The 117,086-nt window shown below is 43.4% G+C and overlaps 3 protein-coding genes across 3 annotated transcripts; 1 reads left to right on the forward strand and 2 right to left on the reverse strand.

Moving 5' to 3' along the window:
* Positions 1 to 34,160: 34,160 nt before the first annotated feature.
* On the reverse strand, positions 34,161 to 70,915 carry TMPRSS5 (transmembrane serine protease 5). Its single transcript, XM_082628494.1, has 14 exons — positions 70,848 to 70,915; positions 58,484 to 58,656; positions 44,570 to 44,693; positions 44,086 to 44,172; positions 43,471 to 43,593; positions 42,222 to 42,357; positions 41,761 to 41,874; positions 40,214 to 40,257; positions 39,362 to 39,524; positions 38,234 to 38,412; positions 36,536 to 36,634; positions 36,069 to 36,211; positions 35,636 to 35,788; positions 34,161 to 34,716 (listed from the first exon to the last, which is right to left on the reverse strand). Exons 1-14 carry the CDS (start codon positions 70,876 to 70,878, stop codon positions 34,708 to 34,710), a joined length of 1,578 nt encoding a protein of 525 aa, XP_082484620.1. The 5' UTR covers positions 70,879 to 70,915; the 3' UTR covers positions 34,161 to 34,707.
* Positions 70,916 to 74,096: 3,181 nt separating this feature from the next.
* ZW10 (zw10 kinetochore protein) lies at positions 74,097 to 107,975 on the reverse strand. The gene is made up of 16 exons (XM_082628717.1): positions 107,796 to 107,975; positions 104,596 to 104,730; positions 99,863 to 99,964; positions 99,595 to 99,672; positions 98,964 to 99,123; positions 97,316 to 97,468; positions 96,646 to 96,837; positions 88,611 to 88,774; positions 87,519 to 87,701; positions 84,588 to 84,826; positions 82,465 to 82,536; positions 80,223 to 80,392; positions 79,255 to 79,385; positions 78,362 to 78,493; positions 77,362 to 77,564; positions 74,097 to 74,692 (listed from the first exon to the last, which is right to left on the reverse strand). Exons 1-16 carry the CDS (start codon positions 107,898 to 107,900, stop codon positions 74,572 to 74,574), a joined length of 2,340 nt encoding a protein of 779 aa, XP_082484843.1. The 5' UTR covers positions 107,901 to 107,975; the 3' UTR covers positions 74,097 to 74,571.
* A 4,696-nt stretch (positions 107,976 to 112,671) lies between these two features.
* CLDN25 (claudin 25) lies at positions 112,672 to 115,549 on the forward strand (the record flags this gene model as incomplete). Its single annotated transcript, XM_082629508.1, has 2 exons — positions 112,672 to 112,735; positions 114,852 to 115,549. 2 exons carry the CDS (start codon positions 112,672 to 112,674, stop codon positions 115,547 to 115,549), a joined length of 762 nt encoding a protein of 253 aa, XP_082485634.1.
* Between the last annotated feature and the right edge of the window lie 1,537 nt (positions 115,550 to 117,086).

Below are 117,086 nucleotides of genomic sequence, written 5' to 3' on the forward strand. Positions count from 1 at the left end.
TCTGAGTCTGAAAGCCTGAGGACAAGGAGCATTAATGTCCGAGGGCAGGAGAAGGTGGATGCCTCAGTTCAAACAAAGAGTGAATTCACCCTTCCACTGTCTTTTCGTTCTGTTCAGGTCCTCAGTGGATTGGATGATGCCCACTCACATCAGTGAGGATGGTCTTCTTTACTCAATCTACCAAATTCAAAAGCTGATCTCTTCTGTTGGCATCCTCACAGACACACCCAGAAGGAATGTTTTACCAGCTCTCTGGGTATCCCTTGGCCCAGTCAAGTTGATACATAAAATTAATCATCACATCCCCACCCCCACCCCTAAATCCCTAACCCCTGTGATACCCAGGACCAACCACAGATCAATATCTGAGGTTTTCTTCATGGCTAGAAGCTGCCTCTTCTAGGGAGACCCATTGATCAGGACCAACTCTGAGGTTTCAGACACCTGGATGGCTCCAGGTGGAAGCAAAGAACCAGACTTGCCCAGGGCTACAAGCTTCCTGCCTCTGGACTAAAACCCAGAGACACAGACCATGAACAGACCTGTCCAACCTGAGCTCACACTCATGGCCTCACCTATAGTGTACAGGTGTCCTCTGGGCCAGCACAGATGAGGGACATTTACCCAGATGTGGGCAATGGAGCAGATGTGAGGAAAGGCTTCCTGGAAGAAGTGACATCTGAGCTCAAGCCTGAAGGGTAGAATATGAGGTGGGGGAACAAGATGTGGCAGAGATGGAGGTGAGAGCGTGGCCAGTTCAACAGGGTGTAGACCGTGAAGAAGAGCATCAGGAGAGACAGGGCTGGAGGGGAGACAGGGGCCAGGATGAAGAGCTTTATAACCTTCATCAAAGTTTGGACTCTCCTGAAAACGATGTTTTTGACTAATTTGGAAAAAGTATAAAGCTGGATGGATGGAAAGATGGACAAATTGATGGACTGATGGAGTGGTGATGGGTGGGAAGGTCTTGGGTATCACAGCCAGGTCTCGAGCAAAACTGCAACATGGACTCCACCAGGGCTGTAGGGTTTTGTTCTACTGCTGATTCCCAAGTCCCAGAAGGCCAGGGCTGGCAAAGCAGAGGATAAACCCAAGACCCATTGCTCTCTTCACTCTGTGTGCCCATCCTGGGGACACAGAGAGACTCTCCTTGTGCACCCAACACTTCTCACCTGTTCTAGTCACTTCACACAGACGCACACCCCAAAGGCCCCACATCATATGACAGCACTAAAGGCCCTTGACCCCCAAGTCCCAGAGGAAGGACCTCTCCAAGCTGACATACTCAAAGAGAGAATTTCTCAACATTGGATGCACAGATTGATTTGGTCCCACCATCATATTTCAAAATGAGTATTCCAGACAGGCTGCTTTGAGATTCAGTTTGTGGCCCTCAGAAATCTCAGAGGAGCACGGGGCTGCAGCCCAGATGTGATGAGGCAAACATTTCCCTGGGATGTGGGTCACACACTTTCCTCCAAGGTGCAGAGCCTTGAACCCTGCCTCTGGAGCAGAAGCGTTGAAGTGTGCCTTGAGTGACAGAGAGGAGGAGGGAGGGTGGCTCCCCACAGGGATCCCAGTGGAACCCCTCAGTGACAGCTTTGGTGTGGGAGGGAAGGGGAGGGGAGATTCATGTCAGAAATTGGAAGGGAGGTAAGTGTAGTCCCTATCTGAGTATATTTTAAGCATTTTCTTTGTCTACCAGTCAGATGAGGGTTGAATTGTGACTTGACTCAGTGTCCCCAGATGCCAGCAATATGACTACCTCTGATCACTTAGCCTGAAGAATATTTATTACGAGTCCTTTTTTATTTCTTCTGAGATGCCTTTTTATTAACGTGAAGAATTCAGCCCACATGTACACAAAAATCCCCATGCAGATGTTACCAACCTTGTTCCACCATGATGGGCTGGGGGCTTGGGGCGGCATGGGGACAGAGGGACCTTCAGCAGAGGTCTCTGTGCCTCTCCAGAGGGGATAAAGGGGAACTTCTTCCTGACATTTTCTTGGAAGCCTGGAATCTCAGCTACAGTTACTGAGGTCACAAATGCCAGCCCTTGTCCAGATGGCTGAAACCCCATCCCATTTGTTCAGAAAAGTAACAGTTGCCTCAGCTTAGACATTCTCTTTTGTAAGTTTCTGTAATTGGCTGTCCCAGAGACACACACAGTGGGGCTTACATTAGTAACCGTACAGCAGTGCATTAAGTTCATATTACATTTTGAAAACCATTATCTACCTTTGAAGTCTCTCCCACTAGGTCTGGAACTTGGGGCTGGACAGCTCCCAACTGAGTCATTGCCCAGGGCCCTCTGGGAGAAATCAGCAGTGGGGCAGGAGCAGAGGAAGTCACCAGCAACCTGGAAAATGGAACTGAGATCCTCAGGCATAGTTTGTGTCCTGAGACCCTGTTGTCCTGCAGTGGTCACTCTGCCTTGGGCTCTTCATCTCAGCACTCCTGTGTCAGAGGTCACGGGCATGGCAGATGGAGCCTGGGATCCCATGTCACAGAGATGGGAGTTCAAGTCCTGACTTTACCACCATGAGTTGAGAAATTTTACCTTTAGTTTATTTCAACAAACTAGTTTATTTCAACAAAATAAAAATAAACATACAAATGCGTAGGATTTTGTCATGAAGATTAAATTTGATTCTATCACCAAGTACCTGGAATGTAATAGTTTGCAATAATGGTCCTTCCTGGCCTCAGCCTGAGATAAGATATAATAACCTCTACCCTCAGGGCTCTTTCCTCTCCCCAGGAATTACCTCTGTCTATTTGGCCGGCTCTTCTTCCTCCTCACCACCCTAATAAAAAAATAGCAATTTATTGGGCAATTACTAACAAGGAATCTGTAAATGGTGAGTTATAAACCTGGAGGGATGGGGGGGTGGTCAGAGAATGATGTCCTGGTGCTTCATAAATGGAAGCATCTAGCTGATGATGAGACACAAGGTTTGAGTGAGGGGGTGAGTGAGATTATTGAGTCCAAGAGATCACAGATTCCAGAAACCATGCACTAACCACTATTCCATAGTGCATCTTAAAGTTTAGAGAAAACCAAAGAGAGAAGACTTGTATATACAAACTGGGTTTCGCCACAGGATTATGAGGTTATGATTAGCTGGGGAACCATGTGTGGAACAGATGCTAATGAAGATGGGCATTAGAGAATACATGAGCGATATTTGACAATGCAAAGATTAGAGGAAACAGGTTCGAGAAAATGACATGATGACTCAGTCTTTGCAGAGGTCTTCTAACTTGGTTCTGGTTCTCCCACAAATGAAAATGGAATCAGAAATGTAGGTTTTAATCCCATCTATTCTGCTTAAAATTTGGTGACACTGGGCACATCACAACCCTTTTGAGCCTCAGTTTACTCAGCTGTAAAATATGGATAAGAATATTGTTTTCAGTTACAAGATTAAATGAGAAAGTGATCTGTAAACAGTATAGATCAATGATTCCCAGACTTACTGGAATATTAGAATTACCTAGGGTGAATGCTAAAAATACAGATTTCTGGAGGGACACAGCTGGACCAGCAGGACAGAGCAGAAAATATGTTTCTTGACCTCTCTCTCTTCCCACGCTTGGCTCAGCTACCAGTGCCCCATTGACTGAGCCTAACCAGAAGCTGGCCAGCAAGGGAGCTGGGTGATGCAGTTTTGGGGAATCCATCTCCTCGTACAAATTAGGGGACAAACAGCATAATTAACACTCTACCCTCTCAAAAACTTCCAGTGGCTCCCCACTGCCTGCTAAATAAAGCCCAATCTCCCTAAATGGCCATTCAAGTCCCTGTACAATCTACTCTGTCTTTCCAGACTCTTCTTCCCTCGCTGCTCACATACTGGAGCCTGAAATGGCACCACTTGTTTTCCAGCCCGTGGCATCTTAATCTATCCCCACCGATCATGTGCTAAAGTTATCTGTATCCGTGTATCACTTTCGCTGTTAGATTGAAAGCTCCTGGAGGGTAGAAACCATGTCTTTATGTGTTTGCATCCCCCAGTTCCCAACACTGTCCTGCCCAAGGTGTCTCTCCTTCCTTTCCCTAGCTCACAGAGTCCCATGCCTTCTTTAAGATCCAGAACAAATGTCAACTCCTCTATTTCCTCCAGGCAGAGCCAATTCATCTTCTCTTCCTTCTCCATAGGATGTGCAATGTATATCTTACCCCCCAACACACACCCCACCCACAGAGCCAAGGTCATGGTTAGGAGCACGGTTCAGACTCTGAAACTCTATCATTCAAAAGCTGTGTAACATTGAGAAATTTTTTGTTTTAAATCTTCTAACGCTTTGTGTTTTTTTGGCTGTGCTGCGTGGCTTGCGACCAGGGATTGAACCCGAGCCCCCTTCAGTGGAAGCCTGGAATCCTAAACACTGGACCACCAGGAAATTCCCGAGAAATTTATTTAAATTCTCTATCCCTGTTTCTCCATGGTACCTAGCATAGCAAATGAGTTAATATATGTACAGCATTCAGCACCGTGCTGGGCATATATGTTAAATGCTGAATAAATGTCAGTTATTAATATTATTACTTGACTCTAAGCTCCTTGAAGGCAGGACCTATGTCTTGATCTTTGTTTCCCTAGTGTCTACACAATGCATAGTATATAGTATGTGCTCATAATGTTTATGGGTTGTATGAATAAATATGTATTTAATATTCAATAAACGGTTGTTTGGTTGATTGATGGTTGGGTAGATGGATGGGTGGTCAAACAGTAGGTACAGTGTTGCTGACTGTACCTAGAAAGTACAGTGAAAGTGAGTAAGTGAATCAGTAGGTATTCAATATATGTTGGCTGGTATTCAATATATGTTGGCTAGTTCATTCTTTGCTTAAAACAAATGAGTGAATGAGGAATGAATAATAGTATTTAATAAGAAGTTTGCTTGTTTGCACGGTTGAATGAGCAAACAGATTTTCCACAAATAGCAGATGTTCCATAAACGCCGCCTGGTTGAGTGAATGAACAAACATCCCTAAAATATAACAATAGCCTAGAGCCAAAGCCAGAGAGGTCACAGCTAGAGCATTGGTAGGGGGTGAGAGATGATAGTGCCAGTAACTACCTCAGAAACTGCCCTTGTCCCTGTCATTTCTCAAGGTCTCCCCACCCCCGCAGCTGCTTCTGCAGGTCGCCTGGGCTGCAATATGGGTGCTATGGGAATCTGGGGCTGGGCAGGGGGCTGGAGATGGGCTAGCCACCCCTCCTTCTCCTCACTCAGCCAAAGAGCAGCCTGCCCAGGCCCCTGACCCCAGTGTTGGCTTCCCTGCCCCACCCCCGGTGAGGAGGAGCCTCCACCTCCCAGCACATTAGGAGCAAATTCTGTATTTTCTTCATCCCAGGGAGCAGGGATGTTGGCTAATCAGCTCACACATCCTCAGCCCTATTCCCTGGCCCTACTTTTCACCTGAGAAAGCCCCAGCAACTCACGTCTCTATTAATGAATTATTTTGCAACACGTCTAGAGATGCATGAACTAGAAATCTTACACATGTTGGAGGATTTTGCCATTTCCATTAAATATGCCATTCATTTGGTGGGTAATTAAATGTGCAATTATGGGCTCTAATTTCCATCTTAAATAACTTCCTAGGAGAAGCAGAAAAAGAGATGCAGTGTGTAATTTTCTAGAAGAGCCTTTTTCCCCCCTAAAGCTTTTTAGCACATAGAAGAAGGGGGAATTAAGTAAAATAAAGTTGGTTTTGATACTGCTCCACTTGTGTGTCGTTAGCAATTACTGCCCACTTGGGGAACGAGACTAGAGCCTGCCACACAACACCAAAGCCCTGGGGCAGCCCTGGGACAGCGGGCCTGGCAGTCTGAACTTGAGGAGGAGAAGAGAGGGTGGACAGCAACAGGAGCCTGGGGTGGGGAGAGGAGGCATCTCTGTAGACCCTACAGACACCACGTTTGGGCAGAGTCTGCAAATCTGAGAGTGATAAGCCTTCCTCCTCCTCTCCGTACTTCCCACACCGTCCATGCAGGCTGTATGTGAGAACACACAGGCACGTAAACACACACACACACATGTACACACACAGACACTCACGTACACACACGTGCACACACACGCATGTATGCACACGTGCACGTGCACACACGCACACACACATGTACACACACATGCACATGTACACACAGAGACACTCACGTACACACATATGCACACACACGCACATATGCACACATGCAGGTACACACACACACACACGTACACACACACACATGCACACATGCACAGGGTAAAACTCCAACCCTAGAAGCTCCAGTCCGAGCCAGCTGCAGGGAGGCAGCCAGGAAGCAGGAGGAAAGCAAAGGGATCCATGCCACACTTGAACGAAGAGGGCTGCATGTGGAACATCGCCTCCTAAGGAAGCATCAGATACACCTGGGTTCAAGTTTTAGCTCCACCACTTGCTGTGAAAATATGGCTGAGTTACTTAGCCTCTCTGAGCCTCAGTTTCCTCATCTGTAAGTTGGGAGTCGTCAAACCCAACCCAGAAGATCATTGGAACAAAGGTTAGACCATGTGGAAAGGCCCTGTCACAGCCTAGGCTCCAGTAGCAAGCTCTCAATAGATCTATTCCCTCTTGCCCTTCTCTCCCTCAGTTGGCATTGAGGGCCAGGCTTGCCTGGTCAGCTTGTAATTCCAGGGCCCCAGGAAGCCCGCTCACCCTCTGAGAGATGCCCCGATTCTCCTCACTCTACAGCATCATCCTTTGGAGCAGCTTACCCGCTCCATCCCTCCCCTCCCTCGTCCTGTCCCATCTCGGGGCAGCCTCTGTGTTCCAGTGGGAGTGAGTCCTTCAGCGTCTCCTGGGTCAGGGCTGAGACTGCAGGGGGGCTGAGAGGTCCTAAGGGACTGGGCTCCTGATAGGAACACAAAGAAAACCCAAGGGGTGAGCGAGGGCAGAAGAGGCCAAGGCCGGCCCTCCTTTTGCTGATGGTCTGTGGTGAGTTCAGATTTCCTGGCCAGCCCTCAGAGGCATTCCCTGCTCAACGAATCTTCAGGGACCGATGGCACGAATGTGGAGGGCCCAGTGGAAGGGCCGGCGCTGGCCGGTGGCTCCCAGCCCCTGGGTGTCTCTCGGCTTGCAAAGCCTCTGAGTGTGGACGAGGGGGCCGAGAAGGGGCCAAGGGCAATAAATCAGGCTGCCCCCTGCTCCTCTTGTTGGTCTCCACCCTGGGCATCTGGAAAGGAGATAAGGAAGCAACTCTGAGGACATATCCCGGGATATCTTGGGATCTCAGGCCAGGAAATGGGCTACATTACATAATAGCTTAGCTGAAAGTAGGCCTGGGTAGAGGTGGAAGTGAGGATAGTATGAAAAGAAATGACCTGAGGGACTCAAAGCAAAGGCTGCCCTCAAATAAAAAGGTAAATGCAGGTGATATTAACATGTGTTGGGAGTAGGGGTGGAGTCCTTCATGAGGCAAGAGCAGACGAGAACTAAAACGGATCCAGAGGACAGTCACCAGCTCCAGGGCCTGGGCCCCGTTCACTGAGGTAGAGGGGGCAGCATGGAACGCTCTCCCACCCACCACCCACCTCCAAGCCACTCGGGCTGCACTGCAAAGCTTTCCACTTCTTTATTCTTCCAAACCCTCCCTCTTCTCTTGCTCAATTACCCAACCAATATTTGTGGATTGTCAACTTTACACAAAGCAGACCACTCAGATGATAAACATCATGGGTTTTAGAGGCAGGCTGACCTGGTTGGAGTCCCTATTCTGTCCTTACTGGTTATATGACTTTGGCCAGTTACTTGAAGTCTCTGGGCCTCAGTTTCCATATCTCTAGAATGGGATGGTTGTAAAGACTACATGAGAGAATACCTACATCATGCTTAGCATGGTGGCTAGCACATAGTTTTGCATTAACTAAAAAAATTAGTCATTGCTAATATTATGAAGGCAAAGCACTGAAACCTCAAGATGTTCAAAACATATGACTATCCCCTTGGACCATCAATGCATAAAATACACTTTATATAAAATTACATCCCCCCAAAAGAGAATGTTCTGTGCTTTTTGTTGTCTACAACATCTGTGATTTTGCACATGATAGAGGCTCAGTAGCTTTTTGACAAATGGAGGTAAGGTCCTTGATGTCCAAGGATAAAGCATTTCAACAATAACTGATATTGGAGACTGTTACCTTATACAGGGGCTTTGGGTTGGAGAGGTGGCAATTTAAGCTTGGAAATAATAAACACCCAAATTTACGGTTCGACAGTCCCCAGAGCTTGCCTTTATGATGTTTCCTTTTAATTTTTTGTAAGGCAAGAAGACATAAAGCATTACATGTAGGCTGCCAGGTATTCATATTACAGCATTCATCTCTGGTCTTGTGTGCAATACGGAATCCTTTGTGGGGGAATGCTGATGTGCACAGAAATGCCAGCTTGTGAGGAGGAAAGAGAGAGGTACTGAGGAAAGGCAGATAGAAGTCATAAAATCATAAGGCATGTAATGAGCTTGGAGGCTCCTCCTACACTCACAGACTATAAGAGCAGTAAGGGACTTTATGGGTCACCCTCATCCTTCCCACTCACCTGACAGATGAGAACACAAGGTCCAAGGAGGTTCTGTGATTTAACCAAGGCCACTGGCTACTTAGTGACAGTGCTGGGACCAAAGGAGTCTCCTGACTCCACTTCGATGATCTTCCCACTATAGCTGGCTGTCGTCTTCTCTGAACATGAATTCATCAGAGATAAGCAGATGACTGCCTTCCTTCCCAAACAGACCAGAGGGACCCCAAGAGCATCACTTTAGCGAGAGGAGGCCAAACACAGTTCCTTATTAAAAGCCAACCACGGGGGCGTATTCTTTACCCCACACCTACCCCTCTCCATACTGGTGTGGGTAAACATGTTTATGTCTGCAGTTAAGCCAACTATACAGGGGAATTAATCCTCGAGACAATTAGAACTGACACCTTCTTTTAGTACTGAAAATAATCTGAGAAATATTTACATGAGTCACAGTTCAGCTGTCACATTAAAAAAAAAAAGAGGATGGGGCCTGACAGATAGCCCTGGGGGACAGATAATGGCCTGTGGGTCAAGGCTCTCCAAGGGGCCTCTTCCAGATGAAACCCAACTCAGAGGAATCCACAGAGACCCCATCTACCCTCCCTTCCTGGCCCCAGCCCACTGGGAATACACAGGGCAGCAATGTGCTACAGCAAAATCAAGGACTGCCCTGGGGCCCTTGGGGACAGGAAGAAAGGAAGGTGAAGGTCTGAGGGAGCTGCCTGTGGAATGGCAGCATTTCCAGTGATCCCTGCCAGGCCCTCAGGGTCCTATTCCCTCCTCCTGCCCTCACACACAGTCTCCACCAGCTTGTTCAAAGAGCTATCCTGCAATCCCACTCCTGGGCATATATCCAGAGAAACCTCTAATTCGAAAAGACACATGCACCCCAGTGTTCATTGCAGCACTATTGACAATAGCCAAGGCATGGAAGCAACTTAAATGTCCATCAACAGAAGAATGGATAAAGAAGATGTGGTGCATATATACAATGGAATACTACTCAGCCATAAAAAAGAATGAAATAATGCCATTTGCAGCAACATGGATGGACCTAGAGGTTATCATACTCAGTGAAGTAAGTCAGACAGAGAAAGACAAATATCACTTATATGTGGAATCTAAAAAAAAAGATACAAATGAACTTATTTACAAAACAGAAATAGACCCACATACATAGAGAACAAACTTATGGTTACCAAAGGGGTAGGCAGGAACGGGGATGGATAAATTAGGAGGTTGGGATCAACATATATACACTACTATATATAAAATAGATAACCAGCAAGGACCTACTGTATAGCACAAGGAACTGCTGAATATTTTGTAGTAATTTATAAGGGAAAAGACTCTGAAGAATATATATATAGACACACACACACACACATATATATATATATACATATATATATATCTGAATCACTGTGCTGCATACTTGAAACTAACATGACATTGTAAATCAACTATACTTCAATTAAAAAAATAGCTACATTCCAAATTACACAATAAATAAATAAATAATTTAAAATACATATATTTTTTTAAAAAAGAGTAATCTACCTCTGCCTTGTTTGCCCTGATAACCGTTCCAAAGTCTCCAGTGATAATTAAGGGAGCTCTTTCACCATGCTATATCCAGGACCTGATACAGGTCCTAATGTGTAGTGAACATTTCATATATGGGTGATAAATAACTGATAACTCTTAAGCATTAGCCCTCATTTCCTTGGCAATTTTATAGTTTCATTCTTTCATATCCATTCTTTCCTTATGTATTTATGACCCTTCAGATGTGGGTGGCTATGGGCATCATGTCACAGATGAGAAAACCGAAGTTCAAATCAGTGAGGAGGGCTTGCCCAGGATGTTGCAACCAGTCGCCAGAAGAGCCAAGAATCCAGCGGGTCTTTTGCCCTGTGCTCTTTTAGGCACAGGAGGTGACTGCCTTGGGATGTGAATGCCCCACAGGTAATAGCATTTAAACTCTCTCCTGTAGTACAGGTCCTACCTTGGGGCCTTGCACATTCTAGGAGCTCATTAACAAAGACAAACCAATTTAAAGGTGTTTGACATTGGAGGTTGTTCTCTCCCAGGGTGGGAGGGGCAGTGATTTAAGCCTATTGGTAAAGGTAAGGGCTGAGGCATAGGTGGTGATGACAGGAAGCAACAAGAAAACGGAATAATACATAAGGCAATTTCAGATAGTGATAAGAGCTGCAAAAATGGTCACAAATGGAGAATCTTAAGGGAAAAATACAGGACAAAATGCATCAGTGGAACCAAGGGCTAGGCTGTATGAGTCAGACTCTAAGTGTTCAGAGATTCGGGGAAGGGAGAAACTAGAATAGACGGAGAACTCTGAAACGCTTCATGGAAATGGAACCCTGGATCAGGCTTTGAAAAAATGTTAGAATTTGGTTAGATGGAGGGTGCAGGACATGGGTCCTCCAAATGTGAACTCCAGACCAAGGGAATGGAAGCGAGGTCACATTTATTAAGCAATTACCATGTGTCAGGCACCATGCCAGATGCTATCACATCCACACAGAGAGGGAATAAGCACCATGTGGGGGAATGGGGACAGGAAAGAGGGCAGATGACAGCAGAGGGCCCAAGTAGGAGAGGAAGGATAAGGAGCAAGAGGAAGGGTCAGAGGAGCCCAGGCTAAGGCAGACCTTAAATGCAGGGCTAGGAAACCTCCCCGGACTTCTCCCCTGTACTGACTACGGCACTGTTTCATGATTGTTTAATAATTTAGGCTGGGTGATGAGCAACTCGAGAATGGAGACTGTTTCATCCATCACTGCAATGTTTCCTGGATGTTAGTGTACCTCAGAATCAGTGGGAGGACTTATTAAAACACCAGTTATAGAGTGCCATTCCTGGGGTGTCTGATTCCATAGGTCTTGGGTTAGGCCTGAGAATTTGCATTTCTAACAAGTTCCCAGACTCACAAATGACCGTTGTGATTCTTGCTTCCTGGTAAACCCCGTGTGGGTTTCCTCTCACATCGAATAGAGTTGACTTGCGTGACCAATAACATTTGGGGAAGTGTTGGTGTGTGACTTCCAAGATTAGGTTACAGAAGAAACTGCAGCTTGCCGCTTACTCTCCTGGATTGTTCACTTGGGGGACACCAGCCACCATGATGTGAGGACACTCAAGTAGCCTTGCAGAGAGGTCCATACGGGTTGGAACTGAAGTCTCCAACCAACAACCAGCACCAACTTACCAGCCGTGTGAATGAGCCACCTTGGCAGCAGATCTTCCAGTCCTAGTCCTGGTCAAGCCTTCAGATGACTGTAGCCTCAGCCAATATTTTGACTGCTACTTCATGACAGACTCTAAATCAGAACCGACAGAAACTATGAGGGACAACCAAATGGTTATTGCTGTTTTAGGCCCCTAAGTCTTGAAGTGATTTGTTAGGCAGCCATAGATAACTAATACACCAGGAGATGCTGATGAGGCTGGTCCAGGGACAACACTTTGAGAATGACTGCACTATTTTAACCCTTGTACCCAGCATGTGCCTGGCATATAGGATGTACTCAATAAATACTTTTTAGATAATTAATTAGTAAATGGATAGGAGACAATGAATAAAGGTGAGACTTAAAGCTGCAAGCATTGGGGAGCCATTGAGTTGATAAATGGTATGACATCAGTGGTATTTGGGAATATTTGCTGAGAAAGGGTTATAGAACCACGGTTTGCTGAGTGGCCCTGCTGGCAAAATTGCCCACTTAGTGTGCAGTCCCCACTCTAGTTTCTGAGGCCTCCATCCAAGGACTTGGTAGGCTATGGAGCCTAGGCCTGGGAACTGCTATTTCTACTTCTTCGGGCTTGCAGAAGGCCTGACACGACCTCCGTCTACACCTGCCTTTTGACCTCCATCAACAATCTTTCATCTCTCTCTCTGCTCTCCTTTGTCAGTCCTTACCCTCCCATTCTGTCCACCCTCCTCTCTGCCTTTTATTCCTCTAATTGCCTCTCCTGCCACAACAAGTCCTCTGGGGAAATTCCAGCCTCCTCTGCTGCTGGCTCCATGAAGACTTCCTCCTCCCAGCCTGGGATGTTTTATCCCCTCTACATTATTCCCATAAAGCAGTTCACAGTATAAAGCCACAAATATTTACCAAGTACTAGCTGCCTGTGCCAGTCAGCATTAGGCTGAGTATATAGAGGCAAATAAGACCCATTTCCACTTGAAAGATTTCCAATAGGGACCTCACAGTGCCCATGGACCAGCATCTCTGCTTCAGCTAAAAGCCCTCCCTGCCCCACTCCAAACTCAACCCAATCCCCCACTCCACCCACATATCATTGCCTCCTCTTTGTGGCTGTGTGGGCTTGGGAGTTTTGGCCACTGGCTTAAGCTAGGCACCACCTCACCTAGTGACAGGAACACGTAGAAAAGGGTTAAACAAGAGCACCTTGTTTAAGGTCAGCAGGAAACTTTCATCACAACCTTAGCCCAGGAAAATTCTCTGCTCCTCCAGATATTTGATTACTACCTTTGGAACGATCCCTGAGTCTCAGAAGAAAACTGGCTTTACTTTGATGTTTTGCCAGCTCTCTCTCTTGCTCTATTTGTCTCAGCCATTCTGCCAGAGCTTCAGACTTATTTGTCTTTCCTTGCATTTTGGCTTGGGGTGTTTGTGCAATAATACTCAGGCTTTGGTTGGAATTTCTGAAAAACACTGTATCTGATATGCTACAGAAGATTGGGGGTATCTAGCTTATTCCTAAGCAGAGCTTGGGATGCTGAGCCATTTATTTTTAGCATTGGTATGGTTAGGTGAAGTGGGTCTATCCAAGCTCCCTTCTCCCCTTTGGGTCCCTCCAGGATGACTAGAACCTCCAAGAGGAGCGTAGCCAGCCTAGGAGGGAGGGAGTTGAGCCCACTCCCTATTGCCAACCCCTCCCAAGCCTTCCCCATAGGAGCTCTGGAGTTGCTGGATGATACAAATAAACTTCTAGAGAAACTCAGTGCTCATGAGGAAGCAGCCCACATAGTCCCGCAAAGAGCACAGACCACGAGTGTTTATTCAGGGAGTGCCCACCCCACACCAAGAACATTTCAGCCTTACCTATTTGGGCTCCCAGAGTCTGATTTCCAGTCCCTCTATGAAAGCTGTTTCCTGTAATGAAAACACCTCACCCCTGGCAAGTCCAAATCAGAACGTATGATCTTCCCCTCCGATCTGCTCTTCCCACAGTTTGCCCATCTTAAGAATGACGTTCCCATTCTCCAGGTGCTCAGGTTAGAAACCCAGGATACATCTTTGCCACCCTTCCTTCTACATCCCCACCCATCCATTCTTTCACCAAGCCTAGGATATTCTATCTCCAATATTTATCTCTCCAAAAAAACGAAAACACTAATTCAAAAAATACATGCACCCCAATGTTCATAGCAGCATTATTAACAATAGCCAAGATATGGAAGCAAACTAAGTGTCCATCAACACATGAATGGATAAAGAAGATGTGGTATGCATATAATGGAATACTATTCATCCATAAAAAGAATGAAATTTTGCCATTTCCAGCAACATGGATAGATTTGGAGGACATTATTCTAAGTGAAATTAAGTCAGACAGAGAAAGACAAATACTATATGATATCATTTATATGTGGAACCTAAAAAATACAACAAACTAGTGAATATAAGAAGAAAACAGCACACTTCACAGATACAGAGAACAAACTAGTGTCTACCAGTGGTGAAAGAGAAGGGGGGGAAGGGCAATATTAGGATAGGGGAGAAAGAGATACAAACTATTGGGTATAAATAAGCTACAAGCTATATTGTACAACACAAGGAATATAGCCAATATTTTATAACTATAAATAGAGTATAACCTTTTAAAAATGTGAATCACTATATTGTATACCTATAATTTACATAATATTATACACCAAATATACTTCAATAAAAAAGGAATGGGGGGGCTTCCCTGGTGGCGCAGTGGTTGAGAGTCCGCCTGCCGATGCAGGGGACGCGGGTTCGTGCCCCGGTCCGGGAGGATCCCACATGCCATGGAGCGGCTAGGCCCGTGAGCCATGGCCGCTGAGCCTGCGCGTCCGGAGCCTATACTCCGCAACAGGAGAGGCCACAACAGTGAAAGGCCCGCGTACCGCAAAAAAAAAAAAAGGAAAAAAAAATATATATATATCTCAATTCCTCTACTTCTCTCCTTCACTGCCATGACCCTAACCCAGGCCACTATCATCTCCCAAGTGGACCCCCAGTTATTCGCTCAGCTCCCACATTTGTCCCCTTTCAGCCTCTTCTCCCCCCAGTAGCTAGAATGAGCAATCCAAAACCATATCTCCTCACATCATCCCCTGCTTTGCTTCAAACTTTCCACTTAAATTGAGAAAAAGAAAAAAGATCCCAATCCCTTACAAGGCCTATAAGACCCTTTATGTTCTGGCCCATCACCACCTCAGACCTTGTCCCAGGTTGCAGTGCCCTCTCATCCCTCCTCATCCATCATGGTCCTCAAACATTCCTAGTCTTTTGGCATACGCTGTCCCTCATGCCTAGAAGAGGACACTGGCCCAGGCGTGCCAGGGCTCTTTCCTTGCCTGGCTGACCCTAGGTCTAACCCTAACCTTAAACCTAACCCTTCAAGTCTTAGCGTAGAATGCATGTCATTGGAGCAGGCCTTCCCTGAACACCCTAATCTAAATTCGGTTCCTCCATTTTATTCCCTCCTGGTACCCTGTAATTTTCCTTCACAGCTTGTAATTGTGTAATTACATGTGCAGTACTCTGTTTCATATTTCCTCACCAGACTATGAGCTCCATGAAGGTAGGGGTCATGTGTGTTTCTTCACCCCTCTATTCCCAACTTGGGGGCACAAATATGAACAGGTCGCTATCCTCAGGGGACTCACACTCTTATGGTAAAGGCACATGCATGTTCTAATTGAACATCTAAGGCATCAAGGCTTTGAGCTTTGACAAGGTGCTAGGGAATGGCCAAGTTAGCCCAAGAGAGCTCCAGCTTCCTGGAGACAGCGGATGAACTGAGGTCGGGCAGTACACTGGCTATTTGGTCATGGTGCCTACTACACCTACAGCTCCTTCTAAGGGCCAGCTGCCCAACTATGACCTGCTGAATGAGTAGTCATGACCTGTCTTACCCGACACCATTAACACTGCATAATCATGGGCACCTGACAGAGGGCAACCACGTCCCTGGCTCTCCAGTATGGCATGGAGTAACAATGCTCAAATTTTCAGTCTCAGGGTACTTTTACATGGTTAAAAATTATTGAAGACCACAGAGAACTCTCATTTATCGGGCTTATATCTATTAATATTTACCAAATTTTCTAATTATGAAAATATTTATTCATTAATTAACTTGACCCCGTTATGGGTCTGGAGGACCAAGGGCGGGAGTGGGAGGCGTCGACCGGATTGTGTTCTGTCCCCAGCAGGCCAGAAAGAATAGGCTGAGGGACAGGTGGCAGGAAAGGGGTGTTCTGGGAGGGATGAAGGCTCTTTAGAGCACAAAGTGTTTTAAGAGAGGGGCAGGGCTTCCCTGGTGGCACAGTGGTTAAGAATCCGCCTACCAATGCAGGGGACACGGGTTCGAGCCCTGGTCCGGGAAGATCCCACATGCCGTGGAGCAACTAAGCCCGTGCGCCACAACTACTGAGCCTGTGCTCTAGAGCCTGCGAGCCACAACTACTGAAGCCCGTGTGCCTAGAACCCGTGCTCCGCAACAAGAGAAGCCACCGCAATGAGAAACCCACGCACCGCAATGAAGAGTAGCCCCCACTCGCCGCAACTAGAGAAAGCCCGTGTGCAACATCGAAGACCCAACGCAGCCAAAAATAAATAAATTAATTAAATAAATTAATTTTTTTTAAAAAAAAGAGAGAGGCAATTTCAGTGGGACCCCACCACTAGGAAATAAATGGAATATCTGGGGATTCAGGAGGGCTCCAAAGTCCATGGCCTCCTTCAGTGCAGCCCTGAGCCAAGCCCCACTGAGTGGAGCCCCACAGGGCCTTCCCAGGGGTCCACATGGACCCATCATCTCCTTCTGCATAATTACCAACACCATCCTCCCTCCCCCATCCAACGTCTAGGATTCTGGCTAGAGCTGCTGTCCTCATCCCGGGGCCTGCCCTCACCTTGAGCTCGGGCACCTTCAGTTGTTCCCTGGACTCGGCAGGCTGCCCAGGCCCTGAATCCAAAAATTACTTTCTTTCTCGTGCTGGCACAAAAGAAAGTTTTGCCTCTTAGATGGATTTTTCCCCACTCTTCCCCACCAGGACCAGACCTGACCCTGAAAGGAATTATAAACGACTTTTCTCTTGGCTGAATAGTGAGATCTTCATCGCATCTTTCAAGCCCATTTTGGGGATCAACGTTCTTCCCGAGATCCCCAGGGCTGCATGTTCTGGAAGAGGGGAGTAAATGCACTGGGCAGTTTAATACTGATAATTCTGTCACCAAAAAGCTCCATGTATAAACATGTCCCTGATGGTGACAAAGGGCTTCTGCACATTTGTTTTTATCAGATATTCACAGCCTGGCAAAGGGGAAAGGGAGTGTATTATTCCCATGTTATCTATGTTGGAAACTGAGGCTCAAAACAGTCAAGTAACTTGTCCAAGGTCAGGGCAAGGACTGAGAGCATGAGTCCTGAGGGGAACATTCTGGCCCTGGCCCCGCTGGGAGGCACTGCGCCACCTGCTCCCGGGGTTCAGGGAAAGAGGTGAGCTTCTTGCCTTCTCCTCAGTAGGCAGGGGTAATTCAAAGAACACATTGCATCTGGGGCTTTGGGAACCCCCCAAAAATGTGTAGTGGAACGCTGTCTCTAACCCTCACCAGTTGTGTGATCTGGGGTGTGTTACTTAGCCTCTATGAGCCTTGGTTTCCCCATTTACACAAAAAAGAACAGACTGCCCCCGGCAGGGTTTTTGTAAAGATTCAGTGAACCAGCATAGTGAACATGCCCGGCTCAAGTGCCTGATACAAATGAGGTGTTCCCCCAAAGCACTGGTTCCCTGCCTGTTATTCTGAGCCAGGGGCAGTGGTTTGGCCACAAGAAAAGGGGCCACACACTCGATTCTCAGAGCCATGGTTAGGTTGGAACCAGTTCCTTGCTCTGGCAGAAGCCTGAGCTTGGCATGACCTGGGAAGCTGACCCCTTGAGGTTTCTGGGCTATGAGTCAGTGGTATGCAATCTCTGAGCACGATGCTCAGACTAAGCCCGGGAATGGGTACTGCACACCGGAAGCAGAGCAGAAGCCCTCGAGGGTCACGAGGCATCAGTGGCTTGTGTCCACTTGGGTGCGCAATGGCACCAGGGGGCCAGGGGAGGGGCGGGCTGCTGACCTTCACGGTGACGATCCCATGAACACAGGCAGCTTCCCTGCACCTCCCTGACTCCCCTCAATAGCCCTTTCCCTCCCACTCCCCAAGAACTCATTAAACCCTTCCTTGATGCTATTCTCCTCCTCTGGCCTGAACACCAGAGATAACAAGCCCCATAAAATTGCTCCCAGCACGAGATTCCTTTTGTTAATCCTGAAATAAACTCTTTCCAACTTCAGGGTGTGGTGACTACTTTGAAACCTTGACAGACAGGTCAGCTGCCACCCCATGACCTGATTCTAGAGGGTGCTGGTCCTGTCGATCTGTGCGGCTCTAACTGACTTCATTTACTCAGTCTGTTCAGCTTAGTGTTTGTTCTGGAGAAAAGCCAGCCTGGCCTCTTGGGACCTTCCCTTAATAGACTGGGTTTGCAATGGCTGCCCCCCGCCACACATCCCCCCACACACACTCTGCTGTTTCCTACCAATTTAGCTGCTTTTCCTATTCCCTTTCATTCCAGTCTCCTCTTACGCTTTTCAACCCCCTACCTTCGGTGGAAGCTTAATGGGCTCTTTCTCTTTACTTGGAAAGACCAAGCCCAGAAAAAAAGTAGGTCTGAGGAGGATTCAGGAGCCAGGACCACATCACACCCACAGCCTCAGTATCCCACCAGCTTTCTGCACCGGGTCTGTCCCACCCTCTTGGTATCTTGGATCCTGCAATTAAAAGAGAAACAGAGGCTTCCTGGCTCACAGACCCACTAGGACAGTTTACTGACTTCATGATACCTGATACTTCATGAGAGCATCATGAATCCAGACCAGGGAGGGCTCAAGCTCCGAAGAGCACATTTCCAAAAAGCTCACACATATGTAAGTCCCCCTCCCCAACTGTATTGCATGTTGCACAGTTACTACTGAAACCCCATCCTGAATATTATCATCAGGACCTACCTTCTATGACTGGCACTGAGGGCATTATTGGGAAAAATTATGAACAAATGCAATGATCATTCCCAGTGATAAGTGCCTCTCAACACCCACAGTGAAGAAGTAGGTATTAGTGCAACTCTAACTGTCCAACTTCGGCCATGGTGAGGGCCAACTTCTGTCCCCCAGGGAATGACCAACACACACAAATCACATAATACCCTTTACTCTCAGGGTAGGAATAAGCTCGCGTATCTTCAATTTCCATATGTGGCTCAGGATTTCTCAAATATTTGATTTAAATTTCATTTAAAATATATTAAAACCATCTAAAGCACAATGAAAATGTGATATGCCCAATTTGGGTACATGGAGAACACCAGCCCATTTACTTAGGATACCAAAATATCTCATTGCTACACAGGCCTCTGAGTTCAGTTTTCCCTTAATTAGAGACTGTCTTGAGACTAAAAGTCAAGCTGTGAAAAACCTACTGCTATTTACAACTGCTTAACTGTGAAAATCAGGATTTCTTGGTGCTATACGACTGTTCTGGACTAAATGTTTGTGTTCCCCCAAAATTCACATGTTGAAACCCTAACCTCCAATGTGATGGTATTTGGGGGTAGGGCATTTGGGAGGTAATGAGGTTCACACGAGGTAACAAGGGTAGGGCCCCCATGATAGAATTGGTGCCCTATAGGAAGAGAAACCAGAACTCTTTCTCTCTCCATCAGGTGAGGACATAGTGAGAAGCGCACTGTCTACAGGCCAGGAAGAGAGGACTCATGAGAAACCAAACCCTTCTAGACCTCAGTCTTGGGACTTTCCATCCAGAGCTGTGAGAAAATAAATTTATGTCCTTTAAGCGACCTAGTCTATAGTATTTTGTTATGGTAGCCGAAGTTAAGATATTTTAACAAACTAAATCATAATGTAAACATGTTTTACCATTTTGGGTACATTGGAGACCGTTAGCACATTAACTTAGAATACAAAATTAACACTTTTTTGTTTGTTTGTTTTTTGCGTTACGCGGGCCTCTCACTGCTGTGGCCTCTCCCGTTGCGGAGCACAGGCTCCGGACGCACAGGCTCAGCGGCCATGGCTCACGGGCCCAGCCGCTCCGCGGCATGTGGGATCTTCCTGGACCGGGGCACAAACCCGTGTCCCCTGCATCGGCAGGCGGACTCTCAACCACTGCGCCACCAGTGAAGCCCTAACACATTTTTATGCAGGCTTCTGAATGAAGTTTTCCCCTTTTGATTAAAAGTCCAGCCATGAAAAACCCATCGCTATTAGCAATTACTTAGCTGTGTAAGTCAAGATTTCCTGGTGCTTTGCAACCAAACCAAAACCTGGAAGTGAACTGGGTCCAGAAACTGATATAACACTGCAATTTGATGCATGGTCCCTGACTTCAAATTCCTATGCTCATCAAAACGACATTATTGCTCACATTGGTTTCATACTAAGTAGGTATCACCAATTTGGAACTGTAAGCTAAATGCATACTAACAAAATATTGTTTCCGTCTCATCTATTTAAGGGTTCCAGACAAAGATTTTATTTTTAAAATAAGTTAGAAATCTGACTCTGTCGGTTATGATGGGTGCCTTTGCCCACACGCGTGCCTCTCCCAGAGGAGCATCTCCATTATATACGCACAGGTTCGCATAAGATTTGACTGTGACTCTCCCTGCCTTTAACACTTTCAGTGACTCCTCCCCATTTCCCATAGAATAAAGTGAGGACTCCTTGGTTCATTCCCACATGCTGTTCACTGGCATCAGACCTGCTCCCGGTCCATAATCATAGGACCACTTGCACAGAACTACTTGGCATTTCCCAGAAATGTCAAGTATCTCACGCTGTTCCCTTGACCCAAAATGCCCTCGTCCTTTCTTCCCCTCGCAGCCACCTCTGCCCCACCCTTGCCCCAACCCGGTTGACACTCATCAGTCAACTGGGTCCAACTCAAGTGGATCTCCTTACCTAGCTCCATGCCTTATCTGGGCTCCTGCAGCACCGTATTCCTGGCCCTGTCCTGAAATGGTTGGTCCAAGTTCCCACATGACTGTGAGCTTCTACTGAAATAGTGAGATATTTATCTTTACATCCGCACACAACAGGTATTCAGTAACAGTGAAGGAAAGAGAGGCAGGGAGGAGGGAGGGGAGAGGAAAAGGAAGAGGTGAGAAGGGAGGAGAGGTAGGAGAGAGGAAGGGATGGTCCAAGCCCAGCAGGAGAGATCCGGCAGGACTGGGTCCTCCATGGTGACGGTACTGACAAGGCAGGCACAAAACTAAAGGTGGCCTCTCATGCCTTGCTGGCCCACCTCCTACAAGCATGGAAAAAGCCCTTCCGGAATGAGCTGTGTTCTGGACTACCTGTACACCTACTCTGTTACTCACTCTTTCAAGATAATAATACCTTTGATATCATTTCAGTCTCAAGACAATAAACCTTATGAGGTAGTATGACTCCTATTATATAGTTGAGGAAACCAAGACCCAAGGACATAAAGTGATGAGCCAAGGTTTGGACCCAGGATTCCAAGAAGAGCCTGACCTGACCCCTCTGAGGGCCCCCGTTTACCCACCATTGTGTTTGTGTGTACGTGTACGGGAGCATGCACATTTTGGCCAGCCACTGGCAGTCACGGGGGAGGGGCACTTCGGGAAGGGAAGGGAGTTCATCTTTTCTATTAAAAACATGATTCAATCAAGGCTAGCCATATTGCGAATTTGAGTCAGCATTTTGTCTTGGGCTTTTCATTCTCACAAATATGTTGGTATGGAAACCACACTTCTGCCATTATGATCAAAACATTGTTGCCTCCATTGGCTTTCTTAAAACCTTACATGCTAATATAGTAGGTGGGAAATTTCTATATTTACCACATCAATTCTTTCTTGGCAGCAAGCATCTATCAGTAAATGGTTGTAAAGTAGTTGTAGCAAACTCTTTCAAAATATTCCATATTTGTGCTGTTTAGCAAATAATGAATATAACCCATTTTTAGTGTCTGTCTCCAACTAGATCATAAACCCTTCGAAGGGAGTGCTATTTTATTCAGTTCTGGGTGCTAAAGGCTTAGAGGGGTCGTGGTACCAAGAAGACATTCAATAAATGGGGTTTGACTGAATAGATATGACATCTGCCAGATTTGCCCCTACAGGTTGGAAACAATAAACTTTCACATTTGCCTAGCTCTATGCAATCTGAAAAGCCTTCTCATTACTTAATTTTACTGGTATTCCCATCTGCTCTGTGAGTTGCACAGGACATATATTATTAGTCCCATTACATAGAGGAGAAAATAGAAACTCAGCAAAGTCCAGTGACAGCTGGGCTTGGTTAACAAGCGATAGAAGACAGATTAGGATCCAGACTTCAGGGCTCTGGGGCCAGCACTCTTCTCTCCTCCCACCCAGCCTCCTCTAAATGCGTCCCGCACGTGGTAAAAAGAATAACTGAGCCACAGGCTCCATATGAGGCTGGAACACCCTGGGCTGCTCTTGTGTTGATTCTACTGTTTTATGAGTGGTTTAGTTTTCTATTAACATGTTAGGGGTGCTGTAACAGAAAACCACAGACTGGGTAGCTTAAAGAACAAATCTATTTCTCACAGTTCTGGAGCCTGGAAGTCCAAGATCAACGTGCCATCACGGTGGGTTTCTGGTGAGAACTACCCTCCCCGCTGCCAGATGGCCACCTTCTCACTGTGTCCTCACATGGCCTCTTCTCCATGTGAATGAGGAAGGAGAGAGAGCTCTGGTGTCTGTTCCTCTTCTTATAAGGACAGCATTCCTATGGGATTAGGGCTGCACCCTTAAGACCTCATTTAACCTAAATTACCTCCCTAAAGGCCATACTCCAAATGCAGTCACACTGAGGGTCAGGACTTCAACACAGGCATTGGGAGCAGGGAAGAGGGGATGGGGCGGGGGTGGGGGAAGACACAATATACATCTATTATACACAAACCTATACATCCATTTTCCTAATTAGTTTTGACTCTCCTAAGCTTTTATTGAATTCTGTCAGAGGGTTTGGAAGTACCATCTATTTCTACACTAGCATTTTTCTCCATGTTTATCTGAATTAATTTCTTTTTTTTTAACATCTTTATTGGAGTATAATTGCTTTACAGTGTTGTGTTAGTTTCTGCTGTATAACAAAGTGAATCAGCTATATGCATACATATATCTGCATATCTCCTCCCTCTTGCATCTCCCTCCTACCCTCCCTATCCCACCCCTCTAGGTGGTCACAAAGCACCGAGCTGATCTCCCTGTGCTATGCAGCTGCTTCCCACTAGCTATCTGTTTGACTTTTGGTAGTGTGTATATGTCCATGTCCCTCTCTCACTTCATCCCAGCTTACCCTTCCCTCTCCCTGTGTCCTCAAGACCATTCTCTATGTCTGTGTCATTATTCCTGTCCTGCTGCTAGGTTCACAGAACCATTTTTTTATTTTAGATTCCATATATATGTATTAGCATACAGTATTTGTTTTTCTCTTTCTGACTTACTTCACTCTGTATGACAGTCTCTAGGTCCATCCACGTCTCTAAAAATGACCCAATTTCGTTCCTTTTTATGGCTGAGTAATATTCCATTGTATACATGTGCCACATCTTCTTTATCCATTCAACTGTTGATGGACACTTAGGTTGCTTCCATGTCCTGGCTATTGTAAATAGTGCTGCAATGGACATTGTGGTACATGACTCTTTTTGAATTATGGTTTTCTCGGGGTATATGCCCAGTAGTGGTGTTTTTGAGTCAAATGGTAGTTTTATTTTTAGTTTTATTTTTTTTATTTTTTATTTTTTTTTGTGGTATGCGGGCCTCTCACTGTTGTGGCCTCTCCCGCTGCGGAGCACAGGCTCCGGACGCACAGGCTCAGTGGCCATGGCTCACGGGCCCAGCCGCTCCGCGGCATGTGGGATCTTCCTGGACCGGGGCACGAACCCGCGTCCCCTGCATCGGCAGGCGGACTCTCAACCACTGCGCCACCAGGGAAGCCCTTATTTTTAGTTTTTTAAGGAACCTCCATACTGTTCTCCATAGTGGCTGTATCAATTTACATTCCCACCAGCAGTGCAAGAGGGTTCCCTTTTCTCCACATCCTCTCCAGCATTTATTATTTGTAGATTTTTTGATGATGGCCATTCTGTCTGGTGTGAGGTGCTACCTCATCATAGTTTTGATTTGCAAATCGCTAATGATTAGTGATGTTGAGCATCTTTTCATGTGTTTGTTGGCACTCTGTGTATCTTCTTTGGAGAAATGTCTATTTAGGTCTTCTGCACATTTTTGGATTGGGTTGCTTGTTTTTTTTGATATTGAGCTACATGAGCTGCTTGTATATTTTGGAGATTAATCCTTTCTCAGTTGCCTCATTTGAAAATATTTTCTCCCATTCTAAGGGTTGTCTTTTTGTCTTTTTTATGGTTTCCTTTGCTGTGCAAAAGCTTTTAAGTTTCATTAGGTCCCATTTGTTTATTTTTGTTTTATTTCCATTGCTCTAGGAGGTGGGTCAAAAAGAATCTTACTGTGATTTATGTCATAGAGTGTTCTGCCTATGTTTTCCTCTAAGAGTTTTATAGTGTCTGGCCTCACATTGAGGTCTTTAATCCATTTTGAGTTAATTTTGTGTATGGTGTTAGGGAGTGATCTAATCTCATACTTTTACATGTCCCTGTCCAGTTTTCCCAGCACCACTTATTGAAGAGACTGTCCTTTCTCCACTGTACATTCCTGCCTCCTTTATTAAAGATAAGGTGACCATATGTCCGTGGGTTTATCTCTGGGCTTTCTATCCTGTTCCATTGATCTATATTTCTGCTTTTGTGCCAGTACCATACTGTCTTGATTACTGTTGCTTTGTAGTATAGTCTGAACTCAGGGAGCCTGAATCCTCTAGCTCTGTTTTTCTTTCTCAAGATTGGTTTGGCTATTCGGGGTCTTTTGTGTTTCCATATAAATTTGAAATTTTTTCACTTTGTGAAAAATGCCATTGGTAGTTTGATACGGATTGCATTGAATCTGTAGATTGCATTGGGTAGTAGAGTCATTTTCACAATATTGATTCTTCCAATCCAGGAGCATGGTATATCTCTCCATCTATTTGTATCATCTTTAATTTCTTTCATCAGTGTCTTATAATTTTCTGCATACAGGTCTTTTGTCTCCTTAGGTAGGTTTATTCCTAGGTATTTTATTCGTTTTGTTGCAATGGTAAATGGGAGTGTTTCCTTAATTTCTGTTTCAGATATTGCATCATTAGTGTATAGGAATGCAAGAGATTTCTGTGCATTAATTTTGTATCCTGCAACTTTACCAAATTCATTGATTAGCTCTAGTAGTTTTCTATTAGGAGATTTAGGATTCTCTATGTATAGTATCATGTCAACTGCAAACAGTGACAGTTTTATTTCTTCTTTTCCAATTTGGATTCCTTTTATTTCCTTTTCTTCTCTGATTGCTGTGGTTAAAACTTCCAAAACTATGTTGAATAATAGTGGTGAGAGTGGAGAACCTTGTCTTGTTCCTGATCTTAGAGGAAATGGTTTCAGTTTTTCACCATTGAGAACGATGTTTGCTGTGGGTTTGTCATATATGGCTTTTATTATGTTGAGTAGGTTCCCTCTATGCCTACCTACTGGAGAGTTTTTATCATAAATAGGTGTTGAATTTTGTCAGAAGCTTTTTCTGCATCTCTTGAGATTATCATATTTGTTAATATGGTGTATCACACTGATTGATTTGTGTATATTGAAGAATCCTTGCATTCCCAGGATAAACCCCACTTGATCATGGTGTATGATCCTTTTAATGTGCTGTTGGATTCTGTTTGCTAGTATTTTGTTGAGGATTTTTGCATCTATGTTCATCAGAGATATTGGCTTATAGTTTTCTTTTTTTGTGACCTCTTTGTCTGGTTTCAGTATCGGGGTGATGGTGGCCTTCTAGAATGAGGTTGGGAGTCTTCCTCCATCTGCTATATTTTGGAAGAGTTTGAGAAGGATAGGTGTTAGCTCTTCTCTAAATGTTTGATAGAATTCACCTGTGAAGCCATCGGGTCGTGGGCTTTTGTTTGTTGGAAGATTTATTAATCACAGTTTCAATTTCAGTGCTTGTGATTGGTCTGTTTATATTTTCTATTTCTTCCTGGTTCAGCCTCGGAAGGTTGTGCTTTTCTAAGCATTTGTCCATTTCTTCCACATTGTCCATTTTATTGGCATAGAGTTGTTTGCAGTAATATCTCATGATCCTTTGTATTTCTGCAGTGTCAGTTGTTATTCTCCTTTTTCATTTCTAATTCTATTGATTTAAGTCTTCTCCCATTTTTTCTTGATGAGTCTGGCTAATGGATTATCAATTTTGTTTATCTTCTCAAAGAAGCAGCTTTTTGTTTTATTGATCTTTGCTATTGTTTCCTTTATTTCTTTTTCATTTATTTCTGATCCGATATTTATGATTTGTTTCCTTCTGCTAACTTTGGGGGTTTTTTTGTTCTTCTTTCTCTAATTGCTTTAGGTTTAAGGTTAGGTTGTTTATTTGAGATTTTTCTTGTTTCTTGAGATAGGATTGTATTGCTATACACTTCCTTCTTAGAACTGCTTTTGCTGCATCTCATAGGTTTTCAGTCATCATATTTTCATTGTCATTTTTTTCTAGGTATTTTTTTGATTTCCTCTTTGATTTCTTCAGTGATCTTTGGTTATTTAATAGCGTATTGTTTAGCCTCCATGTGTTTTTTTTTTTACAGTATTTTTCCTGTAATTTATATCTAGTCTCATAGCATTGTGGTTGGAGAAGATACTTGATACGATTTCAGTTTTCTTAAATTTACCGAGGCTTGATTTGTGACACAAGATATGATCTATCCTGGAGAATGTTCCATGGGCACTTGAGAAGAAAGTGTATTCTGTTGTTTTTGGATGGGATGTCCTATAAATATCAATTAAGTCCATCTTGTTTAATGTATCATTTAAAGCTTGTGTTTCCTTATTTATTTTCAGTTTGGATGATCTGTCCATTCGTGAAAGTGGGGTGTTAAAATCCCCTACTATGATTGTGTTACTGTTGATTTCCCCTTTTATGGCTGTTAGCATTTGCCTTATGCATTGAAGTGCTCCTATGTTGGGTGCATAAATATTTACGATTGTTATGTCTTCTTCTTGGATTGATCCCTTGATCATTATGTAGTGTCCTTCTTTGTCTCTTGTAATAGTCTTTATTTTAAAGTCTATTTTGTCTGATATGAGAATTGCTGCTCCAGCTTTCTTTTGATTTCCATTTGCATGGAATATCTTTCTCTATCCCCTCACTTTCAGTCTGTATGTTTCCCTAGGTCTGAAGTGGGCTTCTTGTAGAAAGCATATATACAGGTCTTGTTTTTGTATCCATTCAGCCAATCTATGTCTTTTGCTTCAGAGGAGAGAGGGTGCTCAGAAGAGACCATCTCCTTCTGGCATCTTACCTCTGTCTCACTTGATGGGCCAGAATAAATTTCACCTCCCATGGAGCACAGACAAGAGAAGCCCTCCCTGCTCTGGGATGCTTACTTTATAGGACCCTGTCCTGTAGGGCCAAGATCAGGGTGAGGCAGGAGCCAGCTGGCCCTATGGGGTGCTGAGAGCCATGCCTCACTTGCCTCATCCTGTCCTGGCCCTTTCTGACCAGACTCTCCCTGAGGGGAGAAGCTCACAGGGCTGAGCTAATATGCCCACCCAGAGCCTGTGTGCCCCCTTCTAGACCCTGGGATTCAAGTGGTCCTGAGACTGCACAGGTCTCTGTCCCTGAGGGCAGACCCCACTGGTGGGCGCCCCCCTCAAAGCAGGATTAGTGCCCCACGTGGCTCCCATAAGACCCTAGGTAGGACCAGCTCTCCTGACGCCACCATTCTCCGGGACAGAATCCAAAGATTCAAGGATTCTAAATTCACATCTGGCCTTTCACATCCTTAAGAATGTATATTTGTCATGGCAAGAGGAGAGAACTTTCCTTTTTTTTTTTTGGCCATATCCCATGGCTTGTGGGATCTTAGTTTCCCGACCAGGGGTTGAACCTGGGCCCTCGGCAGTGACAGCACAGAGTCCTAACCACTGGACCGCCAGGGAATTTCTAGGAGAGAGCATTTTTAATTTAACAATGTGTTAGTTTGATGTGTCACTTTTAACTATTTAGCTATATGGTGTTTGATCTTCTACCCACACTCCTGCCCTTAGCCCCACAACTGGTAAACTGGGCCCGAGGGAAGCAGTCTGGAGAGGGTGACTTAAGATTCAGAAGCCCCTTGGATTTCCCTGGTGGCACAGTGGTTAAGAATCCGCCTGCCATGCAGGGGACACGGGTTCGATCCGTGGTCTGGGAAGATCCCACATGCCGCGGAGCAGCTAAGCCTGTGAGCCACAACTACTGAGCCCGTGTGCCTAGAGCCCGTGCTCCGCAACAAGAGAAGCCACCGCAATGAGAAGCCCGCGCACCGCAACGAAGAGTAGCCCTTACTCACCTCAACTAGAGAAAGCCCGTGTGTAGCAACAAAGACCCAAGGCAGCCAAAAATAAATAAATAAAATAAATGAATTTATTAAAAAAAAAAAAAAGATTCAGAAGCCCCTGTGGGGAAATGACCCCCCCCACACACACACACACACACAAGTCTGTATTTCTGGTGTATGACCACTGTGATTGATTCTTTCTGGTAATTTATGACCAGGTCTGCCAGGTTAGCGTGTTGAGGGGTGTGGGGTTAGCATGGTCACCCTGAAGGATGAGGACGTGTTTGGTGAGAAAGAAGCATCATAGTCTGCGTGAGAACTCCCCTGACATTGACCATGGAGGGGGCAGTAAAGGTGGTAGGGGACCTGTATGTGGAAACTGGCCAGAGTCTTGAGGGTTAGGGGGACAAATTCCACCGAGCCTTCCCCAGACTCCTCACATTTCTCCTCCTCCCTCCTCTCCCCTCAGGCCCCTCAGGTTTCCCACAAAACACAGAGACACACACAAATACACAGGCACTCACATAAACATACACCCAGACACACACACAGGCACATACAAATACACAGACATATACCCAGACACACACAGACACAGAAACACACAGGCATCCATACACACACAGTACGGATGACATCCCCTCCCGGGGGCCACCCGCCGTCTCTCAGATCTTGCTCTCTTCTGCTCTCTCCCACCACCAGATTGACCCATTAAAACTGACTTTTTACAAAAAGTGACCCATTTTTGGTGGCCCCAAGAAAATTACGATGTCATCAAGAGAGAGGTGGGTGGTATAGCCTTGGACACACGTGCAGAGGCGACACTGGATCCTGTCCACAGCTACTTTCAGCTAAAAGGTTCTGGATCCCAGCCCCAGGTCAGGCTAGACCGTGATAAAAGTCATTTGCTGGCTGTGTCCATTACCAGGGCCATGAGTGACAGCCAAGCCCAACCTGAGGCCCTTTCTTTCGGGGTCCCGACTGGTAGCACTTCCTGTCAGGCCCAGCACGTATGTGCCCCTGGGGTTAGAGATTCAAGGACCCAAGCTGTCTGCTATTGGTTTCTGCAGGGGGAAGGCTAGAGAGTGGGAGGAGGGGGCACTCTGGCCCCCCGGTACTTGGAGAGTTGGCCTAAGTAGACCCCTCCCAGCCTCACCTTCACTTGCACCCCACAGCCTTTGCAAAAAGACTGACAAGGGTCTGACTTTCTCCTAGCCCCAGCAACATCCCCGCCGGCTCCCGCCCCTCCTCCCCTGGATCTGCTGTACAAATACAGGGCTACTGCCAAGCTGTGGGAACAGTAAATCTTCCTCACTCTTTTATTCATGCCCTCGTGTCTGCAGACAGTGCCGAGGAAAAACAAACCCCACCAAATCCCCGTGGGCTCTAGCAGTCTGGCAGCCTCTTCTTTGCTCCTCTCTGATCCCCTCCAGGAGGCAGAGACCGACCCAGCTCTGATGTGGGTGGCAGCTCCCCCCCACCAGTCCCCTCCTCCTGAGGGAGCTCAGCGAGCACCTGTCACATGCTGAGCCCTGTACCACGCTCTGGGGGCCAGAAGTCAGTGAGACGTGGAGGAACTGGGCAGTCAGTACTCCTGGCTTCCAGGAGCAGCACTGCATCTGCCTCACCTTCCAGCCCTCCCCCGGACTGCAGAGCTTCTGGGCCTGGCAGGGCCAGGCTGTTTGCTCAAAACATTTGGCAAGATGAGTTGCGGCTGCCCTGGGTGCCATCTGAGGGGCCACCGAGGGGAAGGATGGGCAGCCAGGTCAGCTGCGGCCCCTGTGGAAGGAGGGACTCTCGCTCCAACAGCCTCTGGACCAAGGCAGCATCTCTGCAAAAGAGTCCAGATCTTAAGAATTCCTGGGAGCCTCTCCTCCTGCAACTCTGGGCCACCAGGGAAAGCTGCTTTTAAAGCTCAATCAGACCAAAGGGGGACCTGGAGGAGGCCAAGGGGAGCTGGATTTTGCCTTTTATACAGAAGAGAGGCAATGGACTTAGCATGACCCCCTGGCTCAGTTTGCCCAGGACTGCAGGGTTTCTGGGGACAAAGGACTTTTGGTGTTACAACCGGGACAGTCCTGGGCAATCTGGGAAGGTGGGGTTCCCCTAACTGAGGGGCCGTGGGAAAGGCTCCACCCTCTGTGAGCCCGACACATGGGCTCGGGACAGAGGACAGCTTGGACCCAAGCTGCCTGGTAATGGTTCTGCGGGCGGAAAACTTTCTTCACTACTGGGCCACGTGCAGGAGGAAAGGCTGGAGAGCAGGGGGTCCTGTGGGCAGCTCAGGAGCTGTCAAGGGAAAGTAGGCAGAAGAAAAGTGTCTGTGGACTTCAGGGTAGGGAGGAAATTCCCTCACTGTCTCTAGGGAGCTGGCACCCATGGGGCCCCACCCAAAGCCTGGGGTGTTGGGAAGTGAGCTGGGGAGCCCCTGAGAAAACCTGTCCTTGAACCCTTCGCCAGTGTACATGGGACACGGGGAAAGATGGCTTTAAAATCTTCTGCCTGGTGCCTCATCCTCCCAGGACCCAGAGGGCAGTCAGAGCACTGTCCTGGAGAGGGCCTGACACAGCAGAGCAAGCTTGTTCCTTTAGATCTGTCCCAGGGAACAAGCTCTTCTCCATGGGTGTCCCGACTGGATGTTGGGCGTTGCAGATAGATGTGTCCAGAGGCAGCAGATGTTTCTGTTAAAGGCGGCCTGATAAGGCAGATCCCACGGAGACGCCCTCACCCAGACCCCTTATTTGATAGATGGGAGACCAAACTCCAAGAAGGCTGAGTCACTAGCTTAGGGCAGCACACTCTCCAGTGGTTAAAGACCCAGACGGGACTGTGCACCATCAGATGCCACAGCCAGAGATTCCTTGGAAAGGAGGATGCACAGGAGATAAGCCCAGGCCTGTGAAAGCCCCCCCGCCTTCCTGTCACATTAGTGACAGATCATGCCTTCTGGAGCCAGGACTCCTCTCTCCATTCTGTTGAGTCCCCAGCGTGGTCCACCCCAGCACCAAGCCCAGGAGAAAACCCGCCAGCAGATTTCCCTGCACTGCTCGGCCCTGGGGCTCCGGGGGGCACTGGAAATCTGCAGAGGGTGCCTGCAGGCTCCGCCTCTCCTTTTCCTGGCCTCAGAATGTGTAAGAAAGACCAGCTTCACCTCTCAGTAGGAAGCTGCTCCCTGCCTACGATGAGGAGCCTTCCTAGAGGTGGGGGTATTTAAGACACAGTTTAAAGGGCCATTAAGCATACTGGGCTCCAAAGACTTTAGCAGGAAGCAGAGCCCCAGTGACGCAAACACAAAGATACATTCTGGTGTGTCTACATAGGGAGGTGGGGGGATCCAGACCCAGGATGACGACGGAGGCGAAAGAGTGGGAGCAGGTGTAGGTGGGCTCTCTTTTGAGCAACCAGGAGGGTCCTAAGTACATGGCCAGGAGACGGCAGAAAAGGAAGAAGAGAGAAAAACAGTGGGGAGAGTCAGGAAAACCATCTCCTGACAGCTACTGTACCAGCTTCTAGCATTTACATCATTTCCAGTTTCGTCCTATTGTGGGTGAACCCAACACTTCCAAAAATAAAAGGCAGGAAACAGCCCGAGAAATGTTTCCGAGGAATGACAGGGCTGCCCCCTTGTTCACAGCAACTCTCCTAGGAGAAGCAGGGCTCCACTGAAAGTCTAACAAGGAGAGAGAGGCTGCACCCCGCTGTACCCTCCAGACCCCCAAAGCACAGAGAAGGAGTAGGATGAGAGAAGGGCTCTGCCCTGGGCCTGGCAGCCAGGAGCCACCTTCCTGGGAAGTCTCAGGAGGCTGGCAAGCTCTGCCAAGGCAGGTGGGATGCTGAATTCTTGGGGAGAGAGACAGGTTTCCTGCGCACAGAAACGCCCTGACTTAGTCAACAATTGGCCCTTGGAGCTCCCTTAGCAATTACCGCCTCACCACTCAGCCTCGTGCTTGGCTGGCCACTAATAATTTATTGCAAATATGTCTCATGGCTCCAATAAGGCAGCCGCTTCTCTGCCTCTGAACTCCCTGCAGAGCGTCACACAGCTGGGCACCCAGCTGGTCCTCATTAAAATCCTCCCAGACCTGAATCTTGTCACCCTTTCTTGCTCCCATCTCCAGCCCTGCCCTCCAGCAGCCGGCCCAGGGCACCCACTTTTCCTCACTTTCCTAAGAGCTGGATTGGCAGTTGCCAATACAGGAAGGGCAGGTGAGAGCCTCTGAGTCTGTAGATCTGACTGGTAGCCTGGTGAAAGATACCAGGACCTTCTGGTAAACAGGGAATCGCTATTAGCAAATTCTCTAATTAGGGTTCTCTTTATCGTCCTCCTGTGGAAAATACTCATTTGTAACATTTTAAGTCAGACCATGCAGAACTGGAAATCTGTAAGAACATTGCCCAGGAAGGGTCTCTGGCAGGAGCCACTTCCCAGGTTTTGGTTACCTCACCTATAAAAAAGAGGGATGGCAATGCATTACTGTAGGCAGGTGACTAAACCAACCTTCCCATTCTATACTTCTGTGCAATATTGGACCATCTCGTTCATCTGTGTGCAAAACAATGATGTGGATTTGGCATAAAAAGACTCGAAGTTCCCATCCTGGCTTTGGCACTTATTAGCTGGCTGGTGCTGGGGAAGTCACTTCATCTTTCTGAATGAATTTTCTCACCTGTGAAATGGGCACAATAGTAATATCTTCACCACATAGATGGTGTGAGATTTAAATGGGACACCACATGTGAGCAGGATTGATAAACTGTAAAATAGTATCCAAGTGTTACTGATTATTAACAGATCATAATACTGTGGTAAATAAAAACCTCCCTTTAAATAAGCAAACGCCTATGGGCAACAACAGAAACACAAAAAAGATCGTCGCTGATGGATTTGCTGGTAACTCCTCCCTGCCCAGGGAGATCGGCAGCCCTGAAACCGCCTCTTGAAGCGGGGACCCACCAGAGTCAGGTACTAAATGCTGATCTCGGGATGGAGGCTGGAGGTCGGGGCTCTCAGAACACAGGGTCAGACTACCCACCACCTGCCAGGGCCTCACCCACGTTGCTTCTGCAGTTGGGCAGCAGAATCCCAGCAGCCACTTCCCCAGCTGTTTTTAAATGACAGTAAATTGTGGCCCTTTTTTTTCTAATGCACTTCTTTGCAAAGGAAGCAGACCCTCCAGGAATGAATATTCATTTGTACTACCCCTCAAAAAAATGCTGATAAACTCACGAAAAAGTTGTGTTATTGCTAAACGCTAATTGCATTTCCTTGGGTAAGCACCATAAAAAATTCATTGCAGTTTTTAGAAACAAGATACCAATTGCATTTTAATTGCTAGAAAGGAGAGAGTGGGGGAGAAGCTTAACCAGGAAAATGCTAACTGGGCAGAAACTCAGAAAGACATCTCCCGAGCAAGAAGGCCCAGTCCCGAAACAAGAGCTGAGGAGAGATGGGTCTCGTGGGGAAGCCAGACCCTCCCGGAGGGAGCACTGACTCAGTGACACTCAGACTTGCAGCATCAGAGCACCTGGAAGGCTGGGGCTTTCTGTTGTCAATCATGACATGTAGATTTAACAAAGGTACAGAATTATATGAGCAGGAGTCAGTTCCAGAGCTTTAAGAAACATGTATGGGAGGAAAATTGTAATTCTACTACCCCTTAATGTGGGTGTGAGAGAAAGAGAGAGAAGGGGGGTGGGGGGAGGACGGGACCAAGGCCATACAGCATTTCACTTTAATCCCAGAAGTCCTGGACCAGTTCACAGAACTGTCATTTAAAACCTACGCCCTATTCCAACACCAACCAGAGTGTTCTTACGGTGCCCCCCCCCCGCCCCGCCCCAGCAGGGCCAGCCAGAGCCAAGCGACAGCAGGAAGTAGGTGAGATCGACAGAAGAGTGGGGCGGATCCTGACTCCATGGGCTTCACCTGGGCCGGTCCAGCCTTGACCCCATCTGCCCAGGAGCTTCCCAGCCTGGGTCTGTAGGGAGGCACTTCCCCCGCTGAGAGCACAGGGAGAAGGCAGGCCCAGGGCATCCCTGAGCATCCTCCCAAAAGATGCGCACAGGGGCTGGGGGTGGGGGGTGCAGAAAGGCAGGCTCCCGACTGCCACCAGCATCCTCTTCCTCTCCAGCTGCTCCTCCCCACCTCCCGGCTCCCCCACCTTCCCAACCCAACCCCAGCTTCTCTCCTGTCATTGAGGCTCTCTGGTGAGATAGAGGGGCTGGCAATCAGGGCTGGAGGGGAGAGGCCCTGTGGCGTGGAGGCTGGCCGGTGGGTGGTGACTGTCTCTCGTGCAGTGATAAGAGATCCATGCCTTCTGCATCCGGGGCTGCTGCTTCTCCTCCATCTAGTGGACCTGCCAGAGACCCCAGGAAACATGAGGCTGGTATGCAGTGGGACTGAGGAAACAACAGGACCAGGGGAGGGAGTCCTGAGCTGAAAGAGGAGCTGATCTACAGAGTGGCTGCACCCTCGGTTAGCTGAGTAACTAGCATTTTAATAAATCACTTAACCACTCAGAACCTTCATTTCCACTTCTATCCAATGGGGCTAAAATATCTGCTTCTCTAGGTTTTCTGTAAGGTTTGAATGAGAAGGTGGACGCATAGGTCCCCTGTAAACTCTAAAGTTTATTATCTACCACCTGCCCTGAGCCCAACCTTGCAGAAGGATGTTTCCCACTGTCACACCCTGCATTTGTAAAGTACTTTATTCAGATCACGTGCTTTTATACACATTCTCTCACTTGGCTCTTCCACTGAACGGATGAAGTGGAGTGGCCGGCCCAGGATCACAGAGAATGAATCAGTTGCTGAACTCAAACTGCTAAATGCTGAGCTCTCTCCCTAGGGCAGGGAGAGCAGGCGCGACCAGGGATGAGTAATGGTCATAAGTAAATACGTAATGACACCTGGGTCACTCACTCTAAGCCTAGCACTGGGCAGGCCTTACCTCATGTAATCGTCACATATGATGGCATATACAGTAGCCACGATGGTTACTACCAGGACACTGAGGTTTACCAAAGTTAGGAATTTGCCACAGGTCACACAGGAAATGGCAGATCTGGGCTACAAATTCAGGTCAACTCTTCCTTAGTGAAGGCTTAAATTGATAGAATGGATTCCACGTTATAAGCATCACTTCTTCCTCCTCCCAGTCTGGGAATATTCCCCAGCCCTCAGCAGGGCCCAGGCCCGAGGGATGAGGGTCACGGTTTCCGAGGGTTATTGGTCCTTCACAAACGGGTCTGCCCCACCTGCCCCCCGACTCACCTGCGCCGTGTCCTGGATCCAGTCCAGGAATTCGGCAACCTTGGCGTAGACACCGGGGTGGTTGGGCTCTGCGCAGCCGCGGCCCCAGCTGACCACGCCCACCAGGCGCCACGTGCCCTTGTCCAGGCACACCAGGGGACCCCCGCTATCCCCCTGCGGCATCCAGGCACCGGGACACAGAGAAACAGGCAGTTAGTCCTTCCTGGTGGAGTGGCGGCAGACCACTCCCCAACCCCCGACCCCGGGGCCGGGAGCACACCCTGTATTCCAGGCGGTCCTGCTTCCAGGACGGATCCCGTCTTGCCTGGCGCCCCCCTTCAACCCTCAGCGCGCTGCCCGTTTGCCTGGGCGCGCCCGCTCGCGGAGAGGATGTCAGCCGGGCGCCCGGCCACAGGCCCCGCCCACCTCGCACCGGGCCCCCGCCCGCCTGCACCTGGCACGCGTCGGCCCTCTGGTCCAGGTAGCCGGCACACAGCATGCGGGGCGTGAGGGCCCCACTGTACACGCAAGAGCTGTTGCAGAGCTCGGTGCTGAGCAGGGGCACCACCGTGTCCCGGAGCGTGTCCGACCTGTGGGCTGCGGGAGGCAGATGCGGAGATGGAGGGGCGCAGAGCAAGGCCCGGGAAAGCAGGGCAGCAAGAGGGCCTCAGAGGCCCCGGAGGTGCGGAGGCCCAAAGAGGGGAGCCCAGGATGGGAGCTGTGGACTCGGGGAGAGGAGGCAGGGGTCCGTCAGACTTGGGGGCTGGGAGCGAGGAGGAGGAGTAGACCCCACACATACACCCTGATGCCGAGGCCGTGGCCCTCCTGGGAGAAGGGGAGGAGGAGGTGCCTCACCTTGGGAAAGGATGCCTCCCCGACACCCACACCCCTGTGCACTCCGGGCCCTGGGAGCTGACTCACTGTGGCTGGGGTCAGTGTGGCCCCAGCCAGACACCCAGCACTGCGAGCCCCTTGGAAATTCCTGCTCTTCAGCCGGCAGGCACACGGCGCCCACGGTGTCTGCGGAGAGGCAGTGGTCCCGGGTCCCACTCCGGCTCGGCCTCCCTGCCCGCAGCCTGGGCAAAGGACCAGGGCGGGCATGTCCTCCACGCCCCCTCCTCAAACAGTCCTGGCTCCGGCCTCCTGTACAGCTGTGCGGGTCAGGCCCTGCCCCACCTGGGAGCCACCATTCACGCAGAGGACAGTGTGGAAACTGCAGTGTGCCTGGTGCCCTAGGCCGGGCGGTGTACACACGGTGCATCCCCACCTGGGGCTGATGGGGGATGGAAACTCCTTCTGGGTGTTTGTACCTAACTTCTCCTAATGAGGACCCATTTTGGATTTTCCCCAGGGTGTGTGGACCCTCTTGGGACATGGTTTCCAAAAGGGTGCGACCTGTCCTGTGGGCGGAGCCTGAACCTGATTTTACGTAATGCATAGACCTGCCGTTAGATAAACGCCACTTCGCTGGGAGAAAGTATTTCCTCTTCGGTTCTCTTTCAGCCCCTCTTCTGCATCAAGGAGAAAGAGTCCGTCTGGTGCTACTCTGTGCCTCTCTTCACGCCTGCCCACCCCTTCCAAGCACAGAGAGAGCGGCCTGACGCGGCAGTTCTGCAGAGCACGGCGCCTAGCTGGGACCTGAGCACTGTTTTGCTTTCACTCTGTGCATTTTTGTGGTTATTATCTATTTAACATAAGTCATATGGATTCTCCAATTAGGCAGTAACCTAAAGTTTCCCTTTAAATATATTCATGTCAATTTAGAAGCATTAACTGTTGAACAACGGTGCAGAGAGCACCCATATACGGTAGAATTTGTGAACGGCATAGAGCAACCACTGTTGCTGGGGAAACCCAAAGCTCCAGGTAGCAATGGGAGGGAGGAGTGCTGAGTGTGTGTGTGTGTGTGTGTGGTGTGAGAGTAGGCGTGCACAGGAGTAGGTGTGCATACTTATGTGAGCCTTGCATGAGTGTGTGAGCGTGTGAGGGCATGCACACGTGTGTGTGTGTGTGTGAGCATGTGTGTCTGTAGGTGAGTGCACTTGGCATGTGCGTGTGGAAGAGCTGGCCTTCAAGGGCAGATGCTGTGGGGGAGACGCTCTGCCCCGGGAATTGTTTGCCTCGTGGACTCGAAGAGAGTCAATTCGCTCTCTAAAGGTCAGCATCCTTATCTGCATACACCGGCCTCAGCTCCCTGTCAGGTTTGTTCTGAGGATGGGGTGAAAGGATATTTGGTAAGGGAAATCTTATTAACCGTAACGTGGTGCTAGTTATTAACGGTTATCCTATTCACTGTCAATACATAGTTAACTATTATTCACTGTAACCCGGCTGGGACCTGGCACCGGCAGCCTGTTGGGAGATGGAGCCACTGAGAAGCTCTTCTTGGGACCTCCAAAAGGCGAGGCAAATCCCGCCTGCAGCCCAGATGGGAAAAGGGCCAGAACCTTTGTCCCCAAAAGAGTGTGTGGAAGAGTTGGCGCCACCCCAGGTCCAGGTGATGCCAGAGTCCACGACGGTCACCAAATGAAGTGAACGTTGGGTTCACGGCACAAGGGGGTCTTAAGAACCCACGGGGCTCTCACGCTCCCAGCGCCGCCCCTCTCACCACAGCCTCACCTGAGAAGTGGAGCGGGGTCCGGAGCTGCAGGAGGGCCATGTCGTAGTCATGACTCTGGGCACTGTACAGAGGGTGGGCGATGATCCGCTCCACCACAGCCCCCTGGTGCGGCCTGACTGTGCTGTGGCTGACCAGCCCCGCATGGACCCGCCAGCTGGACCGGCGGGACAGCCTGAAACTGCACAAGGGAGCTGAGCTGAGCCTGGGGGAGGAAGGGGCCGGAGACGTTGACATAAATGAGTTGGTGGGGGGAGGAAGCCAACAAGCATGGCTGTTAGTGGGGGCCCCATCACCAGGCTGCAAGCTCCCAGAAGCCAGGCCTCTTAGAATCCCCCAGCAGCTGGCAAGACACTGGGCATGCAGTAGGTGCTTAATAAACGCTCAGGCACTGATGGAGAGAGAAGTGAGACACTATGATCATTGGCCACCACCCCTGCACTCTCCCATATAACCCCCTTCAAGTTTTACAGCAAACGTGGAAGGGCCTCGTGTGATTATCATAGCTCTAAGCCGAGTCAGCAAAGCTTTCCTCAGTGCTGTCTCCCCACTTCCTAAGTGTGATCGCTGGGGAGGCACTTCGGCTCTCCCAGCCTCAGTTTCCTCACTATAAGATGAGGATTACACCACCTGCCTTGCCCGCCATCAAGAGAAGAGGGCCGAAGAGCTCATTCATTCCTTCCCACCAGCATTTATTAAGCACCTACTATATTCCAGGCCACGGGGACAAGGCAGGGGAAAAATCAACAAAGGGATTCAATGGTAAACAAGACTCTTCCCTGCCCCCATGGAGCTTCCAGTGTAAAGGGGAAGAAAGACATTAAACAAATAATTACATGGAAATTGATTTAATTACAGTGGTGATAAACGTTAAGAAGCATGGAGGGCTGTGAGTGTGAAAGCATTTTAAAAACTTAAAGACCGAACAAAACTAAAGCACCAATATTTTTATGACTGCTATTTAGGCAGAGCTGTTCTTGGCACCGAACAGGGAGGATTTCACAAACACCGCCCGGGCCCACTCTCAGCAGACATGGGAGGAGGACAGTTGGACATTGTATACAGGACACACCAACGGCCAAAGAGAAAATGCTAGGGGGCACCCTCCTCCCAGCAGCCCCCAGCCTTGCCTGTGCACACAGTGCGCCGCGGTCACCACCCAGTGCGGGGCCAGCACGGAGCCCCCGCATGTGTGCCGGGCACCCAGGGCCACGCTGGCCTGCCAGGGCCAGCGCCCGGGAGCCACCGCCTGCCCGCCCACTATCTGGGAAGCCAGGGGCCTGGTCCCACACTCTGCAAACAGACAAGCACTGGTGAGATGAAAAGAACGCGGGGTGGGTGTCAGCACTGGGCTAACTTTCGAGGCCTGTGGTCCAGCGTGGATGGCTCCCATTTATCATTCCTGGCCCTAAGCATCGGGCGGGAAGCTGGGAATGTTGCTTACACATCCACCTGCCCCGTCAGGTGGTGCACTCGCTGAGAGCAGGGGTGGTGCCTGCACCATCTATGGAGCCCCAGGATCTAAGAAAGCGCCTGTCCCATAGGAGGGGTCAAATGGTGGCATGTGGACAGACGCGTGGAAGGACAGATGCAGAGATGGCTAGATGGCTGGGAAGGCGGGTGAAAGGAACTCTGCAAACTGTCTCCCACTTGGCCCCTCTTTCCCCACCATCCTTAGGCTCCAGAAGCTGCTGTTTCCCCTTTGGGGTGCCCCCAGAGGCCAGGGAACGTTGGAGGCCAGGACAGGGAGTGAGGCAAGGAGGTCATCCACCCAAACCAGTGGCTGGTGGCGAATGGGACAGAGGTGTAGACGGGGCTCTGTTTCGGCAGAACTGTCTGCAAGAAGGGGCCCTGCAGGCAGGTGGGCAAGGAACCCCACCCCAGACCCAGCTGAGCTTCCCAGTGGGGATGTCCCACCGTGAGGGCAGCGGGGAGACGCCCTCCTCCCACCGCCTCCTTCCCAGACCCAGGACAGGACTCACCAGAGCATCTGAGGGAAACCACTTGACCAGAAGTACAGCTGTTCCTGCAAAACAGAGGCAGCGCCAGCAGGAAGCTAGGCGGGGGGCCCACCCCAGGCTGCACACCCACCGAGGGCCTGGGGGAGGGGGTCGTTGTTGGGGGGAGCAGAGGGGGCCTCTCTGTAGCCACAGCCACCTGCTTCTGAACCCATCCAAGCCCCCAGGCCCCTGCTTGTAGCAGGTCTCTGGGACGGCAGCTGTGCTCTGCCCGGTCGTCCCGGGCACACAGGACTTCGTGGTCCTCCAGTTGGATTTGGGCAGGGCCCACAGTTACAAATGGAGCGTTCATGAATGTGAAAATCTGGCTGTTCCCACTAAGGCCCCTGAGTAAATGTGTGCTCAGCGGATGAGTGGGTAAGAGAGTGAGTGAATGGACTCAGTTCTTCGCCCCGTGCTGCGGCCTCTGATGACTCCACTCTCTCTCAAGCCCTGTGCCCGGCCCTGCGTACTCATATGCCTGCTCTCCTCTTTCTTAGTATAAACCTCAACTCCTGGGAGTTCCCTGGCGGTCCAGTGGTTAGGACTCTGCACTTTCACTGCTGAGGGCCCAGGTTCAATCCCTGCTTGGGGAGCTAAGATCCCACAAGCCACATAGTGCAGCCTAATATAAATAAATAAATAAAATTTAAAAACACACTGTTAAAAAGGAAAAAAAAATCAACTCCTTTTGGAGCAAAGCCCTCTTTCTTGACTTCTCTCTTGCCCCCAGAATCCTAATGCCTGGATTCTACTAGTTTTCCAAATCCACGGCCCCTGGCTCTCCTGGCAGAGTCAGTCCCACCCCTACTTCCCTTTGCCTATTAAGGTATCTAAGACAGGGACCCCACGTTCCCCTGATCAGCCCACAGGGGACAGGAGCTGGGTAGGAGGGGACTGAGGTTCCGACGGGAACAGTGGTGAAGGGATGAGAAGGCTTTAGAGCAGGGACAGGAGGAGGCTGCTGGAAAGCTTGAGGACACCCAGGCAGGGTGAAAACCCGCTCAGCTTGCACCCACCCCCAGGATTTGGGGAAGGGGCCATCCCAGAGCCCTCTCTTCTCTGGAGGGTCTCCAGGTTCCAGACAGTCAACCATCTCTCTCCTGAGATAGCAGAATTATCCAAATAAAGTGTGGCAGGGGTGAGAGGGACTAGTTTGGAGACAGGAGCCTGGTTTCAAGACTTGGTTTGGCTGCTTATCAGTTCTGTGACCTTGCACAAGGCCCTTTACTTCACTGAGTCTCAGTTTTCCCACCTGTAAAATGGGAATAGGAGCACCACTTCAAATCCTCTGACAATAACACCCAATCCTGCCGTTCTTGTGAGGGGCAAATAAGATGATGTATGTGAAACTTTGGTGGGCAGGGCTCCTGTGAGCTGAGTTAGTAATTTCTAATTGGGAAATATTCCTCTTTGTTGTCTTATCTTACACCTCCAGTGTCCTCGCCACCAGGCTCTCATGATAGGAAGATTTTTGCTGGATCGTTCACCAGGAAGTGAGGGGCATCACTCAGCCCCCTGAGAAGCCCTACCTGGGCTGCCACACCTCCTCCGGGAGGCCTCCCAGTCTAGGAGAGAGCTGAGCAAACTGCCTGGAGCTGTTGAGCCTGATGTCAGACAGGTTCACTGCCTTGTGGTCTGTGAGTCTTGGCAGGAGAAGGGAATAAAACGGGAGGAAATCAGCTTTAAACTGACGATCAGCACGAGAGATGGGGGTTAAGTATAACCGGAATGTGATACTATACCAGTGTAGTGACTGAGCAAGACTTTGACAATGACCTCTTCTGGGATTTATATTTGTTAAAAATCAAGGATGTTCAAGGAGAGAAACAGACTGGGGCACCATCATGCCCAGAGGCCAGGAGATGACCAAAATGACCTCTTGCCACTTCCTGGGTACTTTGATGGTGACAGACAGATAGAGGTCTTCAATGCTCCTCCCCCACCTACCAGCTCTCCACCCTCCCCAGGCCCCACCTCTGGCCCCAGCTACCTGAGATGCCCAAGGCTCCGGCAGATCCGTACCCCCAGGGCAGAGCTCCAGCCCTTGTGGCAGACCAGGAGCCAGTCTGGCCGGGCCCTCACCTGCACTTCCAGCAAGAAGTCCTCGGTGTTTATTCTGAAAGACACTGAAACCACAGCATGAAAGCCACATCCCACCTGCTGTGGGATGGAGGGGCGGCATGGGCAGGGCGAGCCGGACCTGGCCACCATGGGACCTAAAGAGGCCTTCACGATAGCATCTGGGTCACCCCATATCAGGCTCCCTGTTCCCCAGGGAGCCAGCCGGTTCCGAGAACAAAATAACCCCTCTTTGCGCAGCCTTTTAGGTTTGTGTTTTAACCAAGTGCTTTTAAACGTGCTCCATCACTAAGTGTCACAGCGACCATGTGGGGTGAGAATTCCCATCCTCCACATTCTGCAGAGGGAAGTAAGGCACGGAGGTTAAGCGACCTGTCCTAGGTCACAGGATCTGCAAGTGATGGATCCAGGTCTTCTGATTTCAAATCTCATGACAATACTAGTGATGGTTCCTGTTTGTTGAGCATCTGCTTTTTCCACGCTCTGTGCTAAGCCCTTTTATTTTATGCTCTTATTATGCTTCCGACTTCATGCGGTAACTATTTTCATCTCCACTTCATGGAGAAGGAAGTGGAAGCCCAAAGCAGTAACGGAAACAAAGGCACACACAGTTAGCAAAAGCAGGCTCCAAGCTGACCCTAACTAACCTCTGTAACTGATTCTACCCGCAGCCTTAGCAGCACCGTATCTGCTGACCCTCAACTCTTACCTGGAGGGAAGGGGACAAGATTTGAGTGCGGGATGCGGAGACAACGTGGCAAGATGTTCGCAGCCCTCCGTGCGTTCTTTGCCCCTGGGCCCAGACCCTTGCCGGCCCCGCGCTGGCCCCGCACACACGCCTGGCCCCTCTTCCCCACACTGCAGCTTCACGCTGCCCAAAGGGCGAGTCGCCATCTCTCCTGGCAGCCTGGGCTCTTGGCCGTGCCCCAGCTGGAGATCAAGACCGTCCCCCAGGAGTGCTGAAAGCCCTAAATCAGAGATCAGCTCTACAAGGCTGGGCCGTGGCTCCACCCTCACGGTACGGGAGACACAGGTGGGTGGCAGCGAACTCGTGGCCCTTCAGTTTGGTCCTCTTGCCCCCAGCCAGAAGGGAGGATCCCAGAGCTGTGCAGGGGCCCGGGGCCCAGGTGGGAGTCCTGCGACCTTGGGGCGCGGCCCACCTGCTCTGGGAAGCGAGGGGAGCAGGGCTTCCTCACCGCTGGCCTCCGAGCAGTTTAAGCTCATCTCCTCATCCTGCAGGGTCCCGGGAACAGGCTGAGAGGCAGCCGGCCACAGATACAGCGCTTCAGAGGACAAAGACAAGGAGAGGCTGGGGCAAGGAAGGGATTCCCCTAGGAGGGGGCCAAGGAGAAGAGCAAGGGACCTGCAGCAGAGGGAGGCAAAGGCAGCCTCCGGGGGGCTCCTGACCACCCTGCCCGAGGCAGCCCCCCGCAACGTGCAGAAGAGCGCCATTGTGCTCTCAATGTCTCTGTCTGTCTCTCTCTCTCTCCCTCTGACTGGGAAAGATCTCTTGGAGAAGTTTGACAAGGGCCTCCCTGGACCATCCACTCGAGCACATTTCTCACTGTAGGACTGAAATGTTCTTCTTTACGGAGAGCCCGAGTCCCTCCTGCTGGCCCATCACCCCGTTTCTACTTGCTGTCTACTTAGACCAGACGGAAAAGACGCTCATCCCACCTGCCTTGTACACCTGCTCAGCACCTGCTCCTCCCTCCCAGCATCCCCCAGATCCTGTTCGTTGCCCCTCCCCTGCCACTGAAGGTCCCAGCACTGACCTAGAAGCCAGGAGCCAATGCTTGCACCAGCCAGCAACACCAGGGCTCCCAATACCGCCCAGCCGCGCCGCCCTGTGCACCAGCGCCCTGCCCAAGAGACAGGGGGAGGAGGGCAGAGGAGAGTCTGGGGACCCTGCCTCCGCCTGCCAGCCGCACTTCACCCCGAGGCACCACCCCGGGACCAGACAGCCACTGACTCGCGGCGGTGGTTTGCCCCACTGCCCCTGCCCGCCTCGCCCTGCCCCATCATCCTGGGGTGGGTAGAGGGTAGAGCTCTGATCACTGGAGCCTCGGAGCCCACTCAAGCCCCCAAATGGGAAACAGAGCAAAAGCAGGTCTGGGATAAATAGTGAGACAGCCTCTCACCATTAGTCATTTAAGGCTGACCTGGGAAGATCTGGGGAAAGAGAATCTGGAGGATGTAGGAAGATTGTCCCTTCACTGCCCCCACCCTGTCATTCCCCGATGGCCCAGTCTGGCCTACTGGGTTGCTGCTGGGCCTCGGGCCTCCGCAGTGGGTCTCCTGGCTCTGCTCTGAAGATCCAGGATCCTGGACTCTCCTCTGCATACTGAGCCTCCATGGGGGCTTGGCCATCCAGCATCAGGCTCTGGGGAAATAGCTGTCAGTCACTCACCAAGGAGAGAAATCACCACCGACCACAAGAAGTCCCCACTCTCTATCTCCAGCCGGGCCCTCGTTGCCACCTGTGAGCCTTTCATCATCTTGGGGACTCCATGTGTGTTCCCATAGAGGCCCCTCGGGCCTCCCTGCTCTCCTGGAGCCCCTAGCCCCACCGACCTTTCTCTCACACAGCCAGTAAGTGTCAGAGCAGAGACCTGAGCCCAGATTGGGTCAACTCAAACGCCCGCACTCTTCACCACCCCCTCACCTTGGTTCCCACCAGCATGGAGGACATCCACTGAATCCCTCAGCTTCCCTCCTCAGATCCTAAGATCCCATCCTTCCTCATTCTATCTTGGAGGAAAAACTGCCCCTCCCCTACGAACCATGCATTCATTCACCCAGTAAATAGTATTCAGCCCAAGTGGACAGTCCACGGTGGGGGATACTGTAAGTTCAAGGTAAATTAACATGGACCTCCACAACCACCGCCTCAAAGAACCTACTTGTGAGTCCTGAAGATAAGTCATGTAAACAAAGCAGCACAAGTTCAGTGACAGAAGAGAAGTTCAGTTTAACTAACATTGGAATTCCAAGGGAGAGCTTACTTCTTGTTGGGGAGATCAAGAAAGGCTTCCTGGAAGAGGCAGCCTCTGAGACAGGCCCTCATAGATGAATAGGGTTTGAACTGACATATATGGTCATTGGGTGTTCCAGGAAAAAGGTGTTGAGGAGGCAAATGAATGGGAGTAAGAAAGCATAGAGTGGGGTAGGTCAGACATATGCCTAAAATTCATGTGTCATGAAGAAGAGTAAAGGAAAGTAAGATCTTGGCAAAAACACTGGACCAGCAGTTCAAGGCTAGGTCTACAGCCTACTACCTGAACTTGGTAACTCGTCAGCCCTCCAAATTTCAACTTTCTCCTTTATGAAATAAGAGTGATAACCCCTGCTACCCAATGAGTAGTCTCCCCCATCTAGCTTTGTCTCCATTCCTTCTCTATGCCAGAGCAATCTTTCTAAAATGCAAACATTAGCAAGTTAACACCATCTTTAAAGTATCTAATGATCTTTGTAGCCTTCAGGGTAAATCCAAATCTCCCTTGCATAGCTCACAGCGTCCTCTGTGATCTCGCCCCTCCTCACCTCTCCATCCTCACCTGGCAGCACTAACTCCTCCACAGCATAACTCAGGGTGATACTAACACACGTGCCTGTCCTTAGCATCCTCACACACTCTCACACCACGGAAGCATGGCACCTGCTGTCCCCTTCCCCACATACTGACTCTTATGACCTTGCAAGACTCAGCTTAAGTGTCACTTTTCCAGGAAGCTTTCTTCAACCCAGGTAGCACCTATTGTGACCCTCTATTATACTCATTTACTTCTCTCTCTCTCTCCTTCCTCTCTGGTCTAGGCATCCCAGAGTCTAGCTCAAGGCCTAGCACAAAGTGGGAATTCAGTTAATGCACACTGAATAAAAGGAAGGAAGGAAGGAAGGGAGGGAGGGAGGAAGAAAACAGATTATGTGGCTGAAAGGCTTTTATAAAGTACAACACAAATATTAAGTATAATAAATAATATATTAATAAGAAATACATATAAAATATGGGTCCTTTCTTTAATGAATTTATAATCCACTAAAGTAGAAAGAGTCCCTTAAAGTTGAAGTAAGTCCCGTCTCCCCTGCAGATCACCTTCCCCTGTCAACACGGCTTGGTCTAGAGAGAATTCTAGAGCATGCTCAGCCTTTCTTCCTGTCTCAGTATCAAGGGAGCCTGGCTTGAAGTTCAGCCTCTAAACAAACTGGCCTCACCTCGGGAGCTGCCTCACCTCAACACTCACCTGTCCAAGGCCATGTGGTAGCCTGCAAAAATGGTCTTTAATGGTACTTCTTCGTCCTTTTTTTGAGGAGGAGCTCATGTAATAATGATTTGCTAAGTGCTGCCTACAGGCAAAGCACCTGGCTAGGCATATGGGGGACAAGAGTGGGAAATAAAAGTCACACCCGGGGAAAATCAAACCAGGAGGTTGACCACACAGAGTCCCCTCTAGGGCCCCCTCTCCTCTGCACCAGAGCTGTCAGAGGAGACTCCTTCCCAGAGCCTAGAATTCCAAGGGTGGGGTCAGGGGTGGGAGTAGAAAGAAAGAGAGGGCAGAGCAGGGTATGGCCTTACCATATGGGTCCGTGGCACCAATGCAAAACCTCAAGGTCTGCTAGGTAACCTTCTGCTCCTGTTCTTGGATCAGCATTAATTAAATAGCCCAGCCAGCTTGGTTAGAAGATGAGGTCTCCCTAGTTCACACATGGCTTCTCCCTTCACCGTCCTCCACACACACACACACACCAGAGAGACAATGAACTCTGCTCAGAAAGCATGAATAGATCCCTTGTTGGAGGAAAGGGAGTCAAGGGCTAGCCTGGGCTGGGCAGCCTCAGCCCCTCCCATCAGCTAACTGGAAGCTTAGAAGCAGAGAAAAAGGTTAAGAGGAGGAGGGGAAGCCAGCTACTGTTGCTTAGCAACAAGATCCCTTGTGCCAAAAAGTGTGCCCCATGCATACTGGCACAGTCCCCCCACTTCCAGCTGACAGGGCTGTATTCAAGAGATTGATATTAGCATTTGTTGAAATGTTTCTGAGTCCTCTGGATGATATCTCAGTTCTGTGTGGGTTGGCTTTTCCAGTGGTCTGGGGCTATCACCATGTTGAAATTGGGATGTTGATGAGGGATCTTTGTGACCTGTCTCCTCAGGGCTGCACCGGTCACTCCAATGCCAGGGAAATGGAGCCTCTCCACCCCCACTGCCCTGGGGACCAGTTCCTATAGGAGACCTCAGTGCTATGTTGCTTCAAAGCACAAGGTGGCCCAACTGAGCCCGGGATGGGCTGAACACACCTGGGAGCCATATCTCTTTAGTCAAGGAGGAAGAAGAGGTCCCAAGGAAGGGAAAGACTGGAGTGGCTCCCCTTCCTCCAAATGCCTCTCACAGATCCCTCAGATGAGACAGTTAAGGACAGGGGCTTTAGAGTCAGACCTTCATCCAACCCCAGTTCTGCCACTTCCCTTACTCAGCCTTACCTGTAAAGTTATGATAATATTACCTACCTCATAGGGTTTATGCTGGAATTAAATGAGCTATTGAATATAAAATTCTTAGCTTTATAGCTGGTATCTAGCCCAGACTCTATCAGTAAATATTAGCTGCTATTATTATTATTAATGATTACTGTTGAACCTCACTCACAATGACGGGACAGAGGTCAGCTATGAGTCACAGAAGCAGGAGGAGAACATGGTGGCCGGAGCTGCGAAGCTCTTGGCTAAGTGCTGAGGTCTCCTAGGACAATACTCTGCAGCCTACAAATCTGTATACTTACTGTGTGTCAGGAACTAGCCTGGGCATGGGGAATGAATCAGTCACAGGCTAGGAGCTTGCAGGCTGGGAGGAGAGACAGGAACAGATATAAAGAACTGTTTTGTTTTGTTTTGTTTGTAAAAAGTGAAATAACAGAAGCTTGAACACAGAGGTATAGGAGAATAAAGGAATAGCTGACTCCTTTGCTCAGAGGACCAAGAGAAGCCTTCACAATGGAGGAGACATTTGAGCTCAGTTTTGAGAAATGAGAAGGCAATCATATAGAAGGGCATTTCAAATATAGTGCAGGGATGTCAGTGAAAATGGGCAAAGTCCCCTCCAAATTGTCTCCTCCATAGCAATGAGAAAACTGCAAAAAATTTGTCAGAATTAACTTTTTTAGAACTCTGGAAATTAACCAAAAGCTTATAACAATATGGGAAGAGTTTATTAGAGAAAAATGACAGACCACAGCTAACATCATACTCAATGGTGTAAAGCTAAAAACTTTTCCTCGAAGATAAGGAACAAGACAAGGATGCCCACTATTGCCACTTTTATTCAACATAATATTGGAAGTCAAGTCAAGTCAAACTGGGCAAGCAAAAAAATAATTAAAGGCATCCAACTTGGAAAGGAAGAAGTAAAAACTGTCATTATTTACAGATGACATGATATTATATCTAGAAAACTCTAAAGATTCCATCAAAAAGCTGTTAAAATAAATGAATTCAGTAAAGTTTCAGGATACAAAATCAATAAACAAAAATCTGTTGTGTTTCCATAGACTAATAGCTATCAGAAAGAGAAATTAGGAAAATAATCCCATTTACAATTGCATCAAAAAGAATAAAATGCCTAGGAATAAATTTAACCAAGGAGGTGAAAAACCTGTACACTGAAAACCATAAGACATTGATACAAGAAATTGTAGAAGACACAAATAAATGGAAAGATATTTTGTGCTCATGGATAGGAAGAATTAACATTGTTAAAATGTCCATACTACCCAAAGTGATCTACAGAGTCAACACAATCCCTACCAAAATTCCAATGGTATTTTTCACAGAAATAGAACAAACAATCCTAAAGTTTGTACAGAACTACAAAAGACTCTCAAATAGTCAAAGCTATCTTCAGAAAGAAGAACAAAACTGGAGGCCTCACACGCCCTGATTTCAAACTATATTACAAAGCTATAGTAATCAAAACAGTATAGCACTGGCATAAAAACAGACACATAGATCAGTGGAACGGAATAGAAAGCCCAGCAATAAACCCATGGTCGATTCATTTGTGACAAAGAAGGCAAGAATATACAATGAGGAAGGGTAGTCTCTTCAATAAATAGTGTTGGGAAAACTGAACAGCTACATGTAAAAGAATGAAACCAGACCCTTATCTTACACCATACAGGAAAATCAACTCAAAATTTATTATAGACTTATATTTAGGACCTGATACTGTAAAACTCCTAGAAGAAAACACAGGGAGTGAGCTCCTTGACACTGGTCTTGGCAATGATTTTTTGGATTTGACACCAAAAGTAAAGGCAACAAAAGCAAAAATAAACAAGTGGGACTGCATAAAATTAAAAGGCTCTGCACAGCAAAAGAAACCATTAATACAATGAAAAGGCAACATGTAGAATGGGAGAAAAATTTGCAAATCATATATTTAATAAGAGGTTAATGTGCAAAATATACAAGAACTCATACAACTCAATAGCCAAGAAAAAAAAAATCCAGTTTTAAAGTGGGAAGAGGGCTGATGACTCTGAATAGGCATTTTTCCAAAGAAGACATATAGATGGCCAACAGGTATATGAAAAGATGTTCCACATCACTAATCATCAGGGAAATACAAATCAAAACCACAATGAGATATCACCTCACACCTGTTAGAACGGCAGGCATCAAAAAGAAAAGAGATAACAAGTGTTGGCGAGGATGTGGAGAAAATGGAACACTTATGCACTGTTGGCAGAAATACAAATTGGTGCAGCCACTATGGAAAAAGCTATGGAGGTTTCTTAAAAAATTGAAAATAGGACTACCGTATGATCCAGCAGTCCTGCTTTTGGGTATATATCCAAAGGAAATGAAAACAGGATATGGAAGACATGTCTGCACTCCCATGTTCACTGCAGCATTAGTCACAGTAGATGTGGAGAAACCTGTGTCCATCAGTGGATGAATGGATACTGAAGATGTGGTCTATATAAACAATGGAATACTACTCATCCATAAGAAAGAAGGAAATCCTGACATTTGCAACAACAGGAATGGACCTTGAGGGCATTATGCTAAGTGACATAAGCCAGACAGAGAAAGACAAACACTGCATGGTATTGCTTACATGTGGGATCTAAATAAAAAGTCAAACTCACAGAAACAGAGTAGAAAAGTGATTGCCAGTCTGGGGGTGGGAGAAATAGGGAGAGGTTAATAAAAGTGTACAAAATTTCTGTTATACGATGAATAAGGTCTGAGCATCTTATTGCTCTTATAATTAATGTAAGTTATAACATGGATGACTATAGCTTATAATGATGTAATATATAACTGAAATTGGCTGAGACAATAGAACTTAAATGTTCTCACCAAAAAATGAAAAGGTAAATATACGAGATGATAGATGTGTTAATGAACTAGATGGAAGGTACAGATAGCAAATCATGATGTACACTTTAAATATATTACAATTTTATTGGACAATTATACCTTAATAAGACATTTTTTAAAGAGTGATTCTAGATTAAACTGAGGTTAGCCTCTTCCTGGCTGTTGTCTCTGCCTGGCTGTCCAAGAAGTCTCTCTTCTTTATATCTCTGATACTCCTTCCATCCAAGATGAGCCATTCTGGGTTGCTGTGGCCATTTCCCTGGTTTGGACAGAATACCCACCTCTAGAGTGAGGTAGCAGGAGCCTAGGGTTCGAAATTTAAGGAGGCACTCACTAGCAAATGGACTGTCAGCACTTGATTACCTTAAGAGTGATGCCTTCTTAAATCATGTGCCCTAGTGTGCCTTATCAGAAACCAGCTGAAGCAGAACCCCTCTGTGTTCTTCCCCTGGTAATTCAGATGCAGTCTCACCTTAGTCCTGGCCCTGCTCCCTGGCCTTCTCCCCAATGATACTCCCTGACTCCCCAGTACCGCCTCTACAGATGAGCCTCGACTCCTGAGCCTTGAGACCCTTGCTTTCTCTCCTTCTTCAGCCACTACTCACAAAAACAAGGGACTTTTGCAACTGCTCTTCAGCTGTGCTCTGACACCTCCAGACAGATAACACTGTGATCTTTCTCCTCCACCCAAAAGGAAAGACCCATGTGCAAGTTATACAGAATTCTCAGACCTATAAAGTTCTTTTTTTTTAACATCTTTATTGGAGTATAATTGCTTTACAATGGTGTGTTAGTTTCTGCTTTATAACAAAGTGAATCAGTTATACATATACATATGTTCCCATATCTCTTCCCTCTTGCATCTCCCTCCCTCCCACCCTCCCTATCCCACCCCTCTAGGTGGTCACAAAGCACCGAGCTGATCTCTCTGTGCTATGCGGCTACTTCCCACTAGCTATCTATTTTACGTTTGGTAGTGTATATATGTCCATGCCACTCTCTCACTTTGTCACAGCTTACCCTTCCCCCTCCCCATATCCTCAAGTCCCTTCTCTAGTAAGTCTGTGTCTTTATTCCCATCTTACCCCTAGGTTCTTCATGAACTGTTTTTTTTCTTAGATTCCATATATATGTGTTAGTATACGGTATTTGTTTTTCTCTTTCTGACTTACTTCACTCTGTATGACAGACTCTAGGTCGATCCACCTCGCTACAAATATCTCAATTTTGTTTCTTTTTATGGCTGAGTAATATTCCATTGTATATATGTGCCACATCTTCTTTATCCATTCATCTGATGATGGACACTTAGGTTGATTCCATGTCCTGGCTATTGTAAATAGAGCTGCAATGAACATTTTGGTACATGACTCTTTTTGAATTATGGTTTTCTCAGGGTATATGCCCAGTAGTGGGATTGCTGGGTCATATGGTAGTTCTATTTTTAGTTTTTTAAGGAAACTCCATACTGTTCTCCATAGTGGCTGTATCAATTTACATTCCCACCAACAGTGCAAGAGGGTTCCCTTTTCTCCACATCCTCTCCAGCATTTATTGTTTGTAGATTTTTTGATGATGGCCATTCTGACTGGTGTGAGATGATATCTCATTGTAGTTTTGATTTGCATTTCTCTAATGATTAATGATGTTGAGAATTCTTTCTTGTGTTTGCTGGCAATCTGTATATCTTCTTTGGAGAAATGTCTGTTTAGGTCTTCTGCCCATTTTTGGATTGGGTTGTTTGTTTTTTTGTTATTGAGTTGCATGAGTTTCTTGTAAATCTTGGAGATTAATCCTTTGTCAGTTGCTTCATTTGCAAATATTTTCTCCCATTCTGAGGGTTGTCTTTTGGTCTTGTTTATGGTTTCCTTTGCTGTGCAAAAGCTTTGAAGTTTCATTAGGTCCCATATGTTTATTTTTGTTTTTATTTCCATTTCTCTAGGAGGTGGGTCAAAAAGGATCTTGCTGTGATTAATGTCATAGAGTGCTCTGCCTATGTTTTCCTCTAAGAGTTTGATAGTGTCTGGCCTTACATTTAGGTCTTTAATCCATTTTGAGTTTATTTTGTGTACGGTGTTAGGGAGTGTTCTAATTTCATACTTTTACATGTAGCTGTCCAATTTTCCCAGCACCACTTATTGAAGAGGCTGTCTTTTCTCCACTTATCAAAGATAAGGTGACCATCTGTGCATGGGTTTATCTCTGGGCTTTCTATCCTGTTCCATGGATCTATATTTCTGTTTTTGTGCCAGTACCATACCGTCTTGATTACTGTAGCTTTGTAGTATAGTCTGAAGTCAGGGAGCCTGATTCCTCCAGCTCCATTTTTCGTTCTCAAGATTGGTTTGGCTATTCAGGGTCTTTTGTGTTTCCATACAAATTGTGAATTTTTTTGTTCTAGTTCTGTGAAAAATGCCAATGGTAGTTTGATAGGGATTGCATTGCCCACTCTCACCACTATTATTCAACATAGTTTTGGAAGTTTTAGTCACAGCAATCAGATAAGAAAAAGAAATAAAAGGAATCCAAATCAGAAAAGAAGAAGTAAAGCTGTCACTGTTTGCCGATGACATGATACTCTACATAGAGATTCCTAAAGATGCCACCAGAAAAATACTAGAGCTAATCAATGAATCTGGTAAAGTAGCAGGATACAAAATTAATGCACAGAAATCTCTGGCATTCCTATACACTAATGATGAAAAATCTGAAAGTGAAATCAAGAAAACACTCCCATCTACCATTGCAACAAGAAGAATAAAATATCTAGGAATAAACCTACCTAAGGAGACAAAAGACCTGTATGCAGAAAATTATAAGACACTGATGAAAGAAATTAAAGATGATACAAATAGATGCAGAGATATACCATGTTCTTGGATTGGAAGAATCAACATTGTGAAAATGACTCTATAAAGTTCTTTTAAAGAGACCACTGAATCTACCATCTCTCCTATCAGAGGAGAAAACTGATGCTCTGAAAGGTGAACAAGCCACAGCATATTGGAGGCCATCCAAGCCCAAGTCTCCTGACACCTGGTCCATGGTCTTCCCACTCCCATACATGCCCCACAAGCCACTTTTCACTAAGCCGGCAGGCTTAGAGAGAAGAAATTCCACCTGTGGACCACAGCTCCGGCCAGTGCCTATGGAGTTCCATCGTGATCACGATCTCCCCTAAGTGTCTGCCAGTGAATGACAGCTTCAACCCTTGCTTGTGGATTTAAGCCTGCCCGTGATCTTCTCTGACTGCCTCCCATACGGTTTTCAGACTTGCTTAAACAGCCTCCATAATCACTCTCTCTTTATCCTCTGGAGAGGGAAATGTTAGTGCTCCAGGTGGAAAGCATGCATGGTGTAACATGCAGTCTGGAGATTCTGGAACACTCTGTACATCCCCCTCAGTCCCATCCCACTCCCTTCTTTGGCTTTGTCTACCAACAATGCATCCCCCATCCTCATCCAGTCTATCTGTAGCATGTATGCACGGTATCCCCAGATCCCCTCAAACAGCCCCCACCTCCTTCAAGTTCAGTTTGCGTCATCCCACTGAGGTTAGTTCAAGCCACCAGACCCTCTACTGCCATTCCACAGCCTAATGAGGCCCAGGCACATACCCTTTCCATCCAGCCCTCTGGAGAGTGGTTTTCTCAATGAAGAAATGAATGACTCCTAAGTCTAATAAGAGGGAAGCTTTAATGAGTGAAAATTGGGAAAACGCTAGATCCAGTTACCTTATTCCAGACCATTACTCATATCGATAAGCAGTGAAGAAACCCCAAGTGTCTGTTGCCATATTGCTTGCTTTGGATACAAAGAAATGGATAAAAGTGTATTTAGAAGGAAAAGAAATCTCTGTGATCTCATATGGTAATCAGCTGCTTATTCATTAGCATACTCTCTCTGAGCACTCTCTTCTGTCTTGTTATTCTGACTGAAGTCTAGAATAGGGGATGCCCAAGGAATTGTGGAGGGCAGCCCCTCAGAAGGGTCCTAAAGGGCCTGGAGGTGACACCTACTCAGTCTTCTCCCCTCACTGCCCCCTTCCCTCTCCAGCAAGACCCCACTGGCAACAAGTTTGAGTTTTTCTTGGCAAATAGAAATCTGGAATATCTTGGGTTCATCTTTGCCTGCTCCCAACTTCTCACCTTCCATTAGTCATTCAGACTGTTCATCTCTCAAATCTACCCCTCTCCCAAACCCACAGTCCCCTGCATGACCATCCACTAGGATCTTCCCCAGAATGACTGTAACAGCAACCCAGTTGATCTCCTGCCTCCAGTCTATTTCATTCTATTCAGTCTGTACCTTTACTTCTTTTCAGCCAATTCAGATGTTCAAGTATCAATATGGAAGGATAAAATAAATGAAAATGGACCCTTCTTTTTTCTACCGTGCTGCCAAAATAACATTTCCTAGAGCAAGTCTAAATAGATGAAAAACCTTCCATGGCTCCCCAAGCTCCCATGATAAAAGCATTCATTCATTTATTAATTCATTAATTCAGCAAGTGTTTGTTGGTCCTACCAAGTGCCAGGCACTATTCTAGATTCTGGAGTTACATTAATGAATGAATCAGGCAGAGCCCCTGCCCTCAAGGAATTTATAGTCTAGCTCCGTCAAGCCAACAATTAGAGTGCAGTCTCTGATGGGGAAGAACAGGTTGTGGTGGGAGCACCTAACTTACACCCAGGGTGTCCTTAGCATGGCACGGAGGGTTCTTTCCAAGTTTACCCAACATACTTTTCTAGCCTCATCTTTTTCCTCCCCTTAAGCCAGTCACTAGTCCTTCTTAGACTAAACCACAGCACCTGTGTTCATGTTGTCCCCTATTCCTGAAATACCCTTCCCCCTTTTACTAATTAATTATTTTAGTCTATCAGTCAGCCAATATATATTTATTAAGAATCCCTGCCTGGTTTGAGTTTGCTGGTTAGTGGGAGGAGACCCACATGAATCAAAGGACCACAGAAAGTGCACAATTACAGCTCTGAAGAAGTGCTATGAGAGGTACAAGGTGCTAATGAGAGCATGTAACAGACATATGACTGAGTCTGAAGACTCAGCAAAGACTTCTCCAAGGAAAGGGTGATTGGGCTGGGATCTGGGGATGGCGAGAGTGCTCCAAGCAAAGGCAACAGGCAAATTCCCTGTGGCAGGAGAGAGTGAGGTGCCCTCAAGGGACTGAAAGAAGCCAAAGAAGCCTCTCTCTCCCCATGTGGGATCCTGCATTCCTAGGAGGAAAGAGAAACAAAGCCACCCTTGTTCACATCTTCAGACAAAAAAACAAATTACCCAACCCATATTCTAGGAAATGATTTCTAATCTACAAAGAACCATCCATTGTTTCCAGAGTGGGTGAGTGAAGAGAAGAGATGAGCAGAGGCTGGAGCGGTGGGTAGGCCAGATTAGGCAGAGCCTTTAGAGCCAAGGTAAAGATCAGTCCTTACCCCCAGAGCAATGGCAATCATTTTTAAAAAGCAGCCCAGGGACATGATCAGCTTGCCACCATCCTTTAAGACCCAAGTCAAATGTCCCTCTACCTTCCCAACACCCCAGACAGTCCCCACCCTGGATCGCCCCTCTAGCAGCCCATGCACCACGCGCACATGTGACACGTGAAGGTTACTCAGTGGCAAGTCCTCAACATCAGGGACCCTGTCCTCTTCATCTTTGTCCTCTCAGCTAGCACATGGTAAGTACTCAGCACGTCTAGCACATGGTAAGTACTCAGTAAAGATTTGTTGCGGCAATCAACCAATCAACATGTATAGTTGCCAATTTTATTTCCTCCCCTCCACCATCCTGCCCAGCCAGGAAGGTTCTCCCCTACTGCCTTAGTTCAGACTCCTATGATCCCTTGCCTCCTAAGCAATCTCTCTGCCTCCCTTCTTTCCCCCTCACAATCCATCCTCCAAGTGGCTACCAGGTTTCCTTCCTAAACAAAGGTCAGACCAGACCACTCTGCTCCTTGCATAAGCCTTCACTGACTCCCCATTGCCTGCAGGATCAAATTCAAATTCTTTAGGCTAACTATTCAATGCACTTCATGATCTAATCTCAAACTAATCTTTCTGGCCTCATGTTTCATTGCCTCCTTCCTTCCCTGGACCTTATATTCCAACTACATTCAAAATCCTACAATATTCCTTAAGCAGAACTCCACTCCCACCCCCATGCTTCTGCTTAGGCTGTACTTCCCTCATGTTTTCATAATTGGAAAACTGCTGGTGCTTCAAGATATAGCTCAACTGCTAACCTATCACAAAACTTCTCCTCTCATCCCCCAAATCCAAAATTAATGGCTTCTTTTTTTGTATAAATATAGTTATTCCTAGCACCAGGCCCAGTAACCAACACATCATAGTCCCATTCTGTCCCTGCTCTGCACTCTCCCTCATCAGCCACTAAGGCAGCCCTGAAGAGTGGGAAGGACAGGAAAGCAGCTCTCTCTCCCCATGTGGGATCCTGCATTCCTAGGAGGAAAGAGAAACAAAGCCACCCTTGTTCAAATCTTCAGACAAAAAAAAAATTACCCAACCCATATTCTAGGAAATGATTTCTAATCTACAAAGAACCATCCATTGTTTCTGAATGATTTCTCAAGCTCAGAAATAACATATCAAGTTTGTAATTTACATACTTTAAATAAAAGTGACCCCCCAAATTGCTCATTTTGTTTAGCAAAGACTTATTTTTCACTTTGTTTAAAAGCCATTTTTTAAAAAAAAAAGCCATTTACTTTGGGAGCTGTTCAAATTTATATCTGAAGACCTAAACTTATGAAATGCTCAGCTGAATATGGACTGTGAGAAGAATTCCCCACATGGTGAGTCAGTGCTGTCACTACTGGACACAAAGGGCATTTTTCATCTGCTTGAATTAAGACACAAAGGGGTAGCAAAAAATATCAATTATGTGGTTGATTAAAAGTACTTTCCTAAACATCTGCTCCAGGTCAGCAATAACTAACACTTTAAATCAATGTTTAATGACTGACATGACTGTAAAATCTCGTGCAGAGAAAATAAGTCACTCTCTCCATGTGCAACTTTCTTTGATACCCACTTTGTCACCCACTGGTCTTTTCTTTCTTCTCCAAGACTGCCTTTCACCAATTATCTAAAGTCCATCAATGGCTGACTGCATGCAGTGACTGCATGGGGTGAGCCACTGAGCAAAATTCTCTGCTCTCTTGGAATTCACAGTCCAACGCAGACACGCACATGCAGAACATAGTCAACAAAATGGCCCCAGTAATATGTCATACTGTACATCTGCAAAATCAGATTTTTCTTTGTTTTTACATCATCTTGTGTGGAGACAGCTCCTTTGAAGTTTATTTTGTTTACATGACCCCCCTGGGAGGTAAGCTAAGCAGGGACTTCTATCTCCATTTTTTTGTTGTTATATTTTTATTGGAGTATAGTTGCTTTACAACGTTGTGTTAGTTTCTACTATACAGAAAAGTGAATCAGCTATCTGTATACACATATCCCCCCTTCTTTGGATTTACTTCCCATTGAGGTCACCGTAGAGCATCGAGTAGAGTTCCCTGCACTATACAGTATGTTCTCATTAGTTATCTATTTTATACATAGTGTCAATAGTGTATATATGTCAATCCCAATCTCCCAATTCATCTCCCCCCACTTTCCCCCTTGGTATCCATATCTTTGTTCTCTATGTCTGTGTCTCTATTTCTGCTTTGCAAATAAGACCATCTATACCATTTTTCTAGATTCCCCATATATGCGTTAATATATGATACTTGTTTTTCTTTTTCTGACTTACTTCACTCTGTGTGACAGTCTCTAGGTCCATCCACGTCTCTAAAAATGACCCAATTTCATTCCTTTTTATGGCTGAGTAATATTCCATTATATACATGTGACACATCTTCTTTAGACATTCATCTGTCGATGGACACTTAGGTTGCTTCCATGTCCCGGCTATTGTAAATAGTGCTGCAATGAACATTGTGGTACATGACTCTTTTTGAATTATGATTTTCTCAGGGTATATGCCCAGTAGTGGGATTGCTGGGTCATATGGTAATTCTATTTTTAGTTTTTTAAGGAACCTCCATACTGTTCTCCATAGTATCGGCATCAATTTACATTGCCTTTTCTCCATACCCTCTCCAGCATTTATTGTTTGTAGATTTTTTTGATGATAGCCATTCTGACCACTCCAAGGTGACGCTGGTGGGTCAAGTGACGGGGGCAACAGGTAAGTCCGAATCTTATGACTTTAGATCCAGAGCTCTCTCCCCCCTTTCCAGGGCTGCCTCCCACAGACCTGGGAAGACTACAGAGAGACTGACAACATCAGTGCCCTTGGAGTAAGAGGCAGGTCTAGGGCTGGGGTTTAGGTGGGGGAGACAGGAAGAGGCTTGAAGAAGTTGGCCAGCTTGGACAGGCAGGGTGGAAGCAGCTGACAAATCCAGTTGAAGGGGATTTTCAGAAACCTTTTAAATTATGGGAGAGAATGGACTTGATATGTGGCAAGATGAGGAAAGAGGCAGATGAAAATGCAGGGCCTTGACTTTGACTGTGGTTCCCATATACTTTTAAAAGATACATCCAGGGTAGGAAATTCCAAATGCCAGTTCATCTTCCCTCTCTTTTCCTGCCAGAACAGGAGCAAAGTTCTTAGGGCTTGGAGCTGCATCAGGGATGCCTGGGATCAGCAACGAGCTCTGCCAGTCTCATCTCTGATCTCTGCCAGTTCATGAGCCAGAGTTACAAAGCAGCTGTCCCACTAACTTGGCTAATTAAATTAGAGCCTGCTGAATGCTTTGTTGACCTCAAGCTCACTCCAGTGAGCAGGCCCACTTGGAAGGTGACAATGTTCATGGCTGTTGGTTAACAGATTAAATAGAATGGTCACAGACAATAAACAGTGATAGGAAAAGTCCCCTCCCTGTAAACAAAGCATCTAAAGTGCAGCAGCTAGAGTGTGACCTGTAGGTGATTTATCTGATATTATGGGTTGAATCGTACCCACCCCAAAAAAAAAACTTCATATGTTGAAATCCTAACCCCAGTGCCTCAGACCATGACCTTATTGGAGACAGTGTCTTTATACAGGTAACCAAGTTAAAATGAGGTCATTAGGATGGGCCCTGATCCAATATGACTGGTGTCCATAAAAGGGGGGAAATCTTAGACAGAGGGAAGACAATATGAGAGACATGGAGAGAAGATGGCCAAGGAGAAGACTTGGAACAGATCTTTCCCTCACAGCCCTCAAAAGGTAGCAATTGTGCCAACACCTTGATTTTAGATTTCTTGCCTCCAGAACTATGAGATGATACATTTTTGTTATTTAAGCCACCAAATTTCTGGTGCTTTGTTATAGCAGCCCTCACCAACTAATATACCTGGGGACACATGAGAGCCAGAAAGACCCCTGGGTGAGAAGGAAGTTGCACGAGAACAACGAAAAGAGCATCAGCTCTGGAATCAAACAAACTCGGGTTGGAACCCTGACTTTGTATTCCCCACTGTGTGTCCTTGGGCATGACACTTAACCTCTCTGTGCTTTGATTCCTCATCTGTAAAATCAGGACAGTAGTATCTTTCTCAAAGGAGTGTTCTTAGGATTAAATGTGAAAACGTAGTCCTTGGCCTCTACAGATCCAGGTCACACATGGCCCTTCAGCAACTAGGTGCAGTCACCAGCATAAATTCTGACCAGCTAACAACAAAGATGATAATGGATATGAGTCACTTGTATAAAATAACTACAAAGTGGAAAAGAGCCTGATATTACCACACCCTCAAAGGGATTCTGTGAACATTATGATGAATGCTTCCCTTCTCTGTTCTTTCTGCCCCACTATATTTATCACACACTTGCTCTTTCTCCCTCTCCCTCTGACTGGAGACCAGATTTAAGCTCAGAAGTCCCTCTCCTTCACTTCTCCTGCCAGACTTGGGCCAAAGGAGAGAGTTCATTCAGCAGCCTCCAGGGCCTGCCTCTCACCACTTCACCCTTGAGCTCACTCCTGCAGACAGCCAAATAGATTTTGAGAAAAAGAATACACTTTGATTTGCCTTTTTGGGTGCCTGGTTTTAGGGGAAAAAAAAAGGTTATTACTTAAACCCTTCCACCTCCACACCAGAATAATAATCATCATAACAAAACCAAATGTAAAACCACTTCCAGTAACAATAAGGTCATATATTAGTAAAGCCCTATTTGTCCAGATTTGTTGGGAGATTGGCTGTTTTGGTAAACTGCCCATTCTGTTTAAAAGTTATCCTGGAGAGGGCAGACAGCAGAAACAAGAAGATACAATCCTGCAGCCTGTGGAACAAAAACCACATTCACAGAAAGACAGACAAGATGAAAAGGCAGAGGGCTATGTACCAGATGAAGGAGCAAGATAAAATCCCAGAAAACAACTAAATGAAGTGGAGACAGGCAACCTTCCAGAAAAAGAATTCAGAATAATGAGAGTGAAGATGATCCAGGTCCTCAGAAAAAGAATGGAGGCAAAGATGGAGAAGATGCAAGAAATGTTTAACAAAGACCTAGAAGAATTAACGTACAAACAAACAAAGATGAACAATACAATAACTGAAATGAAATTTACACTAGAAGGAATCAATAGCAGAATAACTGAGGCAGAAGAATGGATAAGTGACCTGGAAGACAGAATGGTGGAATTCATTGCTGCCAAACAGAATAAAGAAAAAAGAATGAAAAGAAATGAAGACAGCCTAAGAGACCTCTGGGACAACATTAAACACAACAACATTTGCATTATAGGGGTCCCAGAAGGAGAAGAGAGAGAGAAAGGACCAGAGAAAATATTTGAAGAGATTATAGTCAGAAATTTCCCTAACATGGGAAAGGAAATAGCCACCCCGGTACAGGAAGCACAGACAGTCCCATACAGGATAAACCCAAGGAGAAACATGCCGAGACTCATAGTAATCAAATTGGCAAAAATTAAAGATAAAGAAAAATTATTAAAAGCAGCAAGGGAAAAACAACAAATAACATACAAGGGAACTCCCATAAGGTTAACAGCTGATTCCTCAACAGAAACTCTACAAGCCAGAAGGGCGTGGCATGATATACTTAAAGTGATGAAAGGGAAGAACCTACAACCAAGATTATTCTACCCGGCAAGGATCTCATTCAGATTCGATGGAGAAATCAAAAGCTTTAGAGACAAGCAAAAGCTAAGAGAATTCAGTGCCACCAAACCAGCTCTACAACAAATACTAAAGGAACTTCTCTAAGTGGGAAACACAAGAGAAGAAAAGGACCTACAAAAACAAACCCAAAACTATTAAGAAAATGGTCTTAGGAACATACATATTGATAATTACCTTAAATGTGAATGATTAAATGCTCCAACCAAAAGACACAGGCTTGCTGAATGGATACAAAAACAAGACCCATATATATGCTGTCTACAAGAGAGCCATTTCAGACCTAGGGACACATTCAGACTGAAAGTGAGGGGATGGAAAAAGATATTCCATGCAAATGGAAATCAAAAGAAAGCTGAAGTAGCAATACTCATATCAGATAAAATAGAATTTAAAATAAAGAATGGGGATCAATCCAAGAAGAAGATATAAAAATTATAAATATATACGCACTCAACATAGGAGCACCTCAGTACATAAGACACCTGCTAACAGCTATAAAAGAGGAAATCGACAGTAACACAATAATAGTGGGGGAATTTAACACCTCACTTACATCAATGGACAGATCATCCAAAATGAAAATAAATAAGGAAACAGAAGCTTTAAATGATACAATAGACCAGATAGATTTAATTCATATTTATAGGACATTCTATCCAAAAACAGCAGATTACACTTTCTTCTCAAGTGCACACAGAACATTCTCCAGGATATATCACATCTTGGGTCACAAATCAAGCCTCAGCAAAGTTAAGAAAATTGAAATCATATCAAGCATCTTTTCTGACCACAACGCTATGAGATTAGAAATCAATTACAGGGAAAAATAACGTAAAAAACACAAACACATGGAGGCTAAACAATACGTTACTAAATAACCAAGAGATCACTGAAGAAATCAAAGAGGAAATAAAAAAATACCTAGAGATAAATGACAATGAAAACACGACGATCCAAAACCTATGGGATGCAGCAAAAGCAGTTCTAAGAGGATGTTTATAGCTGTACAAGCCTACCTCAAGAAACAAGAAGCATCTCAAATAAACAATCTAACTTTATACCTAAAGGAACTAGAGAAAGAAGAACAAACAAAACCCAAAGTTAGCAGAAGGAAAGAAATCATAAAGATCAGAGCAGAAATAAATGAAATAGAAACAAAGAAAACAATAGCAAAGATCAATAAAACTAAAAGCTGGTTCTTTCAGAAGATAAATAAAATTGATAAACCATTAGCCAGACTCATCAGGAAAAAGAGAGAGAGGACTCAAATCAATAAAATTAGAAATGAAAAAGGAGAAGTTACAGGGGACACTGCAGATATACAAAGCATCCTAAGAGTCTACTACAAGCAGCTCTATGCCACTAAAATGGACAACCTGGAAGAAATGGACAAATTCTTAGAAATGTATAACCTTCTAAGACTGAACCAGGAAGAAACAGAAAATATGAACAGACCAATCACAAGTAATGAAATTGATACTGTGATTAAAAATCTTCCAACAAACAAAAGTCCAGGACCAGATGGCTTCACAGGTGAATTCTATCAAACATTTAGAGAAGAGCTAACACCCATCCTTCTCAAACTCTTCCAAAAAATTGCAGAGGAAGGAACACTCCCAAACTCATTTATGAGGCCACCATCACCTGATACCAAAACCAGACAAAGATACTACAAAAAAAGAAAATTACAGACCAATATCACTGATGAATATAGATGCAAAAATCCTCAACAAAATACTACCAAACAGAATCCAACAACACATTAAAAGAATCATATACCATGATCAAGTGGGATTTATCCCAGGGACACAAGGATTCTTCAATATATACAAATCAATCAGTGTGATACACCATATTAACAAATTGAAGAATAAAAACCATATGATCATCTCAATTCATGCAGAAAAAGCTTTTGAAAAAATTCAACACCCATTTATGGTAAAAACTCTCCAGAAAGTGGGCATAGAGGGAACCTACCTCAACATAATAAAGGCCATAAATGACAAACCCACAGCAAACATCATTCTCAATGGTGAAAAAGTGAAAGCAGTTCCTCTAATATCAGGAAGAAGACAAGGATGTCCACTTTCGCCACTATTATTCAACATAGTTTTGGAAGTTTTAGCCACAGCAATCAGAGAAGAAAAAGAAATAAAAGGAATACAAATTGGAAAAGAAGAAGTAAAACTTTCTCTGTTTGCAGATGACATGATACTATATATAGAGAATCCTAAAGATGCCACCAGAAAAATATTAGAGCTAATCAATGAATCTGGTAAAGTTGTAGGATACAAAATTAATGCACAGAAATCTCTTGCATTCCTATACACTAATGATGAAAAATCTGAAAGAGAAATTAAGGAAACACTCCAATTTACCATTGCAACAAAATGAATAAAACACCTAGGAATAAACCTACCTAAGGAGACAAAAGACCTGTATGCAGAAAACTATGACACTGATGAAAGAAATTAAAGATGATACCAACAGATGGAGAGATATACCATGTTCTTGGATTGGAAGAATCAATATTGTGAAAATGACTATACTACCCAAAGCAATCTACAGATTCAATGCAATCCCTATCAAATTACCAATGGCATCTTTTATGGAACTAGAACAAAAAATCTTAAAATTTGTATGGAGCCACAAAAGACCCCGAATGGCCAAAGCAGTCTTGAGGGGAAAAAATGGAGCTGGAGGAATCAGACTCCCTGACTTCAGACTATACTACAAAGCTACAGTAATCAAGACAATATGGTACTGGCACAAAAACAGAAACATAGATCAATGGAACAAGAGAGAAAGCCCAGAGATAAACCCACACACCTATGGTCAACTAATCTATGACAAAGGAGGCAAGGATATACAATGGAGAAAAGACAGTCTCTTCAATAAGTGGTGCTGGGAAAAATGGACAGCTACATATAAAAGAATGAAATTAGAACACTCCCTAACACCATACACAAAAATAAACTCAAAATGGATTAGAGACCTAAATGTAAGACCAGACACTATAAAACTCTTAGAGGAAAACATAGGAAGAACACTCTTTGACATAATCACAGCAAGATCTTTTTTGATCCACCTCCTAGAGTAATGGAAATAAAAACAAAAATAAACAAATGGGACCTAATGAAACTTGAAAGCTTTTGCACAGCAAAGGAAACCATAAACAAGACCAAAAGACAACCCTCAGAATGGGAGAAAATATCTGCAAACGAATCAACGGACAAAGATTAATCTCCAAAATATATAAACAACTCATGCAGCTCAATATTAATAAAAACAAACAACCTAATCAAAAAATGGGCAGGAGACCTCAATAGACGTTTCTCCAAAGAAGACATACAGATGACCAAGAAGCACATGAAAAGCTGGTCAACATCACTAATTATTAGAGAAATAAAAATCAAAACTCCAATGAGGGGGTTTCCCTGGTGACGCAGTGGTTGAGAGTCTGCCTGCCGATGCAGGGGACACGGGTTTGTGCCCCTGTCCAGGAAGATCCCACATGCCGCAGAGTGGCTGGGGCCATGAGCCATGGACGCTGAGCCTGTGCATCCGGAGCCTGTGCTCCGCAACGGGAGAGCCCACAACAGTGAGAGGCCCGCGTACCGCGAAAAAAAAAAAAAAAAAAACTACAATGAGGTATCAGCTCACACCAGTTAGAATGGGCATCATCAGAAAATATACAAACAACAAATGCTGGAGAGTGTGTGGAGAAAAGGGAACCCTCTTGCACTGCTGGTGGGAATGTGAATTGGTACAGCCACTATGGAGAACAGTATGGAGGTTCCTTAAAAAACTACAAATAGAACTACCATATGATCCAGCAGTCCCACTACTGGGCATATACCCAGAGAAAATAATAATTCAAAAAGACACATGCACCTCAATGTTCACTGCAGCACTATTTGCAATAGCCAGGTCATGGAAGCAACCTAAATGCCCATCGAGAGATGAATGGATTAAGAAGATGTGGTACATATATACAGTGGAATATTACCCAGCCATAAAAAGGAACGAAATTGGGTCATTTGTTGAGACGTGGATGGATCTAGAGTCTGTCATACAGAGTGAAGTAAGTCAGAAAGAGAAAAACAAATATCGTATATTAACGCATATATGTGGAACATAGAAAAATGGTACAAATTAACCGGTTTGCAGGGCAGAAATAGAGACACAGATGTAGAGGACAAACGTGTGGACACCAAGCGGGGAGAGCGGCGGGGGGTGGGTGGTGGTGGTGTGATGAACTGGGCGATTGGGATTGACATGTATACACTGATGTGTATAAAATTGATGACTAATAAGAACCTGCTGTATAAAAAAATAAATTAAATTTAATAAAAAAAATTTTTTTAATTAAAAACATTAAAAAATAAAAGTTATCCTGTCAAAGCTGAAGACCAACCTCCAGAGAATTAGAATCTAAATCAAATATGCTAAATTCCAAGTGCACTGGGATGGTTGGCTCTTTCCTGTTTCAGAAGCCTTGCAGAATTTGGCAGTGTTTCAGGGACACTGTCAGGCCTTCAGTTAGTGCTGAAGAGTCCTGATAACAAGAACTGTACCTCCCGGTGGTATAAATTCTAAACAAACAGGCTTTTATACATATACAAAAATACAAATATCCACACACAGCCAAGGGAAGAAGCTCTCCTGGGACCAAAATCAAACATTTCCAATGTTAGAGATCTCATGGGGTCCTTACAAGGACACTCCAGCTCACGCCACAAAGATGCCCCACTTCTCTCTTCACTTGGGCCACATTGTCACACATTGTGTGGGGTTGAATTCAAATCAATCCATAATTATTTATTAAGTTTACTCTGTCCAAGAAGAGCATTCGACACCATTCCTACCCTCAAAAAGCTGCAATTTTGTTAGAGAACCACCTACATAATTAAACTCTAAATTGAGTGCACTGAGCTTGAAGTGCTAAACACTAGAGTTAACATGTTAACACAAATCATTCACCTATGCCAGGCCCTATGCTTGCTATGTGTTTTACATAAATTATCTCATTAAATCTTCACAGCAACCCCATGAAGTCAGTCATCTTATTAACCCCATTTTACAAGTGAAAATTCTGAGTCTGAGAGAGAATAAATACCTCGTCCAAGGTCACAGAACTAAGTAAATGTAGACCTGGATATGAAACCCAGGTCTGTGTGACTCCACAGCCCTCGCTGGCACTTCATCCCCCAACCCTGCCTCCTCTGCCCTTCCTCTTATCCAAGTCTCGGTAGACCAGCTGGCTGCCACAAAGATCCTCCAAATGATCAGAGTTCTTTCTTCCCTTCCCTTTTCATCCCCACATACTCACCCATAGCTCCTACTACTCTTTTCCCAGAAAAGCAAAAGAAAAAAACAGAGAACCAATATTAGGGGCTTCTCAGGAGCCCCTTTCTTATACTCTGAAGCAAACTCCAAGGGGAAATATACTTCAGTGCAAATCAAAAAAGGTTTTTACTGTTTTTGCTTCATGGAAGAATAACATTACTTTCTTAATGATACCGTGACTTTATAAAAAAGTTAGTTGTCATATAGGTCTGCTTCTCCTCTAAATGAGCCACTCTTTGCTTCTTACTGATTTGCTGGCAGAAATTAGCAAAAAACAAAACCAGAAAGATTTTATTGAGTTCTCAGGGAATCCCAAGTTCAATTCTCATAGGTTAATAAAGTGAATGCTAAACAACCAGGCACTTGGAGTAAAGAGAAACAGAAAATTAGAAATAATACTCCACGTGCATGTACTATGGCACCACCCAGCCAGATGGAAGAGGTGGCTGATATATTTTTTTAATGAATAAGAAGTTGACACAGGGATATAGGGGATTTCAGCTTTCCATAAGTCTACTAGAGGCCCCACTCTGCTAAAAACCAGAAAGTCCAATGAGTTTTTTAATTGCCTTGCTAATAATCACTTCTCAGAAAGCCAAAGAGGCAAAGAGGGGAACTTTTAATCCAAAACATCAGTTAGAGAATGACTGCAAATTTCACAACAGGCAAGGAAGAAATGATTTGGCCTAGGCACAGGCCCTGACTTTAGGAAAGCATATTTCAAAGAGCACCAAAAAATGCCAGAAATAATCTCATGGCCACAGACTCTAAAAGAAAGACATTATATAGCACTTATATGTGGAATCTAAAAATATAATACAAATCAACTTATTTACAAAACAGAAACAAACTCACAGACATAGAAAACAAACATACGGTTACCAAAGAGGAAAAGGGAAGGGGAGGGATTAAATTAGGAGTATGGGATTAATAGATACACACCACTATATGTAAAACAGATAAACAACAGGAATTTACTGTATAGCACAGGGAACTAGATTAAATATCTTATAATAACCCATAATGGAAAAGAATCTGAAGCTATACACCTGAAATAAACACAATATTGTATATCAACTATAGCTTAATAAATAAAATAAAAATAAAAAGACATCATACTATGAATGAAAGAGGAGGGGGGTATTTCAAAACTGAAAATCTGACTGTATAATAAATATGACAACACAATTTAAAAAACAGGAGTGTGGCTGTAAATGAAAACAAATGATGGGTTCAACAAAAACAGGCCCTTCATAAGCAAAAATATAAGAATGGCCTGGACGTGAAAAAATAGTGTCAGGAAGATCAAAGCCCAGAATATGCTGAAGTTTATGAAAAACATTATCTCAAGGAATTTGGGGGCACAGGGAAAGAGGATGGTCAGTGAAAGAAAAGGAACAAAAAGGATTTGGCTATACTCGAAGTTGATAATGTGATGTTAAAAAAAATGACACAAAGAGAACTGAACAACTCAAACACTATTTTGCTTCCCTGTTCCTATCAAGGAGAACTATCTTCCACCTGGAAAGGCTGGAACAAACATATTTGAGAGGAAAATGAAAGCTAAGATAGGTGAAAAGATAGAAAAAGAAAACCTGGATTTTAAATGAGTTCACAGTTCTACACTCAGGGGAATTATATCTCATGGGACTTAGAAACTTCAGATGTAATCACAAATCCAAGTTACATAGTCCTTGAGATGAGCAAGTGTCCCAGTTTTCAAAAAGGGGGCAAAAGACCTACTGCTACTTCAGACCATGCGATTAAAGTTAATATTACAAAAAAAAAGATTACTAAATAGAGGGTGAACAAGAAGTCCTAATTTTTTAGTTTTGAATAATAATAATGTAGATATGGATATGGCAAACAAACTAGAGTATGCATTTAGGAACAAAACAGTACGGAAATTAAGTGAAATTTATAACAACGTTAACCTGACATAATGCTATGCATAATTTTTATCATGCTGCATGGTAATCAAGCATAAATGGAGCCCTTCATGCACATGAAATAATTAATATTCTTTTGAGACAGCATTTCTAAAGTCAGAGAGTGGGGATGGGAGACAGAAGCCAGCCAGCAGCTGCTCCACTCCCGACGCCACTCCACCCAGACACCCCTTAGGGAAGGGGGTTGCTTTGCCTTAAACCAAAGGCAGTCCCAGACTCCAGCCAACACCCAATAGCTGGAGCTGGGTCGTCATGTCTACTGGGATTCTCTGTGAGAGGAACCCAGGAGAATCTGATTCTAAGGGGGCAGGAGATATCCTCTCTGATGAAATAATCAGTAAGAGGAATCTTTTCCTGGGCAACTTTTTTTTTTTTTTTTAAAGAAGATGTTGGGCGTAGGAGTTTAGTAATTTATTTATTTATTTTTGCTGTGTTGGGTCTTCATTTCTGTGCGAGGGCTTTCTCTAGTTGCGGTGAGTGGGGGCCACTCTTCATCGCGGTGCACGAGCGTCTCACTATCGTGGCCTCTCTTGTTGCGGCTCCAGACGCGCAGGCTCAGTAGTTGTGGCTCACGGGCCTAGTTGCTCCGCGGCATGTGGGATCCCCCCAGACCAGGGCCCGAACCCGTGTCCCCTGCATTGGCAGGCAGATTCTCAACCACTGTGCCACCAGGGAAGTCCCCTGGGCAACTTTTGAACACCCAGAAACCATGGGATTGGGTTAGCTGGAGCAAGTGGCTGAGCAGAGGGAAGGAGGATGCAAAGGGGAAGTGGTAGTGAGTCAGCTGTCAACTGCATTTAAGATGTTTGTTATTTAATACCCAGAGTTCAGGGGATGGGAGTGGAGTGGATACAGGCTGAGCCTGAGTGGGGAACTGAGGTTGGGGAAAAAGGGAAAGAGGCGGGCAGCTAGAGGACAACTCCTGCCGGCAGAGGAGAGGGGGGATGACAGGGGCTGAAAGAGAGATGGAAAAAGAGAAAGCTTCGCAAGAAACAACATTCACTTTTCACAGGAATGAGCCCTGGGTTTAAAATGATATGCTGTCTGGGGGCTTCCCTGGTGGCGCAGTGGTTGAGAGTCCGCCTGCCGAGGCAGGGGACACGGGTTCGTGCCCCGGTCCGGGAAGATCCCACATGCCGTGGAGCGGCTGGGCCCGTGAGCCATGGCCGCTGAGCCTGCGCATCCGGAGTCTGTGCTCTGCAACGGGAGAGGCCACAGCAGTGAGAGGCCCGCATACCGCTAAAAAAAAAAAAAAAAAAAAAAAATGATATGCTGTCTGGCATTTGCTTCAACAATTCAGTGTGTGTTTGCAGGAGCAATGGGGCGTGGGTGAGCGGGGGGCACAGGTGAAACAAGATTGGCTGTATGACCACAATTGCTGAAGATGGGTGGTGGGTACCTAGGGGTTCACCATGCTATTTTCTCTTCTTTTATACATTTCCTTTTTTTTTTTCCTAAGCTACTAGTTTCCCATCTGACTCAGAGTAAAAATAAACCAAAATCCTTCTAATGGCTGACACAATCTTGCCCCCTCCTCTCCTGTTATATCTCTCACCACCTTTCCTCCTCCTCTCTCCCTCATTCTCTGCTATTCCTTCACCAGACACGCTCCTCCCACCTTAGGGCTTTGCAAGGGCTGGTCTCTCTGCTCAGAGTTGTCTGCACCCAGACATCTACATGGCTTACCCACTGTCTCGGCGAGGTGTCCTCTGACCATCCCATTCAGAGTGTCAGCTCACTCCCCTTTCCTCCAGCCCTGGAATTCCAGAGGAGTTCAGATTTATCACCCTATGTTTATTTTTTCCATACACTTAAAATCTTCAGACATACTATCTAATTTACTTGCTTCATGTTTATTATCTGTCTTTAGCACCAGAATTTAAATCACCAGAGAAAAATAATTTTTGTGGGTTTTTTTTTGGGGGGGGCGGGGTTTGTTGAGTGACTGGAACAATGCCTGGCACCCAATAAATGTAAGTAGAATAAACGTAGGAGTTTTAGAACCCCTTACAAAGCTGAGACAAGGGAGGGAGTAGGTGTCTTCGGCCCTGGTACTGGTGCCTTCTTCAACAGCAGGAGTAGCTAAGACCCATCCACTCCCACCTCGCTCTCTAGCACTATGCAAGAAATCTGGGGCACCCGATTCCTGAGGAGTGCAGAACTTATACATAGCTCATCAGAATCATTGCCCTCCTCCCCAAACTTGAGGCAGAGATTTCATAACATGGTTTTGAGACATCTAAGGCTAGCTCCAGTTATGTCACGTGACCTCACAAACTTCTCAACCAAACTCCTCATGACAAGGAGAGGAATTTCTGTCTAAACCGTATAATTGAAAAACTTCTCAAAATTGGGGCTTTGTAACTTTCAGGAAACTTTAGGCTTTAGCTACATGCCTATTTTTAGGAGGAAGTTATCACAAAACCAATGTTCAAAATCAGTTCCATGATTAGGAAGAACGTGGGCCTCAAAACCCAATTTAAAAAGGCTACTTTGTGCCAAGACTTTTTATATGTGAGGCAATTTCCAAAAGCCTGATTCCTTCCTGAACTTACAGCTACCTCCTTCACTAAGAAGTCACTCCTATACATGCCTTCATTTCTCCGTGGCACAAACCAGCTGTGGAGCTTGGGCATACCACTCCTTTGGGCCAGTTTTCTTATAACAAAAACGCCCCCAGAGGATGTGTGTGTACCTCTCAGAACTGTCAGAAGATAGACATAATCTTCGGAAATCAAATAAACAATAGAATGAAACCCCACAAAAGGCTGGGAGTCATTGCCTTAAGTGATAGCATAAGTATTTGCAGGCATGGGAAGAGGATTATCCATATCCTTTTTAACAATATTAATCAAAAAAAAATACTGTTTGATCTATTCACAAGTGATTGTTCAGTGATATGTCACAGTTTATAATATAGATGCATGCAGAGTCTGGATGACCCTCCCGGGCTGATCAAGGCCAGAATGTAAGCCCAGGGTAAAATGGACAGGCTCCCTGCTTCCATTTCCACAGACTAGGCCTAGATGCCTTGTGCTGCTCCCAGGCCTGAGGAAAGATGCCATCTGGAGGATCCCCATTTCAGAGAGAAATCCAATGCAAAACTGACCATGAATGGGTCACCAACAATTCACGACCCACAATGTAACAGCAGCCACTATCAAGTCACCTAAGGGATTTAGGTTCTTTTTAACAAAAACTTTCCTTTTTACTAATATCTTGGGGACCCTTTCTGGAAATTCATTTCCCAGTCATTTGTATAGTTCTGGGTGTAATTTGGGAAGAGGTTTCTTCCCGTTAGCCTACAGATCCACTGAATGAGTCAAGCCTCGTAAATTTCCCTTACTCACATAATCCGCACGCTCTTTCTAGAGGAAGAAGGTTCCCCTCCCATTCCATCTCAGGTTCCCTATCTGAACAGGTACCTTCAAGGTTCCCGTAAGAGCTGCCAGACCCAACTCCCATGTTGCTAAGTCAGATGGCTCATCCCTAACCAGAATGAATATCCACTTAACCACCAGCTGTCAACTGCCTTGGCCAGGGAAGAGGATGGAGTCGGCCCACTCTGTGTGCCATGACATACAAACTATTCATTAGAGGAAGGAGCCCCGAGGGATGGAGTCTACAGAGCCTCAGAAGAACTATGATGCAGTTTTCTGTGCTAATGGGGGAAGGGAAGGAGAGAGGAGTGTGCTTTTCAGTTACAAGAGATCCCACCCCCCAACTGCTCTACCTGTCAAGCGACAGGAATAGCTTCTATGAACAAAAGAAATCTGCTATGTGTATAACAGTCCTGCAATGCATTTATTTCAGCTCTGTTCTTAGTTCCCCATCCTCTCAATTGCTGAAAAAAGAATGCTACCTGAAACGGTGTGGATTTTCAAAAACAGGTATTTTCTTCACCTGTGAAAATGGTCCCTTCCCCCTCTCAAGAAAGACAACTACTTTGTTCTCAAAAAACTAAAGTTGGTTCAGGCAAGTCTTCTTTCTGTGCATTCTCATAGTAGGATATGCTGAGTACAGACAGATAGGTTGTCACTAACCACAGCTGAGTTCTCTTATAAAAAGAAACCAATCTCCTTTCTAATTCATTCTTCTATGACCCCTAAATAGGTAAAAGAAAAACTAAGCAACCAGAATGTAGGGGCTGAGCTCAAACTAAGAACAAGAAGGTGAAGGACGAATGTGTGCCAGGGATCAGGGGTTGAAGCCTAAGGAAGCAGGCCCACTGAACTGAAAACATCCTCCAGACAGCATCTCCTCCAAGGCACACAAAGATCGCACTCTTTACCCTCTTTTCACACGCGGAATTCCACATTTCAGGGTGAAGAGAGACAATCCAGAGCCCTACCGAGAATAATTTTAATAGAATATAAACCTCCAATGGCTGCAAAGAGTTAAAAACACAGAAAGTTGAGCTGAAGGATTACCCACATCCACCAAATAAAAGATTAGGCTACCAAACCCAAAGTTATCATCTCATGGCACATACATACCAAAGGAACACTGCAATTTAAAACCTTTGCCATTTGATAAGGTACAGAAACATTAGAATTTGAGAAGACAAAAAAAAAAAAAAATCCAACCAATAAAATAGAATTTAGTCTGGGAATTCCCTGGCAGTCCAGTGGTTAGGACTCCTTGCTTTCACTGCTGAGGGCCCAGGTTCAATCCCTGGTAGGAGAACTAAGATCCTGAAAGCCACGTGGCTCAGCCAGAAAAAATATATAATTTAGTTGAAATAGCAAAAAGTGCCAAAAATTTATACTGAAAGAAATGTTAAATTATCAGATAGTGTCATGAAGGAAGACGGTAAGTCATTGAGTCCTCTGTGAGGATCATAAATGTCGATAAAAAGAACGGCACAAAAGATAGGAAAACCTGATGGTCTCTTTTGTCAAAGTTCCCATGTTACTAAAGACACTCACCCTTAACTCTGAAAAGCATTATTTATTGGAAAGAAATACTGAAGGAAGTCTTCTTAATTCCTGCATTTATGGTTCCCTTGCCCTCCAAAATATATCTCCCATCTCTCACAAATTCTTTATTCTGACTCTTGGAATGACCTGGATTCCTTGATCCAAGGCCAGGGCTTATATTTTCAATGGATACAGTTCCCAGAGGGCCCTGGAAGCAACATGAAACAACGTCACCCTATAGTTTCTTATCAAGGGAGGGTGGCTAAAAAGTCAACAAATTGAGGTGCTTCATCTGACATCTTATCCTAACATCCAGTTCTTCAACAAAGCCTCATACAGGCCAGGAAGTAAGGCGTTCTTAGGTGAAATCAAACTTCCATGATATATCAGTTCACCAAAACCAACGGGTGATTCCAAGGAGTCTTTAAAGACTAATTACGCCAAGAAAGGAATCCACCTGCTCAAGACACGGCTTTCTCAGGAAGATGGAGCTATTTAATCTTGGCAAGGGCAGCTGCTCTTCTTTCTGTGTTCTGGAACAAGGCACGAATTAAAGCTTTTACTTCACTGGAAGAGAACGCAGCTGCCAAGGGCCCTTTTCCATCTGCCCACCTGCAAAATGAAAAACACAATTTTTATTTCCTATTAAGTATAAGCCAGATTTTTAAATTGTGTATTTGATCCCAAAAGTGTATTTGTTTAAAATGGAAATAAAACAAATTCTGGCATTCTTCCCCTTCTTTACGAATCTACCAGTCAGTATCTTTGACATCTTCTGCTTCTTGGCTGCATTTTGGTAACAGCATAGACAGACGAGAGACCAAGTTAGGAAGATAAAACTGTTCCCCCTCATTCTATACTCACTAAGCCCGTTATGACCACATCCTCACATGGTTATATAGAGTAACGGGATCTGTAACTACTTTAAAAAGTGAACCACAGGCAACACATTTTAACTGACAAAGGATAGGTATAAAAAATACGTATGAAATCACAAACAACCCTGTAGAATAAAGGGTAAAAAATATGAATAGCTCAGAGATACAGAGAACAAACCAGTGGTTACCAGTGGGGAGACGGAAGCAGGGAGGGGGAATTTAGAAGTAGGGGACTAAGAGGTACAAACTATGGTGTATAAAATAAGCCTCAAGGCTATATTGTACAACACAGGAAATATAGCCAATAATAACTAAAAGAGAGTATAACCTTTAAAAATTGTGAATCACTATATTTTATACCTGTAACTTAATAATATTGTGCATCAACTATACTTCAAAAAGAAAAACACAGAGTCCCAATATAAAAAAAATATATAAACAGGCATTTTACAATAGAAGAAAAATGATCACTAAAAAGATGCTCAATGTCATTAGAATTTAGGGAAATATAAAGTAAAATGACAATGAGCTACCATTTCATAGCAACTAGACTAGCAAAAATTTTAAAGTCTGATAATACCAAATACTGGTGAAAATGTGAAGCAACAGGATAAACCATGAAATATGCATCTATAAAATAAATAAGTCACGGGCAGGGATGTAACATACACATGAGGAATATAGTCAATAATATTGTAACAACTTTGGTGATGGATGGTAACTGATCTTACTGCTGTGATCTTTTCATAATGTATAAAAATATCAAATCACTATGTTGTACACCTGAAACTAATATAATATTGTATGTTAATTATAACTCAGTTTTTTTAAAAAACTATGAAATGTTTATATAATGGAATATGATACAGCAGTGAAAATGAACTGCAGCTACAGATACCTTCACGAAAGAATTTTCTGAACAAAAGAAGCAAGTTATAGAAGACTCCATTTAGGGATATGTGCAAATGTGGTAAAACTATAAAGAAAAGCAAGGAGGTAAATAACACAAAATTCAAGATAGTGGTTACCCCTCTGGTGAGGACGATTTGGAAAAGTGTACAGAAGGGTCTTCAAAGGTAGTGGTAATATTTTTCTTAAGCTGAGCAATAGGTACATGAACATTTATTTCACTCTTTTTCTTTAAACTGTGAATATATGTTATATATACTGTACTCTTTCATATGTATATTTTATAATTTTTAAATGTTTAAACTACACAACTGGAGATAGTTTCCGTGGTAAAATAATTTTTCTCAATTAGTTATTATCCTTATATTTACTGAAATAAAAAATCTTCTTAGGCAGAAGAAAAGAAGCTGAGATATATCAGTACTGTAATTTTTCTCATAACAAAGAATTAATGATCATTCTTGGGCTGCAAGAGGGCCCTTTAACAGCAGAAAGAAAAATTCTTATCTGCTGCCCTCTGGAGTCTTACCTGAAGACATAACTCACTAAGGACTTGTAAATAACAAATGAATAAATCAAATTTTATACTAAGTGTAGTTAGACGTATTTTGATGTGATTTTTTTTTTCAAGCAAAAAATCTCATTTACCTTGTTTTAGAATGGATAGTATTTGCTGGGAACAACTCAGACACATCTAGGACAACTAGTCTAATGTAATTGGGCATCTATAATAAGCCAAGCCAAAGTAGATAGACAAGTAGCTATAGGGATGGATATGGACCTTAATGCCTATTCAGTGAGTTCCCTATACAAGGTATGCATGCTTGTTAAAAATATACCAAGACAATAATAAAAGCATCCAAGGATGTATAACTAGCCCACATCTATCCTGTTTTTGCACCGTATTAATGACCTTCACACACTCAGTATGATACGACATAGCAGACAATTACAGAGCACAGCAACATTAACTGATGGTACTGAGAGAAAACGTCATCTACTATATTTAAGAAAAGATGAATCCTTTCTACGTGTGTGGTGCTGAATCTCTAAAACTACTTTACTCCCTGTAGAAAAACTGCTGGTCAATCAAACAATGGTTTGATGCTGAATATTCTTACAGATAAAAGTCACTTCTCTGTTAACATATCAAAGCCAATCTTAAAATGCATCCACTGTCGATTAAAATGGGCAAAAATTTCCATCCAGGTGTCAGATGGTTGTACTCCTTGTAAGTGCAAGAAGTACAAGATCATACGTACAGCAGGACAAAACAACATGCTCAAGACCAAAATAATAGAAACAAGAAGTTTTTACGTTATCAAATATGAGAAAATGGTCATGAGATCCACACTATGATAGACCATGCAAAGACCCCACCTACTGCTACTCAATATGAAACTTTCCTGAGTAATATGCACTGCTCTCAATGGCACTAATACTCTTTTATAGCTGTGAAGAGATATATAAATCCTATCGAAGGATTTTACCCACCGATCCCCAATTTCTTGCAGGCTGGCTTGTAACATTATCATCAATTCTTTGAATGGCATCCATTTTGGCACATAGACCGGAACCTCTTCTTGATATTTCTTGTTCTTGTTTTCTTCAGACAAAGGTGCAAATACTTGAGGTCCTTCATCCATCACTGTTTTGCATAAGGAATACAATCTATCACCATCTTCAGTAGAGATGTCCTGATTTTGCACAAAGGGAACACAACAGAACAGAATTGGGCCAGCTTAGTAGTAAGTAAAAAGCAGAGCTTTGGTGTATACTATTCAGGGGGTCAGCCACAGCAAGATGTTTTCCAACCAATTGAGCACACCTTACTAGACACTAGATTTCATCAGTCCTGACAATACTCCTAAAGTTAGAATGACACAAAATATGCTTCAACAGATTGTCAGTAATTTAGTTTGCCTGCATGAAAAAACCCGTTTCTCCAATAGAATGTGGTGCAGTTTGCTGCAAAGCAGGGAGTGTTACCACAAGGGTTTAGCCAATCTATACTTTAGAGGTATCAGCTGGCAGAGTCCAGGCAACTTTCCTGTAGGGTCACACATATAGTCCCAACCTCACCAGTGTGTTGGTAAAGTGGTACCTGCACAAGGCTGCATTTCACTTTACTAAATTAAATTATTTAGTTCACGTACATGTTAAGTATCTATGACTTCACACTTTACATTTTGGGAGCACTGCCCCATTTCCAACTTCCTCATTCATAACTTACACAGATGCTAGATGGAGAAAAAGCATAATCCTACTTTCTTGTATAGGTATGAAAGATAGAGATTAGCAAGTCTCCAGCAAAACAGAATTAAGATAAAAGTGAAAAAAATAACAGTATGATGAGTTAGACATGAAACATGAACAATTTCTTCTACCATCTGTGTTGACTAAAAATGAGACTTCAGCATCACTTCCTTAGGAAAGTGACAATCTGGAACAAGAACTGCATCTCAAGGCTGGTGAGACATCTAATGGCCCTTACCTCTAGGGCAGTGATTCTGCCAATGATCTCAGAAATTGTTGTACTGAGTAAAGTCCCCATAGCCTTGCAATATATGTTCACTGGCAGGACATCCTGCCACACAATTCCAAGTCTCTTTAGTTGGTGCAGTACCTGTCAGAAGAATACAGATATTTACATGGAAGAGAGATTGTTACAACTCACAGTTTTCTAGATTTACATTTATTGTGTGCGTGCTTGTGTGTGTGTGTGTGTGTGTGTGTGTGTGTGTGTGTGTGAGAGAGAGAGAGAGAGAGAGAGAAGAGGTGTTATATAACGGTGAGGTAAAGTAATCAAGAACATGTGCTTCTTGGGCTTCCCTGGTGGCGCAGTGGTTGAGAGTCCGCCTGCCGATGCAGGGGACATGGGTTCGTGCCCCGGTCTGGGAAGATCCTACGTGCCGCGGAGTGGCTGGGCCCGTGAGCCATGGCCGCTGAGCCTGCGCATCCGGAGCCTATGCTCCGCGGCGGGATTGAATATTTCACCCTAGTGATATCTCTGCTAGATGAAAAACTGACTTATTCTGAGGATGGGAAAACTAGTAAAAAGATAAGTCACTTAGGAGAGGCATTTTTCTAAGATGAAAGCTAGTATTTCAAATTTCCCAAACCTAAGTTCATGGGTTAAATACTTGCTATGACAGACTTTTTATTCCCATCACTAGTGGCTTGATGGGAAGATAGCTTCCTGTTGACTTGGTGGGGTAGGGGAAGGCAAAGATCGTAAACAAGACTGTAAAAGGCAGCCACATTTTCCAATGGGAGTTCTGGGGAATGAACTGAGCTACCTGTTACATACTCTTTGCTGCTTAAAAAACAAGGTGGGGAGCATCTAAAGGAAGAGTACAAATTCCACAGGGAACAACAGCCTCCCACCTGTCGGACTGCTTTACTTGCTGCAGAATAATTGTCCTCATCGTCCATGTTTGAAAAGTTTCTAGCACTTGATAATCTTTCCAGAAGTTCTCCTTTCTGTGCCCGCATTTGGGCCAAAAAACACTCTGTCCCTATAATAAGAAAAGAGAATAAAGAATTCTAAAAGTTGTTCAATTACACAATGCAAAACCAGGGTGGAAGAGGAGAGACAAGCATGAACCAAATATCTGATTTTGCCTATTGGAAAACAACTGCTTGTTAGATAACATCATAAGGTTGCCCTAAGGTTACTAGAAACATCACTTCTAATACATTAGCCGGTCCCTCCAAGCCCACCCTCAGGATCGTAAGTCTTTTCCAACAGTTCGTCCAGAGTCAGATAAGAAAAACTGCTTATACAGTAGAAGTAACTGCTTATTTTTCTGATATATCTACACCACCTAAGGGAAAAGTCAGGAATTGAAAAGCTAAGTAAATCATATAGATTCTCTGCTTTTCTTAGGCTATCATTATTGACTTACCCCACATTTCTTTTGATTTTTAATAATCAGAAGTAAAGCTAAAGGAGGTAGAAGAGAAGGGAGCTAGTTTGAGGTTTTGCAAAAGAATAAGTACTGTCATTAGTGAGCTCTTACCAACAACGCTAACAGAATTGTCACACTGCATCTTAGTAAGTGTCATTCTACTGACATAACTCTGATTTGGTGAATTCACTGCACACCAGCAATGCAGTCTGGAACACTAATGTACCATGGAATCACGTCATGCAAAAGTAATGCTTTCAAAAGACTGCATTCACTTAATAAAACTAAATAACTGGGAACACCTACAAATTAAATGCCCTCCCACTTTCCAATACAGCTCAGGACCACCACCTAATTTCTAACTGCTGCATTCATAAATTACAAAGATACTAGTCTGATAAGCTGCATTATCAATATGCTTCCTAAATTTAAAGTATCAGTTACCAAGTCTCCTGAAGCCAGGTACAAGGTCCACAAAAGTAGTAGTGCCATCACACAGAATGGGGGCAAGACGTAATCTGAACTGATGCCCGAGGGTCAGCAAGTGGTGAGCAATATACATACAGTTGTTGAGGTGAATGGCAGCCAACTGGGGCAGTTTTTGAAGGTTCTCCCTAGGTCAGGAGGAAGCGTAGGAAAAGAAAGAAATCTCCTGTTATTGAGGTTGGGGTTGATGAAAAGCTACTCTTTTAATGTGTTTCTAGGTGTTAATCATTGTCTACTGTATAAATGCTGTACATAACAAGGCATAACCTCATCACTCCCACTCCCACTTAGTCACTGAGGTTGTTCTGCCTGCATGGGACCCTATCCTTTAAAACTATCCTAGTGATTAACAAAAAAGAACAAGGGAATCAAGATGTTTACCTGTGTCAACTCTTTATACTAGAAACCTGGCACAGCTGTACATAATAATTCCCTTGAAATCTAACACTGATAAGTCTGTGGAAATACAGGTTTGCTTCCCCTTTCTCCAAATTCCCATTTCATTTGTATAATGAAGCACTCAACTATTTTCTAATTCACTAGTTTTCAAAGCTGGCTACGGATTAGGGTCACCTGAGAAATTTTAACATAGAGACGCTTAGACGTCACCCCAAACAAATTATATCACAACCTCTGAGCGAAGCCAGGGCATTTATATGTTTTTAAATCTTCCCATGTGATTTTAAATTTTCATAAAAGATTGAAAATCACTGCTCTAATTCTTCTGCACATATTAGTCTACCTACCCAGCTTGGGAAGAGATCTTGTCTTATACCTCTGCTACATATCCACTAGCAGTCATTCAACTAATACTTCCTAGTTTGCTGATTCAATGTCAGGCTAGAATATACAAAATTGGAAACTAACAATCTAAGACAGTTGTCCTTACTTTGGGCTACACATCAGAATCATTGTAGGGCTTTAAAAAACAGAGATGTGTTTAATCTTAAACCATACCTATAAATCAAAATCTCTAGGGGTAGGGCCTAAGCAAATATATATTCTTAAAGGTCCATAAAAGAGTCTAAAATACTGCCAAAGCTGCGAACTCTAATCTAGAACGGTGGTTCTCAAAGTGTGGTCCCCTGACAAGCAACATCAGCATCACCTGGAAATTTGTTAAAAATTCTAGGCTTTACCCCAGCCCTACTGATCAGACACCTCAGGCATGGGATCCAGCAATCTGTAGTTTAACAAGGTTTCCTGGTGATTCTGATACACACTGAAGTTTATAAACCACTGGTCTAGCATAAAGTTCCCAGATCATACAATGCGGAAAAAGAGGCAAATCTAACTCCACACCAGTGTGAAAAATGTTTCTAAGCATGAAAACCCCTAAGCCAACTGTCTCTGAATCCCCAAGCACGTGGCTATTAACTGACCCGAAGATGTTTTTTTTTCCTTTACCTAAGTAGAAAGTGAAATAAAAGTTTTAAGCCACAGCAAAGAGAATACAAATAAAAATAATGTTTACAATAAATAAGCTGTCTTTTAGAACAAAAACAATAACTGGCCCTACTTAAAAACATCTCAATTGTTCAAAAATCTGAACTAAAAAATACTATAAACAATAAACCGATTTTTTTCTTTGAAACCAGAGTCCTTGACTAAGGAATAGCTTTGTTGACATATTACTTAAAACATTTGTAAAAGGTATCCAAAACACTTAATTTGGATAACAGAGAGAACTCCTGGAGGCTTAAAGTTATGAGTAACTTCTCAGATTAATATTAAGAGGAACCTTAAAAAACAGGTAAATACAGCTTAAGATTGCTAAGAGCGGCTGATCGACAGTTAAATAGCAATCTCTTGTGGTATTAAGTCTGCAAAGCTAAGAATGCCAAGGGAAAATGTGGGATGTTTACTGGATAGCAGTATGGAGTGATGGATGACCTTTTTGTTTTGTAACCAAATAAAGTGAGACAGTTCTGCAAGTACCTACCATCGGTAAAAGGGTAAAGTCCTTTTGAGTCTTTAAATCTGTGTCACCTACTATACTGCAAGATTATAGTACCCTTATTAATTTATTAATAGATGACCAATGTCCTTTAAACATGTAACGTAAATGTTTACTGCATTTTATTGTGAATTTTAGTAACCAATTATCTTTGGTGGGAATATAAAATTACTGGTTTTAACCTGACTCACAAACATTTTAGACCTACAATATCACACAGAAGTCAGACACAGTGGCACATACTTGTGATACGTTGGCACAACATCATGGAACAAATGGAAGATATTCCTCACTGAGTAGAAAAGTTGAACAGCACTAAAAGGAAAACACAGTTTCAACAGAAATGCAGAAGGATATATTGGCAGTGAGAAAAAAAATTCAAACTCAGTGCACCTGAAGGGAGAGTCAGCAGCTAAAACTACAGCTGGAGAGAACAGCTGCCTTGGTCACTGCTGAGAACACCATTGCTCTAGATGGCATAGATTCTCAGCCGGTATTCACTAACTAGACTACAGGTCTAAAAACCTGGACCCATTAATAATATTAAGAATAGCAGCATTCAACCCAAAGCCTCTATTCCATTTATCAGTTTGTGTTCTGCCAGTACCCAGAGTACCCCTTCAGTGACAAATGGAGCTAAGCCTCGAGCAAATGTCACCTCCTCACTGACACACTGTGCAAAGGGCAAGGTATCAATAAAGGCACTCACTGGTACTGTCGGAACCAGACTGCCTTTCAGCCTCCACCTTCCCTCCTTCTCACCCCAATGCAAGGAGATGAATCAACATTTCTGGGATAGAATCCAACCTCAAGTTTTCTTGCCCTTTAAATCTGGTCTTAGAACACCTAAAGATCATGATTAAAAAGCACTTAGGAAGAGCAAATAGAAGGTTTGTGTAGCTTACTTCTACATAAGAATATCTTAAACTATGTACCTTGAATACATCACAGGAATTCCACAAGTAATTTTGAAAAATTAGTCATGGTCACTATACCCCAAAACACTGTTACCACTTGATTACTATGACACCTGACTAAATTATTTCATATTTTTGTTGCATGTGTTGCTGTTTGAAGTTTGATAATAGGAAAAGTGAGTTGTTGTAATGTAGTTGTGTTTTTGTTTATCCTGTTAAAACTATTTTTTTGGTGGGAAGAATGTCCATAGACATTCAGTATATGAAAATATTGTTTGGTATTCTCTTAGGAAAAATTGCCTTGCATCCCTAACTTCTGGTCTGGTACATTTCAGGTGAATGCCATGTAATGAAATAGTCACTCCTATATTACTCTGCCAAAGGAGTGCATAATTCCTTTTATGTGTATTTTTCTTCCTACTTAGATTTAAAACTGGATGGACTTGTGAATATAATGATTCATTAAAGTCATGGAAGTATCTTAGTGAACATGTTCTTTCTAGAGCAGAATGAAATAAAGGGGTTAGTTTGTACACGGAGATAAAAACGGAAACTCCAGAAGCCCATAGGAAGACGCAATTTAAGTCAAGCCCTAACTGAAACTGTTTTCTACTATGAGGATGAAAAGTAAAAATACTACTGCACACAGATCCAAACTAAAGAGGCTTTTGTAAATCTGCTCTATAATCAACTTGGGCTACTGGCTACCATTTTCTCCTCAATTTATAAAGTTTAGGAGTATGGGAAGAGCCTACTAAACAAAAAGAGATTCAGTACAAATGTGCAAGTATATGGATTGAGTTTGGGTACCTTGAATACAATACTGATTAGAAGAAATCTTCTTGAAAGGGAGAAATCAGAACTTTGGTGCATTCCATTCTTTTCCTTCTACCTTTGGCTGCCCAACAAACTATTATTGCTTTAAAATTAACATTTAAAATGAAATTAATTAGGGCCTAGATTTCAAAAGGTAAAATGAATGTTAAGCTAAAGGGCCAGAGCATGCTGAAACAGATGGTACAACTATCACTAAGACCACCACCACCAATACTGATAAACATCTGAGTATTAATTATTTCCCAGGTAGCATTCTAAGTTCTCCACAAGCACTTTCTCATGTAATATCATTGAAGTCAAATAAAGTTAAAAGTAAACAAAAATTAAAGGGCTTTTTGTTAAAACGTGATTAACAATTTTTAATGTCAAACCCATTTGTCCATACCTACAATGCTTTTATTTCTCATACCTTGTTGTAAGATTGTATGCTATTGTAAATAAAAGTTAATTGTCAATACATACCTGTGTACTATACTTTTCTCTAGGGAAAGAAATATTAACTAATAAGATAAGAAAACCCAAAGAATTCCAGTTAATTTTCTTAATAAATGTCTAGTTTAGATATACATTTAACCAAGTCATTGCCATTTTCAGAGGACTCAGAACTCGTACCATTGATCGCTGCTAGTTGTTGCCTCCAGTAAAGTCTGATAGGCGAGTTCCATTAATTTCTTCACAGATTCACTGATGCGGCATGTGGGCAAAGAAAAGGAATGTTGGTCCAACGTATTTTCAGGCTCTAAATTCATCACTTCGTTGTATGGAGTTGTGGACACTTTCTGTACTTGTAGCTTGTCATCCTCAGCAGGACTGGGTAAATCTGGCACACTTATCTTAGAAGCAGGAGTAATCTAAGAGTCAAATACAGAAACAAAGAAAATGCATTGTCCTCAGAATAATCCAAATGCAAGCATACAGTGAGGAATAAGATACCAGTTGCTTCCATGATGATTAAGCTGTGGATCTACAGAATAATTAAAAGATTTGAGTAAACATGGCAGGACTTTAATGACTACTCAATCCTGGGTGAAAGCACATCATAAGAAATAAGCAATCCCTTTACTGTGCCATTCTTCTAGTTCTTCTGTGCACTCTCACTCTTGGTGGAAACAGCAAAGCTGTGAAACTGGCCCAAGATTTTAGGTAAATGAAAGGACCTTCAAAAATCCTCCTTCTCAGGTTAGACTATTAGATTAACACACACCAGTATGACTTGTGTTCCACTGTCATTAAACAAATCATTTCCCACCAGAAACACGTGTTGGCTTACTCAAAGAAACAGCACGTTCAGGCTAGCTTACACTGCTCTTAAAAACAAAATTCCAAACAAAAACCAAAAAAGCTTCCCTAACATTTACACAGAATGAAAATTCCCAGACTTGGTCAAGACTAAAGGAAAGAACACTAGGCTTCTAGTTTGGAAACATCAGTGATATTTTCTACCCTAACTTTTAACAAAGTCATTTAACCTCTCTTGACCTCAATTTTCTCATTGTAATATGACGAAACTGCACTACAATAATGGTTTTCAAACCTTGCTTCTCAAAGATGCCTCAGGGGCCAACAAAAGGAGAGATTAAGCAGGTGGAAGCAGCAGGTTCCTACTGCAAGAAGAGCAGCTCTGCTCTGCACATACTGGACCTCTATGGAAAATTTCTGACAGAAGAAGCTCCAAGTCTAATAAAAATGTTTAAGTCATCAGACTTGCCATCTGTAAAATGGTATAATAATGTCTACTTCATAGGGCTGTTATGACATTAAATGAGAATACAAACATCACAACTGGGAGAGGTGCTACTGGCATCTAGTGGGTAGAGATTAGGGATGCTACTAAACATCCTACAGGACAGGCCCCCAGAGCAAAGAATTATCTGGCCGCAAATGTCAACAGTGGCACTGCTGAGAAACTCTGATCTAGAGGAAGCTACATCATTAGGATTTGGGTACTTGGGGGGAAAATACAGTCTTATAAAATGTCAGAACTAGTTGAATAGGGAGCTCAGAGATTATCTAGTTCAATTCTGTCATATTACAGAAGAGGAAAATGAGGTCCAACAAGGTTAAAAGATTTAGCCCAGAGTCACAAAGTGACCTAGTGACAATCCTATTTATAACAAGGAGTTATAACAGAGTTAATGGGATATATATTAATTCATTTACCATATTTACTAAGTACATAGTAGTATGCACCAGGTATTTTCTTGATGCTACAGATACAACAGTACACCAAACAGTAAAGAACAAAACAAACAGGGAAAAAAAAAAACCCTGCCCTCATAGAGCTTATTTTCTAGAGGGGAAAAACAATAAATAATTCATATAGAATATTTACTGATAATAAGTGATATGAAGAAAAATAAAGCAAGGAAAGAGTACAGGAAATAGCGGGAGGTCACAATCTTACAAGAGTGGTCAGGAAAGGGAGCACGTCTGTGGTAATATTCCAAGCAGGGGGAAAAAGAGGTTCAAAAGTCCTGCAGCCGAGTCGGCCTGGCAAATGAGCAGAGTGACTGAAGAGGAATGCAACAGGAGACGGAGTCAGAGGCAACAAGGGGACAGTTCACAGGAGGCCGTGCAGGCCACTGCAAGGCTACTGGGTCTTTCTCTGAATGAGACGGGAAGCCACTGGATTCTGTGCACAGGAGTGACATAAGTGATATTCATGTGAAAGAAACCTGCAGCCCAGTTCCCGGTACTGAGTGCATTTCGGCTCCCTTAACAACCCAAGATTACATCAAAATGTGCTAATATCTGTGCACCTCAAATGGCTAATTTAATATTTTACTGAAGTGGACACTATAACAGGGTACCTACCCCCAGGAAAACAGGGGATGACAGAAAGGACAGAGGGAGGAAGAGCGCAGTCCTCTCAGCGATAACAGATAAATGGCTGAGGAATTTTCTATTAAGGGATTACTTTAGTGTATGTCTTCTTTTAATCTAAGTAACACCTTACATTTGTCAAATATTATTTTATATATGTAAGATGTTAAAAAAAATACACAGAATTATCTAAGGTCAAAGGAGTAAATTACCCTCAATGCAAATTAATTTGTCCATGGATTTGACAGATAATTGTTTATACCATACAAAGATCACATCTTTTTATTTGTTTTTATTAACTTCAAAACTAGCACCTCTATTGGCGTAAGCAATAAAGTCAACATTTCACAACAGGATATAATCTCTGGATATAACAATACCTGTTACGAAATTGTGTACTAAAAATTCAAGTGATAAAGTTGAGAAAACTCTATGGGTTGATGTACTCTCTGATTTCAACAACAGTCATCTATTACATTCACGTAGGCTTTTTAAATTTATACAATGCTTTTATGTGCATTATCTCATCTGGACCCCACAATACCCTATTAAAGAGGTAGGAATTAGGACCCCTTTAAAGATGAGACAACTAATGTTTAAGAAGATTAATAACTCGCCTCAATGAGCTCAGCAACTCTCAGTGCTCTTTCACTCTACCATAATCATCGCAAAAATGAGCTGCTTCCTAATACAAGGTAACACCCTGTAACCCCCCAATACCTTCACAGTGTTGTGAATTTCAGAGGTCATTAGGTTTCTGGCTGCCACAATCACATCCTGACACTTCTTGTTAGCAAAATGAGAATTGATGTTACGGGCATATTTCAGCAAATCAGTAGTATTTCCTTTTAAAAACCTCATCTCCTTTAAGGCATTTTCAAATTCTTCAGTGGACTGTATGACCTGAGAAAGAAACGCAAGAGAAAAAAAAGGAAAAGAATCAAATACATATGTTCCTTTCCAATACTAAAATTTCAAATCCAATGTATAGGAAAGAACAAGGACCAGCTGGTCATTTAAGTTTTAGAAAAGACCATCAATTACTAGGTATAAAAATATTATTCATTTTTTCTAGCCTGAAATTCATTAGGAAGAGCATCTTCATTAGAAGTTTTTGACTCTGCTTAGTAAAGGTGCAAACATTTTTAAATAAATAGACAGTAGGTCCCCCCTTATCCTCAGCTTCAGTTACCCACAGTCAACCATGGTCTGAAAATATTAAATGGAAAATTCCAGAAACAAACAATTCCTAAGTTTTAAACTGTGGGCTGTTCTGAGTAGCATGATGAAATATTGCGCCATCCTGCTCTGTCTTGCCCAGGATATGAATCATCCTTTTGTCCAGCATATCCATGCTATATACACTACCTGCCCATTAGTATAGGAAAAAACATAGTACATATGTGGTTCAGTACTATCCACAGGTTCAGGCCTTCGCTGGGGGAACTGGAACGTAGCCCCAGAGATAAAGGGGGACTACTGTGCTTACTGTAGTGTTCGAGGAAACACTAAAAAGAAGCCAAAAAGTAAAGCGTCACATAATAGCTACTATAGCTGACACAAATAGAAAAACAGCTGTTTTTCAAAAGTATCTTACTAAAGAAAACGTACTTAATAACAAAACATACTTCCCCACCCAATCAAAAGGTAGGAAGCCAAAAGAGACATGAAGTCAGAGGGAATTTGCCTCCACACTTTATGAATAATTTTCTTAAAGATGTCACTAAAGAACAAAAGATCTCCAAGGTAAACAAAGGACACCAACAGGAACCTACGGTCTCTTCAGACCTTCTGTGACACCTCTGCTCTTACCTCTTCATACTGCTGTAACTTGCTGCTATTTGTTGGGATAGAATAAACCAAACAATTTTTAATGAGGCACTCGGACAAGTCCTCCCAGATCATGTCACCAAGCATCTCAGCCAATACGATCTCAGATGTTTTTTCATTTTCTACATCAGCATCAAGAGGCAAATCTGAATTCAAAAGAAAAAGTTTTAAACAAGAAACTCTTCACGGTCTGGACATATTCTCAAATTCCCTAGTTTTCTAGAATTCTTTAATTTTAAGATGACAGGGAAGAAAACAGCATGAATAATTCTATAGCTATCTCAACAGACTACATGGGAAAAGCATGACACACAATTATTATTTTATTTTCACTGCTCAAATGAATCATCTGCACTGTATGACTGCCTGTTCTCTATAAGGTATTAAGCCATCTACATTATAATCATCTACTGCTGATCTACAGATCTGATTATATGAAGCACTCAGAAGTTCTGCATACCAAGTTGAAACTAGTTTAGAATAAAGTCCAAGTTCTCCAATAATAAATATACTTTTTTTCATCTCTGCAAAGGATCTGAGTGTTTATCCTAAGTAAAATATCAATAAACACCTTACATTATAGCATAATATCTAGCCTACCAAACAGAATACTTCAGTATCTCTTCCACGGTATATTTTATGGTGGCTTTTTCTAACACATTTTGAGGGAGTTATATTTAGAATATACCATTAATTAACTAAACAATATATAAGAACCTTAAAAGAAAGTGGCCATATTACCTCACAGCCTTGAGATATCTTACAATATCTGAAGTCTAGGCCCGCACTGTCCGACATGATAGCAACCAGCCACATTTTGCTACTGAGCACTTGAAATGGGGCTGGTGTGACTGACGAACTCATTTTTTTTTCAATTTTAAGCAATTTCAAATTAAGTTTAAAAATGGAAGCAAGGGTGTGTGGTTATAATGGGTAGCACAAGGGAGCCTTGTGGTGATAGAACAGTTCTATATCTTGATTGTGGTGGTAGTTACATGGATCTACACATGTAAGAAAACTGCACAGCTATTCACACACACAAATGAGTGCAAGTAAAACTGGAGAAATCTGAATAAGCTCTGTGAATCATAACAAAGTCCATTTCCTGGTTCTGATACTATACTCTGGTTACACAGGATGCTAACATTGGGGAAAACTGGGTGAAGAGTACACGGGGGGCCTCCCTGGTGGCGCAGTGGTTGAGAGTCCGCCTGCCGATGCAGGGGATACGGGTTCGTGCCCCGGTCTGGGAGGATCCCATATGCCGCGGAGCGGCTGGGCCCGTGAGCCATGGCCGCTGAGCCTGCGCATCCGGAGCCTGTGCTCCGCAACGGGAGAGGCCACAACAGTGAGAGGCCCGCGTACGGGAAAAAAAAAAAAAAAGAGTACACGGGACCTCTGTACGTTTTCTGAATTAAAATTTTAAACTAAAAACAAACAGAGGAAGTAGCGTACAATACTTTTCTGCTAAACACAATTTTATTGCTTTGAAAAGACTATGCCTCACTTTCACCATCGCATCATGTAAGCTATTAGGTGCACTGGCTCACATCAGGCATGTGTATCACTTCTGGTATTTCATATAAACACACCTTCGATGTAGTCAGTGTAAACAGATTCATTCCGCTCGAATGACTTAGTTTTCCTATGCACCAATGTAACATTGTAATGCATTTATTTGAGTATTTTGCACAGGTTACAGTGATACCTATAATAAACCGAAAACGGAAGTAAAATTGAAATGCTTATTAGTTTCACGATGATAGATTTTTCTAGCTTACGAGAATGACTATAAACAAACTTTTAAATTTAAAACTAAGCTACACTATTGACGCAGAATCAAGTGAAGGTGCAGAATCTAGAAGAACTGGTAGAACAGTAAAGGAAAATACAGACTGGAAGAAAATATGCCACAAAGTTGACAATAAATGGCAGCTGCAGCTTGCTAAAACACAGCAAAACAAAACTTTTCTTGCTGTGCAAAAAAATTTTTAAGATGATAAAGCAGACAATATTAAGAGAAGTTTCGACAAATACATTAGGAATTTGTCAAGTTTCCTCTCAAAGAAGAATTGACAAAATTAGTCACCTGAAATTACAATTAAATGTCCAACCAAAAATGTGATTTTAAGGGGATCTGAGCTTGTAAATTTAGCTAGCGATAAAATGACTTGGTAAAATCATTCCATATATTTTCTCTGCATGTACATTTTGGTAGCAAATTTATGCTGGTTTTTAAAAAATTAATTAAGGCACTTATCCATCTTTTGCTATTGACCAAAAGAGCTTGATTATCAAAGGGATTACCTGTAATTTGAAGAGCACCTAGAATGTAGCCACAAACCGTATGTGCCTGATGGTGGCCTTTTTAATGGAAAATCTAACAACCTTTCAAATTTCTTCCACAACTACTTGTATGTTCAGAGTCTCTATTTCTTGGTAAATTTTAGTAATGTATACTTTCTAGGAAATCATTCGTGGCAAAAGCAAAATATGCTTGTTGTGACAAAGCCAACACCAGTGAAGTTTACAAAGAAAAAGCCTAATTTTCCTCTCCATACCCACAAGCTTCTCTCTCTCTCTCTGTGTCCAAGTAACCAGAGTTAAGAGTTTGGTTTGTATTCTTCCTCCCTCACATTAATAATACACACACACATGCATGCACACAGACACATGATACAGACTAAACTGTGTCCCCCACAATTCATATGTTGAAGTCCCCAGTGTGACTGCACTCGGAGACAGGGCTTGCCTTTAAATAGGTCATAACGGTGGAGCCCTAATCCACTATGACTAGTGTCCTTTTAAGAAAAGGAGAGACACCAGAGATGAGCATGCAGAGAGGAAAGGCCACGTGAGGACAGTAAGAAGGCTGTCTGCAAGGCAAGAAGACAGGGCTCAGGAGAAACCAAATCTACTAACACCTTGATCTTGGACTTCCAGCCTCCAAAACTGTGAGAGAATAAATTTCTATTGTTTAAGCCACACAGCCTGTGGAATTTTGTTATGGAAGCCCTAGCAAACTAATATAACATTCATATAAGGGGCTACTTCCTTTTTTATAAAATGGGTTCATGCCATAGATTTTACATGTAACTTTTTTATCCGTTAAAAATAGATCGTGGCCATCTCTGAGGTCACTATATCTAGCTCCACTTCATTTCTTTTCAATAGCTGCACCATTCTTCAAATGATGCACATTCCAGTATGCAAGTATATACAGTACTCATACACGCAAACATACACACTGTTGATATCACATAGTAAGGAATTAAAAAGTGGGATACCTGGGTCAAAGCGATGTATATTTTAGCATAACTATAGAGCTGCAGATTACTTTCTAAAAAACTCACAAAAGCGATGAAGGAGACTACCCTTCCATTTTCTTACCGAAAGTGTTTCACACAGATCTTTGAATTCTGTCAACCCTAGGAGTGAAAAGTTCTACTTTGATGGTGTGATTTCCATTCCACTATTAGGGAGATTAAGCAATACATATTTTTATGCTTATTAACAACTTGCACCTTTTCTTCCATAAACTGCCTATTCATATTTTTTACCCTTTTTCTGTTATTATGTTCTTTCTCTTTGGAAAAAAAATCTTTTATTAGCTCCTTGTCTGCCAATGTACTGCAAATATTTTCTCCCAGTATAATATTATCTTTTGACTTTGTTTATGGCATTGTTTACCATACAGAATTTAACATTTATATGTAGTCAAATTTATCAATCATTTCCTTTATGCATTCTGAGCTTCCTGAGAATATTCAAGTCTTCTTGTAAATTTTCTTCTAACATTTTTATTGTTTTACCTTTTGCATATAGGGATTTAATTTATCTGGAATGTATCTCTGTATGAAGTACGAAGCAGGAATCTAACTTTGTCTTATTCCATATAGCCAATTTTGCTAGCACCATTATTTAGTAAACTATCTGTCCCACTAAACTGAAATGTGACTTTGATCAAATGGTAAATTCTCATTTATTCTTGGCTCTACTTCTGGACTCCTTTTTTTTAAATTTTTTATTTTTTATTAGTTTCTGCTTTATAACAAAGTGAATCAGTCATACATATACATCTGTTCCCACATCCCTTCCCTCTTCCATCTCCCCACCTCCCACCCTCCCTATCCCACCCCTCTAGGTGGTCACAAAGCACCGAGCTGATCTCCCTGTGCTCTGCGGCTGCTTCCCACTATCTATGGACGCTTTTTCATTCCACTGATCTTCTTATGTCAAGAACATAGTTTTAATTATAAAATTCTCCAACTAGTGTTTTGCAAATCTTTATTAGCAAGTCTCATAAATATATTTTTTGATGTAAGCTCTAGAGTAATTAATTTGTCAAGTTGGAAAAATATATAACAAGAATCTGATTGGGAATGTATTAAATTTATACATTAGTTTGGAATGAGTTGACAATTTTTTGAGACTGTCTTCTAATCCACGATAGCCTACCCTTACTTTACACCCTCAGTAAGTTTTATGCTTTCCTTTACATGTATTCTTCCCATTCTTATTAAATTTATCTTTTAAGAATTTCATAGATTTTGTTGCCATTATAAATAAGATATCTTTCTTTTGCGGTACGCGGGCCTCTCACCGCTGGGGCCCCTCCCGCCGCGGAACACAGGCCCCGGACGCGCAGGCCCAGCGGTCACGGCCCACGGGCCCAGCCTCTCCACGGCACGCAGGATCCCCCCCGGACTGGGGCACGAACTGCGCCCCCCGCATCGGCAGGCGGACCCCCAACCACTGCGCCACCAGGGAAGCCCCTATATTTTAATTTACAACTGATTGTTACTAGTTTGGAGAGAAACTGATTTCTAAAGATCTATACTGTACCTAGACAACTTAGTAAATGTCTTACTAATTATGAAAGTTTTAGTAGTCTTTTGGTTTTTTAGGTATACAATTACATCATTTACAAGTAAAGATAAATTCTTCTCCTTATTTTAATATTCATACTTATTTTCTCTTCTTTGTATCAGCCATAACCCCTAAAACAATGTTAACAAATATTAATAATAATGTGCATTCCTGACTTAAAACTGATTTTAATGGAAATAAAGTTTTTAATCCTTTAATAGATGCTTGTTGCTGGCTTTTTAGAAGCAATTAGCTTCAAAACTAATTACTTTTAAAAAATCAATAAAGTATAACATAATTATGCAAAGTGGTCTTTTATACAGCTGTATAATTTACTTCATCATTTCTCTATTCTTCAAGATTTTATGACTTTCCAGTATTTCAATATTATAAATAACATTATGATGAACATCCTTATACATAAATGGTTTTATATATTTAAGATTATTTCTTCAAGGCAGACTCCTAGAAGTTGAAACCTTGGTTTAAAGGATATAAACATTTTAAGGCTTTTTATATATTTTGCCAAATTATTTCCAAAAGAATTTTTTTCTCCTCTTTTAAAAGCTCCTTTGCTGTTGGTACAATGATGCTTAGTAATACAGAAAACTTGGGAGAAAAAAATACATATTTAAAAGATGAAAAGAGCATAAAACCAAAGACAAACATAAGACGAAAGGCAAAAATCTTTATGAAGTTTCAGAATAACTAAAATCCAAAGAAAGTAGAGGATTCCAAAAAGAACTAAGGCCACGAAATACGATCCTCAGGTTTTATTTAGGGCAAGAAGATGAAGGAAGGAAATACTGACTGAAAGATATTAAAGAGATTAGAAGAGCACCTAGCAACAGTGAGTTGTCTTCTGCTCTGAATATCCTAGGTACTAAGAAAACTTACAAATAGAACACTGAGTTGAATACTTAAATGGACCAACATCAAACTGGGAAGAGGTTTCTACTGGAATTCCCCAGAGCACCCTCTGATCTAGCCCTATCCTAGGTAATAGTACCATCACTGACTCAGATTAAACTGTAAGAAAACATGATTATCAATTATGCATTCGATATGAAGTAGAAAGGATAGTAAACACATTGTAAAATTTTATCAAGTAAAATTTAACAAAGATTAATGTTAATGCCAAAAAATCAAGTACAAGATGGGAAAGCAGCAGTTTGCACTGAGTATGACATAGGATTTTCACTGACATCAAGCTCAGTAAGTTAACTGTGTAATAACAGCCTTTGGCTATACTAACAGAAGCATGATACTGAGAATGAGGGTGTGAACAATCCCATACTATTCTGAATTGCTTCGGACTATACTTAGAATACTTTGTTCTGTTTTGAACACCATACTTTAATAAAAGGACTATGGAAGAAATGGAATATATTCACAGAAGATCAGTGAAGATAAGAGAAACTTAAAAAACTATTTCATTAAAAAAATAAAACTAAAGATGTTTTATGTTGGTGATAAGATGTAGGCAATAACAGCTACTACAGAGAATTTGAAAGTCCATCATGTGTAATAAGAATTAGACTTCTATATAGCTCCACACACTAGAAACAGCATCCGTAAAGCAGATATTACAGGGCATATATATATATATATATATATATATATATATATATATATATATATTTTTTTTTTTTTTTTTTTGCAGTACACGGGCCTCTCACTGTTGTGGCCTCTCCCATTGCGGAGCACAGGCTCTGGACGCACAGGCTCAGTGGCCATGGCTCACGGGCCAAGCCTCCATGGCATGTGGTGTCTTCCCGGACCAGGGCACGAACCCGTGTCCCCTGCATCGGCAGGCAGACTCTCAACCACTGCGCCACCAGGGAAGCCCCTACAGGGCATATATTTTGAACGTATTTTTTAAACAACTACCCTAAAGATTTAATTTCCAAAATGGTCATTTTGGCAATAGCATTTAAGAAAGAAGATACAATTTTTTTAAAAAACCAACAAACAAAAACTTCATAGTACTCAGAGTTGTCCAGAGGTAGGATGGAATGCCTCAAGAGGAAGTGAGTTCCCTCTCACTAAAGGTGCTCAGGTTTTTTATATGACCAATTGATGGGGGTGTTACAGAGGAGAGTCGAGCATCAGAGATATCTGTACTGAGTCACCTTTCTAGTTCCTTCCAATCCTTGGATACTTTGCTTACAACTTTTTTTTATATCTAATAAAAATAAGGGTGTATTATCTCCCTAAGTAAAGGAATAAGAAGAAAACTACCTTGGATTTTTGTAATTTATACAAGTCTTAAAATTTTTTATTCTCTGCTGTCAAAACTGGAAAGAATTCCTTGCTCTACATATAAATTATTTATATATAAATAATGTCTGTATGTGTATAACTGAGTCACTTTGCTGTACAGCAGAGATTGGCAAAACATTGTAAATCAACTGTACTTCGATTAAAAAAAATAAATTTATATATAAATAAATTATGTGACTGCCAGGAAGGCATACAAACAATAGCAGCATTTCTTTATTTTCTCCACAGCAAGAATGCTTAATTTGACTATTCAATAAGACAATTGAGAAAAGCAAAAAGAAGGTAAGTCAAATAGACTAAAAACAACAGTATTATAAGAAAACACCAGAAGAAATTTTACTTTTAATAGTGTGACAGCCAAAAAATGATTCAAGCAACACAGAAACTATTTCAAGGGTGAATATATAAAGATCTAACCAGTAGGCTGAGATGGAATGAAAGTCATTGCCTATGTTAAACCTATTTTGTTTATATCAACTAGGTTGATGGGGATTTTCCCATCAAAAGATGTAAAACAGCACTTGGTTCATTTCTGCTTCTCCTATAACTAAAGCAAGAGTCCCAAAATGTGATGTTCCTAGAAGTCCCATGAGGGAAATGCATCCCCAAATTCAACTAAATATTACAAACACAGACTCTAGGGCACCATTAAAGACCCTATTTGTCAACACAGGGCAGAGAAGGAATGAAAAATAGAGCAAGAAATAAAAAGGTAACTACTTTGTTCCCATGACATAATTTACTCACGTCTGATCCGCCATTCACTCAGATTGCTGACATTTTTATCCACTTTAAAATAATATTTACTTCCAAAAACCATATCGACTTCTCTAAAATATAAAAGCACTGCCTTGGGGATACATACCTAGAAGTTGTTTCTGGACCACTTCCAGTACCAGTCTGATCTTGGCAAAAACTTCAGATGGCGATGGATGTTCCAAGTCAGTCATCACAGATTCAAAACGAATGATAATGATGTTAGGTTGGCTTTCTATCACAGCAAAAAGGGATGGGCAAGATGCCAGAGGCCTAAGGATATACTTCAGCAGCACCTGACCTGAAAGTTTTATGAACACTCATAAAAAATAAATCACTAGAAGACACTTCAAAATAAAAAAAAAAAAAGATCTAAGCAGAAACTAATAAAAAAAAAATGCTATTTGAAAAAAAAAAAAAAAAAAAGATCTTCGAGCCTGACAACTAAAATACATATACCATGACATTACCCAACACCCATTATGCACTGCAGGTTTTCCCACTGAAGTTTCCCAGATTGTCTACAGATTTTAATTTAAATTATTCAAAAAATCAAATAAAATAAATACCAGCAGCTACTTTAAAAAAAGAAAAAAGGAAAGGATCTAAGCCCTTAATGAAAAGTGTAATATTTATACAATTCCACTTGATAAATCATGAGGTCAAACCCTATGATCTATCATCAATATTATTCAGAGAATACTGATAATTTTTCTGTCATTCCTTTAACAATGGACTTCTGAAATTTCATGTAAATGAAACAAAGTATTATGCATTACCAAATGACTTAAGCTTGGTATGTAGCTCCCCAAGAAGAGAAAATGCCAAGAGGAGAGAACTGATGGGTGGCACGGGGGTCTTCTCTTCTTTCTGAGATTGTTCAGTGCATAAATGAAGTTCTGTTTGTAGGCAAGATTCCAAGTTGCTGATATCTAAGAAAAAGGGAAAAAATATCAGCTGTCTCAGCAATACAAGATGTTCCCATTTCTATTCCTGAGAGCCCACCATCTACTAAGAGTCCTAAATATGTGGTTTTACTATAATACACTTCTAATGCAATCAAATATTAATTACTACATACATGTCCTTGGCATCACTTTAAAACAGGAAATTACTTCCTTTGGTATGTTCAAAGAATCAAACTGAGTGCCAAAGTAGGATGATGTGCATACAATAACTGCTTACTAAATATGTGTTGAGAATGGATAAACAACAAGGTCCTACTGTATAGCATAGGGAACTATATTCAATACCCTGTGATAAACCATAATGGAACAGAATATAAAAAAGTATGTATTTATATTTATAACTGAATCACTTTGCTGTACAGCAGAAATTAACACATTGTAAATCAACCATACTTCAGTTAAAAAAAAGAATGTGTTGAATGACAGAATGAAGGCAAAGAATAAAAAGTGAGATCCTAGTTTCAATCAAGGCCTCCTATTCTATGTTCCCTCTTATGAAGTAAAGAGAACAGCCTGCCAAACAAGTTTCACAGGGTGTGTTACAACAAAGAATTAACACACCTGCCACCCTCTCTTAATTTTACAGTCTGCTTGGAAATAGACTCTAAAATTTTCTAGATGACTTCCTTGAAAATACCTAATACATACAGGGTGGGGTATGTGTGTGTGAGTATGTGTATGTGTGTGTGTGCACGCATGCGTGTGTGTACATACATACATATACAATTTATTTGAAGGCCATAGTGGATATGGGAAAGGGAGCAAGGGCAGACTGTGAGGTTTCCCCTGAAACAGACTAAATTTCAAGATTAAATGCTGGAAAATATACCAGGTTTAATGGCATGTCCTTCCCATATACCCTCAGAGGTTTTACTTTGTGTAAACAAGATATCAAAGAGGGCTCACACCCAGAGGTGGGCAGAGGGGCTGAGAGCCAAGTAGTATAAATAAAAGCCAGGGCCAGAGTTATCCTATTTCTTCATCTTGCAAAGCATCCCCCACCTCATGATTTTGTCACCATTCTTCTTCAAGGACTGAAAAAAACTGGGCCAAACTCCTATCCTTTTCCTTAGCAAGAGAGAAAGAATGGTTGAACAGCTTCTTTAAGCTTTCTAGAAAAGATAAACTGTTGGGATTAGAGCTTTGGGAACGGGCACATCCTATGATGCAGTGGAAACTGTGTGGTCTTAAAGTGTTACCACCTCCTCTACCACAGCCTCACCACCTGGACCCCTCCCAATCATCTTCTCTCTTCTCTGCTCCTTCCCAGTGAAAGGGACAGAAAGAGAAATGCATGGGAAGTAACAAGCATTCTGCTTAACATGAGAACCCAATATAGAATTGGGAGATTAATAAATGAAACCTTCCTCTCTCCCAATATAAAATATTTGGAATATATTCAGAGGCCAAACTGGTTCAGGCAGATGAAGCAAAGCAGTCCACCTGAGGTCAGCAGCACCTTTTGATGGTGGGAACTTCCATACAATCAGCTTCTGCCACTCTTCTCCAAGGTGATAAAGTATGTTCTGTTTCTGTATTGTAAGCTCCATGCTGAGAGATTTCAGTATTTTTAAATCAAAGCATTTTCTGGATTTTAATAACTTCAAGCATATCTGTGCCTGGTAGTGAAATGGAATCATTGTTAACATTTCATCTGGACCCTAGGCAATTAAATATATTTGTATAATGATAAGGAATACATGCAACACAAAATTTACTTAAAACAAGAATAGTACTGGACTTCTCTGGTGGCACAGTGGTTAAGAATCCGCCTGCCAATGCAGGGTACATGGGTTCGAGTTCTGGTCTGGGAAGATGCCACACGCCGTGGAGAAACTAAGCCCACGTGCTACAACTACTGAGCCTGTGCTCTAGAGCCCGCGTGCCACAACTACTGAAACCCGCGCATCTAGAGCCTGTGCTCCACAGCGAGAGAAGCCACTGCAATGAAAAGTAGCCCCTGCTCGCTGCAACTAGAGAAAGCCCACGCACAGCAACAAAGACCCAATACGGCCAATAAAGTAATTAATTATTTTTTAAAAAAAAAGAATAGTACTAATTGCTCATGCTTTAGAGAATGTGTTTAATACCTCTTCTAGACGCTGAGCAGCAGTAACATACTTCTTCTCTGCCAATGCACAATTATATTCCTCAATAGCAGTAGAAAACTGAAAAGATGAGTATAGTTATTAGGTATTTTATTTTATACATCCTAGTATTTCAAGTCTGTCTGCTTGTTTATTTTTAAACTATGAAAAAATACCATATAGGGGATACCCATTGAATGATAAGACAATTGGAAAAAAAAAATAACTTTCTCACCACCAAAACACTAAAGTTTGATTTGAGTATACTGACCTCGTGTAGCTGTCTAAGTAAACTTAGGACTACTGAGTCTCTTTCCAACTGTTGCTTCAAGTCTGTAAATTCAGCAGTTGATACGTGAAGATCCCGGCGGACCTAAGTCACACACCAAAGACAAGTACTTTTAAGCTATACTATACTTAAGAAATGAAACTTTTACTGTAATCTATAAGCTTTATTAGGTGAATATAATTCATGATGAAATTTAAATGCTGGTTAAGACTGGAATAAAAATCACAGAATGTAGTAGGAAGAGACTTTAAGTGGTCCACTTAGCCCAAACCCTTATCCTATGCAGGAATACCCGTTCCCATCAACATAATATCCTCGTGTCACCACGTATTCTTAGTTTAAGCAGTTATCTTTCATCAAAGAACTCATCCACCTGGATTACTGGTATCCCCACTGCCAAGTGATATTCATTCTTCAGTTGAATAGTTCTAACTAATAGAAAGATTTCTCTACGTTGAGTGAGAATCCACCTCCCATTCTGTCCCACCTTTTCAGGGACTTTGCACTACCAATTATTTCCTCTCTTCTCTATCTTTTACTTCTCTGTAAGTCATTCTCCATTCCAATTATATGCATACCTATTAGAGCATGGCTCCTCCCATCAGATTTTAAATCTCCCCCAACTCTATGACAAAGTATCCTCCACGTTAGCAACCACCCTATTTCTCGGTAGCTACCTGATTTCTCTTCTCCCTCTCACAAACAAGCTTCTTGCAAGAGTGATCCATACTCACTGTCTTTACTTTCTCACCTCTCATTCACTCTATAATTCATGTGATCTGGTTTCTACCCCCACCATTCCACCAAAGCTGTTCCAAAGCAGTTGGTGCCAAAATACCAATCAAATCCTTGCTGCTAAATCCAAAGCATATGTCACCAGTATTACCTTGCATCAGTACACTGCTACTTTCCTTCCCTTAGTTCTATGACACCAATACCTACTCATTTTCCTCCTGGTTCTTTGGCCATTCCTTTTCATCTTTTGGGAGCGAAATTTCCCCTCTGATCACTTCACACAAGCTGATATTCCTTTCTCCCTGGCCCTCTCATTACTCTGAACCAACGGTTCTCAAAAAATAAACGTTTTTCTTGACCCCACCCTGATCCAGGGACGTTTGGCAATGTCTAGAGACATCTGGCGTGCCAAGATCGAGGGCGCTCTACTGGCACCTAGTGAGTAGTAGGCCAGGGTTACTACTGAACACCTTCCAGTGTACCGGATAGGCCCCCACAGCAAAGAACGTCCGGCCCCAAATACCAGCTGTGCCTGTACTGAAAAGCCCTGCTCTCCACGCTCTCTCTGGGCAATCTCATCGACTCCCATAGCTTCAACTTCTAAGTGCAGCTACCTCATGTCCACACCATTTTCCTAACATCCTAATGTGTATATGGATGGTGTGACATGCAAACTATCCTCTAAAATCCATTCTCCCATTCTCCCACAGTAAGGGCACAAGGCTATGCAGCTAGACTATATGTACTAGTGCCCTGCACAGTCAGATGCGACCACGTGTCTAAGATCCCACCAATGGAATATAAGCAGAAGTGATGTGTACCATTTCCAAGTCTTAAGAAAACAGATGTGTCTCCTCTATTCCCTCTATTTGACCTTAACCTGCAGTTATAACTGGACATGGGGAGAGACCAACTTCAACCATGCAAACAACAAAATCCTAGAGCAGTGTTTCTCAAACTATAACACGTATACATACATACTGCTTGGTGAATCTTATTAAAGTGCAGATTCTGATTCAGTAGGTCTGGGATGGGGCCTGAGATCCTCCATGTCTAACAAGCCACCAGGTGTTGCCAATTCCACTGCCCTACAGACCCCTGGAAGACAATTCTTCAGGAGTCTCTCACATTTCTGCACTATCTTGCAAGTGAAGCAATTGACTGTCTTTTGTTCTGGACTATCTTTTCAAAAATGTTTGTGTAGTAAACAGCTTGAAAAATAGAGATGGCGTTTTCCTCCATAGCAAAATGCCAGCATGCTCACTACCCGTTAGAAAAGGTTCAGGTTCCCTAAGCACAGAAGTTCTCTTCTATCCATACAGCCCGCTGCACACTGCCCTGTAGAAACCAGGGCTTGCGGCACTGTGCAAAAACATTCATCCTCTGGCTACCGCTGTGAGGAATAAACTGTCCTTCACAGTTCTTGACACAGACTACACTACAGTAGCCAGGCCCTGGGTTGTACAATCAGCCTGCTAGCCTAGACACTACGATTGAAAAATATGTGTCTTGTTTGAGCCATTGCATTTCTCTTGTTTGAGCCATTGCATTTCAAGTTCCCGCCTGGCCCCATCTTTCTTTACAACAGTCTAGCCTCCATCTTCATACAATCCAACTGTGCAGCTCCATTTGTATACCCCACAGGCACCCCATATTTAAACTCAACAAAAACCTACTCCTCCTCTAGATTCTGTTTCAGTGAATGACACATCAATGACCTAGTTCCCCAGTTATCTTTGACTCCGCAGTCTTTCACCCCCATATCAACAAATCCCAGAGATCCGGTATCTTTTGAAAGTCCCTAGGATTCATCCACTTTTCTCCACTCCCACCGCCATTGACAGTGGAGCAGGTTGCATCCTGTCTTGCCTGCTTACTTTAACTGCCTCCTAATGCTTTAAGTGCCTTCTCATTTCCCAGTCTCTTTTCCCTCAAGTCCTTTCTTCAAACTGCAAGCAGAATGGGATTCCTAAAACTCAAATCTGACATCACTCCCCTGCTTAAACTCTTCCATGGCTTCCACAGGGCAATCAAGATAATGTCCTTACTACTTAAACTGATACACACAGTCCTTGCTTACCTTTTTAATGTCATCTCATGTCTCCTCCCACCACACTCTCTAAACATCTGTCCTATGGAATACTTGCAGCTCTCCAAAAGTGACATCCCTCCACTACCTCCATGCCTCTACCATGCTGTCCCCTACGCCTGCCTAAACATTCCTCCTTCATCTTTTGCTTAATTACCTGCCACTTCAGATTTTGGTTTGGACACTACTTCCTACAAAAAGCCATCCTTAGCTACATCTGCTCTCTTGAACTGGATTATTCCAATTTTAGTGTATATCACACTATTTTATTCATCTATAACAGGCATGAGATTCACATTTTGAAATAAAACACTGTCTAGTTCACCAACTACCACAGTATCTGGCACCTTGCAGATGCTCAATAAATATATCAAATATATATAAACAAATATATATATATATATAAACTCAATAAACACCTTTATAATGTCCACCTATTGAATCTAATTCCCCTTCTCTAGCCATAAATTTGAATCTTTCTCCCATATGAAAATACAGGGCTGCAAATACTGAAAGTGTTTTTCATTGAAGCTAAACACCCTGAGTTTCGTCATTGTTCTTCAGATGGTACAGTGTTCAGGCCTGGACCCTCTCATCGAGACCAGTAACCTTTCAAAACGTAACAACCAGAACTGAATAAATTTCACCAGCCATAACCTGGCCAGCAAAAGGTACAAAGAGCCCATTACTCTCTTGTTCCAGACACTTCATTTCTAACAGCACAGTCTAAGATTGCACTGTTGACTCATTTGTCTGACAAATACACTTTGAAAATATTATTTGAACTGCGCCAGAGTTGTAGAGTAATGGATTTATTTTTATTAAAACCTCTAACCAGAATGACTGGTAAACTCACTGTTAAATAGATTTTCTAGGTAGTTAGTGGTTTCCCCACTTGTGATTCAAGTTTTTATAGAGAATTTTAAAAAATACATCTGTTCCCTTTCCTTCTTTGGTAACTATCACATAGAGAAGAGACTCGGTGTCTTTCCTTTAGGATCTTGAGAATACCTCAACATCCTGATTTTGGATATCAATGCACCCTGACCGATAATTTAGAAATTGAGGTACAAGACACCTACTTTATTTAAATCTCTAATATCAGCTTGATTTTTTTCAACTGCTTTTTTTTCCTAGAAGGAAACTGCAAGGGAAAAATCCTGGTGAGATAATATATGTGAAAAATATTTTTTAAATTATAAAATGGATATTCCTGTTTCCAGACGGGCTTACTTCTTTGCGATGACAGCGCTCTGGCAAACGTGATGAACATTCTTAAAACCTGCCAGACTTTCCATAAGAAGTATAGCAAGCACTAGCCCCACAAAGTGACACACTACAAGACAGGTAGGGATTCTCTGCATGTCCAGGGAAAGTGGCTTTATGACAGGAAGTAGAGTGGTTGTGATTGGCGATCTGAGCCAATTTTCCAGAAGAAGGCCGAAAGAAAGATTGTGCTGAAGCTTTAATATGCTGAGGCCAGCTGCAGATATAAGAGAATGCTGGCCATTAAGAGAGATAAGCATTTTAAAGTAGGAGATGATATGGGAAAAGGCCGAATTATTCACTTCTGTGCTTCATCTGTTTTTGTTTTATTATGAAGACAATAAAATCCTGAGATTTTTTTTTAATTTATAAAGTGCTATTAAAATACAAGACATTATTATTATAGTTTAAAATGGTTTTTTTACCATAAAAAACCATTAAAGTATAGTTTGGAAAATATTTGTATTTTAAAACTGGACGTTACCCTAAAATCATCTAATTCAACTTCCATTCACCAATAAGGAAAGTGAGGTCTTTAAAAGTTGTATAAAACTGAATTGTCTTAGAAATCAGGAAGTTGAACTGCCTCCCTACACACCTACCCTATATAACAAACTATTCTTACCTCACTCTCTATCCTGGATTTCAGCAGGTCAATGTCATCAGATAGTTTATCCACTTGGGTAACCAGGTCCTGTGCACTTTGCATGCTAGGCAGGAATTCACTGTACCTCTTGCTGATCATACTGCATACCTCGCCCTATTATATAGGATGGAAAAATTACAATGAGATGAGTAGGGAACTCTGTTAAAATACATAGCTCACCTTCTATTAGGTATCTTCCAAGTTAGGGCCTTCTTGCCAGCTACCTGCACCCATTCACTTTCCCTCCAAGCCAACGGGTTTCCTCAAAAAAACACATTTCTCCCACCGTTAAGAGTCCCATAACACTACTAGGGTGCAAGAAGACAATGATCACCAAATCCCAACAGTGCCCAAGAGTTGTACAAACACTGAAAAAGAGAAACGAAGAGACAAACATTCTCATTTTGAACTGTATCAGCTCATACTATAGCCACTAATTTTAATCACACCTAATAGAAAAAAAAGGTAAGTGGATAAATTAAACCCATAATCTGTATACCTCAATGGATTTATGAATTTCTATTCTCTTGCTTATAAAATTGTAAGGCCTAATCTTAAAACCCTAAAATTTTTTTTAAGATTTTTTTTTTGATATGGACCATTTTTAAAGTCTTTATTGAATTTGTTACAATACTGCTTCTGTTTTATGTTTTGGTTTTTTAGCCACGAGGCACGTGGGATCTTGGCTCCCCAACCAGGGATCAAACCTGCACCCTCTGCATTGGAAGGCGAAGTCTTGACCACTGGACTGCCAGGGAAGTCCCTTAAAACCCTAAACTGATTTGAGTTCCATTATCTCCTTTAATGCAAACTAATTTAATAAACAAATTATTGAATACTTTGCACTGAATTAGTCAATGCTTTGAAAGGCACAGGAATAAATTATGCTTGCACACAAATAAATTCCTTTTAGGTAGGAAAGACAGTACGCACTTAAGTAATCAGAATACAGAATAGAGAAATGTAATACAGCAACAGAGTTAATGTCCCCCAGGAGCACAACTGGGAACCAGAGCACCTCTGCCTGAGGGAAAATGGGGATATTTTTCATGCAGGGAACTATATTTGAGATGGAACTTGAAAAATGAGTAGAAATACTAATAGGTTAAAGATGGAGAAATGGCAACATAAGTAAAATCTGGGAACTAGGAAAAAAGTGGGCCTGTTTGGAGTATAAAAAGTAATTCTCAACTGTCTGAAGATTCAAGTCAGGGAAAATAAACTAGTGAAAGGAAAGTTAGGTCCAGAACAGGGAGGAGCCTTCACTGCCATGTTAAAGCAGCTTAATAGCCTGCCCTCTCTCCATCATATAAAAAGTGATGGGGTTTCCCTGGTGGCGCAGTGGTTGCGAGTCCGCCTGCCGATGCAGGGGACACGGGTTCGTGCCCCGGTCCGGGAGGATCCCACATGCCGCGGAGCGGCTGGGCCCGTGAGCCATGGCCGCTGAGCCTGCGCGTCCGGAGCCTGTGCTCCGCAACAGGAGAGGCCACAGCAGTGAGAGGCCCGCGTACCGCAAAAAAAAAAAAAAAAAAAAAGTGATGAAAAATCCTAAAGCCATATTAAAGAAGAGATGCCAGGGACATGAATACTTAACATTTAGGAAATCATTTTGGTAAAATAAAACCATTTTTGTGCACTTATGGTACAGTGCCAAACTTGCTCCCTTAAATCCACACCTACACGGGTACACATCTTTTTATTTTTATTTTTATTTTATTTTATTTTTTTCAACATCTTTATTGGAGTATAATTGCTTTACAATGGTGTGTTAGTTTCTGCTTTATAACAAAGTGAATCAGTTATACATATACAATTGTTCCCATATCTCTTCCCTCTTGTGTCTCCCTCCCTCCCACCCCTTTAGGTGGGCACAAAGCACGGAGCTGATCTCCCTGTGCTATGCGGCTGCTTCCCAATAGCTACATTACTCAGCCATAAAAAGAAACGAAATTGAGGGGTAAAACAGGAATAAAGACACAGACCTACTTGAGAATGGACTTGAGGATATGGGGAGGGGGAAGGGTAAGCTGTGACAAAGCGAGAGAGAGGCATGGACATATATACAGTACCAAACGTAAGGTAGATAGATAGTGGGAAGCAGCCGCATAGCACAGGGAGATCAGCTCGGTGCTTTGTGACCACCTAGAGGGGTGGGATAGGGAGTGTGGGAGGGAGGGAGACGCAAGAGGGAAGAGATATGGGAACATATGTATATGTATAACTGATTCACTTTGTTATAAAGTAGAAACTAACAAACACACCATTGTAAAGCAATTATACTCCAATAAAGATGTAAAAAAAAAAACCTATCTATTTTACATTTGGTAGTGTATATATGTCCATGCCACTCTCTTACTTTGTCCCAGCTAACCCTTCCCCCTCAAGTCCATTCTCTACATCTGTGTCTTTTCCTGTCCTGCCCCTAAGTTTGTGAGACCCATATTTTTTTTTAGATTCCATATATATGTGCACATCTTTTTAAATGAAAGCAACAAAGATGTGGGCAAATATAAATGTAGGGTAAAGATAGCAGTACAAAGTGGAACTGCGTGTGGTTTGTGCCTTTTGTTTTTGTATCAATCTCAAGACAGCGGGGTCCAAAGAAGTGCTATTCACGTGTTTTATAATACTCATCGTAGTCTCAAGGGCCTGGAGGTGGAGAAGAGAGTTTAATAAAATATCGATAGGTTTTAATAACAAAAATTTCAGGGAGGGAGGAGAACGGCACAATCCTCCCAAAGCCATTATATTCATCCACAAATCGGACAGAGGAGGAAATCACACACCGATGAGGGGTGGGCGGGATTACCCTCATTTCTATCCCGCTCCTATGCTCCCTCCCTAGAAATCTCGGGTTTCCAGTCCCACTTCCACTGCTCTGCTGGTCTCCTCAGCCTTCGCCCTCGACCCCCATCCCTCCCCAGCCTAACCCCACTCCCAAAGCTGCCCCAGTCACCGCCTCTTCCTCTCCACTGTCCCGCCTCCTCTCTCCGCAGTCCCCAACCCCGGTCTGGGCTTCCCTCTAAGCTCCCTCCTCGGCCCACATACCTCCCAGCCCTCCCACTCCTCATTCCTCCCACTCGGCTCCCACGCCTGACCGCTGGCATCTACTCTGGCTGCCATGGCTCTACTCCTCCCTCCGTCCCTTTATAGCCAGCCGCCAGCTGCCCCGGCTTCACCTTGATCTCCTCCACCCGCTGGGTCAGGCGGCTGATCCTAGTGCACAGATCCTCCTTCTCCAGCCTCCCCGAGTGTGCCAGGACTTCCGTCACGAACGAGGCCATCGCTACCACAAGAACCAACCCGGACAGGCTCACTCTCTTGTAGCCAGCGCGGCAGCCCCAGTCCCGCCGGAGGCCTTGGCGCGCGGCCTGCCGGGAAACGGAGTCTCGCGGGGCCCAGACCTCCGCACGGAAAGCGAGGCCCGTACTACAACTCCCAGTAGGCACCGCGGCTATCCTAGCGTGGACTTTTCACGGTGTCCCGTAGTTGGCAAACTGCGGAGACGCGTTTTCTCCTTGCTCATTTTCAAATAGCTTGTCTTTTCCCGTCGGGTTTTCACTAGAAGAAAAATGTTTTTATTTAATAACCAGTCACAACTGAACTTTTCTCAGCTTCAAAACGCTTACCTGTGAAATTTATCTAGCCTGAAGACCCAAGGAGCCTATCTTGATCTTTTTTCGTTAAATATTCATTCTCATGGGCCTCAGTGGCCATCAGAGTTTATATGAATGGTGCCCTCTGCAGTTGTGCAAGGAAGTGGAATCACCTCATTATAAATAAAAGTATGCTCACAATTGCACTCCTTTTATATATAGTATATATATATATATATATATACATATATAACATCTATTAAATATATTATACGTTTATATTATTTATATTACCTAGGTATAAATAACATTAGTACTGTATGGACTGGAACATGATACTTAGCACTTTCTATCAGAGATTACAAATCAATTTTATCAAAACTTTAAAAAAATTGTTTCATTATTTAAATGTGTTACATACATACTATAAGATACATGTATGTATGTATACATATATGCATATAAATGCATTACATACTAAAAGATTTTCACAATATACTATGTACAGTATTAAAAAATAAATAGATATAGGTACATATATAGAGGTAAAGGTAAAGGAAGTACACCAAGTTAACTCTCTTAGTGGTGAATTTATGGTATTTATTCTCTTCTCTTCCCTGTTTTTTCTATTTTTCTACAATAAACATGTAGTGCCTTGATTAAAATGCTTTTTTAAATTTTTTTAAAGGTACCTTGTGAGGGTGGACCCCCAAGTAGATGCTGACACTAAGGTCCCTGTCAATTTTAAATGCCTGTGGAACAATCTGCTTATCCTAGTGACACAGGGGCAGCTTCCTGTGACATGAGCAAAGGGGGTTGAGACGGGAAGCCATAACATCTTGGGAATCGCCTCTCCCTAGAAAACCAACCAAACTTCTGTTTGGTAGACCTGTCAGCCTCTCTTTGAATTCTAAATGCTACTAATAATAAATGCCCAGTGAGAAAGAAGGACCTGCAAATGAAATTCCTGAAAATTTGTATCACATATTTATTGAGCAACTATTATATGACGGACACTGTGCTAGGCTGGGAATCCAAAATATGTGAATAAATAATCTCAGGAAAATATGATCATTACTATCTTCGAGGTAGACGAGGGATTGATCCAGATGTGGTAGGACCTAAATTTTATTCAGTTGCCAGGAGGGGGAGGACTCTTTAAGGAAAAGAATATAAAATAACAAATACAAAATTAAGTGCAGGGCTTGGAAGGGGTCTGTGCAAGTAACAGGCCTGGAAGCTTAATCCACCTCTAAGGAGGTACAAAGGGCAGAGGAAATATTGGGGGAGGAGCACCCAGTCTCTGATTGAATCAGGGAGGTTCCACAGTAATAAGGAAGCTGAACTAAGAATGGAAGGAGGTGTCAGGTTGAGGTTCTGGAATCTTCCTCCAGGAAACTAAGCCATGAATACCCACAAACACAACTGCAGAAGCTCTACCTCTCTCTGAGCACTAGATAAGCTAAGGACTATCCCTCAAGTTTCCAGGAAGAGACAGGGGAGAGCCAGACTTAGGAAGGAGAAAAAAGAGCATAGGGAATGGAGTAGGATTGCTACACACAGACAGACAATGCATGCAGGCATGAATGAACACTTGAGTAAATAAAAAGAAATTAACAGCTCTTGGATTAGAAGAATTAATATTGTTAAAATGGCCATACTACCCAAAGCAACCTACAGATTTAATGAGATCCCTATCCAATTACCCACGAAATTTTTCACAGAACTAGAACAAATAATGCTAAAGTTTATATGGAACCACAAAAGGCCCAGAATTGCCAAAGCAATCCTGAGGAAAAAGAACAAAGCTGGAGGCAAAACCCTCCCAGACTTCAGACAATACTACAAAGCTACAGTAATCAAAACAGCATGGTACTGGCACAAAAAGAGACATATGGATCAATGGAACAGAATAGAGAGCCGAGAAATAAACCCACTCACCTATACGGTCAACCAATCTTTTACAAAGAAGGCAGGAATATATAATGGAGAAAAAAAGTCTCTTCAGCAAGTGGTATTGGGAAAGCTGGACAGCCACATGTAAATCAATGCAGTTAGAACACTCCCTCATACCATATAAAAAATAAACTCAAAATGGCTTAAAGACTTAAATATGAGACATGATGCCATAAAACTCACAGAAGAGAACATAGGCAAAACATTCTCTGACATAAATCATAGCAATATTTTCTTAGGTCAGTCTCCCAAGGCAGTAGAAATAAAAGCAAAAAGAAACAAATGGAACCTAATCAAACTTACAATTTTTGCACAGCAAAGTAAACCGTAAACAAAATGAAAAGACAACATACAGACTCAGAGAAAATATTTGCAAACAATGCAACCAACAAGGGCTTAATTTCCAAAGTACACAAACAGCTCATACAACTCAATAACAAAGCAAAACAAAAAAACCCAATCAAAACATGGGCAGAAGACCTAAATAGACATTTCTCCAAAGAAGACATACAGATGGCCAGAAAGCACATCAAAAGATGCTCAGCAACGCAAATTATTAGAGAAATGCAAATCAAAACTACAATGAGGTGTCACCTCACACTGGTCAGAATGACCATCATCAAAAAGTCTACAAATAACAAATGCTGGAGAGGATGTGGAGAAAAGGGAACCCTCCTTTACATTGGTGGGAATGTAAATTGGTCCAGCCACAATGGAGAACAGTATGGAGGTTCCTTAAAAAACTAAAACTGGAGTTACCATATGATCCAGCAATCCCACTCCTAGGCATATATCTGGAGAAAACACTAATATATACGAAAAGATATATGCACTCCAATGTTCACAGCAGCACTATTTACAATAGTCAAGACATAGAAGCAACCTAAATGCCCACTGATAGATGAACGGATAAAGAAGATGTGGTGTATATATATATATACACACACACACACACACACACACACACACACACAGTGGGATAAAAAGCCATAAAAAGGAATGCAATAACGCCCTTTGCAGCAACGTGGATGGACCTAGAGATTATCATACTGAGTGAAGTCAGACAGAGAAAGACAAATATCATATGATATCAATTATATGTGGAATCTAAAAAAATGTTACAAATGAACTTATTTATAAGACAGAAACAAACTCACAGACATAGAAAACAAACTTATGGTTACCAAAGGGGAAAGCTATGGAGGGAAAAATTAGGAGTTTGGGTTTAGCAGATACAAACTGTGTATAAAACAGATAAACAACAAGGACCTACTGTATAGCACAGGGAACTATATTCAATATCTTGTAACAAACTATAATGGAAAAGAATTAATATATATATTTCTATATATAAATATAGGTAGATAGACAGGTAGATATAAACCTGAATCACTTTGCTGTACACCAGAAACTAACACAACACTGTAAATCAAGTAAACCGTAAACAAAATGAAAAGACAACATACAGACTCAGAGAAAATATTTGCAAACAATGCAACCAACAAGGGCTTAATTTCCAAAGTACACAAACAGCTCATACAACTCAATAACAAAGCAAAACAAAAAAACTTCAATAAAAAATAAATTAAAAATTTTAAAAAGAAATTAACAAATGAATAGGTTCTGTTTTCCCTCACTAATCTGACCTCCTTCATATTTCACGCTTATCGTGGTTTGTATCTCTCCTGACTCACAGATTTTCATAAATCACTAAGAAAGGGCTCTGAAGAAAAGCCGAAGAAATAAGGGACAATGTCTGAAAGGATTCCTCCTGACCAATCATGTCTCACACACATGTGGCATGCCTGGATTCAGGAAGCTAAGTAACAAACACAAATCTGGATGGTTACAGTACAAGCAGACACTTTCCAGAGATGCATAATATTTTGCCATCGTTTTGATTAGAACATGTGCTTGTTATAAAAGCAGCAGAAGGAGCCTACAATATAAAAGAGCATCCCATTTGCTTCAAGATAGGATTAAGGGAGGGAGGGGGAGTGGTGGATGCAGGTATGGGTGAAAACAGATTGGTATGAGTGGATAATTTCTGAAGCTGGGTGATAGTACATCAGATTTCTTTATACCATTTGCTCTACTTTCGTATGTGTTTGAAATTTTCTGTAATAAAACATGAAAATAAAAAAGACATTCCAGAAGTTTCTGCTCACCTCCCTCCACCTCTACAAGACTGATAAGCTAATCAGGCTGCTTAGGTGTTGAGACGTCATTTGGGTAATGTCAAGATACTGCTTTTTCAGACGCTTCCTCCTTGCTGACTATCCCATGCCCCTTTTTCACATCGTAGTGTACCACAGGGCAATCAGTAGGTTAAAATATGTACAGGAGAATACATCGGTCAACATCTATGTCTTCAATATAATAAATCCCAATTTTCTTCCGTATTTTGCCATAAAGAGGAGCCCACGCCTGCATGCTGTGTCACCAGTGGGCAGGCGCAGCGCAGGAGGCATCTCTGTTGTGGTGCTGGAGACAAGAATAGGAAATGTCACAGTCCGAGCCGCCTGGCTCAGGAGTTGGATCTGTTGCTTGCCAGCTGGGGCACCTGGGCAAGTTACCTAACATGTATCTCACAGCAGTGGTGTGAAAATTAAATAAGGATAAAGAATCTAGCCAATTTACATTCCCACCAACAGTGCAAGAGTGTTCTCTTTTCTCCACACCCTCTCCAGCATTTATTGTTTCTAGATTTTTTGATGATGGCCTTCTGACCAGTGTGAGATGATATCTCATTGTAGTTTTGACTTGCATTTCTCTAATGATTAATGATGTTGAGCATTCTTTCATGTGTTTGTTGGCAATCTGTATATCTTCTTTGGAGAAATGTCTATTTAGGTCTTCTGCCAATTTTTGGATTGGGCTGTTTGTTTTTTTCTATTGAGCTGCATGAGCTGCTTGTAAATGGAGAACAGTATGGAGCTTCCTTAAAAAACTAAAAATAGAATTACCATATGACCCAGCAATCCCACTACTGGGCATATACCCTGAGAAAACCATAATTCAAGAAGAGTCATGTACCACAATGTTCATTGCAGCTCTATTTACAATAGCCAGGACATGGAAGCAACCTAAGTGTCCATCATCAGATGAATGGATAAAGAAGATGTGGCACATAAATACAATGGAATATTACTCAGCCATAAAAAGAAACGAAATTGAGTTATTTGTAGTGAGGTGGATGGGCCTAGAGTCTGTCATACAGAGTGTAGTAAGTCAGAAAGAGAAAAACAAATACCGTATGCTAACACATATATATGGACTCTAAGAAAAAGAAAAAAGGTCATGAAGAACCTAGGGGTAAGATGGAAATAAAGACACAGACCTAGTAGAGAATGGACTCGAGGATATGGGGAGGGGGAAGGGTAAGCTGTGACAAAGTGAGAGAGTGGCATGGACATATATACACTACCAAACGTAAAATAGATAGCTAGTGGGAAGCAGCCGCATAGCACAGGGAGATCAGCTCAGTGCTCTGTGACCACCTAGAGGGGTGGGATAGGGAGGGTGGGAGGGAGGGAAATGCAAGAGGGAAGAGATATGGGAACATATGTATATGTATAACTGATTCACTTTGTCATAAAGCAGAAACTAACACACCATTGTAAAGCAATTATACTCCAATAAAGATGTTAAAAAAAAAAAGAATCTAGCCAAAAGTCTGGTATTTAGCCTCACTCAGTAAACGCAAATTATTGCCTTTCCTGTCGGAACCTGCCTCTTGGCAGCAGCAACAAATAGGAATGGAAGCTGGTGTGACTACCATCTATTTATAGCTGCTGTCCCAGCAGCAGCAGGGGACTGGCGAGGAAGGGCTTTCCCTCCTGGTATATTCTGGGTCTGGATAGGTTCCTTGGATTTGGGAATTTTTTTCTTCTGGTTACAAAAATACTAAATGATAAATTTGTAAAAATGTATAAAATACACAGGCAAGCACAAATAAGAAAATAAGAATTATCTATAATCCTTCCAGTAGGATAACCATGGTTAACATTTTGTGGTATATGATACATACATACATACACACACATAGATACAGATATATGTGCTTTCTTTGTGAAAGTGAAACTGCATTCTATATACTCTATATACTGTTTGGTCACTGCTTTTCTCACTTAACGTATCAAAAGCATTTTTCATGTCATTAAAATTTCTTCTACATCAATTTAAAACAGCTGCCTAAATTGTACATAATAATATACAATTATTAACACTAGTTCAATGGATATTTTCATAAATATTGGTATATATTCACAGTAAATTAAGGTAAGTTCTTGGATGTAGGGTGCTGGGTCAAAGTATGCAGATATTTAAAAGTGTAAAACCTGAAGTCATGTTACCCTCCAGGAAGATTACATCAATGTATATTCCCAGAACATCATTCTCGTCTTCTCGGAACTGGGGAGTGATTTAAGTGTATGAATTCACTCATCAAATATGTATTGATGGCTTACTGTCTGGCTTTTTTGCCTCTCATGGGATCCTCCCCCAGGATCCACACCCACATCCAATCTTGGGCACACCCCCTAAACCCAAACTTTGCCAAGTTCCTGGCACCTGCCTCAGCTGCTGAGTAGACTCCACTCAGCCCCCCAAAGGTCCTGCCTGCTGATCAGTCACCAAGCCGCCTGTCCTCCTTTTCTTTCTGCCTTTGCTTTGTGGTGGGAGCAACCACGGCCTGGAGTTTCCGAGGGAAAGCCCAGCTTGGGGGACTGCTCCTCTCTCTGCTTGGCTGGGTCTGTTCATGTGTCACCACCGTCCTGCCTCAATGGAAAACTCTCAGTCTGGAGCTGAACGGAATGGAGACCTGGATCATAGGACTTTGGGAGGTCTGCATAGATCAGGAGGAAGTTGCCACTGTGTGTAAGACCTTTGAGTCCTTCTTGTCTCTGCGCCTGGAGCTCCAGGCATCCTGCATCCTCATGGTAGCCTCCCATGGGCTGGGACTGCTGGGGCTTCTGCTCTCTGATTTTGGGGCCCAATGCTTCCAGTTTCACAGGATCAGATGGGTATTTCAGAGGTGGCTTTGCCTCCTGGGAGGGACTTTGGAGGCATCAGCTTTGGCCACTCCCCTCTTTCCAGTCTCCTGGGTGGTCTGCGCCACAATCCAAGACTTCTGGGATGACAGCGTCCATGAGATTGTGCCTTGGTGGGAGTTTGGAGATGCTCTCTACCTGGGCTGGGCTGCTGGTGTTTTCCTGGCCCTTGGTGGGTTACTCCTCATCTCCTCGGCCTGCCTAGGAAAAGAAGATGTGCTCTCTGTCCAGATGGCTGTCCCTACAGCAGCCCCACCATCCTGTGCTCCAGCAGAGGAGTCCAATTGCTCGTTCCACCTAATGCCAAGACCTAGGATCCTGTTCATCTAGGACAAGCTTTGCCAAGATATCTATGGAACAGAGGAATGTCAGGAGAATCCTCTCTCTTCCTTATCCTCCATCACTCTACATTTGCTTGCTTCATTTTAGAGGTGGTAGTCACTGTCTCATTTGTTCAAGAATTTGACTATCTTGGTGATATGGTGATCCTAATTTCAGAATGAAAAATCAAGGCACAGTTTCTAAAGACATGTTTATCTGATTTAGATTTTATTTACATAAAATGCTTTTAAACTCATAACATTAATTATATACTTGATTCTTTTATTACTAGGGAAAACATATTACAAAATAGCGTTCAACCTAGAAAACCTAGTCTACTGGATATGAAGATAGAAAAGCCAAAGATATGCCTTTGCAACTGCAAATGAATTATTGGCCTATAATATCACCTCAGGACAGGGACCCTCCTTGGGTTCATTTTCAGTGTCGGGTGCACGATTTGAAAGGGAGCTTCACCATATATCAGTCCTTGTGGCTGTACCCAAGGACTGCCCAATGTGGGCATACGTGTGGAGAGAATTATCAGCTCCTCGGAAATGTCTTTTACCATATGCAAAATCACATTATAAATCCCTTAAATTTTAACCTAAATGTCAGCAGACCTACCTAGGCTGTGGCAACCAGTAAAGTCCCTTTCACAACAATGACCCAAGTTCCTTTGCTTCCTGACCGCCTGGCCCAGGTCTTCCTCAGGCGTTTCTGCAAGTCCTCAAGGAGGAGCCTCCCGCTTGCTCATAAACCTGCTCATCAGCTGAAACTACCCTGCGTGTCCACCCTGATCCTCTAGCTACCATCTGCCTCCCACTGCCTTCATCAGTTGAGAGTCACCACTGACCCCATCGACAATTCCCACAGGAGAACAACTAACGGTGATGGTTCCCAGTGTCCCCAGATATGTCCCTTTTCCAAGTTCAGAGGCACCTTTGGCTCGCAGGACTGAGGAGCTCCCCCGCCCCGCACGCTGGTACTGTGCTTTGCCTTGAGGCTGACTGCTTGTGCTCAGATGCCTCTCCTTCTCAATTAAATAACATCGGCATAGCCCTGGCATCTTGAGGTAGCCACCACAGAATACGCACGCACCAACACAAGAATAAACAAGTCTGCTGGCATAGCCCAGACCAGTTCCCTTCTTTTTTTTCCTGAGGAAATGAGTCTGCTCAGGTGCAACTTCGTCTTCAGCACCTGACTCAGTCACCTTCTCACCCAGAAGAGCATCCTCTAGGAGTCACAGTTTCTCCAGAAAGCTCCTTTCCCAGTATGTCCTTTTGTATATGTCCACTTGACATACACAAATCCAAATGACTCTTAGGTAAATAAATTTTTGAGTATAAAAGAGCAGTTTGCATCTAATTTGTTCCAATGCCCATTTTATCAACTACCCCTTCTTAATTATGTTTCAAGGATCTTTAGGCCAAGTTTCAATCAGGGGTGAAGCTCAAATTTCCAAGAGTTATCCTTGGATCCCATAGGACCTACAAGAAGGACTCATTTTGTTATTCATCCATCTGGCCATTTATTTACTCTT

The sequence above is a fragment of the Mesoplodon mirus genome (assembly GCF_964341445.2).
Source record: "Mesoplodon mirus genome assembly, chromosome: 7".
NCBI lineage: Eukaryota > Metazoa > Chordata > Mammalia > Artiodactyla > Ziphiidae > Mesoplodon > Mesoplodon mirus.

Bases quoted from the DNA above. Each gene is read 5' to 3' on its own strand.
- TMPRSS5 (XM_082628494.1), bottom strand. From the start codon at position 70,878: ATGGTCAGAGGACACCTCGCCGAGACAGTGG. The intron at 58,657-70,847 runs GTAAGCCATGTA...TGTTCATTGCAG, and splicing joins ACACCTCGCCGAGACAGTGG to CACTATTTACAATAGCCGGG. The intron at 44,173-44,569 runs GTAGGCCAGACT...TCTCTTGGGCAG, and splicing joins CGAGGCCCAGCAGCAACCCA to GGCGCTGGTGCACAGGGCGG.
- ZW10 (XM_082628717.1), bottom strand. From the start codon at position 107,900: ATGGCCTCGTTCGTGACGGAAGTCCTGGCACACTCGGGGAGGCTGGAG. The intron at 87,702-88,610 runs GTAAGAGCAGAG...TTTCTTTCTCAG, and splicing joins AGTTACAGCAGTATGAAGAG to GTCATACAGTCCACTGAAGA. The intron at 82,537-84,587 runs GTACGAGTTCTG...TTTTCCTTTTAG, and splicing joins ACAACTAGCAGCGATCAATG to TGCTGTTCAACTTTTCTACT.